This window comes from Cajanus cajan, chromosome 4, assembly GCF_000230855.2.
Source record: "Cajanus cajan strain Asha chromosome 4, NIPB_CcT2T_4, whole genome shotgun sequence".
NCBI lineage: Eukaryota > Viridiplantae > Streptophyta > Magnoliopsida > Fabales > Fabaceae > Cajanus > Cajanus cajan.
In genome coordinates this window covers 13,020,984-13,142,706 of record NC_138520.1, presented here as the reverse complement: position 1 = coordinate 13,142,706, position 121,723 = coordinate 13,020,984, and the positions used below count along the sequence as shown (strand labels likewise).

The following is a 121,723-nucleotide window of genomic DNA, read 5'->3' as shown; positions in this document are numbered from 1 at the left end:
ATCTTAATTTTCTAAAATTATATAATTTTGGTTAACATCGAGTTGTGGTGAATTAATTTATATTTAGAAAATCTTATTTCAAAAAAAAAAAATTATAGTAAACTTGATAAAAAAAATTATCAAATTAACCTAACTTTTGTTTAGATATAAATTTAAAAAAGTTTTTAAATTATATATATATATATATATATATATATATATTATTTTTAGTGAAATTTTTTAAAAAATTCTAAGTTTATATCTATACAAACTAATGGTCCCTTTGAAAATAAGATTGTATACATATCATAATAAATTACATTTGACCAAAACCCACGCGTGTCGGCTAAAAGTTAAACATTTCGATCCTTTTCTCCATTAGTGGTCGAAACAAGAGGATACATATTGCTAACAATCTTATTATAAATTTTCAGAAATGTGAAAATGATTTAATGATTCTACGGTCAATTTCTATACAGAAGGAAAAATATTATAGTAGTAAGTTTCATTACTAGTCAAAACTCAGTGCATTATAATTTAATTCGTACCAACTACAATTGACTTTTAAAAAAGACCATACACTGAGTCGTGATATTGCCAAACAATCAAATCATATAATTTAAAATTAGTTGTCACATGTAACGTTTTCAAATGTGGTAGAATATGTGGTCAATTACATGGTTAAAAAAAATTGTAGACAAGTTTAATGAGAAGACCAATTACGTGAGACACACAAAGAACTGATAATTCATATGAAAAATCAATTGGATATAATCCAATATCACATTCTTTCTTCTCATTTATTATCTTTACAATTACATTAGAAATTTTATAATTCTTATATAATTAAGTTAATTAATTACATATTAAATTTTATTAATTATTTATATTTAGAGGACTCAATATAAGTAATCTAATTTTTATGAATTTATTAGACTATAAAACAATCAAGTTAAAATCTAAGGTATAATTATGATCCTTAAAATATGTTATATCAGCACACATCTCTTACTCACCCCATAAGAAAGAAACATCAAGTTTCATTTGAAGAATTTGGTGACATGATTAAAAAAGTTATTTTATCAACAGTTCTCCATGCCAAAGATCAAGAGTTATCTTGCAACATGCTATGGATTTGAGTATGTAATATTGATTTCATGGTGATATGATGATCTTGGGACATTCGGGAGTTATTATTATTTTTTTTATATTATGAGTTAACCATCATTAAATTAAGTGTTTGTATATGGGTAAATTCCAACACATTGCTCCATTTACATGTTTTTATGCCTTCGTTGTTGTTTAGTTTTATTCATACTTCATTGCAAACTTAATCAAATTTCTCACATAGGTGCTTTCTATAGTAACTTATAAATCACAAAAAGAACAAAGCTTATTCCTTAGTGTAATTGGTTGATAAACAAGTGGATTGTTATTTATACATCGGCTAATTGTTTGGTTAATTAACTTATTAGTTATTTGAGATCTAAATTGATACGACTAAATTAGAAATATTTTAGAACACTTGAATAATCAAAGAATTGCAATATTATTATCTTGCACTTACACATTGTGGGGATAATTTATATAGTAGAGAATGTGTTTAATCTATGTTGTGTGCAAATATTCATTACTTCAACAATAGTTAAAATATTATGAACGAAATTAGCTTTTACCTCAGTAAACCTTAGATACTCGTAGTCAAACAAACAATTGCCATATTACTTCTAAAACCTTAATTGCAAACACAATTATATATATATATATATATATATATATATATATATATATATATATATATATAATCCCAAATAAAGCTTTGCGAAGTTTGTACACACCTTGTCTTAATTTCCTTCAACACCAATTCTTTAAATTGAGCTACTACAAAAACTTTTTATCCAAGCTTCGATTAAAAAATTAAAGGTTTAAAACTTTTAATTATTTGATCCAATCTTGTTAAGGATTCACATGTTTTTCTTATAACTTTTCTACTATCTTGTTTCAAACACACTATTAATCTTTCTAACCATGTATCGGGTGGATTCTAAGGGAGCATTTGATACATAAAATTCTAAGAATCTTAAAGTGAGAATATTAGTTTTTCATGTTTGATAGCTATTTTCATGTTTATTCCATTTTCTTACAAAAATGTTTTCATGGGTTGGAAATCCAACTTTGTTGAATTAAGGGAAAAGTTTTATGAATATAAAAAGATTACATTATCTTTTTTTTAAAACAAAAAATATCTTCTTTTTTTTTTCTCTTGTCATCTATTTCTCTTTCTGCCTCTCTTTATCACTCTCTCTCACACTCCTTTTTTCTTTTCCTCTGTCTCTCGCCCCTCTCTTTGTCTCTCTCCCTCTCCCTCTCTCTCCTTTTATTTTTCTTTCTCACTTTGACTCCCCTTCGCTTGCATTCTCCCTCCCCCCTCTCTCTCCCCCTTTCATATATCTATCTCCCTCTTTCTCCCTCCAGCATGGCTAGATTTCCTCACTACTGCTCTTTAAGTCCGCCAACAAATCTTTAAGATTTACAAGCTGTAAATCTGGAATCTTATATCTTTGAACGTTTGATTCTTTGGCTCGGTTCAGAAACTCTTGAAGAACCTGGCATAAATACACACAAGCATTAGTTATAACATGTTTTTTGAACAATGGTCTTTCTCTTATTTATATGCTCAAGAAACCTTGCTGATATCAGTTAGTGACGGGCTTATCATAACCAAGTTCAGCGTTTTATATTTGATTATATGCTAGCAAACTAATCTATGAAATTATATCAAGGATCTTTAAAGCCATTAGTAACATTTATGATTTATATTTAGATAATCACAATAGAGCTTCTAATTTTTAATTTTGTGACTAAGTGGTCAAGAGCACAATACATGTCACCTCATCATTCACAAAATTAAATTAAATTTAGTACAAAGTGAAGTGGGCTTGTGCATTGTCCACACGTAAAGAGTTAAAGTGACTCTTATGTAAAGGGACATGTTAGAGAATAAAGATACACAAATCATGACTCATTCGTGGGACTCAACCTAAAAGCTTTGATATTTATAAATGTTTTAAACTCACAGGAAGAAATGTTGCATTAGTTTGGCAATTATACTATCATATAATTCCTAATTCTAATTCAGAAATGGCATATCATGTGTTCAATGTTAGTCTAGGAAAAAAACTTAGCTGAAAAGAAGAAGGCCACATAAATATGAAACTGAAAATGTCGAGTTACAATTCCATGAGCTGCCTCAGCTTCCAATGTCTTGCCATCAGAAGATAACTGCAAAATTTTGGATGTAAAATGATGAGTTCCAATAACCAAAATAGAGATAACAATGTTGATGAAAAATTGCTGAAATATTAATATTCTAATTCGCACCAGCACAAAAGTCATGAGACCTAATGAGCCAAATCCTGCACACAATTCAATAAACTTTATTTAAAAGATGCCTCCTAGCATGTTAAAAGTATTCATTTCACCAAATTGCAAATGCTCTCTTTCACATTCCATAAAGACATGAACAAAAAAATGAAATTAACAATCAAACCAATATTCATTTAGTAGTGGCATACAAAAATGAATTTAGCAGAACTCAATTCTCATTTAGCAGTGGCATAAAAAAATGAGTCCACAAGCAAACTCTACAATTATTAGTTCCATCTGACATGTAACTGAACTAATACTTTTTTGTCTTCCAATTAGTAAAATTTATACTCAAGAATGGAAGGATATGATATAGAAGGAATAAGTCTGCACACACCCAAACAAACAGAGAAAAGGAATGTTAGTTTCATATGATACAAGGAAGTTCTATTTTTAATTTGATATATAAGCTATGAAGCTAAAATAAATTCTCAAATAATTCATAGTGAGGCAATAATTCATTTTTATGATGAGATATTCATTAAGACAGTGAAGAAACAAACAATGGATACAATTATGCAAATAAACTATTCATCTCAGTTCCCTGACATATTGTCTACTCCATCCCAAGTCTGCATTCATTTACACTAGTTATCATGTCATTGAAGAGAAAGAAAAGTCAGGTAAAGAATACAGAGTAGCATACATGGAATTGCACTAAGGGATAGTACGTGTAAAAAAAATGAAATGAAGCAAACCTCATCAACATTATACATAGCAAGTGCTACACCTGGGCCTTTGAAATTGTAAACATCAAGCTCCGTTGGAGCATCACCATCTTCTGGGACTAAATTAGACATAAACACAAGTTTGTAAACTACATGCTTTATATTCTAATGAATAAATTAAAAAGTTTCAATTCCATTGAAAGCGGGGCTTTGGAAATTAACATACCAAATACCAACTTAAGCTTCCCTAGTCTGCTGATTATTGCATCAGTGGCCCTATACTGGTCACCAAAAGCATGAACAAAAAAATGAAATTAACAATCAAACCAATACTCATTTAGCAGTGACATACAAAAATGAATTTAGCAGAACTCAATTCTCATTTAGAAGTGGCATACAAAAATGAAAGAACATGCTAGGTATTGGTGGACCTCCTTAGAAAAAGAAAGGAGAATAAATCATGAGCCCTCAATCCAATATTGGAATGAGCTCTATAGTGCCTTTTAAAGCCAAATTTGGTTTGTATGAATGGTTAGTGACGCCTTTTGGCCTCACTAATGCCTCTAGTACCTTCATGCGTCTAATGAATCATATACTTAGGGATTGCATAGGAAAATTTATAGTGGTTTATTTTGATGACATCCTTGTATATAGCAAAACCTTAGGTGAGCATCTTGGACATCTAAGGCAAGTCTTAATAATTCTTAGGGACAACCACCTCTATACCAACTTTGAGAAATGCATTTCTTGTCAAGATCAAGTAAATTTTTTTAGATTCATAGTTGGCAAAGAGGGAGTACATGTTGACTTCAAGAAAATAAAGGTCATCCAAGATTGGCCCACCCAAAAAGTGTTGGAGAAGTTAGAAGCTTTCATGGTTTAGTAAGTTTTTATAAAAGATTTGTAAAAGACTTCTCCACACTTGCATCCCCTCTTAATGAGCGTGTTAAAAAGGATGTACAAAGTACAATTCATTTGGGGTGAAGCCCAAGAAAAAGCTTTTAAAAATCTAAAAGAGAAACTCACCAATGCACTCATTCTAACTCTTCCAAACTTTGTTTAAACCTTTGAACAAGAATGTTATGCATATGATTTTGGCATAGGTGTCGTGCTACTTCAAGGGGGCCACCTAATTGTTTACTTTAGTGAAAAACTTCATGGGGCCACCTTGAATTATTTCACCTATAACAAAGAGTTGTATGCCCTTATTAGACCCTCTAAGTTTGGGAGCACTACTTAGTGACTAAAGAATTCATAATACATATCGATCATTAGTCACTTAGATACATTAGAGGGAAAGGGAAGTTGAATAAAAGGCATGCAAAGTGAGTGGAATATCTAGAGCAATTTCCTTATATTATCAAATATAAGAAGGGAAAGAATAATGTAGTGGTTGATACTCTTACTAGAAGGAATACAATACTTTTCACCTTGAGCTCTTAAATTCTTAGATTTGATAATATAAAGGAGTTTTAATTCATTTATGCCAAGTGCCTCCAAAAGCCTTTTGATGAATTCTATCTTCTTGAGGGATGTTTATTTAGAATATGAAAACTTTTTATACCTCAAGGATCTATTAGAAAGCTTTTGGTTAAGGAAAGTCATAAGGGAGGTCTCATGGGCCATTTTGGGGATAACAAAACCCTAAGCCTTTTAAAATCTAAATTCTATTGGCCACATATAAGAATAGATATCCAAAGGCATTGTTCTAAGTGCATCATTTATCTTCAAAAGCAAGAGTGATGTCTCATGGACTCTATGCACCTCTCCCTATAGCTAGCTCTCCTTGGGTTGACATTAGTATGGATTTTGTGTTTGGTCTCCTAAGGACTCAAAAGGGATTCGATTCAATCTTTGTGATAGTGGATTCTTTTAGCAAAATGGCTCATTTTATACCATGCCACAAAGTAGATGATGCTAGCTATATTGCTAAAATTTTCTTCAAGAGGTTGTTCGTTTGTATGGTCTACCCAAGACTATTATATCTGATAAGGATGCTAAGTTCCTTAGTCACTTTTGGAAAGTACTATGAGAAAAACTAGGAACAAAGCTTGTCTATTCCACTACTCGTCACCCACAAACTGTTGGAAAATCGAAGTAATGAATAGGTTTCTATCCATATTGTTGAAGGTCATATTAGGGAAATAAGAAAACTTGGGATGACTATCTCCCTCATATAGAGTTTGCCTACAATAAAGTAGTCTACAAGACTACTAATTTATCCCCCTTTGAGGTTGTATATGGCTTTAATCCTCTCACTCATGTTGACTTGCTCCCACTCCCTAATACTACTTCCTTGTTTCACAAAGAAGGAGTATCTAGGGTTGATTTTGTAAAGAAATATCACGAGAAAGCCAAGAGCCAAATTAAGAAGCAAACCCAAAAGTAAGCCAAATACAATAATAGGGAGGAAAAAGGTAAAACTTTGAAGTTGGGGATTGGGTTTGGCTTCACTTGAGAAAGGATAGATTTCCTACTTAAAGGATGTCAAAACTAAGTCGTAGGGGAGATGGACCTTTTCAAGTTCTCCAAAAGATCAATGACAATGCATACATCCTAGACCTTCCCTCCGATTATGAAGTTAGTTCCTCCTTTAATGTTTTTGATCTTACACTTTTTGTAGGGATTAATGACATAGATGAGCTTGAGGATTTGAGATCAAATCTTTCCCAAGAAAGAGGGAATGATGGAAGACCACCTTTGGAGCTTCATGTGGGACTCATTACTAGGTCCATGGCTAGGAGAATGGAGGAGGATGGATTAGACACCATGCCTAGGGCTATGCTCATCATGTGTGTAGAATATTAACCCTCTCCTAGGCATATTTTGAGTAGTATAGGATTTATTGCTTTTATTCCCATTTTACCCTTGTATTTTGGGGTACCCTAGATGATAGGATTTTATTTTGTATTTTCATTTAGCCTTTGTATTATGGAGAAAATTAGCTTAAGATTTATTTTTGAGCTTAAGCCTTGACTTGTGAGATTAAAGTCCACTTTTTTTTTTCTTCGTATTTTTAGGTCAAATGGTATTGTAGTCTTTTAGGAGGAAAGGAACCCACACCCCATATTTAAGGTTTATATCAAGCACCTCCAAATGTAACCTTAGATGTTTTTCTTCCTTCTATATATACCATAGGATTCCCACCACGTAGATACTTTGGAATCTATGATATTGAGTGAGCATTTCATGCCTCAACATCCCTTCCTTAGTCATTAGGTTGAGATTTTCAGCCAACCTTCTCTTATCTTCACCCTTGGAGAGTAAAAACCCTAGACTGGCCTCCACCTTTATTTAGAGTGAGCCAACCCTACCTTAAGAGCATCCATACTTAAAGCCCTTCACCTCTTCCCTTGGATGTCCACTCTCATCCATGGAAACTAGGAGCTCTTGATGATCCATGATCCTTGGAGTAAAGAGTCTCTCTCCTTGAGTCATCAATCCATCAACAGAGAGGAAGTTCCATCAGGTGAGATGACAAAAGAAAATGAAATTGTCCAAAAAAATTATATTCATCTTGCTTGTCTCTTGTTAAGCTTTCTCTGATTCCTCAAATACGTGAATGATTCATGATCACTATGAATAATAACCTCTTTAGAAACAAGATAGTGTTCCCAAGTTTAAAGGGCCCTCACTAAAACATATAACTCCTTATCATAGGTAGGGTAGTTGAGGAAGGCACCATGTGATTTTTCACTAAAATATGCAATTGGATGTCCTTTTTACAACAAAACAACCCTTATACTTGTCTCTAAAGCATCATATCCTAGCTCAAAAGTTTTTAAAAAATCAGGTAGAGCTAGAATAGGAGCATGGGTGAGCTTATCCTTAATGAGTTGAAAAGCTTTTTCTTATTTTTCACCATAGAAATGGAACATCCTTCTTCACTAACTCATTGAGTGGTGAAGTAAGTGTGGAGAAGTTATGAACAAATCTCCTATAGAAGCTTGCTAAACCATGAAAACTCCTAATATCTCCCACATTTTTAGGGGAGGTTTGTCAGGCCTCTTATAAGAATATTATAAGAGGAGTGCCAAGACTTAGGTTTTATAATAGGACTGAATTGTTTTAGCAGTTATTAATTATTTTAGCAGTTATTGTTGTAATTATTTTAGCAGTTATTAATTATTTTAGCAGTTATTGTTGTTTTAATTAGGACTAGATGCTATTAGTGTGGGGCAAGCGTAACTGCCTCTAGGCAGTTATTAGCAGAATAAAAATAGCAGAAGAAGGAGGACAGAGGTCAGACAGTTTTTGAGTGGTTTTGGAAGGGAGAGACCAAGCTCTCGAACATCTTGTGAGGGAACCTTTGTACTCAAATCAGTTTACTAAATTTCCTATATAATTTGTATTCTGTACCAGTTAAATTAAATAAACTTCAGTCCTTATTCTCATACCAGTTGGTGTCTATCAAGGTCATTCTTGGATGGCCTTTATCTTTTTGGGATCCACATGAAACCTATTGACTCCTATAACAAAACCTAAGAAAATTACACTATTTACATAAAAAGTACATTTTTCTATGTTTCCAAAAAGTTTATTTTTCTAAGACTAAAAAAAACTTGCCCTATGTTATCACTTTATTTCCTACTATATGTTAAGATATTGTCGAAATAAACAACTACAAACCTACCTATATACTCTATAAGAACATGATTCATGAGACACATAAAAATACTAGGAGCATTAGTAAGCCCAAAATACATAACTAACCACTCATATAATCCAAATTTGGTCTTGAAAGCAATTTTCCATTCATCTCCTCCATTAATCTTTATTTGATGATAACCACTTTTAAGATCAACTTTAGAAAATATTGTAGCACCATGTAACTCATCAAGCATGTCATCTAATCTAGGAATAGGATGGCTAAACTCAATAGTAATGTCTTTGGTGGCCCTACAATCACAACACATCTATATTTTCCATCCTTTTAGGCTCCAACAACGCTAGAATAGCACAAAGTCTAAGACTCTTTTGAATCCAACCCTTATCTAATAACTCTTGATCTTGAGACTCTATTTTTTTAGTCTCTTGCGGATTTGTCCTATAAGTGAGCCTATTGAGTAGGCTAGCTCCAGGAATAAGATCCATTTCATGCTTTATTCCCCTAAGAGGTGACAACCCCTTTGGACCTTTTTGTGGGAATATATCATCAAACCTTTTCAAAAATTCTTTAAACTCACTAGGTAGAGTTTCACCTTCAAGAGTTATGGCAATGCATACAATAGTACTATCACAAAGAAGAAGGAAATGAGGTTGTTCAACAAGGAGAGTTCTATAAATTTCTTGTTTGTTGGCTAAAATATTTTCCTTGTGAATAATCTCTAAAGGGGAAGTAGTTCCCTCAACTCTTTCCTTCCCCTTAGTACTACTCTTAGAAGATTTCTTTACTTTTCTCTTTTTATCTTCCTTTTTTTTTCTTCATTTGAACTTGATCCTCTACCAGGCCATTATGTATAGTTTTCTTATCAAATTGTCAAGGCTTTCCTAACAAGATATGACAAGCATCCATAGACACTACATCACAAAAATTCATTTTCATAGTTTCCTATGGAAAACTTGACCTTCACTTGTTGGTCAACCACTATTGCCCCATCATCTTTAAGCCATTGAAGTTGATAAGGTTTTGGATGAGGAACAGTGAGAAGAATAAGCTTGTCAGCCAACCTATTACTAAAACAAATGCAACAAGATTTGCTATCAACAATGAGAGAACAAACTTTATTTAAAATGATAAATATAGTATGAAAAATATTCTCTCTTTGAGATATAGGATCTTCCTTAGGTTGGCTCCCAAGTAACCTTTGAACCATTAAAATTTCTCCATCATAAGGATTGGTCATTTCCACATCACTTTCTCTTCTTCACTTTTACTTGAAGATGAAGAAAAAGAAGACTCATCTTGATAGACTATGGCCAAGGCCAAGGAATCCAAGAGGTGATATACTAAAAGAACCAAGAGGAATGGGATGATCTTAAAGACCTTTTTCTTATGTTTGTACATATAGTAGCTCTTTTGTATAGGTTATTTTTGCCTTTGTATTTGTGAGGCACTTTACTTGCTTTTTCTAGTGTTTGTATATTGATTTTAAGGTAGGCTACTTGGAGAGTTTAACTTCATTTAACCTTCCTAGTTGATACATTCATTTTGTATTTTTTCCGTAGAGAAAAGGAGGTGACATTTAGCAATACATAGACAATAAGAATAGCCCTTCTTTCATCTTTGGATATTTTTACAAAAAGGGTGTGGTCTGCTTGGCTTTGAACATAGCCAAGTTGTTTCATAGTAGTGCTGAATCTTGTGAACCAGGCCCTTGGGGACTGTTTCAGTCCATACAGGGACTTATTTAACCTGCACACAACATCATTATTTTCTCCTTCAAATCCAGGGGGCAATTTCATATAAACTTCCTCCTCCAACTTCCCATTCAAGAAAGCATTCTTCACATCTAATTGGTGTAGTTTCCAATCCAGATTTGCTGCAAGAGAAATGAGAATTCTAATAGAATTAAGTTTTGCAACTGGTGCAAATGTTTCTTCATAATCTATACCATGGGTTTGGGTATAGCCTTGGGTCACTAGCCTCGCCTTATACCTGTCTATCTTCCCATCTGCACCCATTTTTGTGGTAAATATCCATCTGCGGCCCACAACTTTCTTCTCCTTGGGCAGCTTGACAATATCGCAGGTTTTATTTTCTTCTAGTGTAGCCATTTCCTCTAAGACAACAGCTCTCCATTTTTCGACAGTGTTTGGGATCTGAACTCTATCCAATTCTGTAACAAAAGCTCTATATCTCGGAGATAGGTTAGAATATGTGAGGAAATTTGATATAGAATGCTTTGTACAAGATCTAACTCCTTTTTGTAATGCAATAGGCAAGTCAAATTCATCCATAGTATCATTTTCAACATTAAGATTTTCAATTGCACAATTACCTTCAGTGTTACAGTCTATTGCTTCCACATGATTTGGCTCCAAGTCTGAAAATTGACCTTGCAAAGGAACATTATGTCTCCTAGTGTAGAATTTTGGAAAAAATTTGAACTCATTTTGAGTCCTCTTTTCTAATTCTCCCCCTTGACTGGTTATTGGTGTAGATTCTATTTTAGATTCTTTTTGTATAGGTTCAGGTAAAGGAAGAGAAATTGGAAGAGAGATGGAAGGATCCCAATGATGAGGTTCAATCATATTCTCCCCCTGAAATGAATCATTGTGAAAGAAAGGTTGATTTTCAAGAAAAGTGATATCACATGATATGTAGAACCTTTTGGATTTTGGACAGTAACATTTGTACACTTTTTGTGTGGGAGAATAGCCAAGGAATATACATTTATGAGATTTTGGATCCAGTTTTCCTCTTGTAGGACTTGAGTTATGAACAAAGACTGTACACCCGAATATTTTTGGTTGAATAGACTCCAACATTCTGACTAAAGGAAAAAAAACTTTTTAGATAGTTAAGAGGGGTTAAAAATTGGAGAGGTTTGGAGGGAAGACGATTGATAAGATAGGTAGCAGTTAACACAGCTTCTCCCCAAAAATGATTGGGAACATTTGTGGTGAACATAAGAGAACGAGCAACCTCTAAAATGTGCCGATTTTTTCTTTCAGCAACCCCGTTTTGTTGTGGGGTATGATTGCAAGAACTTTGATGGAATATGCCATGTTCCTGTAGGTAACCATTAAGACATTAGAGAAGTATTCCCGCCCATTATCAGTACGAAGGATGTGAATTGAGGAGCCAAAAATATTGCTGACAAGTTTATGAAACTGTTTAAAGGTTGTGCTAGCTTCAAATTTTTCTTTTAAGAGGTACACCCAACACACACGAGTATGGTCATCTATAAAGGTGATAAACCATCTAGCTCCATTTATGTTAGGAATTCGAAAAGGACCCCATATGTCACTATGAATGAGGTGGAAGGGTTGTGATGGTTGATAGGGATGAGAGGGATAATTAGTTCGAGATTGTTTTGCAAGAATGCAATGTTCACACCTAAAAGAAGAAATATTTTTATTGATGAATAAATCTAGATACAAGTGTTTCAAATAATTGAAATTAGGGTGACCAAGACGGTTGTGCCATAGAAAAACATTTGAATCTGACACGGTTGATAGGGAGATGGTTTGAGGAGAATCCGACTTTAGTGGTGAATTAGATACAAAGTACAGACCATTATGTTCCTTAGCACTGCCAATCATCATCCCCGAAGACAAATCCTGAAAAATACATTGAGAAGGGTAAAAAATTATTGCACAATTTAGATCTTTAGTCAATTTACTAGCATATATGAGACTGTATTTTAATTCAGGAACATAAAGGACAGATTTTAGTTTTAGTCCTGACAGGTTTAAGTCACCAGTACCAGCTACCATTGATGAATTACCGTCAGCTACTGTAATAGTAACACCTTTATCAGCTTTCTTGTATGACGTAAAGTCAGCCAATGACCCTGTCATATGGTCAGTAGCTCCGGAATCTAGGATCCATTCTCCTGTATTTTCCTGTCTAGACAAGAAAGAAAACTGACCATTACCTTTGTGAGCAATGTTTGCTGTAGAGTTTGCTGGTGCAAAAGCTTCAGGTTTGAGTTGAGAGAGTAGGTTCTTTAGCATATCCATTTGCTCATTAGAAAAAATAGCAGAACATTGCTTCTTTAAATCTACAGAAGATTCAGCAACATTAACAGAGGCAGCAGCTTTGCGCTGACTTCTAGGTTTCTAATCTGCAGGTTTTCCATGAATGAGCCAGCATGTCTCCTTGGTGTGGTAAGGTTTTTGGCAATGATCACACCATGTCTTGGCCTCTTTAGGACGGATAGTCTTTAGATCATTTTTTCGAGACACAAGAGCTGAGTTTAGATGAGGATCCTCAATTGTAGGATTGTTTTGCAACATCACTTTCCTCCTATTTTCTTCTCTTCTAACCATGGCAAAGGCTTCCTTGAGAGTTGGTACTGGTTTGAGGCCAAGGATCCGTCCCCTAACTTCATCTAATTCTTTTGTAAGTCCCTGAAGAAAATCAAATACCCTTTCTTTTTCCAGCATTTGGTCATACAACAATTTATCCTCAGAACATTTCCATGAAACAGTATAGAACAAGTCCATTTCTTGCCATAACTCTACCAACATATTAAAATACTCGGTTACAGATTTGTTACCTTGTTGAGTATTACGCAAAGCTGACCTTATTTCAAAGCATTGGGCTGAGTTTTGGAAGTCTGAGTACATCTCCTTAACAGTGGTCCATATTTCATGGGCAGTTTTGCAGAAAAGGTAAGTTCTGCCAATTTTAAGCTCCATTGAGTTTATCAACCAAGCCATGACAATGGAGTTCTCTACATCCCAGTTACTGTAGGAAGGATCAGTCATTGGTGGAGCTGCAGAAGTCCCTGTAAAATAGCCCATTTTTCCTTTCCCTTTGATGACAAGAAGGACCGACTGGTACCATTCTCGGAAGTTTAACCCATTTAATTTGTGTTGGGTTATTTGAATTGAGGGGTTTAGGTCAATAGGTTGGAAGGATGAAGCCATATGGGCTGGGTTGTTTAGGTTTCTGTTGGAAGGCGAAATATTTTCTGGTGTGGATGGTTGTGTGGGTGGCACATCAGCCATGAAACTTTATTGAATTTTCATCTAAGATGAAGAAGAATTGGCTCTTGATACCATATTATCAGAAGTGGAAGAAATCGTTCTTCTTATTTTTATTCAAATGATTGGTCTGTACATAAATAGGTAAAACAGGGAAATAAAAAAAGGAAACAAATAATAGGCAATTCCTATAATTAAATAGGAATCCCTATAAATCAGTAACAACAATAAAGAATAAATCGTAGATCCTAAGCCTTGAAATTCTGCAACATAATAATATCCCATAAATTTTGGGATTTCTATCCAACAAGTTGATTAACAGACACTCAACCAAATTTTTTGTCTTTGACTGGAATTCTAGGAGTTATTTAAAAAATTAATATCCATCTAAAGCCTAAATGAAAAAAAAGATGAAACTGAAAAATCATTTGGCATTTAAGAGAAAAATAATTGCAACCATTATCTATTTGTTCTGTACAAAAAATCTAAAAGAAAAAAATATTAATCAAAATTCAAAAGTAATATCTAATAAAAGAATCGAACAAAACATAAAAATCTAGGTAGCTTATTATCAAGAAACCAGAGGAATCCGCAAACATGAAAAAGCTTCAAAAATGCTACTTACAGAAGAAATGTAATAGAAATATTACTTTTTACAGGATTAAACACCTAAAAAAATGGCAAGTGTGACATCCTTTTATTTTATTATTACTATTTGACATTTTCGTAATTTTATTAAAGTTATAGGGGTATTTTTGTAACTTGGAACGGGCTGTTCCAAAAGTGGAACGGGCCGTTCCAAGCAACAAAAATAAGCTAATTTTTTAAGTTGGGAACGGGCCTAGAACGGGCCGTTCCGGAAGGAGAACGGGCCGTTCCAGAGGGAGAAAGGGCCGTTCTGCTGAGTTTGAGAACGGGTCGTTCTGCTTTTTGGGAACGGGCCGTTCCAGTTGAAAAATTTGCACAGATTCAAAGGATCCGAAACGGGCCGTTCCGAATTCAATACGGCCGTTCCGGGTACCCCAGGTTGCCTATAAATAGAAGGCATAGGGGGGTGAAAAATTATAACTAAGAAGGGTGAAAAATTTTAGAGAGAGAGAGAGAAAGAGAGAGAGAAAGAGAAGAGGAGGTTCTGTCCAAGTTCATATTTATCCAGGTACGGGAGAAAAGGGGATCATTTATATGTAGAGTACATGAGGGAATTGGTTAGAGGAAGAATTCCTTAAGATTATGATTAATTTTACAATTATTTAATTTGGAGAATTATTGGTTCTATTAAAATTATCTGTGTTGAGGTTTATAAATATGCCTAAGTGTAGGAATGATGATCTGGGAAGAAGAATGAATTGTAAAGAAAATGCGATGAGCTAGATTTTGGAATAATTAGGGGTTTTACTATTTATACTAATTATTCTATTGATTATTATATTAATGAAAGTTATTGCTATATTACTTTTTAAGAATGAATGTTGTTGATGTGAATTGCTTGAGGGGTATGTAAACCCTATTTTGTTGAGCTTATCTGTTATGTATGTGATATGGAATTGCGTACGTGATATGAATTTGAGTTATGAGATGAGATGTTGTATGAATGCGATTTTGATTTTGATTGTGGTGCCTCACATCGATGACTAGGGATGACACGACCCCTGAGTAAGTGGTGCTACAGGGAGGGCGTGACCCTAGCATGGTGTGGGATGAGTAAGACAATTAACACACACCACTTATGTCGTTTATGGTAGCCCTGGCATAAGGTTAATTACAAGAGATTGTATTGATTGTAATGTGATTGTGTTTCCTCACACCAAATGACTAGGGATGGCACGGCCCCTGGGTAAGTGATACTACAGGGAGGGCGTGACCCTGGTCTGGTGTGGGTTGAGTGAGGCAATTAACCTGTATCACTTGTGTCAGATGTGGCGAGGTCTTGGCATAGTGTTAATTGTGATATTGGCATGAATTATAGATGTTGAAATAATTGTCATATTGATGTGAATGAGAAAAGGTAAAAATGATAATGTTAATTATAAAATCTAAATGGATTGTGATGGATTGATAAATTATGGTACATGCTCGTAAATATTTTATTAAATAAAGAAATATGATGAGATTTTAATATGGTGTGTTTGGATGTACATTACATATAGATATCTTCTTTTCTCACCGTATAAATTGTGGATATTTTAGGTGGAGAGGATCCAGCTGCAAGTGACATATAAGATGCCAACAGTCTTATTTTGGAAAATGCTATGATATTGTGACATCGGGACAGATGATTTTTAGGACGAAATATTTATGTGAATTTGGTACTGTAATATTATTTTAAAAAAAATTGTAAAAACTCTTGTGTTTTATGTTTGATATTTCTATTAATGTGGTTGTCGAAGTTTCTCATGTGAACCCTTTTACTGTAATTGAAAGATTTATTACAATATATGTGTTGGAGTAGTAAAAGTGTCACAGCAAGTCCAAACTCTTTTGACAAATATTCATGGGTCTATTTGTAGCAAAAATAAATAGACAATTGATAAAGTCCAGAGCTCTTGAAAGCTTCAGCTATAAAGTAAATACACTGTAATAATTTTATATCTTTGAGACGAAATATCACAGGCCCCTCATGCAAGCTTTATTTAGGAACAACCTTTACTTGATGAAATTTAATTTAATTATGAATAATTGGGCATGTTAATGGATTTACATCTCTAAAGCAACAGAAATTACAGATAATGTTAACATCAATAATCAGTATGAACTGACTTGGCCATATACTTGGCCTTCTCAGCTTCCTCCCATGCTACTGCACGTGCTTCAATGACACTCTTAGTGGTTCTGCTTTTGTTTTCAAGGAAGTGGGTTAAAGGAATTATATGTGAGAGATAAAAGGAGTAAGAGAGTGAGAGAGAGAGATGAGAGAAGATTTGCAATAGGCAAAGAATGTAACTTATTGACTGCTGAAAAACAGAGTACAAGACAGGTTTTATAGAGCCAATTAAGATTGGTCTATAATAACCTAATTATCTATAATAACCGAAAGATAACCTGATTATCTATAATAACAGAAAGATAACCTAATTATCTATAATAACCGAAAGTAACAATAAAGGAGTAAAACTGTACTCCAATAGCCCCCCGCAAGCTCAAGTAGGATGAGGAGACTCAACTACTTGAAGCTTGGACCGAAGTTCACAAAACCGCGTAGGTGAGAGAGCTTTGGTGAGCACATCAGCACACTGATCAATAGCTGGAACATGAACAACTTGAAGACACTTGGCAGCCACTTTCTCGCGAACAAAGAAAAGGTCTAATTCCATATGTTTGGTGCGTGCATGAAGAACCGGGTTGTGAGCGAGAGCGACAGTGCTCAAGTTGTCACAGAAGATAATTGGAGTAGAATGAGTGACTTTAAGTTCAGATAGTAAAGTTTGTATCCAAGTGACTTCTGTTGTGGCAAGGGCAAGGCTTCTGTATTCTGCTTCAGTACTAGAGCGGGCAACTACAGTTTGCTTTTTGGACCACCAGGATACGAGATTTGGTCCAAGGAAGATGGAGGCGCCAGATGTAGAACGTCTGTCGTCAGGATCAGACGCCCAGTCTGCATCACAATAGGCATGGATCGAGAGGGAGGAAGAAGAAGAGGCAGGTTGTAGACGGAGACCCCAAGATGTAGTGCCCTTTAGATACCTGAGAATTCTTTTGACAGCTGCCCAATGATGTGTAAGGGGATGGGACATGAATTGGCAGACTTTGTTTACAGAGAAGCTAATTTCGGGTCTTGTAATAGTAGCATATTGTAATGCACCTACAACTGAACGGTAGAGAGAAGCGTCCAAGAAATCTTCAGAGCCTACTTTTGATAGTTTGCTTCCAGAGATCATGGGAGAAGAAATAGGTTTTGAGCCTTCCATATCAGTACGATTCAATAGGTCACGAATGTACTTACTTTGAGTAAGAATGAGAGAACCATCAGGCTGAGACTTTACTTCAATGCCAAGAAAGAAATCAAGATCACCGAGATCTTTGAGGGAGAAGATTGAATGGAGTTGAGATACAAGCGTATGAAGAATTGAGGAATTATTGCCAGTGATTATAATGTCATCAACATACACCAGGATGTAGATGACATTATTGCCCTGAGAGTATATGAACAGTGATGGATCACATTTGCTGGCATAAAAGTTTAATTGCAGCAGAGTTGATTTGAGTTTGTCAAACCAGGCACGAGGTGCCTGTTTGAGCCCATAAATGGCCTTGTGAAGTTTACAGACGAGATTTTTATCAGAAGCTTCAAATCCAGGTGGCTGTTGCATGTAAACTTCTTCTTCAAGTGTTCCATTGAGGAAGGCGTTGTTAACATCAAGTTGTTGAATAGGCCAACGATGAGTGAGAGCAAGGGTGAGAATGAGTCTAACAGTAACGGGTTTGATGACAGGGGAGAAGGTTTCATGATAGTCAAAGCCAAATTGCTGATTAAATCCTTTGGCAACAAGGCGTGCCTTGTACTTTTGGACCGAACCATTAGGATTTTCTTTGACACGGAAAACCCACTTGCAGCCTATAGCAGTGCGATGCGGTGGAAGAGGAACAAGAGACCAGGTGTTATTGTGAAGGAGAGCATTGTATTCTGTTTGCATGGCAGCAGACCAGGTCGGATTAGATAAGGCTTGTTTGGTGGTTTTTGGTTCAACCTGGGTTAATAAAAGGGTGGGTTGAAGGCGTGGTTTAACTATACCATCTTTTGCTCTTGTGGTCATAGGGTGCACATTGTGAGGGTGAATAATAGGAGATGAGGAAGGTTCAAGGTTGGAGGATGTGGGAATGGATAAAGTGGAGGGAGAGGTGTGGGCAGCAGTGTTGGGGCTGTAAGAATCAGAGATTAGGCTTGGTGAGGTTGTTGGTGGATTGGGAGAGGTGAGTCTGGTTGCATGAGTGGGTGTGGGAGTGGGATTTATAGTAAGAGGAACTGAAATAGGAAGTTGGGAGTCACTAGCCTTGGAAGAGGAGAAAAGATCCTTGTAGGGAAATTTAGTTTCATTAAACACTACATCTTTGGAGATGTAGAGACGTCCATCAGCAGCAAGGCATTTGTAACCTTTGTGAGAGGTAGAGTAACCAAGAAAAACGCATTCTTGGGATCGGAATTGAAGTTTGTGTTTGTTGTAGGGCCGAAGATGTGGGAAGCAGGAGCAACCAAAGATTCTAAGAGAGAGATAATCTGGTGGTTGATGGAAGAGCTTATGATAAGGGACAGCATTTTGAATAGATGAGGAGGGGAGTCTATTGATGAGATAAACGGCAGTGAGAAAGGAGTGATCCTAGAACTGCATAGGTAATTCAGCTTGAGCCATCAACGTGAGACCAAGTTCAACAATGTGCCTGTGTTTTCTTTCAGCAACTCCATTCTGATGGTGAGTGTGTGGACAGATTAGACGGTGTTGAATTCCAACTTCATTCAAATAAGTAGTGAAGGAACGATACTCACCACCCCAATCAGTTTGCAAAGCTTTGATTGGGTGGTGATATTGATTTTTAACCATAGCGTGAAATTGTTTGAAAACATTAAAGGTTTGAGCTTTAGACTTGAGAAGGTAGATCCATGTAAAGCGTGTGTGAGCATCGACAAAAGTTACATAGTATTGATATCCACAAGTTGACGTAACCGGAGCAGGTCCCCACAAATCGCTGTATACTAAATCAAAGGGTGTATTGTAAATAGTTCTGGACAGATTGGAAGGTAATCTGTGGGATTTACCAAGACAACAAGGAGTGCAGAAATTTGATTTATTATTGCTCACAAGTTGAATGTTGTAGTTCCGTGAAACATGTTTCATTACATCAACATTGGGATGTCCTAATCTAGAGTGCCAAGTGGCAAAGGAAACAGGGCTTGTTGCTGCAGTATTGACAGAAAAAATTCTGGCCAGTTGCTGTTGCTGGACAGATTGCGTACTGGGATTAGGAAGGAGTGCAGGGAACTTGTACAGGCCATCTGAACCAACCGAGCCTTGGAGAAGAACTTCATTAGTGTCCTGTGATTTGACCAAGCAAATGTGGGGGTGAAATTCAAAATATACAGAATTGTCCTTGGAGAATTGGCTAACACTGATTAGATTTTTTGTGATGGATGGTACAAATAGTAGATTGTTTAGAGCAAATTGAAATTTAGGGTTGATTGGAGAATGAAAAGTGGTAACACCTGTGGAGTTAATGTGAAGCCCTTGTCCATTGCCAACATGGATTTGATCGGGTCCTTCAAAAGGAGTGAATTGATGAATATTTTGAGAAACATTGGTAACATGATTTGATGCCCCAGAATCCGGATACCAATTGTTGTTGCTGGAAGAGGAGGATGATGCAATCATGGCTTGAGGTTGTGGCTGGGTGGAGGTGAATTGGACTTGAGGAGTAAATTGAGGTCTAGGTCCAAGAATTCCATGCTGATAAGGAGAAGACAAGGTAGGTTGATTGTTGTACCATGCGCCTGGGTTTGTATGTTGGTTGTTGGAGGGGTACGCGGGTGCTTCAAGGGGTGAGGATGGGACATAGGTTTCATCAAAACGATAATAGCAAGCAGAGGCAACATGTCCATACCTGTGGCAGACTTGACATTGGTACCCAGCGAATCTGCCTCGACCACGTCCTGCCCAATTGGAGAAACGACCACCACGAGAATTGGTACGACCCCCTCGACGATGAGAAGGGCCAGACTGATTGTTTTGATGAGTAAGGTGTGCTTGTGGGTTTGTGGCAGATGGGTCAGGTTCAGTGACGGCAGTGGTGACATTAATGGAGGCAGCGGCTTTCTTCTTGAATTTGTCAAGACGGGATTCATGGCCAAGGAGCAAGGTCTCGACTTCATCAATGGTTAGAAGGTCAAAACGGCTACTAATTAGAGACACGGTGGATTCGTATTCTTCGGGAAGACCTTCAAGAATTATATCAAGATGTTCCTTTGGAGAAACTGAGTCGCCTATGGCTGTGAGGGCATCAACTAGGGTTTGAATTCGAAGCACATATTCAGAGATGGACAGATTGTCAAGGGTGGTGCTGCGAAGTTCATTGCGCAATTGGCGGGCTTTGGCATTCATATGAGAGTGGAAGTAGGTGTGAATTTTGTCCCAAAGCTGGAAGGAGGACTTGCAACCAATGACTCGTGTAAGCATGTCTTTAGACATGGAGGACTGTAGCCAAGATAGTAGCAATTGATCTTGCTGTTCCCAGGCAAGATAGGATTCAGAGATGTGACCAGCATCTCGGTCAGCAAGCGTTGCAAATTTTTGAGGAATTTGGGGGTTGACAAGATAATGGTGAAGACGGTGACCTTTGATGACGGGTTCAACTTGTTGACACCAAAGAAGATAGTTCTTGGTGTCAAGCTTTTCGGAGATGGTGTGAGAGAAGGTGAGAGACGGATGGGAGTTAGAGGGAGGATTCTTGGGTGGGACGGTGTTGACTGGGTGGGCATGAATTGGTGGAGGAGGCGGTGGTGGTGGGGAAGAATTCATTGTAGAGGCAGATTCAGCCATGGAGAGGTTTTGGACGAGCGCGAACGAACGAAGAGAAGAAGGGGATCAAGAAGCTCTATGATACCATAAAGGAATTATATGTGAGAGATAAAAGGAGTAAGAGAGTGAGAGAGAGAGATGAGAGAAGATTTGCAATAGGCAAAGAATGTAACTTATTGACTGCTGAAAAACAGAGTACAAGACAGGTTTTATAGAGCCAATTAAGATTGGTCTATAATAACCTAATTATCTATAATAACCGAAAGATAACCTGATTATCTATAATAACAGAAAGATAACCTAATTATCTATAATAACCGAAAGTAACAATAAAGGAGTAAAACTGTACTCCAATATGGGTGCATCCTTATCCTCCTCTTCTTTGCTAGCCCATGCAGCAATGTTCATTTAACCTAGTATCTAATAAAAGAATTGAATCCTATGAATCTATATATCAAGAATTATGTGGAAAAAAAAAATAAAGGAAAACTTGAGAGAGGAATGTGACCAAGAAATCTGTAACAAGAAAAACTCAAACTACTAGACGTCCAATGACATTAAGATATTCAGAGTTTAAAATCAGAGTCAAATAATTTACCTTCAAAGTCAGAACCTGAATCAGGATCATAAACTATATCCAAATATGAAGATACAATAGAAACCCACCATTAGTTTCATCTTCAACAACAACATCATCCCTAGGCTGCTGCTCCTTCCCTGCTTTCCAATTCACACAATAAAATGCTAATGTCTTTTTGGTATAAAAAAAAAAAAAATCAAAAGTAGCCCATTCAGAAGACCATGAAACAGTCACTACAGAATACAAAGAAGAGGAAAATGAGGAGTTTGAAGACAAAACTACAAAAAAAAATTAAGCAGAAACTTCTTATCACTTCATTAGGAATTAAACTAAGGATAAGGACAATTACAATTAATAGTCCAACACATCAAGCAGAAAGAAACCTAGTACAATTTACATCACAAGATCAATCACATTTTCAATGTTTTACTTCACTTATATCCTCTTGACATTTACTCCCGTCATACAATTTTAATTAACCAGGCAAGCGTGAAGACAACATGCAATACAAGTATTTGCTTTCAAAATTCAGATATGAAAACACCCTGTCAAATAAACGCTAGTGTAACCAAATGTAAGATCAAGGTCCTTTTGATAAGAGGAGAAGCTAACTTAAGGCCTATTTGGATAATCTTCTCCAAAAACATTTCTAGGAGAGAAAAAAATACGAAGATAAAATGAAATAAAGGAAAACTTGAGAGAGGAATGTGACCAAGAAATCTCATGACAAGAAAAACTCAAACTACTATACTTTCAATGAAATTAAGATATTCAAAGTTTAAAATCAGATAGTCAAACAATTTACCTTCAAAGTCAAAACTTGAATCGGGATCATAAACTATATCCAAATATGAAGATACAATAGAAACCCGCCATTAGTTTCATCTTCAACAACAACATCATCCCTAGGCTGCTCCTCCTTCCCTGCTTTCCAATTCACACAATAAAATGCAAATGCCTTTTTGGTAAAGAAAAAAAAGAAAAAGAATACAAAGTAGCCCAATTCTTTATTGCTTCAACAACACAGCGCCTCAATCTTCTTGTTTTCAAAACTTCAACCGATCAAAAAACTCAAAATCGCATTTCGCATAAACACAAAGAAAAATAGCACAATCGAAACAGATTCAAGTAACAAACAAGAAAAATGAAATTAAGAAAAAAAATGGTTCATGAAAAGGCCTGCGTCCAAACTAGAGAGTAAAGAAAATAAAGAAGTACCAAAATTGTGAAAAAGAAAGTAAAAGAGAAAATCGGAAAGATTACGACTACCAGAACGTATGTGATTGGAAAGGCCTCAACGAGAAGAAGCTCCATCGGCGCATGTTAACTTTGGTTAGGGTTTCGGGTCAAAACACGGTTTCAAAGAGTCAAGAGAGACAAAGGTGAATACCGTGTTCTCGCTCACTCTCTTTGTTTGTTTCTCGCTTGAAGAAGGAATGGATTGTGGCAATTTCTTCGCTCTATTTTTCTTTTGAATATCTTTGGTTGCCTGGTGTTTACAACAAAGTATAAATGTGTTCTAGTGTTTAGACTATATAATCCAAGCTATAAAATCATATTACTCTTCCTTAAGGAACTCAAAAGAATTTTTTACCGGAAAATAATTTTTTTTAAAAATTACAAAAATGGACCCCCCCTCCCCTTTATTTATTAAACTAAAACTATTTTATAATTCGGTCTCCAGAAAATCAAATTCTGACCACAGTAGCACTGACGATGTTGTGATGATTACCGAAATTCCCGAATTCTGAGCGGCCTTTTTTTTTACATTTATAATAAATTGAAATTTTTTAAAAAATAAGAATTTAAAATTTTTTAAAAAATTAAAAATAAATGTAATATTTAAATATAAAATTAGTTTATTATTATTTAAATACAATAAGTTAATTTAAAATTTTAATAAGTTATAATGTTAATAAATAATAATTTTAATACATTATATTTATAATAAGTTAGAAATTTAATAAGTTATAATTATAATAAGTTATATTTATAATAAGTTAGAAATTTAATAAATTATAAATATAATAAATTAGTATATATTATAAATATATGTGTGTTTAAAAATATTAATAATATATACAATTAAAATAATACTTTACAAACACATTAGAAACCAATCTTTTCAACACAATATATTATTCATATGACAGAAGAACCCATCACCAAGAAATTGTAACCACCACAACTAAAGACCTGTAAATATGTAAAACATCTAAAACACACTGATATTAGTCCACGAGTATGTTTGGGCCAACTTAATTTTAACTTAACTTCTACTTATAAGTAAAAGTTGGACCAAAAACTTATTAATAAATGCCCTTAAGAAAGTAGCATAAATTTTATGAACAAATAAAAAGTAGTTTATAGAAAAGCTAGTACATGTAGCTTATATGAAACTTTCATGGAGCTTTGTTTAAAATGTCCACTTTCCGAATCTTCACATAGTACTTTTTAGGGTGTTGCTCCTTGCTATATTTTTTTCCCTTTGATTTTATTTTTCACTTTACACTACAGGTGCTTAGTTGAATTCACTGGGAGAATCTGAAAATGGTCACTCACATCCTGCTCTCCATCACCATGAGTCAGGTAAGGTTTTTTATCCTAGTCTTTGCTCTTTCCTTATATCATGGTCTTTGCTCTATCCCATTATAACAGATTACATAACGTAGGCATAGCTCTATCCATTATAACATAGTAAAATAAATGTACAAAAATAATATTCATAGGGTAACAATCACCCTAAATAAAAGCCCATATGTTCACATTCCTTAAACATTTTATCATTTGTAAACAATATTTAAATTTCTTTAATTAATATTATATGTATTATATGCAAACTAGACACTTTGTATCTCTATATATATGACATAAACATACTTGTTTATAAATTATAAGTAACAATTTATTTAAGTTAGATTGTGAGACAGTTATAATTTTATGCATAAAAAAAAATGTTATTTTTTTGCACTAGTAGTTCCATTAAGGTGAAAAACCACATTGTATCATGTGTGTAGTGGAGGTTAGTAAATGGTTGGGGGAAGTTGTGAAGTAATTTATTCACAAATTTCTCTCAACATATTCTACCCCTTATTCCTCCTTTGGCTTTCATACACTTGCAGCCTAGTAAGCCCACTCCTCTTCTAATTTAGTAACAATTTATTTATACTATTGGAAAATAATGTCACACCTATAGACAATCAAAAAAGAACGGTAAAGAACCAAAAAATAGAAATAAAAAAATATATGTATATCTTGAAACAAGAACATGGAATCAGCCAAAATATTAAATGTGGAAATTATCCAAAAAAGGAACAACATTCACTTCCAATTTCCTCACATAGACATCTTCCTATATTCATTTTCATTTACTTAAACTTTCTCAATATACCGGTTTTAAAAATGAAATTAAATTTTTGAATTATAAAAACTAAATTAAAATCTTTGTTAGTTCTCAATAATTCAGAGGGAAGAAAAAAATTCACAGAGCAATGAATAGAAATACTGATGGTTGAGCTGTAGATAGCAAAATCAGCCAATAATTTTGTAATATGCACCAGAATTCAGAAAATCACAAATCCTTCAACAAACAAACATACACACACATATACAACTCTAAACACATCTTGGAAAAAAAGTGTTTATACATACAAAAGAAAGGTAAAATACATATATGTACCATAAAAGAAACATTACATAACCCGAGAAATTATTAATAAATTATATCAAAGCTAAAAAAGACAATAAGAAAGAAAGCCAAAGAACCGAAAATTAACGAAGATGATATGAAAACATGGAATTGATAAAATTAAGCAGAGAATCAAATTCGTGAATTAGAGTTAAAATAAAGAACAAGTGTTAACATGCAATCATTTCAAAGCCAAAAGAAACAATCAAAAAGAGAGTCAAAGAACCGAAAAATTTAAAAAGATCATGAAATGAGAACCCGGATTTGACGAAATTAATCAAAGAAATAAAAATGTGAAACAGAGTGAAAGATAAACATGCAAGAAAATAATGTTAGAAGAAAGAAAAAACAAAGGCCTCAGCAGGGAACCCGTTCATGCGAAGCATAACCCATGGCCTAGAAACCCTAAAATTAGACGTGACCCAGTAATGCCAAGGAAATGAAAAATTTTAAGGGGAAAAAGTGTACATTGTCTCACAATTTGGCTGTAACAGTTTAGGAAAAATCTAACCTACGCTACCTTTTTAATGAAGAGTAAATGTGGAATATTTCTTATTAATACAAGAAAATTCCATGACCTTCAATTGCACATTCTGAAATAGATGTAAAAACAAACACAGGGAGAGATAGAGGAAGGAGTGTATAGAAACATATCAGTGAGCACGAACACCAACCTCAAACGAAAACAATGGGGTTTTATAAAATAGCGGCTACCGCGGCCGCCTTAAGCGTCGTCAGCGTTGCATCGTCGCCGGGTGGGGCGCGTGGCAGCGTTGTGTTGCAGCGGTGAGATCTGGTGGAAGATAGTGCAGCAACCAGGGTTCTGCGTGTTGTGTAGGTTGGGGTTGTGGTATTTGGCGCCTTCGGGGTTTCGTTTCGTTTGACCTTGAAAACGTTATTTTATTTTTATTATTATTATTGGTTGTGTTGGGCTGACTTTAGTTTTGAAAATAAAATAAGTTAGTGTTTGTTTCCTGTGTTTCACTGTTTACGAGTAACGAAAGGCGAAGAAAGTTGGTGTTTGTTTCCGGTGATTTACAAGGAAGGAAAGGTGAAGAAAAGGGGGGAGAAGCGCCGTTGCCGTCCTCGCACAAAAACGAAGAAAAGAAATGAAAGTCACGTAAGATTTGTGAAAACCCAAGAATACCCCTGTCCCATGCATGCATACTGTGCCATGTAGCAGAGGAATCTCTGCCATGGTTGACGAACCTTTGTCCTTGAGTGGCACAGTGTGTTTGAAATGAGTTTATAAGAGAGTTGGAAGCTCTCTGTGTGGTGTGTGTTGTAACAGCCCAGCAACCCGCATGTGGATATTGTCCGCTTTGGCCGCAGCCCTCACGGTTTTGCTTCTGGCAATGGCACGCATGCCACCCCAAAAGGCCTCCACACAAGGAAGGTATCCACACCCATATATATGGCATGCTTCGTTCTCCTTCCTAACCGATGTGGGACTTCACAATCCACCCCCCCTCAAGGGAGTCCAGCGCCCTCGCTGGCACACCGGCCCGGGTCCCGGCTCTGATACCAAATGATTGTGAAGTCCCACATCGGTTAGGAAGGAGAACGAAGCATGCCATATATATGGGTGTGGATACCTTCCTTGTGTGGAGGCCTCTAGGGGTGCCATGAGGGCATCGCCTAGAACAAAACCCTGAGGCCTGAGGGCAAAGGGGACAATATCCACATGCGGGTTGCTGGGCTGTTACATTTGGTATCAGAGCCGGGACCCGGGCCGGTGTGCCAGCGAGGGCGCTGGACTCCCTTGAGGGGGGGTGGATTGTGAAGTCCCACATCGGTTAGGAAGGAGAACGAAGCATCCCATGAGGGCATCGCCTAGAACAAAACCCTGAGGCCTGAGGGCAAAGGGGACAATATCTGGCCATGTGGGGTCGCTGCACTACTCTGATGGGTTGGCAGGACTTGCCTTGGTGGAGGCCTTTTGGGGTGGCATGCGTGCCATTGCCAGAAGCAAAACCGTGAGGGCTGCAGCCAAAGCGGACAATATCCACATGCGGGTTGCTGGGCTGTTACATGTGTTGGTGCGAGGGTGATTGTTGCTCACTGATTCTCGACGGGGCTGGTGCGTGTTGGTCACTGATTCTCGACGGGGCTCCTCCATTGAAGGTAAGTTTCATCTCATTTGTTTATACGAAGGAAGCATAATCGATTATGCAAGCTCATAATCGATTATGTGGCCATGCATAATCGATTATGCTGGGCTATTTTCGCTTCCTGTCGAACCCAGAACGACCCGTTCCAAAAATCAATTTTATGAGCAATATGCGAACTCAGAACGGGTCGTTCTGGGTATCAAAATTTGCAATGACAAATGAGTCCAGAACGGTCGTTCCAAATTCGAAATGGGCCGTTCTGGCCACATTAATTTGTTAATAAATAATGATTATTTAATACTCTTTTTCATATATATATATATAATATTAATATTTAATATATATAATACCTTAAATTAAATATAACTATTTAATATTAATATTTAATTTATATATATATATATTAAATATTTAATTTATATATATATATATATAAATTAAATATTAATATTTGTATCTTCTCACTTTTATATATATTAAAGTTCGGTTATCTATTTTTAGGGTTTACAATTCATTTTAATGTTATTACTTGCAATTATGTTTTATGGAATATGACTTATGTTTAATATCATATATGTTATTGGTTATTTTATATATAATTTTCAGGTATGGCATCCGGTTCAAGAAAAAGTTCAAAAGAAAGAAAAGGAAAAACTCCTGCCACCTCGGACACGTTTTTTTAGCCAGCGTGATCAGATAATTAAATATGGCAAGGAGTTTTACCACAGGATAGTCTTTCATCCAAAGGTTATGGACTTTAGCTACTTTGCCACATCAGGGCTGTATTTTCACCACCATATAGAATATCAAGGTTTGCATCATTTTGTGGCTTTGAAATGTGATTTCTTTAAAGATCTTATTAAGGTCTTTTATTCCAACTTGAGAGTATTTGAAGCTGGTTTCCTCTATAGTGACGTGAACAAAACAAAGATAAAAATAAAACTATCTGATTGATTAACTCTGGCTGGTTTGAAATATCATGGGCAAAAATTAGCATTTCTAGACATCCCAGAGGAGATGCAGTTCGACCGTCACATAGCACTGGCATCTATGATTAGACCAGAGCTGCAAGGCCGAAATGTCAGAAATTTAGGAAGTCTTAACATTAACAACAGACTCCTACATTATGTCTACGTCCATATATTAGCTCCCAGATCAAGTAACTTTTCCCAACTCTTGCAGGAAGACATTTTTCTGTTATGGGCCTTAAAGAATAACATTTTGATCAACTGGCCCCATTATATCATGCAACACATGGTCAAATGCAAGGACAATGGGATGCCTCTTCCATACCCCATTTTAATTTCACACATTTTGGCTGTTTATGGCGTAGACTTATCAATTGATGTTACAGTCGAATTAGGGTGGGCACATTTTTATAATAAAAATACCTTGAAAAAATTAAGTGTCATGAATGTCAACGGGATTTGGATACATGGCAGGGATAATCATCATCATGGCCAAAATGTTGAAGATGAAGACCATGCAATGCCTAAGGACCATGCTGACGAGCAGCCTGCCGACATCACACAACAACCCCCAGTCCAGTATGATGGTCAAATGTTTTCCCAAATATGGACTGACATTCAAGGGTTACAAGAAGGATTAAATAATTTGACTATCAATGTTAATCGAGTACATAACAGGCTTGATAACCTCGAACAAAAATTTGATGACTTTTAGAGTTCATTTGAATAAACTACATTATCTTATTTTCTTTTTTATTATTGTAATTTAAATATGTTTTATTTAGTTGCAACATTTTTCATTTCTATTATTTTATGTCATATTATTGTTTACTTAATTGATGACTGAATTGTATTTTCTGTTCCATTTTACAAATATGTTATTACCCATCTACTTTGTAATGTTATAAATTTCTTAATTTTTTAATTGGTAAAAACTAACTTGTACAATTAACAAATGTATCTTCATTTCATTCTAATTTATGTCAATGATTTATCAAATTTTTAATTTATTAATTAACTTTCAAAAATTTTATTGTACATTTTTTATATTAAAAAAATTTTATTATTTAAATATTGACATCAAAAAGTAGAAATATAAAAAAAAATAAAGTAATACATGTTTATAAAATTAAAATAATAACACTTTCATAAACATTAATAAAATAATGTTAGAAAATATAATTATCATAATATATTTTGTTATTATTATTTATTATTATAAATATTATTATTTTCAATTTTATTAATATTATTATTATTTATTATAATTAGTATCATTATTATTTATTATGATTCTTATTATTTTTCTAATATTTATTATTATTCTTATCATTATTTATTATTTTTTTAATAAATTATACCTATTAATATAATTTTTTTTGTAATTATTATTATTTACAATAAATAATATTATACTCATTTTTAATCCAAGGGTAAAAGTGTAAATTATATATTCATCTATTAAATTTTTAATTTTTATCTATCATTAAATTTAAAAGCAAATATTTAAATTAAATTATTTTTAAATTAATATTTTATAAATTTTTTTAGTTAAAATTTATATATTTATCTTTTAATTATAATAGTTATAAACTTTTTTTTAACCTAAGGGAAAAATAGTAATCTTACACAATTATTAATTAAAAATTTTATTTTTATCTATCACATCAATCAATTCATTCACAAACTTTCACAAACTTTCTCTACACTTTTCACTCACTTTCCCTTAATTCAAACAACCTCACTTTCCACTCACTTTTCCTTCAAATTGCTCATTTTTCACTCCCCCTTTTCCATCCTCAAATCCAAACAAAGCCTATGAATCTAATAGCCTACAAATATCTTTTACTTTTCAATTAAAAAGAATATAAAAATAAAAATTAAGTGATAAAAATATAATGATTTAACTGCTATTATGATTAATTTATTAATTTTAAGATTTTGAATTTAATAAAAAATATTATATTTAAATTTTTAAAAATAAAAGAGTATAATAATTAATAAAATATGAAAACCAAAACGGTTATTAAAAGGGATATCCCTATATATATTAGTATAAATTTTTTATATTTTAAGTGGATAATATTTTAATTATTTATTAATTCTTTTCTCCTTTAATTATTTTTGTGAATAATATATTTTTTCTATATCTTCAAATAATTTAGGGATGTTATGTAATGTATAATATTTTATCTCCTAATTTCATTAGATTTTTATTAGTAAGTTTAATTCATATTTTATTATATATAAAATATTTTATTATATATATAAAATATTTGTAATTAAAAATAAAAATATTAATAAATTATTAATATTTAAGATAATTACTTAAACTCTAAATTAATTATAAAAATATTTGTAAAATGATAAATGAAATATAATTATAATGAAATTAAAATGAAAGTGTTTATTATTTTTTAAAAAATAAATTTTAAGGATTAATTGAGACAAAATTAAATTTTATCATATTAATTTTAAAACAAGATAAGTTTTTAAGATTTATTAGGATAAAATTAACGTTTAGGTGCCTATTTATAAAAAAAATAACATTTAGGATAAATGAATACTTTTTTCCTAATTTTATTATTTTTAGTTGTAATTTTTCTTGGCTAATATTTTTTAATATTTGCTTTATATTATTGATTTTATCCAATTCTTTTTCTATTTTATTATAGGTAAAATATGCAATTTTATTTATAATTTCTAGTCTTGTTATATTTTTTTATCAATTTTTTCATAGTTAGATCAAGTCTTTCATTCGTATTTTCAATTTTTTCTGTAAATGCCATTAGTATATTTTTTTTTTACCTGTACTTTAAGTTTCTGATTAATTTTTCTTTATTTTTATTATTAATTTACACAAGAGAATGTATAAAAACTCTTCCATCTTTGAAATAACAACTTTCTAATTAATATATGTCTAGTAATTTTCATGCACTTTTAATTTTCACTCTTTTTTAAAATATAAAGATAAAGATATTAATATATAAAAAAATAAACATATTCTATATCTATACTAATATATAAAAGGGATACCCTTTTCGGTAACTACCTTGATCTCCACTTTTTCTGACCATTATACCCTTTTATTTTAGAAAATTAGAAAAAATATTTTTAATCAAATTTAAAAACTTCAAACTAATAAATCTATACTAATATATAAAGGGTATATCATTGTCAATAATTATTTTTGGTTTTTATTTTTATATGGATCATTTTATCCTTTATTTATTTTTTAATAATTATTTTTTTTATGAGTAACTTTTCATTTTTTTTCATTTTTTCATTTTTTATTTTAATACAATGCAGACACATAGTGCCTTTTTTCTACTAGATGAATACTACAATCGTATAAATAATTTTACAAGAAAACATATCTGATAGAAAAGAACGGAGGAACAAATATGCACAAACTATTTTTGTTCCTTTCGATTCGTATAAACATATCCCTTTGCATGAATTATCCAATACGAAGTGTCTCGACCCCACTAGATAAATAATACAATCGTATAAATAATTTTACATTACTTATTACTATTATACCTTGAATGTAAATAATAAAAAAATCCTATATCTTCTAAAATTTCTAATATTTGTCTATGTATAATTATTAGAGGCACAGCCCCTCTAGTCTTTATAAATTTTTTAATACAAATATTTTAGTAATTTAATTCCTTTAAATTTTTTCATAAATCTAATTTGTTATTAATTAGTTAAACCTTTGAATATAATTCATTTCACCTTAATTGTTTAACTTATTCATTCATTTGTTGGAAAAGTTATATTATTCTCTATTTGAATCCAAATTTACTTAATAATTATTGTAAGTGACACAAATAAACTTGACAATTAACACAAAAAGAATTACATTATTTAGTAGGAGACAATTTTCTACTACATCCAAAAAAATAAGAAACTTATTAAAAAAAATTATTACAGAATAATACTAACTAAAATGTTGCAATTAAATAGTAGAGAAATCAATTTGATAATACTATTTTTGTCTTTTTTCCCTTAAACTTTTTAATTTCAATAGTGTAAATTAGTTTTTCACTTTTATTATTTGTTTATTATTATTTTAATTCATTTTGGTGGATAAAGGAAAAAATTGGATTAAAATATTATAATAATTAGTAATAATTATTATAGCTTTACAATAGTATAAAATAAATTGTTACTAAATATAAATTAAAAACAAATGTATAAAAAAATTATTAAAATAAAAGAAAAAAATCAATATATATAAAAAAAATAATGAAAATAATTAGATTAAAATATTTTCATAATTATTAATGAAAATTAATTATCAATTTCATCTTAAATTTATTAGTTTTAATAATATTTTGTATATTTTAAGGGGATAGTATTTGTTAACTTTTTTTAATTATTTTCTTTCTTTTATGTTGTTTTTGGTAGATAATATACTTTTTTCTATATCTTCAAATAATTTAGGAATGTTAAGTAATGGATAATATTTTATTTGCTAATTTCATTAAATTTTTATTATATCAGTTTTAATTCATATTTTTAAGATATATAAAATATTTGTAATAAAAACAAATATTAATAAATTATTGACATTTAAAATAAATAATTAAACTCTAAATTGATAAAAATAAATAAATAAATAAAAACTATTAATAAGATGAATTTATTGATAGAACTGCTAGATTTTAAGCATAAGAAATGCTCAAGATTAGCATGGTAGAAACATTGCAAGATTAGCATAGAGGTAATACATCTTCAGCATTCTAAAAAGCAGAAGAAAAAAAAAACTAAGAAAATTAAAACAAATCAGATGGGTACTGCAATTGAGTATGATTTATAAATAATTTTAACAAAAAATTATGTATATGCTCCATTCCCCTTAATGATACTAAGTTCAAGTTAAATTTATAGATGGCAAGAAAATCATTATGAAATTTGGCACGTACCTAGGACAACTAAAATAGTGTAATCTTGTGAGATATCATGTGGGATCTCAAGCCTGTTTCACTTCAAGCCAACAACTTCCACAACCAATAGGAAAATATGCATTTGTGAAACGAACAATAAAGTAAGAACATTGTCAAAAATAATTAACAATTATTTATAGTACAATAGTAAACTGAAACATTGTTTAGCGAAAGTGAACCTACTTATAAACAACTAAACATAACTATTAACAAAGATTGTCTTTAAAGAAGAGGACATTTTTGCTAGTTTATAATTATCATGTGTGCAACATCTCATGAAGATAACAAGCTAACCCTACATAGCCCTCTACTCTTTAGCTTTGGCTTTGGAGCAATTAGTGGAATAGATAATCATGCATAATATTTTCTGTTAAAGATTGGAAAGTATTCCTCATGCTTTCTGCTAAACTATTTTCTAAAAGGCAGACTATAAGAATAACATGCAATTGGCAAGCCTAGGACAAATTGTTGAGCTTAAGTTTTCCAAGAAAGTATAAGATTACAAAGTGTGTTTTAATCTTTACTAAGGACTATTGGATTGAGTTGATTAACAGACACTCAACCAAATTTTTTGTCTTTGAATGGAATTCTAGGAGTTATTTAAAAAATTAATATCCATCTAAACCCTAAATGAAAAAAAAGATGAAACTAAAAAATCATTTGGCATTTAAGAGAAAAATAATGCAACCATTATCTACTTGTTCTGTACAAAAAACCTTAAAAGAAAAAAATATTAATCAAAATTCAAAAGTAATATCTAATAAAAGAATCGAACAAAACATAAAAATCTAGGTAGCTTATTATTAAGAAACCAGGGGAATCCGCAAACATGAAAAAGCTTTAAAAATGCTACTTACAGAAGAAATGTAATAGAAATATTACTTTTTACAAGATTAAACACCTAAAGAAAATGGCAGGTCCAGATTCTTTTGACAAATATTTATGGATCTATTTGTAGCAAAAATAAATAGACAATTAATAAAGTCCAGTGCTCTTGAAAGCTTCGGCTATTAAGTGAATACACTGTAATAGTTTTATAACTTTGAGATGAAATGTCACAGGCCCCTCATGCAAGCTTTATTTGGGCAGCACCCTTTACTTGATGAAATTTAATTTAATTATGAATAATTGGGCTTGTTAATCGATTTACATCTCTAAAGCAACAGAAATTACAGATAATGTTAACATCGATAATCAGTATGAACTGACCTGTCCATATACTTGGCCTTCTCAGCTTCCTCTCATGCTACTGCACGTGCTTCAATGACATTCTTAGGTGGTTCTGATTTTGTTTTCAAGGAAGTGGATGCATCCTTATCCTCCTCTTGTTTGCTAGCCCATGCAGCAATGTTCATTTTACCTAGTATCTAATAAAAGAATCAAACCCTATGAATCTATATATCAAGAATTATGTGGAAAAAAAAAGGAAAACTTGAGAGAGGAATATGACCAGGAAATCTCGTGACAAGAAAAACTCAAACTACTATACTTTCAATGACATTAAGATATTCAAAGTTTAAAATTAGAGAGTCAGACAATTTACCTTCAAAGTCAAAACCTGAATCGGGATCATAAACTATATCAAAATATGAAGATTCAATAGAAACCCACCATTAGTTTCATCTTCAACAACAACATCATCCCTAGGCTACTCCTCCTTCCCTGCTTTCCAATTCACACAATAAAATGTAAATGTCTTTTTGGTAAGGAAAAAAAAAATCGAAAGTAGCCCAATTCTCTATTGCTTCAACAACACAACGCCTCAATCTTCTTGTTTTCAAAACTTCAATCGATCAAAAAACTCGAAATCGCATTTCGCATAAACACAAAGAAAAATAGCACATTCGAAACAGATTCAAGTAACAAACAAGAAAAATGAAATTAAAAAAAAAAATGGTTCATGAAAAGGCATGCGTCCAAACTAGAGAGTAAAGAAAATAAAGAAGCACCGAAATTGTGAAAAAGAAAGTAAAAGAGAAAATCAGAGAGATTACAACTACCAAAAAGTATGGGATTGGAAAGGCCTCAACGAGAAGATGCTCCATCGACGCATGTTAACTTTGGTTAGGGTTTCGGGTCAAAACACAGTTTTGAAGAGTCAAGAGAGACGAAGGTGAATACCGTGTTTTTGCTCACTCTCTTTGTTTGTTTCTCGCTTGAATAGGGAATGAATTGTGGCAATTTCTTCCCTCTATTTTTTTTTTTGAATATCTTTGGTTGTCTCATGTTTACAACGGAGTTTAAATGTGTTATAGTGTTTAGACTATGTAATCCAAGCTATCAAATCATATTACTTTTCCTTAAGGAACTGAAAAGAATTTTTTATTGGAAAATAATTTTTTTTAAAAATTACAAAAGTAGACCCCCCCTCCCCTTTATTTATCAAACTAAAACTATTTACTGTGCAAGTTTATAATTCGGTCTCCAGAGAATCAAATTTTGACCATAGTAACACCAACGATGTTTTGATGATTACCGAAATTCCCGAATTCTGGGCAACCTTTTTTTTTTTTTTTTTTACATTTATAATAAATTGATTTTTTTTAAATAAGAACTTAAAATTTTTAAAAAAATTATAAGAAAAATTTGATTTTGATTATTATAAAATATTCTAAAGTCACTATTTTTCTTACATACATTTTAAGATAGATAAATAACATTAGTTTTAAGGATTTGTAAATGTTATTTTTAGAGATCTCAAGCATAAATATAGTATCATTAACAATTATGGGTAACACATGAGATAATCACATAACTTTTTAATACACAAACAAGTAATTAAAAATGATTGCATAATAATAAAAAATAAAAATAATAGTGTGATATTTTAGATCGATTAAAAGTAATAATAAAATAGTTAGATCCAACTCTCTATCAGTTTATTAGTTGGATTACTTATAGTTTCCTTGTTTATAGACTAAGCTAATTTAGGATTCTTTTTCATTCCACAACATAAGGGTCTGTGAGCTCCTTTCTCTCATAAATTTCTCTATTTGATTCTTCTTCTTCTCTAGATCACTAATCCCTTCTGTCTTTTCTTGGAATTCAGGCTAAGAAGCTTGTTTTGGAAGATTGAAGTTCATGGGTTGAGCTTTAGAAATAAATTCTTCTTCTTCTCAGTTCTTGGCTGTTCTGAGCCAACTTTCAGGTGAGGGGAGCTAGAGTGCATGTTGAATCTGAGTTTGTTTTCAAGTTGTATTGAGCCTATGTGTTAGATTTCATGGATTGCATGTGGCTGGATTTGTTGATTTTCAGGTTTTGATGGAAATTTTTGAAGTTTTGGAGGTTGCTGTATGAATTTGCGCCGGGCACATGTTCTTAGCACCAGACGTACATTCATCAAGGGCAACCATTTCTTGATCATGCCGCGTGCGATTGTAATTGGGAGCCTTTGGATGAGTTCACGTCGGGCGTGAGGAGAACCACGCCGGGAACGATATCAGATAGTGGCCTTGTTTAGTAAGTTACTAATATGGCGTCGAGCGTAGGGTAGGTGCGTCGGGTGTGGAGACCTCTAGAGGTCTCTATCTAGACGACACCGGGCGCAGGGCTAACGCGCCGAGCGTGGAGACTCCTATGAGTCTCTATCTCAATGACGCTGGGCATGGGGATTCTACGCCGGGCATGGATGAGTTTTAGAACTCTCTGGTTGATTTTAGGCCGGGCGCGCGTTGGCTGTGTCGGGCGTGGATGAGCTTTAGAGCTCTCGGGTTGGATGTAGGTCGGGCGTGAGCTGGCTGCACCGGGCGTGAGTATGTTTAGTAATGTTGATTCAAAATGATGCTTATGCATGTTTAAATTTGAAGATTTGATCATGTATGTATGATATATGATGTATGGTGGTGTATGATTCATATGTATGCTTGGTAATGATATGTATGAATGTTTAAATATGATATGACATGTGTGTATGTTTATATGAGATGATATTGATCATGATGGTGGATTGACCATGTATGGTGTATGATGCATTATTGCATGTGATGCCTTATGACATGTGTCTAGCCTAGGACTTGAGGAGAGGGAAATATTTTTGAACTAGAAGAACTCACATAGAGTTTCTTGAGAGTGGTGTTTGGATAGGCCACTGATATAAATGAGAGTGATACTTAGATAGGCCACTAGTTTTGGGTGAGAGTGGTGCTTAGATAAGCCACTGGTTTGGGTGAGTATCTTCTAAGTCCTTAGCTAGTGTTGGAGCGGAGTATGAGGTCAAGGGTTATTCCCTTAACCAAGTACTGGGGAAGGTGCGTGGTTCCTTGCGGATAGTCGGTGGGCAAACTCCACAAGTGACTTGGTAATGCATGCCAAGGTTGTGGTAAGCCTGTACCCAGCTGTGTTATACCTAACGGTGGAACCAGACTTCCAAGTGTGTAAGTGACATAATTTGAGTAAACCCGAGTGAGGATTTATATCCTGATTAGTTGTGACCGAGCGGGCGCATTGGGCGTGAAAACGATTGGGGTGGTTTCAGTAGGATTGGGATGTCACTTATATTACTCTACTGTTAGGGAGATCTCTTAGGTGTATGTGTGACAACGCATTAGATGATTGATATGTATTGATATCTGTCATCAGTTGCTATTATTGCATGATTTCTTATATGATGAAGTGTGTGGTGTTGACTTCATGTTTGATGAATTGATGGTTGATTGAGATGGGAGCCCCTTTGGGACTTGATTGGATGAATGTGTAGTATAGATTTTTTTATTCTATACTTGTATGATTGATTTTTGAACTCTAGCTTACCCTTCTATTTCCATGTGAATGGACTGCGATGATCATACTATGTATGTGAGCAGATCAGGGTTAGGTTGGAGTAGGTTGTTGTGACCGTTGCGAGACGTGAAGTTTTATTCTCGTGTCAGAATTACCATTTGGGTAATTGTTTTGTCTGTGCTTGACCACCTACACTAGGGTGATATTATTTTTGGGATGACTGTACATATATAATGTTATATTTTGTACATAGAAACATAGTTATTATTATTTTTATATATAACTGTATGTATGAGTTATCCAGTTTTTGTATTTTTCTTAGTCTACTAGTTTTTAGTGCGATTCCATTGAGTGTAAGGACCACGGCGGGTCGTTACAATTTTCATTTTCTAATTTTGAAATTTAGAAAATGAATTTAATTTAACTATTTACAATAAAATTTCATAAAATATTTTTAATATAAACTTTACAATTAAAATTTGAACAATAAATCTATCTCTATATATTAAATAAAAAATTATCTTGCATATAATATTTTTAAGAATTTATATTCAGTGAAAGTGATTTTAGGTTTTATCCTTCAATTTGAAAATTTTTAAAAATTCTGTTATGTTCTTATTCAATTCTATTTTTATTTATTATTTTTATTTATAAATTAAATTTTAATATTTTTAAAATAAATTATCAATAAATAAAAATAATATTATGTCACAATATAAATTATTTATCATAAATATAAAATATAATTTATATATTTAAAAATATCTATTTATATAAACTTTAAATATAATTTATATATATTTAAATATAGTATTAATTTGTACTTATAATTTATTATAAATTTTAGTTAAATATAATAAACATTTAACATACATAGGCTAAAGTATTAGTTTATAATATATATCTATAATAATATGAAAATAATCATATTATTTATGAACAATAAATAAATAAATAAAAATATAAATAGAATTACATCTTAGGTCTTACAAATAAAAATATTATGAAATATTTTGATATTATTTATCTTAAAAAATAAATATTCAATTCCATTAAATATTAATCATATTTAGCAACCAATATTTAATTATAATAATTAAGTAATATATAACATATCTTATTAAAATTACTCAGAATAATTATATCAAATAAATCATAAAATATTAATAACAATAGAATAAAAAAAAATAGGTACATTTTCAGAAACACTGAAAATAACAGTTTTCTATTTTCAAAATTTAGCCTCTTTTTTTTTTGAAAATATTTTCTTTAAAAATATTTTCTAATATTAAAACTAAGCACATTTTCATATATATTTTCTATTTTCTTTAAAAATAAAAACAAAACAATAAAACTAAACAAGCTCTAACTTATTCATTTTTTTATTAGAGTTTGCTCCTAGTAATAAAGTCCCCCATAACAAAATCTCACAAACCTCTTATCCATTTATTTTACGATTGAACAGTAAAAATCAAAATTTACTTATTTTATAATAATTAAAACATATTTAAACATTTAATATATTTATATACTTTGTCACGCTAACATATGTCATCTTGATTATTGCTCACTTTAAAGACATAAATCTTTAATTATTTGGTTCCAAGTTGAAAATTAATCTTATAATTATACTCAGAAGATATTGAATTAAATATATTTTTAGCCAATAATTTTTTATTTTTTATTTTTATTTTTAGTACTTGAATAATTATTTTATTAGTTTTAGTCATTTAACTTTTACCAATTTTCAATTTTAGTCTTGGAATTTTTTCTTCCTAACATTTTTGATTCTCAACGTCAAGATTCTTTGTTCATGAAAGAAAACTTGAAAAAATAAAGTAAAATAAAATTTATTCTTGAAAGTAAAAGTAAAAATTAATAAAAGTTCAAAAGTTAAAACCATATTTAATCCAAAAATACTTTTATCAAATACTAAAAAATATTGTCGATATCAAAGAAATTTAACATTTTATTTTATGATGGTAATAATGAAATAATTTAAAATTGTTTTGCAATAAAACATATTTAATAAACCATGTAGTCATGTAATTTCAAAAACAACAGAAATTAATTTTTTTTTTTCATTTTACAATACTAAAAATATATTTAACTTTCAAGTTTCTCGCTCCTAATCCAATCATGATAACTTTGTTATGTGCATCTTTCTTGAATAATTTATATGGTTGTATGATTAGTGGACCTAATCTACAAGCTAATATTTAGTGAGACAAGATCCCTAGCTCTTGGTTGGATGATTAGTGGAAGATAAACATATTATGCGAAAACTACAAGGCTAACTATACCTAGTCTTCAACGGATTTGGAGTAAGGGAATATAAGGTATACCGTATGGTGCCGAACAGGACGAGCAATCCGAATGCTTTGCGTACCCGAACCCGCCGAGTACCCGACACCGTCGACCCCACACGAACGTACGGAACTTGTCGGTACGGTCGGCCAAGGCCAACGTCATTACCAGACTTAATTACAAGTAATTAATTAGCATAAACTTAGGATCAGTCCCCTAATTTCCCGGGGCCCAACCCATAATCACGGCCCAACACGAACACCTATAAATAGAACTCCTGAGAGGTACGCAACTACTTTTGACCTACCGCATTTATTACGCCGAGTACTTACTTGAGCGTTGGAGTGTCTTTGCAGGCACCCCCCCCTCTCGCTTCGGACCGCCCGGATTGAACGAGAAGACCGAGACCCAAGACCCGACCTACTACAACAAGGATAATTGGAGTGTGTATCCTAACACAGGAACATTTGGCGCCCACCGTGGGGCCGAAGAGACGTTTTCAGCCCCTTTCTTAACTCTACGACTGAGACCGAGATATGGTAGTGACCCGCAAAGGACAATCAACAACGACCCAACCGACTCAACATTAATACCGAAGCCAATCCCGCCATGACTAACCAAGAGCGTTACCCGTACGGAATGCCCCAAACTCAACCGGAACCCGTGATACAGCAGGTCCAGCCGAATACTGACCAAACCCAACCAAATTTACAAGACGACCTCCGCGCGTTGCGGGAAGAAATGGCCACCATACGCAGGCAAAGAGAAGCCGACGCCCGGGAACTAGCCGAGTTACGGCGGCAGAATGCCGAACTCCGGAACCTGAACCAAACTTGTGTGCCGTCCACCCCCACAGCCGTGGAAGAATCTGCCTATCACGCCCCGACTGAGCCGGTAACTCGAATACCGAGCACCTCATTGATAGCCAATAGGGCCGAAACCACCGTCCATTCCCTAAGACATCCCTTTTCACGGAGAATAATGGAAACAACCCTCATGGATCATTGGAAAAACCTCCCAATTGAGAAATATGACGGAACTTCCGACCCCGACGAACACCTAAATGTTTTCCTGACGCAGGCAACTCTCTCCACCCAAGACGACTCGGCCCTGTGCCAAATATTTCCCACCTCACTGAAAGGAAGAGCTCTAAACTGGTTCACCAGGTTGCCGAACTCTTCCATCGACTCGTTTGGCGAGTTGTCATCCCAGTTCACTTTGCAATTTGCGACGAGCAAGCCGTACAGGACGACCTCGTTGGCTTTAGCGGGAGTGCGTCAGGAGAAGAAAGAGGGTCTGAGATGTTTCATGGACCGGTTCAACAGGATTGCCATGGAGATCGGTGATCTCAACCCAGCCGTGGCGCTGGACCGGTTGAGCACTGCCCTCAGGCCAGGACCATTCGTCAATAGCTTATGCAAAAAGCCACCTGTGGACATGAATGATCTCCGACGCCGAGCTGAAAAATACATGCAAATGGAAGAGTTGGCCGAAACAAGAAATCAAGCTAGAGCCGAGGAGAATTACAACCGGAAGGAATCTAGCCGGGAACCAACAAAAAAGATCAATGCCGACCCCTCAAATTCCCGCCCCCCGAGAGGACCTCGTTACACAACGTACACTCCCCTCAATGCTAGCAGGGCTAAGGTATTGGAGCAAGCCCTCTCGTCGGAAATCTTGATAATTCCGAAAAGAGCGAACACGCCCCCAAGGGCGGACAAGGCGAAAGCATGCCGATTCCACCAAAACCGGGGGCACTTGACGGAAGAATGCTCGGCGCTAAAGGACAAGCTTGAGGACCTTATCAAGCAAGGGCACCTGAAGAACTTTGTCTCACCGCAAGACCACCGACCAAGAGGGAGAGATGAAGAATACAGTCGGCGAACGTCACCACCAAGGGATCGACGTCACAGGTCCCGTTCGGCCGAAAGGAAGGACCATTCACGAAATTCAAGAGAAGACAACACTCGGCCGAGAAAGATAATAAACACGATCGCCGGGGGTTTCGCCGGAGGAGGCTCCACCTCTTCGGCTAGAAAGCGGCACCTCCGAGCAGTTCGAGATGTAAATACCGTGAACCAGCAGAAAGCACCGAGGATGCCGACCATCACATTCTCGGACCGAGACTTTCGTGGTGTCGACCCCATCCAAGACGACCCTATGGTGATTTCAGTCGAGATGCACAACTGCATCGTGAAGAAAACCTTGGTCGACCAAGGGAGCTCCGCCGACATCTTGTACTGGAATACTTTTGTGCAGCTAGGGATTCCCGAGGAGAGCTTAGAGCCATATCACGAACCCCTTGTCGGTTTTTCTGGCGGAAGAGTGATGACGAGAGGGTGCATCGACCTGTATACCCGTTTCGGGTTCGACCAAAAGACTTCCCGAGAGATCAAGATCCGATACATCGTGGTACACGCCAACACGTCGTACAATGTTCTACTGGGCCGACCCTCGATCAACACGTTGGGGGCCATTGTTTCGACCCCCCACCTGTGCATGAAATTTCCATCGAGGGATAAGCAGGAGGTGATCACCGTGCATGCCGACCAAAAAACTACAAGGGAGTGTTACCTCTCTAGCCTGAAGGTGCAGCCTCTGGCCGAGCCACCCGCGACAGCAAGAAGGGTAAACGTGGTTAGACAGGAGACAGCCGAGAGCATCGACCTCGATCCTCGTTTAGGGGAAGTGGAACGAATTGAGGCCGCCGAAGACATCGTCCCTTTCCAGCTCGGCCGATCACCCGAACAAATCACCCAAATAGGATCCCAGTTGAGCGAAACTGATGCAAACCGAGTCAGGCAAACTGTCCGAGACAACAAAGACTTGTTTGCTTGGACGGCGTCAGACATGCCTGGGATAGACCCTGGTTTCTTGTGTCACCGATTAGCAGTGTGCCGAGACGCCCGACCGATAGCCCAAAAGAAAAGGAAAATGGGAGACGAGAAACGAAGGGCTGCAAATGTTGAGGTGCAAAAACTATTGCAAGCAAAGTTCATCCGAGAAGTTACCTACACCACGTGGCTGGCAAATGTAGTTCTGGTCAAGAAGTCAAATGGCAAATGGAGAATGTGTACCGACTACACCGACCTCAATAAAGCCTGCCCGAAGGATGCATACCCGCTCCCTTGTATTGATCGGCTTGTAGACGGTGCGTCAGGGCACGCAATCTTCAGCTTCTTGGATGCATATTCAGGCTATAACCAAATAAAAATGCACCCGGCCGACGAGGAAAAAACGGCGTTCATCACCGAAAGCGCCAATTTTTGTTACAAGGTAATGCCGTTCGGGTTGAAGAACACTGGGGCAACCTATCAGAGGTTGATGGACAAGGTATTCCGAGATCAAATCGGCCGCAATATCGAGATTTATGTGGACGATATGGTGGTGAAATCTAACTCCATGGAAGATCACGCGGCCGACCTCGCCGAAGCATTCGGAGCATTGCGTAAACATAACATGCGACTCAACCCCGAGAAGTGCACTTTCGGGGTTAAGGGAGGTAAATTTCTCGGCTTTATGCTATCATCGAGAGGCATAGAAGCTAACCGAGACAAATGCCAAGCTGTAATAGATATGCGGAGCCCGAGCAGCCTGAAGGAATTGCAGCGCCTCTCTGGAAGACTGGTTGCCCTGTCCCGATTCCTCCCTCGGCTAGGCGACAAAATCAGTCCGATGACGAAGCTCTTGAAAAAGGCGTCGACTTTCGCCTGGAACGAATCAAGCAAAGAGGCCTTCGCGGCATTGAAGACAGCTTTGGCGACCCCTCCGACCCTGACGAGACCGGACCGTTTGGATCCGCTGTTGGTATACTTAGCCGTATCAGACGAAGCAATCAGCTCGGTTCTGGTACAAGAAAAGGGAGGCTCTCAGGTTCCCGTCTATTTCGTTAGCCGACTTCTTCAGGATTCCGAGACCCGATACCAACTTATTGAAAAAGTCGCTCTCGGATTGGTACATACCTCCCGACGTTTGAGACACTACTTTCAGAGCCACCGAATGGTCGTGCACACCGATTGCCCGGTTTCCAAAGTCCTAGGAAAACCCGAACTCGCTGGGAGAATGATGGCATGGGCTGTCGAACTCTCGCAATTTGACATTGCATATAAGCCGAGAGGGCCGATCAAAGCGCAATGCCTGGCCGACTTCGTGAACGAGTTACACCCCCACGGCCACTTCGAAGAACAATGGTGGACCCTCCACGTGGACGGCTCCTCAAACAGCCAGGGGAGCGGAGCAGGTGTAATCTTAGAGGGGCCGAAGGGCATTACCTTGGAGCAATCCCTGCGTTTTCGATTCAAAGCCTCCAACAATCAGGCCGAGTACGAAGCCCTGATAGCCGGGCTCAGATTAGCCGAAGACATGGGCGCGACGAGAATCAAATGTCTGACCGATTCTAAGGTTGTGGCCGAACAAGTAGGTGGTAATTTCCAGGTCAAGGACCACGTGATGATGAAATACTACCACACTTATCAAGGGCTGAAGTCAAACTTCCAGGAGGTGTCGGTCGAGCACATCCCACGAGAGAACAACACTCGAGCCGACCGGTTGGCTAGGCTAGCCACAACCAAAAAACCAGGTCACTTGAGAACCATCATCTAACAGGAGATCGACCACCCCAGTGTTGACACGGAGTTGATAGCAAATGTCGATGCCGACCACACCGCACCAAAAGATCCCCCAGACTGGCGAGCCGAAATCAAAGCTTTCATCATTGACGGGGTCACACCAGACGATCCAGCCGAGGCCAAACGTTTGCGAACCCAAGCCAGTAGATATACTATCATTGCCGGGCAACTGTACAAACGTGGTTTCTCTACCCCGCTGCTAAAATGTCTCGACCCCCATGAAGCCGATTATGTGACGAGAGAGGTGCACGAGGGAATCTGCGGCCTGCACTCAGGAGCAAGGACAACTGTCTCCAAGCTCTTACGGGCCGGATACTACTGGCCGACCATGAGCACCGACTGTGCAGCGTTTGTGAAGAAGTGTCTACCGTGTCAGAAGCATGGGAACCTAATCCACCAGCCGGCCGAGCAACTACATTGCATTCCCCCCGCATGGCCATTCGCTACCTGGGGAGCCGACATACTGGGACCATTTCCGATCGCCAAGGGACAATGCAAGTTCCTCATCGTAGCCGTGGATTTGTTTACCAAGTGGATTGAAGCCAAACCCCTGGCATGCATCTCTGCCCTCCAGGTTCAAAAATTCCTATGGAAAAACGTCATCACCCGCTTCGGCGTCCCTCACACGCTAGTGACCGACAACGGCCTTCAATTCATCGATCGAAAACTCAACGAGTTCCTGGCTGGCCTAGGAGTACAACACAAGTTTACCTCGGTGGAACACCCACAAACAAATGGGCAGGCCGAGTCGGCCAACAAGGTCATCCTGGCAGAATTAAAGAAACGGCTAGGGGAGGCAAAGGGAGCATGGGCCGAGCAACTACCCGAGGTGCTCTGGGCATACCGATGTACCCCCCAATCGACTACGCAGAAGACCCCTTTTCGCATGGCTTACGGGTCCGATGCGATGATCCTAGTGGAAATCGGGGAACCGTCATTCTGCCGAACCCACTTTGATGAGGCAAACAACGAAGTCGAACTCCGAACAAACCTAGACGCGATAGAGGAGGTTCGAGACCGAGCACTGGTTGTGGCCGAGGCCACCAAACAACGATACAAGAGAAGGTTCGACAGCAAGGTGAAGCCTCGAGCATTCCGAGAAGGAGATCTCGTTTGGAGAGCCATGGGCGAAGCAAGGAAAGATCCGAAGCAAGGGAAGCTCGCCCCAAACTGGGATGGGCCCTTCCGAGTCCGACACAACCTGAATAACGGAGCATTCAAGCTGGAGCACCTGTCCGGAAAGCTTATCCCTAGAACTTGGAACTCAACTCACCTAAAGATGTATTACAGTTGATGTACTAGTGCACTCTTTTCCTTGACCGACTCTTTTGTCCCTAAGGAGGGTTTTGGGTCGGCAAGGTTTTTAACGAGACACTTAATTAATAAAAAACTTATTTCATTATCTTTCCTCATCCAATATTATGCATATGTAGACCACAATGATGCGGAACTCGATCTCGATCGACACGTACAAACGCCGAGCAATCCTCGGCCGACCGCTTCGACGTTCTACCGAGCCCGACAGGTTTCCCTGCCGAGTACCCTCCTCGGCTAAGGATGCACCTAAGCCGAACGTTACACGTACCAACGCCGAGCAATCCTCGACCGACCACTTCGACGTTCCACCGAGCCCGACAGGTTTCCCTGCCGAGTACCCTCCTCGGCTAAGGATGCACCTAAGCCGAACGTTACACGTACCAACGCCGAGCAATCCTCGGCCGACCACTTCGACGTTCCACCGAGCCCGACAGGTTTCCCTGCCGAGTACCCTCCTCGGCTAAGGATGCACCTAGGCCGAACGTTACTCACGCACCAACGCCGAGCATCCCTCGGCCGACCACTTCGACGTTCCACGAAGCCCGACAGGTTTCCCTGCCGAGTACCCTCCTCGGCTAAGGATGCACCTGGGCCAAACGTTACGCACCAACGCCGAGCATCCCTCGGCCGACCACTTCGACGTTCTACCGAGCCCGACAGCTTTTCCTGCTGAGTACCCCCCTCGGTTAAGAACGCATCTAGGCCGAGTAGCATACCACCAGTATTCAAACCCAACATAACGCCCCGACTCCCAATGGGTCGGGCCCATCACGATTTGACCGAGCTACCTCCTACTCGCGTAAGTAGAACAAGAACCCGCTACGCACCATACATGGCGGTGGCATCACTTATGGCCGACCTAACCGACCTCTCACAAAGAAAACCCTCGGCTAACCCGAGACCGATTCATTTTAACAGCATCCGAATAAAGTCCCATTATTAATTTCCACCGAGTTAAAAAAGGGAAAACCCTCGGTTAAGCCGAGGCCGATTCTTTTTAACTTAGCATTCAAATGCACTCTCATTATTAATAATGGCAGATTGAGCCGGTCGCTCGCACAGGTTTCGTTTCTATCGCGTTGTGAAAAAACCCTCGGTTGAGGCGCGTTCGGTTCATCAACTTGAAATAAATCTATTAATCAGTGCCGATCAAAATGGCTACTTACAAAAAATTAAATCAGCCTACACCCCCGACACCTAAGGCCGAGCTAACAAAAGGCGCTACCGGCCAAATTACAAGTAATCCCTAAACCTAGCAGGCTATACAAGCCGATCCTATTCAACCGCCGGCTCCACCGGGGTCCCGTCTCCGACGACATCAATTATTTGGTCATCTTCCCCAGTTGATTGCACCGGGGCCCGACTAGACATATTCTGGCGCGAAGCCTCGGCATCTGGCTCGGCTCCTTGGGGGAACTCGGCATAGCTCATAAACTTGCCACCCAAGAAGTCCCGACTAACATCAAACTGAAAGTCAGCCGGGACGTCGCAAAAGTGATAAGCCTGCCGAACAGCATGATGGAAGCCGGCGTCACGTTGAGAGAGAATTTGCTCGGTGGCCTCGGCCTCGAACTGCGCAGCCGACTCCTTAAGCCGGGCGATCTCATTTGCAGCAGCGGCAGCGTCGACCTTCATCTTTTGCACGGTCAGCTTCAAGTCATCGGCCTCCCTGCGATACGCATCGGCGACTTTCTTCAATTCCTCAGCCGATTCAGTGGCCTTGGCATTAGCACTCAAGGCATCTTTCACCGTCGCCTCAGCATCTTTCAAACGGCTTTGGAGCCTCTCGGCCGAGACAGCCGACCTCATCATCACATGCTTGGCCATAAGGGAAGTCCGAGCATCAAGCTCACAGAATAGCTTGTACTCGGCCTCCGTTGACATCCCCTCCAAGTATTGAAGTCCTCCCCCGGTAGTAACGTCGAGACTGACCAAGTTCTCGACCTGCACGTCCGAAGCTAGGAGGTTGGACCCCGCAACAACAGCAGGAATGGCGAAGGCCCCACACCCTGTTTGATCCAGTGATAGCTGCTTCGGCCGCTTGGAGGAAGTGCTCGGTCGTTCCGACTCAAGGTTTTGTTCGGCCGCTCGAACCCTAGACGACCCCCCTTTCTTTTTGGGATCGGACGCTGGAATCAGGACGTGAGGAGGCTTGTCTCGTTGTGCCTTGAGGGCCGACCTTGCCGGCGGCACCTTTCCGCTCTCCTTTGCTTCCTTCGCCCTCTTGGCGAGCATCGCGACCACGTCAAGTTTGCCTCCAGCCATCAATCCTACAACAAAGCAAATTTTAACATCAATTAAAAACGGTGCTACATTACCGAAGCCTAAGGTACATACCTAGCAAGACCATCTCAAAATGAGACGTCTCGAAAATATCCAGGAGGCTTCGGACGGGTAGTTCCTTCAGCAGTTGGTCGAGGAGTTCAACAATCTCTATGTCCTGGCAGGGAGATTTGATTTTGATATAGCCTCGTAACGAGTCGGACGCCTCGTCCAGTAGAAGGGGAATAGGGGAGTGTTTTCGCGATCATAGAAACAATCTCTCATGTCCGACCCCCAACGAACCTTAAAAAACCCACTCTTAAACCCTTTGTAAGACGAGGTGAAGGCTTGAAGAAACCCACGCTTCGGCACCCGAGACAACGATACCCACTTCATCGGTTTACTCGGCCGACACGTATAAAAATATAGAAACGCCAACGGTCGAGGCGTGAGTCCTAAGCATAGACAGAGGTTTCGGAATGCCTGCATTGCCGCCCAAGCATTCGGATGTAATTGGGTCGGCGCAACATTAAGCACTCGGAGCACACCCATCTGGAAATCATCAAATGGCAATTGGACCCCGAGATCTTCGAACCAGCACATGTAGGCGTAGAAGTAGTCGGCCTCGTCGTCACCTGGTTCTAGAAAGACGAAATCAGTGTTCGGCCCATCGTCCTCGCACGACTCGGCAAGCAAAGGAAATTCTCCGTCTCCACTGCCAAAACACTTCTCCAAAGAAACAAAGGTGTCTAGCATGGCTTGGTCAGACCACTTGGAGAAATATATGCCGACCTCTCCGTCTACCCATTCATACCCCGACATCTCCAGAGAGCCATAATCAATCCTCGCTCTCGGCTTAGGTCTCGAGATGACCTTACGTTTACCTCGATCACCACCGACCACTTCCCTTACACCCCCCTGAATCTCCACGTCGGCAGGCCCTACCCCGACCAAGCTCACCCCCCTCTTGTCAACTTCGACAGCTCGCGCCAGGGCTATACCTAGATTCGGCGGTGCCGAGATCTCAACCACCTCATCCCCACTATCTTCTGGCTCGGGGCGGTCGGAAGGAAACACTACCTCGCACTGCAGAGGCGGCAGCCTAGATATCTCACTTGACCCCGACCCACCTCTACTTGAATTAGTGTCCGAACCCTCCGAGGACGTCCAACTCATTGCCGAGGAATATCCCCTATCCATTTATTGCTAAAAAATAACGAATACAAAATTTACCTTACTCGGTTAGCTCGGTCGAATCTGATTGCGAGAGAGCTCGGAGAATTTACAGCAAGTAAATTCTCACACCCCCTCCCCCTATTTATAGGTGAGGTAAACGGGGAAGGTGAAAAGCCTCAGCAAGACCGGGACCGTTCGATCTAGAACATCCAACGGTCCAGATTAAATAACCGTTGGGCCCATAACCGCCAAGGCCCACGTGGCAAGTCACACTCGTTTCAACCTCGGCATGACCTTCAACACATAAAAAGACCTCGGCACAACAATTAATTCCAACATTTGAGGCCCACTCATCTCGGCGGCCTCGGTATCGGCCCCCAACATCTAAAAAGGCCACGGCACGACCTCAAATTTGAGCATTTTCAGGTCGCTTCTATCAGAAATCTCGGCATGATTTCCAGGCCACCTTGTCAACTCTAGGAGCCCTCCACCGGAGTCCACGCGTCGATTTCACAACGCGTAATCCAAGGAGGGTTCGGCTCATCGACACAGCTCGGTGCGGCGTTACTTCAGGAGATTAAACCCCCCCCCCCCCCCCGAATTCAAGACTCGCGAGAAATAAGGCCGACCTACCCGAAAGCCAGGCGTTCAATGGCTACGTTTTCTTTACCGTCTTCGTCTTTTCTATCCTCGACGCTGAGGGGGTTGTATACCGTATGGTGCCGAACAGGACGAGCAATCCGAACGCTTTGCGTACCCGAACCCGCCGAGTACCCGACACCGCCGACCCCACACGAACGTACGGAACTTGTCGGTACGGTCGGCCAAGGTCAACGTCATTACCAGACTTAATTACAAGTAATTAATTAGCATAAACTTAGGATCAGTCCCCTAATTTCCCGGGGCCCAACCCATAATCACGGCCCAACACGAACACCTATAAATAGAACTCCTGAGAGGTACGCAACTACTTTTGACCTACCGCATTTATTACGCCGAGTACTTACTTGAGCGTTGGAGTGTCTTTGCAGGCACCCCCCCCTCTCGCTTCGGACCGCCCGGATTGAACGAGAAGACCGAGACCCAAGACCCGACCTACTACAACAAGGATAATTGGAGTGTGTATCCTAACACAGGAACATAAGGTATTATGCAAAACACACTAGTACTTGAAACGTGGTTATAGCGGCTTGCTGAATCTGTCATATACCAATATGCATCTTCAAAAGCAAGGACTTTAACAACACATACCAATATGCAAGCTTGTTCAAAAGCAAGGACTTCAACAAGTGATTTTGCTCTACAATGCATCAAAAAGTTGGTGAGACACATGATCAAAGGAAATGATGAAAGTGCGGATTTCCATTGGAGCAAGCTCGACGTTTAGCTCTTTTGGATCAACTGGCCCTCCCCTTGAAACATGTCTATTTCCAGAAGAGCCTTCTACTTTCCATGCAAGTCTTTTTTTCTCCATCTCTGTCCTTTCTTGATTGGCAGATAAGTTCATCTCTTTCACCTCTTGGATCTAATTCAAGGAAAGCACTTAAGTTAGAAAACAAGCTAAACAAGTTTTAAAGGAGTTTTCTATCCTCTCATGAAACTAATCACTTTTTACCTTTCTCCCAGGGAAGAGCTTTTTCAACTCCACACTTGCCACCACAGAGAGATCCTTGTCTTCTTCAATCTGTGCATCAAAATGTTGGGCCAAGAGAATGAAGGAGTAAAACAAGAAGTAAATACATAATGCATTAATTACAGAAGAAAGAAAAAGACAATGAATAATAGCATGAGCGAAGAAGCTTTTTTATTTTTTATTTTTTTATCCATGAATATGATTCACGTAATTTTTAAAATTAACAACTAAGACTTAATTTGCACTCACGGAGTGTAGCTTCCATTGGTTAAGGTCAAGAAGCTAAGTACCCTTTGTTCAGAACCAAATTTTCACGGCAGGGAAATGGTTTAATCTTAAGGACCTCCAAATTCACAAGTAACAATCATCCACGACGTAATATATTTATTTGAAAAACAATTGCAATGGCAGAATCCAACCTTATAAGAAACTTGTGCAAGTTTCAGAATGGTTTTCCCCAACTCAAATAGGTTCACTAATTTATTCCGATAAAACTGCAACTATTGTTTTAGCAAAATAAAATAAAATAAAAAGCATTCCATTCATTCACTTATTAATTGTTGCATTTTAATTTTAGGACCAAGGCTTATAGTTCATTCCAGCAAAATCATCAAAGAAACATACAAACAATAGAAATAGAACCAGAAACCATTACAAATGCTCATATATAACTTCTCATTTCAAATCTTAAAGAAAAGCACATGTAACAAATACTGCATAAGAATTTAGTGGAGACCTCATATAGATGTGCCAACCGAAGGAGAACTGTCCCATCGTCAAGTTCCTGAAAATTCCAAGAAAATATATATAATTACAAGCTAAAGAGTTTCTACATAACGGAGTAATATGTTGTTAGGAAGGAACCAAGAGGTTTCAAAATTGAAGGTCTATTCTAGAAGGAAGCGAGACCATTGAGTAAATGGGTTAACAGGTTATGTGTTATGCCACAATGGGTAGAAGATTGGCTACAACAATTGGTAGTTATTTATTATCAGTAATGTGTATTAGCTTAGTTATAACAGTTAGAGGTTAGAAGAATCAGGAGGGTGAAAGGCATATAAATAAAATTGTATCCATGAATAGAGATTTATTTTGGTGATTGTAATAAAAAGGGGAATTCCTCCTTTGGCAGAGAAATATGTTCTTTGATTTTTTTTCTCTCTCTATCTCTTTCTTTCTTTCTCTTTTTTTCTCTTTCAACCCTTCTTTTGATCTTGATGGTCTCACATAACACACAAATAAAACAAGGTTTCATACCATCATTGTATTGACCATGCAATAGTCAAATGTTAGTGTTGGCCAAAAGTAATTGTCTCTAGTTAATACTGAACTAATACAATTGAAGAGAAAGGAATCCCTTTAATCTAAAGACACATATACCTGTAAGGTTATAATAGCAATATTATCAGGTAATGCGTACGAAGAATCAATTCCTGAAAATGTTAATACACGGGAATTCGTCCAGTCATCTTTATCATCCTGCAGAATGAAATAAACCTTTAGTGACCGGTACATGATATAATTACAAGTATTTCAAAATTTATCAAATAAAAGGTAGATAATATGTCCACGAGAACTACTTTTTCTTTTACAGTATTGAAATTCACCTTTTCAGCAAAGGCTAACAGAAGTGGAGAATATATTTCCTGTCCAAAAGTACGACGCCACTTTGCACCCTCACCTAAGGGATCGATTCTGTAGTAATATTTTCCTTGGACCTAAGAAATAGGCTGTGAGTTAAATATTCCAAATTGCCAAAATCTAAATCATGCAGCAGTGACATTTTCCATGCATAAATATCGGCAAAAATGCAGGCTATGCAGACATACTGCTACAACCAAATACACTAACAGCAAAAAATACACACTGCAACAAAAATTTGGTAGGAAAAATTTATTGACAACATTGGGAATAAATTCTTATCAAAACCTCACTGTAATTGAAAATTTGCTAGTTTCTTTTCATATATCAATAAAACATATTTGCAAATGCCAAATTACAACATTGACACTTTCGTCAGCTTCAGCTAAAAAGGTTTGACATTGGCTAAAATGAATGGACATTGATTTGTCAAACCTTTTCAGCCATTAGCATTAAGACCCATTTGAGAGCAATTATCAAGTTGATTATGTGATACTTTATAACTAAAATAAACATGTGACATTAATAAAAGAAACAGTGCTAACAACTAAAGGACATTATCAGTATGTAAGAAATTCTTACAGTTAGACCCCTGCAATCATCACCAACACAATCTGTTTCATTTAGAGCCTCTGCAACACCTTTTGAATCATCAAGTAGTAATCTCCTGTTGGTGACATAGAAGAAAAAGATTTAGTTAACCGTTTTAAAATGAAACTAAAATACATCAATGGAATCAAAGAGTGAAAATAGTCACCCTCAAAACAAGACATAAAAAGAGGGTGGCTGCTGGTTGCAGGGGTGGGAGGTGGTGGAAGCAATCAAAGCAATGAGGGGCCTCTTTACCATTGCATGGCCCCAATAAACCCCTTGCCCGGTCCCCCATTCTATGTCAGCAATACATAGATAGGTGCAGATGCAAATTCATGAAAACTTCAAATTGAAAAAGTAGCGTGCCATGATGGCTGCATTTTTTTGTTCATCTAAAATGCAAAAATACATAAAATCAATTGCACATTTCCTTTATAAATAACAATACTTTAATAACATTATTTTTTCAAAAAGAAAAACTATATAGTATGTTAATAAGAAATGCATCCACCAATTAAAAAATAAGTAAGAAACTAATGATGGCAAGAAGATAAACTAGTAAGAATAACATCATTTATTCATCAGAAGAAAAAATTCTGTCATTTAGCTCATATTTTTTCTTCTGATGAATAAATGATGTTATTCTTTTCAGTTTTATCTTCTTGTGATCATTTACACCAGGGAAATACTTTTCATGGTTTTGGTGAAAACTGCAGAGTAGAAAATTGTCATGTCAGGTCTGTGATGGCCTGATTTGCCAGTGGAGTGTTTTGTAACAGTTCTCCATCTGTGGGCCTTGAAGTAAGAGAACAGTTAAACTGTTAAGTGCAAAATTTTTATTTACAGGTTAAGTCCATCCACTCTGAAAACAGCAATCCAAACTCTAGTGTGCAAAAAATAGGACATGATGCATGAATTAGAGAATTCATCCTCCACCACTAACATAATGATGATGATGACACCACCAACATGCCCACGTAAATGCTGAAACAGGTAAGTTCCCTAAAAAACTTTGCATTATGCTGCACTAAAATACCAAATCACTGCCTACATTGTACATCTCAGAAATCTTGCTTTCCTTCCAAAACTTTTCGATGACTAAAGGGATTTGTCCCTTTCTATATGCTTACACACATAGCCACAGCTGCAAAAAGGCCACATGTCCAAGTAACAAGGCAATGCTAACTTCTAAAATATGAGTAATTCAATTATTATTTCAAGTAACTCCAGTACAATAGCAATCTATTTAAAGCAGCATCTGAAGAATAACACATACCTGTGAACCATCAGCTCTATTTGTCCATCTTCTAAGCTGGATCCTCCAATAGCTCTATCCACCAAAACTGAGAATTCTGTTGTATTATCCTTTATGTATATCCCAAGATTAATCTGAAGGATAAAATAAATAATCTTGTCAACCTAAAGGATGGATATAACTTCTTGTTGAATTTATGAAGTAGCTGTGCCGTAAAGCAAGCAGTCTCAATTCTAAAGTGGGGTTAGGCATACATTTTCTGTAATCCAAACCCCCTAGACCCCAAAAAAAATATATTACTTTTTGTTGTAAATAAAAATATATTAGGAGATTTGATATTATTTTAGGAGATTTAATATGATCTTTTCTTATTTCTTTTATATTTATTTATTTTCTTAGTTACTTGTTTTAGGGACAAATGTGTCTCTATAATAGGGGAAGAGAAAAATGTAATGAGAATGAAACAAATTAATAAAGATCCTCTCTTTCAACTTGGTATCAGAGCTCTTGATCTTGAGAGCTTGGTTTCTGTTGCCCTAAAAATAAATATAATCTAAGATGATACCAACATCGTGAGTCGCACGGTCAGGGACCTCCCCACAAGCTGCCATGTGCCACCACAGTCTACCCCTTTTCTTGGTGCGTGTAGGCCACGCGCCCATCTCCAACGAGACCCACTCATGGGCGACCACCCAGAATGGTTCGCTGGCGACCCCCCAAACCATTCCAAGGGGGGGTGTTGTCCAAATCCTTTCGGTTTATTGCAGATCTAAGTTCTTTGTCTCTCTCCCATTGTTTATTTTTTTGAGTTCATCCACGGGTGATGCAAATTCCCATCTCTTTCAATTGGAACGGGATATTACAACATGTAAGGTAGAGATTGATCATCTAAAAATGATGGTTGAATCTATGAGTATGCCCTCTAACTCATGTACTCTATCAATGACGAGTAAGAATACTTTCAATACTACTGGCTTCGTTTCTTAGAGAGTTTGGATTCTTGATTCTGGAGCAACAGATCACATGACTCCCTTTACTTCACTCTTTTCCTCATATTCCAAAACAAATGCCAAACAATTCATTATAGTTGCTAATAGAGATAATATGCCCATTATTGGATCTGGCGGCATTCAACTTGAGTCCTCTATTGTTTTGAATAATGTCTTACATGTCCCAAAATTGGCTAATAGTCTTATTTCCATACAAAAGTTCACTACAAACTTGAATTGTTCAGTAACATTTTATCACTCTCATTGTTCTTTTCAAGACTTGGCCACGGGGATGACGATTTTAATTACTAAAGAACAGGGTGGGTTATACTTCCTAAAGCAAGAAAGGAATGATGACAAGAACAAGGAATCTACCTCAAACCACCATGCAAAGACTAATATTTGGGTCACTTCTCAAATATGGCTTCAAAATAAGAAACTTGGACATCCTTCTTTTAGTCTTATTAAATCTTTGTTTCCACATTTGTTTACAAAAATTTCTGTTGAATCATTCAATTTTGATGTTTGTCAGTTATCTAAACACCATCGTTCTTCTTTTCCAATTAGTAGTTGTTACAGATATTGTGAATATATTACAGATATTGTGGAAATAGATATTATGGTTATTATTCTCATTATCAATTAGGGATATGATTATATTAGTTTCCATAATATTAGAGATTAGTATCTTTATCATTTATTGTATTCTCTCTATAAATAAGATTGGTGTGTGTACAACAATCTACACAATTCCTGAATCACGACAATGGTAATAAGATCTCTTTCTCATTTGATTTAATTCATTTTGATGTGTGGGGACCTGTGGTGGAATCTATCTCTAGTGCTAAATGGTTTGTGACATTTATTGATGATTGTACACGAGTAACATGGACATACCTAATGAAAAACAAATTTGAGGTTGGTCAAATATTTATCAACTTCTTCCATCGTGTTAAAATTCAGTTTCGTAAGTCCATAAAATGAATAACATCTGATAATGGTACATAAAATGTGAATCATGATTTGTCTAAATTTATCATTGATAATGGTATTGTACATGAACTTACATATGTTAATACCCCTCAACAAAATGGGATTGCAGAAAGGAAGAATAGTCATCTCCTAGAAGTTACCAGAGCCTTACTCTTCCAAATGTCTATTCCTAACACTTTCTGGGAAGAAGTTGTCCTAACCTCTACCTATATCATAAACAGGTTACCCACTCAAGTCCTTAACGTTGTTAGTCCTATTGAATTGTTACAATCATTGGTTCCTTCTTCCACGTTGATGCCAAGTTTATCTTGTCATGTTTTTGGTTGTGTTGCTTTTGTCCATTCACATTGCCATTGTTGAGGTAAACTAGATTTGAAAGCAATCAAATGTGTCTTTGTTGGTTACCCTTTAAATAAAAAACGGTACAAATGTTATCATCTTCAAAGTTGTAAATTCTTTGTTTTCATGGATGTTACCGTCAATGAAAATAAGTCCTTTTTTTGTCTGTCCTCGACTTTTGGGGGAGAAAAATTTAGAACCCAGAGACAAGTCTTTCTTAGAGTTATTACCATTTTTGTCTCTACAGGATGTCCACAATGAAAAAGAAGAAGAGCATAAGTTCTTTGGCATAAATATCAAAGGAAGAAAAAATTCACCTTAGTTCCACAACAAAAGGAATTATTGACTCAAAGGTAAGTGATCCTAAAGGTAGTTTGGAGGAAGTAAGTGTTAATGAAGATACTTATATCCCTATTTCTTTGAGGAAAGGAAAAAGATCTTGTGTTAAATATCCTATTTCACAGTATGTCTGTACTAACCACTTGTTTGCTCAAAATCAAAGTTTTATAGCTGCCATTGATTCAGTAGATATCCTAACTTCAGTCCAAGAACCTATGTGAGAAGAACATTGGGTTCTAACCATGAAAGAAGAAATGAAAACATTGGAAAAGAACTCAACATGGGAGATTGTAGATAGGCCTAGAGACAAGAAGGTTGTAGGATGCAGATAGATATTCACAGTAAAGCATAGAGCTGATGGGACAGTAGAAAGATACAAAACAAGATTGGTAGCAAAGGGATACACACATACTTATGAGATAGATTATGGAGACATTTGCACCAATGGCAAAGACGAATACAGTATGAGTTATATTTTCCCTTGCAGCTCATTTTGGTTAGGACTTGCAATAGTTTGATTAAAGAATGCTTTCTTGCATGGAGATTTAGAACAAAAAGTTTACATGGAAATCTCCCCTAGATTTGGAGCTTCAGCTGAAGAAAATAAAGTATGTAGACTAAAAAAGGCCTTGTATGGACTTAAGCAATCTCCACAAGCATGTTTTGGGAGATTTACCTAGACAATGATTTCTTTAGGATACAAACAAAGTCAAGAGGATCATACTTTGTTTATAAAACATTTCCCTAATGATAAATTGACAATACTTTTAGTCTATGTAGACGATATGATCATTACAGGTGATGATGAAGAAGAAAAATTGACCCTATAAAAAAATTGGCAACACAATTTAAGATGAAAGACACAGGAAAATTAAAGTATTTCTTGGGAATTGAAGTTACTTATTCTAAGAAGGGCATATTTATCTCTCAAAGAAAATATGTTCTTGATCTTCTTAAAGAAATAAGGAAGTTGGGATGCAGGACCTCAAGAGTTCCAATTGAACAAAATCATAGAATTGGAAGTGAAGAAAGTCCACCAATGGAAAAATATCAATATAAAAAATTGGTAGGGAAACTAATTTACCTATTACACACTAGGCCAGACATTGCTTATGCTGAGTGTTGTTAGTCAACTCATGCATGAACCCTATCAAAGACATATGCAGGTAGTTGATAGGATCCTTCAGTACTTGAAGTCAAGTCCAGGGATGTGATTACTATTTAAAAGAGGAGACACCATGTCTATGGAAATATATACTAATGCAGATTACGCAGGGTCAGTTACAGATAGGAGATCTACTTTTGGATATTGCATGTTCTTGGGGGGAAATTTGGTGACTTGGAGGAGTAAGAAACAGAATGTAGTTGCTCGATCTAGTGTAGAAGCTGAATTTCGAGCCTTGGCACAGGGCATATGTGAAGGGCTATGGATAAAGATTATTCTTGATGACTTTAGAATTAAAATTGAGCTGCCTATGAAGTTGTTTTGTGACAATAAGTCAGCCATCAACATTGCTCATAATCCAATTAAACATGACAACCAAGCATATTGAGATAGATAGACACTTCATCAAAGAGAAGTTGGACAACGGTCTTATTGTTACAGCTCATGTCCCTACAGGACTTCAAGTGGAAGATGTATTCACTAGGGGACTACCTACTAACAGATTTCAAGAGTTGATAGGCAAGTTGGGAATGATTGATATTCATTTACCAACTTGAGGGGGAGTGTTGTAAATAAAAATATCTTAGGAGATTTGATATTATTTTAGGAGATTTGATATGATCTTTTCTTATTTCTTTTATATTTATTTATTTTCATAGTTACCTATTTTAGGGACAAATATATCTCTATAATAGGAGAAGAGAAGAATGTAATGAGAATGAAAAAAATGAATAAAGATCCTCTCTTTCAACTCTTTTCCTATTGAAAAGAAAAGAACATAGGTAAAGGAAGAGGATTTGCATGTGTATAGCTTAATAAGCTCATGAAATGAAAGATTTCTTTTAGAAGTTGAGCTTAGGGCTTAACTCAACTCTACAAAAACAGCATGTGAGATGAGAACTATCCAAGTTTTGCAAGATCAATAAGTTATATGACTCATCTCTAGCTGATGTGGAACTAAACACACCCCATCGAAGCTACAATTAAGGCAGGCAAGGGATGACTATAATCAAGGTACCTTTCCAACACACCCTCACCCACCAAAGGCTATGTACCTAATATAGGTGCCCCAACAACAGATCTAGAATAAGCTCTAGCACCATATTAAAATTTGAGCTTAGAGCCTAATTTAATCCCACAAAACTGACTAGTAAGATGCAGATTTCTCAAGTTTTATAAGTTCTATTTGAGATATCTTTAGTCAATATGAGACTAAATACCCCCTTGAAAAGTCTGCAATTAAGGCTCTTAGGGGTACCGCAATTAAGGCAGTTTCCAAATAATTACAATAAACCTATTAGTTGAAAATGCAGTTTATTATTAGAAGTTGCATATTTTATCATACAAGATACACCAGCAGTTTGCAAGCATAAGTGCATAACAGTTTCAGCAATAACAGTCCTCCAGGCAAGGAATAAGGGGAAATTCAGTCTTGAACACCAATGATGAATATGATAGAAATGTTGTATAAAGTTCACTTACAGGGTAATAATTTCCAGCTGCAGGTTGGTTTACTTCCAGGTCCCAGTCTGTTCTGTAGTCACGTATCTGCAGTGGGAGGTTCCATAGATTTAAGTTATGCCCAAAGAAAAAGAAAATGAATAAGCTTTGTAGATACTTTTATATGCCATCAACAAATTTATGACCAAATCAAAAAGAGAAGTTGTTTCCATTTCTTGACTTCCGTGAGAAATAAGTATCTTTTGACAAAAAGAAAAAGCATTTGGAAATAGAAAGATATTGGAATATCTTATAATATCAACATTATATCTTATAATATTTTAGAGTATCTAAGAACACATCAAGTTAATATCAATTCTAGCAATAAGACAGTTTTTTTTATTCTCTGCTGGCCCCCTGATATTGCCTCTCATAGACCCTTGTAATTAAGGGTTGTCTAGGACAATATCTTAATATTAATATTATATCTTAGAATACTTTATATCTTAAAACATTATATCCAGTCAATATCATTTCTATTGTATTCGGTCTTTAGTTTCTCCTTTCCCTCTCTCTACACCTTAAACCAGATAATTTCAACAAAAGATAATAAAGAAAGTTATGCAAAGTAGCATCTAGTGCGAACAATCATGGGTGATCTAAACTACTTAGATGCAGTATAGAGGAACTTAATCTAAGCTGCATACCCTTTTGATAAAATCACGCCCATTAGAATCTGTGTAAAATGTTTTGTTGGTTTCCATAGTAGTTGAAATCTGAGTGGAAACTTCTTTACCAATTCCATCTTCAATCGGTATAGGGCCAACCTGATATTCCAAATACCATGAGTTCAAATACGTTGCCAACATTCTGTACAAAAAATCCTTATAAAAATATATCTTAATATTTACCACAATACATACAATAAACACCAACAAAGGAAAATCAAACAGTCATAGACAGCTCATACCACAACTAGGAGAATGACACAAATTTAAATAGAAAAACAATTATTTAAAATCTTACAATAAACTCTACTTCAACATGCTCCTTTCCTTTGTACAGTCTGGTAATCTGCAGACATATTTTAAGCACATTAATTTCCAATATTAGATAATAAGTAGATAAAAAAGTCTTATTCCTCATTATTTATCATTATGGAAAAAGACATAGGAGCTGGGACATATACAAACTGGAGTTAAACAGATACTGATAATAGGGTCAGTCCCACTTTGCTAGTCCTCATTCATGAAGTGAGACCTACTTTACTTTTCTAAGCATCTGGGAAGATGGGCAAGACTGCCGCCAGGCTATGTATGGCAACAACATTCGATTATTATTTTGAAAAAAAGGATACTGTAAAATAATCATCAGGATGATACTAGTGCACCTCCCTAAAGCTTTGTTTACTCTTTTTGTTTACTTCTAGTAAAAGAACATTGAAGTAATTCACATGATATAGAAGGCCAAGAACTCATCCATCTAAAATAAAAATTATAAAGTAAAGCAATAATTATCATTTAGAGGGCAAACTGTACTAAGATTGACAATATTCAAGAAGGTACATTTAATTCATTTCTTCCCTTTTACATGACACATTTTATTCAATTCATTATGTGATGACAATTTCATCTTGCTAAATAGGAAAGAAGTTTATTAACAAGAAAGTAATAAGATGGTGCTGTTAAAGAGGTAACAAGCAAAACACCTGGTGTATCCATGGATTAATTTGTTGATGCACTTCATCTAGTACCGGTCCATGCAAAACAGTCAATGGAACCTGCTAATTCAAGTGAAAGTTGTTATGACTTATGAGAACTTGTTTGTTGAGATTATTCTCAAATTTAGAGTAGAATAATTTTTCTTCTTATTATTCTGAATTGATGGGTACAATCAAATAAATAAACAAGTAACAGAAACAATCCCTAAAGTTTAGGGATTAAGATAAACTATAAATTAGGAAAAGATAAACTAATATATCTAAACTATATCTTAGAATATCTTATCACAGCTAATAAAACAGATTCTAATAAAACAGATTCTAACACTCCCCCTCAAGCTGGTGAATAGATATTCTCCATTCCCAGCTTGGAAACAATCTTCTCAAAGATGTTGCTGTTCAGCCCCTTTGTTAGAATATCTGCAAGGTTGTCTTGTGAGGAGACATATGGAGTGCATATCAGACCACTATCTAATTTTTCTTTGATAAAATGTCTGTCAACTTCAATATGTTTGGTTCTATCATGTTGCACCGGATTATGAGCTATGCTAATAGCAGATTTGTTATCACAATAAAGTCTCATTGGTTCATCCAATTTTATCCTTAGGTCTTCCAAGATAATCTTCAGCCAGAGTAGTTCACATATCCCTTGTGCCATTGACCTGAACTCTGCTTCAGCACTGGATCTGGCTACCACACTTTGTTTTTTACTCTTCCAAGTCACAAGATTCCCTCCAAGGAAAGTGCAGTATCCCGTAGTTGACCTCCTATCCACAATTGACCCTGCATAGTCTGCATCTGTATATGCTTCAAGATTTACATTCCTATTTCGTTTGAATAAAATTCCCCTGCCTGGGGTCCCTTTCAAATACTGCACAATTCTTAGTGCAGCTTGTAAGTGAACCTCCTTTGGCTGGTGCATGAACTGGCTGACTAGACTCACGGCGAATGCAACATCAGGTCTAGTGTGAGATAAATATATCAGTCTACCAACTAGTCTTTGATACACTTCCTTGTCAACTGCAGTATCTTCTTCTGCGTTTCCCAATTTCAGGTTTGGGTCAATTGGTGTACTTGCAGGCTTGCATGCTGTCTTACCAGTCTCTTTCAACAAATCAGTGATGTATTTTTGTTGAGATATGAATATCCCCTTTTTAGAATGGGCCACTTCAATTCCCAAAAAATACTTTAATTTTCCCAAGGTCTTAATTTCAAATTCCTTGGCTAGATGTTGGCCTAACAATCGTTGCTCTTCCTCATCATCACCTGTCACTATAATATCATCCACATAAACCAGTAACACTGTTACTCCCCTTGACTTAGAGTGTTTAATGAACAGAGTGTGGTCTCCTTGACTTTGTTTAAAGCCTAAACTTATCATAACTTTAGTAAACCTTCCAAACCATGCTCGTGGTGATTGTTTCAGCCCATACAATGCCTTTTTTAGCTTGCAAACAGTGTTGGCAGCTGTTTTTTCACCATATCCAGGGGGCAATTCCATGTAAATCTCCTCTTCAATTTCTCCATGGAGGAAGGCATTTTTAACATCAAATTGTTGCAAGTTCCAACCATAATTAGCCGCTAGGGACAATATCACCCTAACTGTATTCATTTTTGCAACTGGTGCAAATGTTTCCATGTAATCCACTCCATAGGTTTGAGTGAATCCCTTAGCTACTAACCTTGCTTTGTACCTCTCAATGGATCCATCAGCCTTGTATTTTATAGTATATACCCACTTGCACCCTACTGGTTTTTTTTCATTTGGGAGAGCAACCAAATCCCAGGTACTATTCTTCTCTAATGCTTCCATTTCCACATCCATGGCTTGTTTCCATTTTTTATCACTCAATGCCTCAGATAAAGAGGTAGGTGTTGTTGTAGTGTTTAGGCTTGTGAGGAAGGCTTTATGGGTATGTGAGAAGTTTCTAAAGGATAGATAATTGGCTAGAGGGTACAGTGGCTTGGTGGTACATTTCCTGGTTTCTTTCCTAAGGGCAATTGGAATATCTAGGTCCTCATAAAGTGGTGCTGGACTGGTTTCAGGTTCCTGTACAGTTGGAAAATCAGAGTTTGATTTTGTGGAGATTAAAGGATCAGGGGTAGTTACCTCATGTAATGTTGGGTTGGATTGTTGGACATGGACAGATTCTGGAATGGCCTTTGTCTTCCTTGTATAAACCAGTCCTTTTCCAAATCTTACATTAGCTCCATCTTGAATGGATTTAGTGGGTTCCTTCTCAGTTGTTACACCTTTAGTCCCTATTTCTGGTCCCAAGCTTAAGTCAGGGAGCATAAGAAGATCATCTTCCTTTCTTGCAGTCTCCCCCTGAGGATGATCTTGGTGGAAGTAGCTTTTGTGCTCAAAAAAGGTGACATCTCTAGACACGAAATTTTTTTGTGATGGTGGGTGATAGCATTTATATCCCTTTTGTGTGGATGAGTATCCTATGAAAACACATTTTAAGGCTCTAGGATCAAGTTTACCTCTATTACCATTGTGGACATGGACAAAAGACACACACCCAAATATTCTTGGAACAAGTTGATTGGATGTGGAAACATTAGGATAAAAGGAGGACAGAACCTCCATAGGGCTTTTTGAGGCTAGAATACTAGAAGGTAGTCTATTAATTAGATAACATGCAGTAAGAACAGCCTCCCCCCAAAACCTTTTAGGAACCTCATGTTGAAAAAGAAGAGCCCGAGTTTGATCAAGTAGGTGACCATTTTTTCTCTCAGCAATCCCATTTTGCTGAGGTGTTTTGACACAGGATGACTCATGAATGATACCTTCCTTTTGACAAAAGGAAATAAGCCCATGATTAAAGTAATCTTTGGCATTATCGGATCTAATCCTCTTAATGCTAACTCCAAACTGATTTTTTACCATGGAGAAAAAACGCTGAACCACATAGCTGACTTCGGATTTTTGTTTTAGTAAAAAGACCCATGTGACACAAGTACAATCATCTATAAAGGTGAGGAACCAACGGGCACCAGAAACATTTGGGACAATTGAGGGACCCCACACATCAGTATGAATTAAATAGAAGGGAAAAGTGCTCATATTATTACTAACTGGAAAAGGTACACGCTTGTGCTTAGCAAGCTCACACACTTCACAATGGAGACTTTCCACATCTAATTTGCTAAAAAGGGAAGGGAATAACAATTTTATGACTCTAAAGGAAGGATGTCCAAGACGACAGTGATGTAGGAAGACCTTCTCCTTGTTGGCCTTCATTGAATCAGAGAAAAAAGAGTTGTTGTTTTCCAGGTCTGGTGGCAAATCCGGATTGTCCAAGTAATAAAGGCCATTCCATTCTCTAGCATGTCCAATCGTCCTCCCCGAGTACTTGTTCTGCAGTATACAAACATTGTCATAAAATATGGCATTACATGATAGGTCTTTTATGAGCTTTTTTATGGAAATCAAACTGACAGATAGTTTAGGAATATGAAGGACATTTTTAAGAGTTATAGATGGGCTTATTTGAACTTCTCCTTGACCTGCTGCAGTCATCAGAGAGCCATCTGCTGTGGATATTTTCTTGTTGCTAGGGCAAGGGGTGTAGGAAGAGAAATGTTTAGGTAGGGGTGTCATGTGGTCGGTAGCCCCAGAATCTAGTATCCAATATGGGTTATAGTTTTTATCTGAGGCATTAAGTCCAAAAGAAAAAGGAAACATACCTGAATGTGCCAAAGAACAAGTACCTGTTGACTTATCCAACTTGCTGAGGAATGATCTCATCTGCTCTACTTCATCTTGGTTAAGTTGAATCACTCCTCCTCTGTTTTCTTCACTGGTGGCAGCACCGATGTGTGCTTGTCCTCCCTTTCTGGTGTTGTCTCCTTTTTTTCCCCACTCCTTGTCTCGGTTTTGGGGCCCCCAATCCTTACTAGGTGGCTTTCCATGCAGCTTCCAGCATTTTTCACGAGTGTGGCGAGGCTTGTTACAGAAGGTACACCACACTCCTTCACCTTTCTTCTCCATATTAGCTATTCCCCCCTTTTTCTGGTCTACCATTATGGCTGATCCTGAAGCTACCATGGCTGAATTTTCCATGGCTGGGGTTTCTAGCATTATTCCCCTTCTGCTTTCTTCACTTCTGACCATAGCTACTACTTCATTAATTCCTGGAATTTTTTCTTTTCCAAGGATCTGGACTCTCACTTGATCAAAATCAGAGTTAAGCCCTACCAAGAAATCATAGACTCTATCTTGCTCAATATACTCTTTGAGCATTGCTGAATCATCTGAGCACTTGGCTTTTATGACCCTGTAATGGTCTAACTCCATCCACAGGGATTTGAGTTGATTGGCATACTCTGTAACAGTCTTGTTTCCCTGTTTTGCAGCCACAGTCTTCACCTTCACATCATATATTTGAGCAGCATCTTTAGCTTTGGAGTATGTCTGTTCCATGGCATTCCAAATCTCCTTTGCAGAATTAAGAAACATGCAAGTATCAGTGATTTCTGGGATCATGGAGTTCCATAGCCATGCCATGATCATAGAGTCCTCTTCATCCCATTTTGTAAATTTGGGATCTTCTTCTTTAGGAGCATCTTCAGTCAAGTGGTTAGCTTTCCCTTTACCTTTCAAAGTTCTACGAACAAGCTGGGCCCATTTTAAGTAATTCTTCCCATTCAATCGGTAGGCAGTGTTGAGGTTCTGCAGTTGTTCCTGAGTGTTATGAGACTCAGTATTCACCACTTCAGCAATTGGGTCTGCCATGTCCACCGTAGTACAACGATCCTAATGCAGTGAGTATGTATTTGATTGTTGCGATGGCAACTAAGAAACAACACTGCAAATCACAGCAGCAATGAAGGCTGGCTGTCCTAAAAAAAAAATGATTGACAGCAATGAAGGCTGTCCAGGAATGAAGGTTGCAGTCTAGGGTTTTGGTTTGCGCAGTCAGAGGCGGCTCCCAGAATTTGAGAGCTTTGATACCATCTCAAATTTAGAGTAGAATAATTTTTCTTCTTATTATTCTGAATTGATGGGTACAATCAAATAAATAAACAAGTAACAGAAACAATCCCTAAAGTTTAGGGATTAAGATAAACTATAAATTAGGAAAAGATAAACTAATATATCTAAACTATATCTTAGAATATCTTATCACAGCTAATAAAACAGATTCTAATAAAACAGATTCTAACAATTATATATATCAGAAAGAATTTTAAACCTCTTTTTCATGGTTTATGGGATATGTGCCATTTGGACGGAAGACATAGGCTCCAGAATTCTGCAAGGGAAATTAAATTGCAGAGTTATATCATAGTTGGATGCTAAGAGACTTAAAAAGTGAAAACATACCGGAGGATAAATATGTTTTTAGGCCTTCCAAAGAAGTTCGTGTTCATTTTCAGTTCCTAAAAAAATTCATCTATTTTTTGTCCCATGTTTGTGGAAATGTGTATAAGAGAAACAGTTCTCAGAAGAAAATATTATTGATAATGAATTTGATAATGATACAAGAGAGGTGTATCTGCATATATACCTAACTGACTTAACTAACTCAAGAGTTAGTAAGTCAGTTAGACTAACTAACTAACCTAAAGATATAAGCTGAAATACAATCAGAAAATATATTTGAAATACACGGAAATAAGGCAACAAAATAAAAGTATTTATTATTCTATTCTTTTCTCTAATACACCCCCCACAAGCTCAAGGGGGATGAAGCAAAGTGGATTGATCAGCAACATTGAGCTTGGAGCGAAGAAGAAGAAACCGCTTGGGAGATAGAGCCTTGGTCAGAACATCTGCAAACTGATGTTGGGCAGGTATATGTGACACAACAAGAGACTTGTTGAGCACTTTTTCACGAACAAAGAAGATATCAATCTCCATATGCTTGGATCTTGCATGTAAAACAGGGTTGTGCGAGAGTGCAACAGTGCTTTGATTGTCACAGAGTACAGTAGGAGTGTTTAGAGAAACTTTTAATTCCTTCAGTAGTGACTGAATCCATAAAACTCCAGTTACAGCTTGAGCTAAGGCTCTGTATTCAGCTTCAGTGCTGGATCTGGCAACGAGTAGTTGTTTCTTGGACCACCAAGACACAAGATTAGGACCAAGATAGATGCATGCTGCTGAAGTGGATCTTCTGTCATTTGGATCAGACGCCCAATCAGCATCAGTGAAAGCAGTAAGATTGAAGGGAGCAGTGTGCTTAGCAGGCGAGAAGACAAGTCTATGATTGACAGTGCCTTTAAGGTAGCGAAGAATACGTTTGACAACTTTCCAATGTTCTTCCATGGGAGAACACATGAACTGACTTACCTTGTTGACACTGAAGGCAATTTCAGGCCGCGTGATTGTGGCATACTGTAGTGCACCAACTATGGACCTGTACAGTGTAGGGTCATCAAATAGAGTACCATCTTTAGCAAGCTGTTGGCCACCAATCATAGGAGTGGAGATGCCTTTTGCATCTTCCATTTTGACCTTAGTGAGAAGATCAGTGATATATTTATCTTGGGAGAGTAGCAACTTTCCGTGAGGAAGAGACTTAACTTCAATGCCTCAGAAGTAGTCCAGAGTGCCAAGATCTTTAAGAGAAAAGATAGCATTGAGTTGAGTGACAAATTTTTGTAGCAAGGAGGGGGAGTTGCCAGTGAGAATGATATCGTCAACATAGACAAGCATAAAAACAGTGGCATTGGAGGTGGAGAAAGTGAAGAGGCTAGGGTCACACTTGCTTTTGCTGAATCCAAGCATGAGCAGTACAGACGTGAGTTTGTCAAACCAAGCGCGAGGAGCCTGTTTGAGACCATAGAGAGATTTGTGTAATTTATAGACAAGACTTTTATTTGCAGAGTCAACAAAGCCTGGAGGTTGAGACATATAGATGTCCTCCTCAAGCATGCCATTGAGAAAGGCATTGTTAATATCAAGCTGTCGAAGAGGCCACTGAAAGGAGACAGCAAGACAAAGAACAATGCAAATTGTGACAGGTTTGACAACAGGGGAAAAAGTTTCAGAAAAATCCAAACCGGGTTGTTGATGGAAGCCTTTTGCAACTAGCCGAGCTTTGTATTATTTATTGAGCCATCAGGGTTCTCCTTTACACGAAAAACCCATTTGCAGCCAATGGGTATTCGGCCAAGAGGGAGAGTGGTTAACGTCCAGGTGTGGTTGTTATGAAGGGCTGTGATTTCAGTTTGCATGGCAGCAAGCCAATGAGAGTCAGCTAGAGCAGTTTTGACTGTCTTGGGCACAACATGAGACAAAAAAAGTGTGGGGTTGAGTCTAGGTTGGACAATACCATTTTTGGAACGTGTGGTCATGGGATGAAAGTTAAGGGGTCTGGCTGGTTCAGAAATTGAACCAGAGGCAGCAGAGATGTTGGGTGACGAATTGAATGAGGAGGGTTGAGAATCAACAGACGCAGACTGAGAATGTAAGAAATTAGGATCTGAGGAAGTAGAGATCTCAAGTGGGCTAGATTGAGAGGGGGAATTGATAAGGGATGGAATGTTGGACACAGGTGGCTGGAGTATGCGAGGCAGATTTGGAGACAAAAAGATCCTGGTAGGGAAATCTGTTTTCATTAAGTACTACATCTTTGCTGATGTAGATGCGACCAGACTTACTTAGGCATTTATAGCCTTTATGAGTAGGAGAATAGCCCAAGAAGAGACATTCCTCGGACCGAGGTTGGATCTTATGCTGATTATAGGGTCTAAGTATCGGAAAACAGGAGCAGCCAAAAATTTTGAGGAATTGGTAATCAGGTTCTTTGTGGTGAATAAGTTGGTAGGGTGACTGATGACCAATAAAGGAGGAAGGGAGCCTGTTTATGAGATAAACAGCAGTCAGAAAGGCATGATCCCAGAATTTGAGTGGCAATGAAGCATGATGAAGCATAGCTAGACCCAGTTCAACGATATGCCGATGGCGCCTTTCAACCATGCCATTTTGATGATGAGTGTATGGACAAGTAAGGCGATGAACGATGCCTTCTTGATGTAAAAATGGGATTAAGGGACGAAATTCACCCCCACCATCAGTTTGAACAGCCTTGAGTGGAGCTTGAAACTGTTTTTCAGCAAGTGCCTTGAAGTTGAGAAAATGGGAGAGAACATCTGACTTTCGGTGAAGAAGATAAATCCATACATATCTAGTGCAAGCATCAACACACGTCAAAAAATACAAGTAACCACAACTGGAATCTAATGATGCAGGTCCCCAGACATCAAGGAAAACAAGTTCAAGCGGTTTAGAATAAACAGTAGTGGAGGTTTTAGAAGGAAGTTTATGAGATTTAGCCACACAACATGAATCACAAAAGTTGGACATTTTATTAACGTGAGGAATGCGAATGTTACACAATTGTAGAGCTTTGATTAGTGCATCATGATGGGGATGCCCTAATCGTAAATGCCATTGTTTGTAAGTATTGGAAACAACATTATTACACTGTTCCGAAACAAATACACAAGGTGCAGAATTAAGAAAAGTAAGTTGCTTGAGATTGTCGTCAGAGTTGGAATTAGGCTTTGCAAAAACTGGATGAAAATGATAGAGACCATCTTCACCAAGCTTGCCCTCAAGAAGAGTCTCGTTCAAATCCTGTGATTTGACAAAGCAGGAATGAGGGTAGAATACAAAATAGACATTGTTATCTTTGGCAAATTTAGAGACACTAATCAGGTTTTTCGTTAAAGTAGGGACAAGTAAGAGATTTTTAAGACAGAACAGTGGAAGGTTTAAGTGGGGACCGAAACATATTAGAACCAATTGCAGTAATAGAGGTACCTTGACCATTGGCCATGGCAATATGCTCAGTTCCAGTAAACTGAGCACTTTGAAGCAGATGTTGAGGATGTGGCTTGATGAGACGCACCAGAGTCAGGGATTCAGGCTGTGGCAGTATTCAGAGTTGGCGCAGCTCTTGGAGCAGAGGAGGAAGCACCAGAATAGCCTTGTTGAGTAGGAAGGATAAAGCCAGGTGGTGGTATATAGGAAGTAGACCCAAAGGGGCCGCCCATGGTGTAGGGAGGCAGCGAGGCTTGACTAGAGAAACCAAGCATGTTTGTGGTGCCAAACTGTGGAGCAGCACCAGAACGAGGAGGATAAGCAGGACTGGAGTCAAATGTAGGATAAGGAGCAAGCATTGGAGTGAACCTCTGATAACACGTGGAGGCTTCATGACCACGTTTGTGACAAATTTGGCATTGAACTTGAGAACCACGATTTCTACCACCACGACGACCGCGACCAGTTTCTCTGGCCTGAGTAGGGAAATTCTGGAACGTGTTAGTTTGGGGATGAGACAGCTGAGTTTGTTGGAAGGCTGGATTGGCATTGTGGGGCACTTGAGGAATAGGAACGGATTGTGCAAGGTTAATTGTGGCAGGTTCTTGAAGGATAGCAGTTTTTGCCTGGTCAAGTCGAGCTTCTTGAGCAAGAATGACATTCTCAAGTTCTGTAGGAGAGAAGGTGTCATCCCTGCTAGCAAAGGCAGTGACAGCAGAAATTAACGAGTCATATTCAGGAGGAAGGCCACCAATGATACATTCAGCATGCTCACGGGAAGAAACAGGGCTACCAATTGAAGCAAGCATTTCAATGATGGTACTGATGCGAAGGAGATATTCAGAGCATGATCGGGTGCCTTTCTTGATTGTGCGAAGTTCAAGACGCAGTTGAGCAGCCTTAACTTTGGTGAGCGAGTGAAAATGCTAAAAGACAACGTCCCAAATCTGATAGGAGTGCCGACAAGAACCAACGCGAGCCTGAATGGACTCGGAAAGAGTCGAGAGTAGCCAAGAAAAAAGTAAAGAGTCTTTGCAGTCCCAGACAGTATACTCAGGGTTGATGGTATTGGAGTCATGATCCTCAGCGGTTAAGAACTTGAGTGGAATTTTTGGATTGACAACAAAACGTTTGAGATCATGAGCGCGAATCACAGCAGTGACCTGTTGTTGCCAGGTCATGAAATTTCAGTCATCCAATTTGCACGTGACAGACTGAGAGAAGGTGTGCGAAACGGGATGATCAGAGAGCGAAGCGGAAGAAGCCATTGGATCAGTGTAGGTAAGGGTTGGCACACCAGCAAGGGCGCAAGAATCGCGCAAGAAACAGCAAAAGAATGAGACGCGAAGAATGCGCAAGAACAGCAAGGAAGAGACTCGTCAATTGTGCGAGCAGCAGCAGGGGAATTGCGCGCGAGAAAGATCGCGAGAGCAGCAACAAGGGATTTGCGCGCAAGAACACAAGCAACAGTGAACGTGGGCGGCGCGAGTGTCAAGGAAGAGGCGCGCCAATTGCGCGAGCAGCAGCAGGTGAATTGCGCGCAAGAACACAAGCAACAATGAGTGAGGGCAGCGCGAGTGTGAAACGCGACGGAAGTATGGGCGGAGAAACAGAAACGAACCGTGCTCACGATGATACCATATAAGAGAAACAGTTCTCAGAAGAAAATATTATTGATAATGAATTTGATAATGATACAAGAGAGGTGTATCTGCATATATACCTAACTGACTTAACTAACTCAAGAGTTAGTAAGTCAGTTAGACTAACTAACTAACCTAAAGATATAAGCTGAAATACAATCAGAAAATATATTTGAAATACACGGAAATAAGGCAACAAAATAAAAGTATTTATTATTCTATTCTTTTCTCTAATAATGTGTCATGTGTGGTCCTTATTTAGATAAATTAGGAACCAAAAGGAGATGACTTTTCGTGAAGAACTCTACGTGACATATCTAAAAACAAGAGACCAGAAGGAGACAATTTTTTTAGGAACTAAACTTGAATATTTCTATATTTATAGGAATTAAAAACGTATTTAACCCACATATTGGTATCTACAGTAAAAATATCCACCTGTGGATCTTTTTGATTCGTTCCATTGTATCCAGAATAGTAAAGGTAACTCAGTTCAACCTGTTCCTCGACCTTCCAAGTCAAAAATAACAGTGTTAATCAAGTTTTACTTCCTTCCTTTTCATTTTTCTATCCAACCATCTAAAAGTCAAAGCTAAAGAATATATTAAAACATGAAAAGAGAAAAGAGAACATCAGAAATACACAGGCATGATTATGTACATAAGAAAATTAAAAGGGAATCATGTGGTGCAAAGTGAGGCATCACAAACCAGGTTTCTTATATTAACATAATTGGTACACTTTTCTTGATCCGTAGAAAATGTAAGCTTCAAATTTCCTTGACCAACTTCAAATTTAGACTTTTCACTACTTTTATATGTATCTACTGATGATCTAGTGGACCCTGAAAACAAGCAGAAATCATTTATATGATATGAGCAAGAAAAACAAATAAGCTCTTGTAAAATAAATACTAAACTAAAGCTGTCTATATTTGAACCTGATCTTTTGGCAGTTGAGACAGTGTAGGTGCTAAAACCAAGTGGTGGTACAGAAACTGTAAATGCAAGCCAATACTTGGGTCTCTTGGGTGGAGTTTGTCCCAAATATGCCTTCACGTAATAGTTTCTCAAGTCTGCATATACCTCAGCCTGAGGAAGAAGTTGAGATTCTATTTCTATACCATTTGAGTCATGAACTGTAACACTGGAGTCAATAACCTGAAGACGTTGACAACACCAAAAGACATATTACTCACAAGTCACGTCTCTAAATATATGTGAGGACAAACACAGAGTAAGCACTATCATAGTTAAATAGATCATAAATTACTAGCCTGTCTTTGCAAATACTACTTATATTTCAGTAGATTTTAAGTAAAGAGTACCAATGCCTAATAATCTTTAACATCATATTGAAGACACACTAGTAGTTCATGAATGAAGACCACTGAAAGAATCAAAAAGATAAAGGTAATGATAATTTTCAATATATTAGTTTCAAATGCTCTCAGAGCCACCACATATTAATTTACAACTATCAAGAAATACTAGAGTGACATCACTCACTGGAATCCGAATCACTTCATTTCTCCTCCAACCAAGAGAGTTGTAAACCACAATAACCTAAGTATAGGAAAAGCTTGTGAGAAAATATAATTTAAAAATTAATTATAAAACAATAACACTTAAGAAAAGGAGAAGAAAATATGTGATGAAATAAATATTTTTACCAAATTCTTTCCTGGAACTAGATCAACTTCTGATGCAGGACAGTAACTTATGTTCAAAAGTGGACACTGTAAAATACCAAAAAAAAAATATTGCAAATATCAAAATACTCAACAGATTGAACTTGTATATGATAATAAGAAATGACCAGTTTCTAAATTAAATGCTAGTGTTACAACATTCTTTATATACCTTCAGGACATACGGGTTTGGAAACTATCATATCTAAGCTCTAATCATTATAATCTTTTAGAAAGAGAGCTTGATAGAGAAGGAACACATAAAGCTCTAATGTTGTTATATAATTGGACTACATCAAAAGAAATTATTTTTGTTGTGCTAGTTATGCCATCTTTTGAAGTTTTGCTTTCTTGCAGGAAGGTGATGGCTTGTGTCACTGTTCAGTAGGTGATTCCACTTTTAGTTTAGCTGCCCCTTAGCTTTTTCATCTGTCTACCTTGAACAACTCTCTAATCCTAGACTTTTAGTTTTCAAGATTCTATGTTTCTAGGGATTTCCACTTTTTTGTTACAGAATCCTTCGAATTGGAGGTTTTTTTGAGTTCCCTTCATTATGTTCATTTGTCCTTCAATCCAAATAATAAAAAAAATTTTGTCTTGATCCTTCTAGGGTGATTTCTTGCAAATCATATTTTCAATTCCTAACTCACTCATTGAATTGAGAAAATCTCCAACTTAATAAAACCTTAAGAAACCTAAAGCACCTTTAAAGGTTAAGGCCCAGTTTGAATAAACTCCTCAACAAGCTCTTACAAGAGAAGAAAATAAGGAGGTAAAATGAATTAAAAATTCAAAATTTTCTCACATGTTAAAATCAACTTACGCTCCTCAATTTTTTTAGAAACTCTCTTACCTAATTTCTCCAATTGATCAAGTTACCACCTTGTTTTCTCTTTCTATAAGTACCTGTTAAAAAGTTTATCCAGATTAGGCCTAATTCTTTTATTTGGACAGATGTGCTTGAAAGAATGGATGCCAAATTGCCAATGTGTTAGGAAACCTCCTATTAATAAGGTCTATATTATGAAATGGCAGAGGGATGAATTGAATGATTAATGTAACAGATTGCATATGCAGCAAGCAAGGGAAATTGTGTGATTATATAAGGAAATAATTGGTTGGTTTATGTAAGCCAATAAAAGGGAATCAAGGGAGAACTTGACCCATGTAGCTATATGAAAAGAGGTAGGGAGAAGGAAAAAAGGGAGGAAGATAATAGAAGTTAGCAAGGGAGAGTGCAGGGTCTTTCAAACACCCTGTGTTACTTTCATTTCTATAATTCTCCTGATCAGGTACTGCCATCTATTGGCATCAGAATTAATTGAAGAATAAAACAGAAAACTTCCCCCAGTTAAGGGCGTTTTAATCCAGTTTCTAACACAAGCTACAAATGCACAGGCCATACAAGGCAATTTCTCTTGTAAGCTCAGAATTTGTTCTTTTCTTCACTTCTTGCATTGTTCTACTGCTATTGCTTTGTGGAATTCTGTTGTAATTAGAGGAAAATCTTCCTAATTAGAGAAAATATCTGTAGAATCTTCTAGTTTATTTTTCAAAATATTTTTTTCCTTATTTCCTTATTTTGGAAGTTTAGATTGTTACAAATAGGTGTTAGGAAAATATAATACGTATGAATGATAATAATAAAATCATTCTTCTTTTCAAGTTGGTATCAAGCTTCCGATCTTGGGAGCTTCGTTTCTTCTGCAACAGTAGCCATTGCCGCCGCTGTCCGGCCACTGCGGCTGCCACCGTAGCCGTTGGGGTCGTTGATAGGGCAGAAAGGTGCGCCCAACCCCGGCGAACACAATGCCGGAATTCGATTCGAGAAATACGCCGCCACGTGCCGCCACCGTTGCCGGCGCGTGTAGCTCACGCGCCTAGCTTCGGCGAGACCCACTCGCTGCCGCCATCACAGAAAGAGTCGCCGGAGCCTCCTGAGTCCATTCCACAGGTCGGTGACGTCCCATTTGGCCCAGATTTGAGTAGATCTGAGTTTTGAGTTTTGCTCCTTTTCCGGTGACGTCCCACGCGCCTAGCTTCGGCGAGACCCACTCGCCGCCACTGTCACAGAACCGGTCGCCAGAGCCTCCTAAGTCCGTTCCACGGGTCGGTGACATCCCATTTGGCCTAGATTCTAGTAGATCTGAGTTTTTTGAGTTTTTTCTCCTTTTCCGGTGTAGCCCACTCATCGTTGTCGCTACAGACAGAGTCATCAAATCAATCCATTATGTCACCACCATCAGATTTTTGAGATGACAACTTTTAAAGAGGAACTAGATCATTTGAAAGCAATGATTGAATCAATAAGTAAGCCCTCTGGACAATGTACTCTGTCCATGAAAGGTAAGAGTTCTCTCCATACTGTGGGTCCTGTGTCTCAAGGTATTTGGATTCTTGATTCAGGAGCAACTGATCATATGAAACCTTTTCGTATGATCCTCAAATCATATATTAAAAGGAACAGAGAACAACTTATTACAGTTGCGAATGGTCAAAGTGTACCCATATGCGGCTCTGGGAATATACAGTGTGTTTGTTTTATTGTTAAAATTTCTCAAACGTACGTTGAACGGAAAAGATAGAAATAGTTGTTTTGTATTTTGGTGCTTTGGAAAGTGTGTTTTTACGTTTTCGTTAAAAAGACTGTTTTCCAAACACGCGGATAATTTTGGAATCATCTATTGTATTAAAGGATGTTTTACATGTTCCACAATTAGCCAATAATCTTGTCTCTGTGCAAAAGCTCAAAAGATTTAAATTGTTCAGTAACATTTTTCTCGACTCATTGTGTTTTTCAGGACCTTGCTACGGGGAAGATGATTTTAACTGCTAAAGAGCAGAGTGAGTTGTATCTATTGGAATTTGATGACCAAAACAAAACAAAAATTATGAGTCAACAAGCTACATTTGAGACGTGGGCAAATTCCCAAATATGGCTACATCATAAAAGGCTTGGGCATCCTTTATTCAACCTTCTCAAGTCCTTATTTCCTCATTTGTTTACTAAGGAGTCTGTTGAGTCTTTTAATTGTGATATTTGTCAATTGTCAAAACACCATCGTGCATCCTATCCTATTAGTAATAAAAAGAGTACTTCTCCATTTGATTTAATTCACTCTTATGTTTGGGAACCTGTCGTAGAATCTATTTTCGGAGCCAAATGGTTCGTTTCCTTTATTGACGATTGTACACGTGTCACATGGACATACCTTATGAAAAATAAATCAGAAGTTTTCCAAATCTTTGTTAATTTTTTCCATCTGGTCCAAAATCAATTTGGAAAAAATATAAAAAGAATCAGGTCTGATACACCTCTCAACAAAACGGGGTTGCAGAAAGAAAGAATCCCCATCTTCTAGAAGTAACTAGAGCTCTTCTTTTTCAAATGTCTGTTCCAAAAAATTAATGGGGAGAAGCTGTGTTAACTGCCACATATCTCATCAACAGGTTACCCACCCGTATCTTAAATGGCATTAGTCCTATAGAGTCTCTATTGTCTTTTGTTCCCTCTTGTCCCCTAATATCGAGTCTAACTAGTCGAGTCTTTGGATGTACTATTTTTGTTCACTCTCATCATCCTAATCGTAGTAAATTAGATCTCAAAGCTCTTAAATGTGTCTTTATTGGGTATCCTTCTAATAAAAAAGGATACAAATGTTATTATCCTCAGAGTCATCGCGTCTTTATCACCATGGATGTCACCTTTCATGAAACACAATCCTTTTATGCCAGTCCACCACTTCAGGAGGAGAAAACACTTGAAATGGAGGACCTCTCCTTCTTGTCATTACCATATTTGTCTTTGCAGGATGCCCAAGATCTGAGCAATGAAGCTACCATGGTCCACAACGAGGAAGCAGAAGAAGAGGAAGAAGACAAATTTTTTGGCAAAAAATATGAAAAAAGAAAACAACCCACTTTGACTTTCGAGCAAGAAAAATTGTCTAATCCAGAGGTGAGGATCCCTGAAGATAACAGTGAAGAGGTAAGTATTACTGAGGATTTACCCATTGCATTGAGAAATGAAAGAAGGTCATGCGCTAAATATCCTATTTCTCGATATGTTTGCAACAATCTCTCTGATAAGCACAGAAGTTTTATTGCTGCCATTGGTGCCACATAAATTCCTACCTCAATCCAGGAGGCCATGAAACTTGAACATTGGACTCAAGCCATGAAAGAAGAGATGAATGCATTAGAAAGAAATTCAAATTGGGAGATTGTTGATAAGTCAAGAGACAAGAAGGCAGTAGGATGTAGATGGATATTCACAGTGAAACATAAGGAAGATGGGACAATAGAAAGATATAAAGCTAGATTGGTGGCAAAAGGCTATACTCAAACTTATGGGATTGACTATGAGGAGACATTTTCCCCAGTGGTAAAGACGAATACAGTTCGAGTTGTTCTCGCTTTGGCTGCTCATTTTGGTTGGGACTTACACCAGTTGGATGTGAAGAATGCCTTTCTTCATGGAAATCTAGAAGAGGAAGTGTACATGGAGATTCCCCCAAGTTTTGAAGTGCAAAATGAAAGAAACAAGCTATGTCTCCTAAAGAAAACATTGTATGGTCTTAAGCAATCCCCTAGAGCATGGTTTGGAAGATTTACAAAAGCAATGGTTTCCTTGGGATACAGACAAAGCCAAGGAGATCATACTCTATTCATAAAGCACTCTTCTACAGTTAAACTCACTTTATTGCTTGTCTATGTGGATGATATGATTATTGTAGGAGATGATGAAACAGAAAAATTGGCATTAAAAGAAAAATTGGCAGCCCAATTTGAAATGAAAGACCTAGGAAAACTCAAGTATTTTCTTGGAATAGAGGTTGCTTATTCCAAGAATGGAATTTTCATCTCCCAAAGGAAATATGTACTTGATCTCCTCAAAGAAACAGGGAAGCTGGGATGTAGAACCTCAACAGTTCCTATAGAGCAAAATCACATAATTGGAAGTGAAGAAAGTGCTCCTGTAAAGAAGGCCCAATATCAGAGATTAGTTGAAAAATTGATTTATCTATCACACACAAGACCAGACATTGCTTATGCAGTTAGTGTAGTGAGCTAATTTATGCATGATCCAAGAGAGAGACACATGCAAGCAGTTGACAAAATTCTCCAATACTTGAAGTCAAGTCCAGGAAAGGGGCTATTGTTCAAAAGGGAAGATACATTGACTATGAAAATATATACAGATGCTGACTATGCAGGTTCTATTACTGACAGAAAATTTACTTCTGGGTATTGTGTGTTTCTTGAATATAGTCTGGTAACGTGGAGGAGCAAAAAGCAAGATAGGGTATCTTGTTCTAGTGCAGAAGCTGAATTCCGAGCCCTTGCTCAAGGAATGTGTGAAGGACTCTGGATGAAAATCATTTTGGATGTCCTTAAAGTCAAGGTGGACAACCCCGTGCAACTATACTGTGACAATAAGTCTGCCATGAGCATTGCCCATAATCCAGTACAACATGATAGGACCAAACACATTGAGATTGACAGACATTTCATCAAAGATAATCTAGACAGAGGCTTTGTAATAACAACTCATGTTCCTACAGAACTTCAGATAGCAGATATTTTTACAAAAGAGCTCCCTCAGGGTAGATTTCAAGATCTTGTAGGCAAGTTGGGAATGATTGATATTCATTTACCAACTTGAGGGGGAGTGTTGTAATTAGAGGAAAATCTTCCTAATTAGAGAAAAATCTGTAGAATCTTCTAGTTTATTTTTCAGAATATTTTTTTTCCTTATTTCCTTATTTTGGAATATTAGATTATTACAAATAGGTATTAGAAAAATATAATACGTATGAATGATAATAATAAAATCATTCTCCTTTTCAAGTAATTCTGTCTAGTTTTGGAGAATATTTGGCATGTCCCAAGTCCTCATACCAATTCTTACAGATCAGTTTTACTGGTTTTGGAAGAAGTAAACAAGCCGAAGTTTTGTGGCAATGTGCAAAATGACTACTCTAGAATTTGAACTTAGAGCCTAACTAAACCTGATAAAACCAATTTGCAAGGTGAGAATGGTCCAAGGCTTATAAGGACTACGATGGTCATATCTTTAATCGATGTGATATATCAACACCTTCAGAGCCAACATCCCAATAGCTGCACTTGATGATACTTTACTCAACCCTTCTAGTCAACCCCTCTATAGGTAACCATTTTCAAGACACTGACAAGCAAATCTGATAGGTCACAATTAATGCTGGCTAGGGGTTATCACAATTAAGGAAACTTTTAACTACAACTGAGTGGAGCTAAAGTCTCGCATTTTTTAGGAATATGCCACAATTAACGCAACTTTCCAGCAACTCTGATAGGCCACAATTAGGGCTGGCTACTGATTCTTTTGGGATAATTTTAGGTGTTTGGCTTCCACAAAATGTAAAGCACGTGCCTTTTTCAAAGGGGAAACCCTCTTATAGAAGTGTTGAGGAACTGGGTAGCTTTACTGCATTGATGTCTTTTATTCCTTGATGTTTACTTTCTTTCCTCTTTTTAAGGAGGATTTCTTAACCTCCTTTCCCTTTGTCTCGATATGTTTCTTCTTATATCAAAAAATAATTATTATTGTTAGAAAATCTCCCTCATAAGTCGACATGCTTTATGAATGAAGTATGATAACATATTTTTTAAGTATCAATAACATATGCAAACATTATAGCACAATGAATACTTGAGAAACAAAGATATTTATATGTAGTGAAGATGAAGAAAGGAATAAAATCCATAAAAGATAAATAAATAAAAAGTTTGCCATGATATACTCTAAATAGTTATTTCCTGCCAAGCTAAGGAATAATAAATGATAAGAAATAATTTATCAACAACTACAAGTAATGAGAAGCAGTTTTAAGACAAGGTAGATGCAAGTCATTTCAGCAAGTAGTGAAAATAGTGCACAAACTTAAAAAGATTCAAGATCTTTTACTTGCTGAAACTTTGTAACTGGGTTTTGACATCTAGTAAGTGACGGTGACTCAACCAAGCAAGCCAGAGATGATGAAACCAAATCCTCTGCCTGCACAAAGGCAATATGCACAAGATGATACGCTAACAAATGGTTATACACAATTACTTTAAGACAGATAAGCTGAAACTACACCTCCTTGTAGCCAATTGACAATCGTTTAGAATAATCATTGGCCACGTGTTGCTTTTCTGTGCCAGTGACTGCATCATGGTGTTGAGCAATTGCTAAGGCATCAGCTAATGAGTCCGTATTTGGCCCCGAATTCATTCTCCCCCTAAAAACTTCTAGTTGCCTTGCAGCCTAATAATTTATTGGTTAAAGGTAAAATATCCAAACACCAGTGGACCAAATCCATTGATTACCTTATAAACTACAAAATGCAAATCATACCAAATAATAGCCACTCATTAATCTGACATAGCGTTTGATAGCTGGCCTACTGGTAAAGTATCCTGTCCAGTAAGCATTTGCACGGTCTGCATATCTGGTATTTTTTTAAAGCATGAGGTAAAACATTTTACACGGAGAAAAAGACCAAGAATTAGGCAAACAGATTATGCAACAACTAAATATTAAACTCACGGGAAGAAATCATCAGTCTTGATTGGCCAAGACACATTTGTAGCATATTTTGCATCAGTATATATGGATGGTGTAGAATACAGAGCATTGACACGTCCATCCTAAAGTTGTCCATCAAACAAACTTTTAACAATAACAAAGTTCATAATAACGCCAAGAAGTCAAATCATGAGTCAAAGAACAATCAAATTAACTCATGTATGTGAGAAAGTTACCTTGTTTACATAATGAATAAGCTTGTCCAGCTGTCGGAACCATGTATGTGCATATTGATACTTAAAATCAGTTCCCATCGTCCACATAATGTGATTTGTTCGAGTTATATTCGCCTGAAAATGAAACAATGTAGGGTAACGATTCAGATGAGATCCTGCATAAAAGCTGTTAAAGTTCCCTCTAATTCAAAGTCAATAGTATAATTAAAGTTCTCATTCAAGTTTCAAACTAAGAACATGAGTGTGGTAGAGATGAGATTGTCATTAAAAAAGGTAGGAAACATCTTTTGAAAACAACAATTATAAGAAAAGCTAACAGATGATTACATGCTAATATTATAATCCAACACTGCACTGGGCAACTAATTGGAATAAATTGCAGTGTATAACATAAATCACTAGATAGTTTGAAGCAAACATTATCCACTATATAAAGATGATACCCTCAAAAGAACTGCAACAAAGAAGCCTAGATACATAATACGATACGAAATGGATATGGAGAATTTTTAAAAATCAAGATATGACAGGGTCAATATACGTTAACAAAAATTTGTGTATATGTAACATAAATGCACATTATTTGTAAATAGACATTCACATTACTAATTGCTAATTAATATATAAACATATCAATAGTCTAAATGATGAAAACAATTTATTAATAAAAAAGGGAAGATATTTGTGGTCATAACAAGTAGGCATAGTTACATATCCTTCTCCCCCCCAACTCCCCATATCAGAAAATATTTTTTTAATATGAACATGCCACAGAAAATATACAATTGCCTTGCCCAAATTAAAATATCATAAAAAACATCATCAGTCCTGTCCAAAAGTTCTGGCTCTATAGAATAATAAAATCATCGGAAGATCAAATCTAAGAATGACAAGCCCTAGCTTGTTGTTTAGAAGAGAGAAGCTCCCTTTAAACAATAAACATTATCAGTTCCTGGGCCGGTCCAAGCACGAGGCCAATAAGGCCCTTGCTTTAGACCCTCTTCAAAAAAAAAATATTTTGCATTAATATATATATATATATATATATATATATATATATATAATTTTTTCAAGGCTCATAATTTAAAAGTCACTTTTTTATATTTTTAAAAGACCACTCTAAAAGAAATACAAATATAATTATTTTTTCAAAGTCCATCTCAAAAACATTTTTTTTAATCAAAAGATATTACTAAATATTTTTAAAAAAAGCTTCACTTTAAAATTTTTTTTAGACCTAACAATGTGTTAGGCCAGCTCTTTCATTTTAACAATAAGAAAACAAAAAAAAACCACAGTATTTACAGAACTGTGTCCTGAGTCGTATCCATGTAGTAAAAGAACTCTAGTGAGCTTCCATTTTCTTATTGGTCATGATTTGTGAATTGAAAATTGTTATAATATGTGAAAATATCTTATCATTTCTGAGATAACTCTCTCACTCAGCCTTAGCTGCCATTCTGTCAGTTCAGACAGTTATAACTGTCTCACTGAAATAGCTGTATCATTTAGCTGCCAGATGGCACAGTTAATTAGGTCTAGGAACTGATGTGTCTATGTATTGATTGTATCAAAGGAAAACAACAGTAATCATTTTTATGACATCACTAAAGATTTCTTTTCATTCTTTGAACTCTAATAATTTCTAAAAGTACCTGTTGTAAATAGGAACTAAAATTTAGGATAGAATATCCCTGTACATAATTCTCTTTCTCAATCACTCAGTTCAGTTTTTAATCTCTAAACATGTTCTTGTGTCCAAAAAGTCATATAACTTCTTCAGCAGTTTGAAGACAAACTTGCTCAACCTACCTGTGATAATGCAGCAGCAACAAAGTCATTCACTCGATCTTGGACATTGTAATCAAACAATTCCATGTTATCCTTCAGCAAAAAGTAAGAAAGCTTTATCAAAACAAAGAAAAAAATAGTTAACATGTGATAGCAAAATTAACAGGTTCTTATAATATTACTTGGACGATTGGTGAGTTATCATTAACTTCAAAGTAAAATCCTGAAGGTGGCTCATAATTTTCAGGGAATGCTCCAGCAAAGATCTGGAAGAACACAAAGGCAACAAGGATACACAATATAATTAAAAGAAACATACACTTTAAGAGACACCAATCATTAAAAAAACAAAGACAACCATACAAATATTTAAAGAGAGGAAAAAACATTTATTGATATTCACCTGGGCAGAGGAGCCAAGGCTCTTGCTACCCTGCCAGATAACCTCAAGACTCTTCTCCTTCTTGCGCTTAGCCCTATCTTGGTAATCTATCCGACCAAAGAAAAGGGAGTCAAAGCCAACCTACATCCACAGTAAAACCATTTGATAGCCCACAAAGAAAATAGTACTTGACAGCTATCTTTTTCCAAATATAATCGACAAGATTCAATGGTCAAAGATCTATGGCATACTTCAGCTCCCAACAAGTAAGCCTGCACAGCAGAATGTCCAAAGGGATCAATTTGCCAACCAATTGTAGGAGTCACACCAAATTCCTTTTTCAGAAATTGATGTCCAAGTGCAGTCTGATCAATCATGTCTATGTAATGAGTTACTGCCTCATCATGCATGGACATAGCGCCATTTCTGTAACAACAAGAAAATAAAAGAAAGAAATAGCATCAATACCCAAATACAAGAAAATTAAAAAATACAATAATGGAGAGAGACAATCTTCCATAGTTATTGGAATCCTCACAACCATGAAGGATGACTGTTCCTAATCACAGTGAAATTTGTAATCAGAAATGTAATTTACATGAACTCTAGTTGACCCGTACTAACGAGTTTCTTAACTACATCCTGAATAACTTCACTCTGATCTCTCCACCATCGCTTGAAAAAGGCCTGCATGATGAAAGTGGAATAATTAATATGAAACAGCCCACATGTGAAACAAACATATGGTTACCTGCTATGTTCAAGTATATAAACAGAGACTAGGAATGAACACAAAACAGAAAATGTGAGATAAATATAAATTTACAGTACAAAGAAGAAATACAAATATAGTGTGTGTTTGGAATCCCATGTATATGTAAGTTTAGATAAAATAAAAAAACACGTCAAAATCTAAAAATACGTAGAAGCTAGTCTCAAATGCATCAGAGGGACGTGCATGTACTGTCGATGACACCCAACCAAACACGTTGATATATGGAGTTCATGCTTTGGAGATTGACAATTCCTCAAACTATATTCCTATTTACCAATTTCATTAGCTAGAAAGCTTAACACAGGGCAGTACCAAGTCAATCTAAGAGAGAGCAACTCACAGTCAACATTTAAAAAACTTCAAAAGTAGTCCGTATTTTAAAAAAACTTTTTTTTTTCTCATTTCATAACGTTATTTATCAGTGTCACGAGCATTAAGGGTCTATCAAGCTGTAACTGTAGGATCAACGTTAATCTGTTGGTAGGCACAAGAGGGATGTTAAATATAAAGCATCGCTTTTGGAAGATAAAATGGCAAGGAAGGTATAGACTTTAGACTACACAAGGAAACGAAATGCTTTGTCAAATTGTATCTTGGAACATCACTACATAATCTACATTATACGTTCACCCTAAAGGACCAACTTTCATACTTCCTTTAGGCACAAGCAGAAATCCAATCTGATCCTATTTATCCAGAAGCACTTGGAGAAAAAATAGAAAGCAAAATTGAAATAAATTTCTCCATAAGCTAAAACTAATTATGCCTAAGTTGAAAATAAGATTTTGGAGAAGTCAATAGGAGAAAATTTCTAATTTTAGCTCATTTCATATTTTCTTATTTCTCGCTTCTTCAAGTACTTCAGGATAAACTTACCCGAACAGAACCAAAGGAATGTCAAGACTCAAGAGAAACACATAAAGGGGTAAAATAAAATTGAAAAAACAAAACTTAACTTACCATCTCAACATAGATAAATTTTCTGTTCTTGTCAGCCAGCAGAGCATGAACCATGGAGTCCAACACATTTTGCACACAAGCTCCCTACGCATTGCAATGTAACAAACAAGTCCATCAGCTTGCAATTTTCAGACACACGGTACACAAGTTTAGTCAAAGAAAGAGAAGAAGAAAAAAACAACACCTGAATTGAATTGTTAGAACCAACATAGTACTGATCAACGGTCTTCAACCAACCAACATCGTCGTGGGTATGAGCAACCAGATGAACGTTGAGCTTCCCATGGACTATGCCCTGCGAGGTGTTGTACACCATGAACTTGGATTGCGCACAAAGGAGAATTCCCAAAAGGGTCAACAAAAACAGCAATTTCTTCGCCATTAGATGCTGAAAATGATGAATGCAGGAGCGTTCACCCATTAAGGGAAAACCGTTTCAGACGCCAAATAACAGCTGAAAAAATATTCTTTCTCTTAAAAAACGGAAGAAGGAACGGCTTCCACTTGGTGATCATGCACAGTGCTGATGCTTCAGAGTCATTTCCATGTGTTGTGTTCGAAGGTTAGAAGTACAAACAAGTGGTTTTATCGGCTCTTAATCACTCTGACTTCGCTTCTAATGTAACCAAAATAAATAACAGAGAGAATAGAAATAATATAATACTATTAACAAAATTCCAAGATAGATGACAGAGAAAGTTTTTTTTTTTTTCAAAGGATAAATTATGTTTTAGTTGTTGATATTTTTTTTTTATTATTTAAATATGTTTCTACTAGTGTAACATGAACATGATTTAACTTTGATCTATGTAAAAAAAAAATTAATTTTATAAATTTTAAAATTATTATTAGGTTGACACAAGTGATGAGAGACTTACGTCTCTTAATCAAGTGGTCTTAGATGTTATTCATAATAGTTATGCTAGTGTATATCATTTCTAAATTTTTTTATAAGTCTTTAAAATAATTGTTATTTATTTGTCTTAAAGTATTATTAGAAGTCAAAATAGTAATTTTAGATTTTATAGAGATGAAAATTTAAAAAAAAAAATATATATATATATATATATATATATATATTTTATGAGGATCCAAATAAAAATTTAATCATTTTATAAAATCTAAAAATACTTTACAAGGATCAAAGATAACACTTACAAATTTTAGAAGAATACAAAACAAACAAAAAAAATTAGAGGCCAAAATCAAAACATTTATTTTACAAAACCAAAAAATATATTTAAACCATATTTATTTAATATTAATTTTAATATCTATTTTTTTCTTTTGAATTTTGAAATATTTATCAGATTTATAATTTTTTTCCAAAAAATATGAATGATATTTAATAACCACATTAATACTATTAACTTGAATTGATACGAGTAGTGAGTGACTCATATCACTTAATCACGTGTCTAAGGATTGAATCTTGATTATTGTAAATATAAAAAACTTAAGTTGTGAAAGGTTACCCTTGAATCCTAACTCTTAATAATAATAAAAAAATAACTTCATTAATACTTACATTTTAATTACATAATTATTTTTTTCCTCTCTTCAAAAAATATATGTTTTTAAATATAATAAAATTTTCTCTTAGTTAAATTAAACTAAAGTATAGGATAACGATAAAAAGAAATCACCATATCTCATTAATTAATATGAGAATCAAAATTAATATTTTTAAATATAAGAATTAAAATTATTTTTAACAAAATCATGAAGATTTAAAACACCTTTAGCAAGACATTAATAATCTTTAACAAGACATTAATAATTTTGTAATTTTAAAATATATTAAAAAATTACTAACATACTTTAAATGAGAAATGAATTTGATAAGCATGTTGACCAATTGATATAGATTATTTAAAGTTAATATACAGTTTCAACTTCGAATTTTGGGAATAAATCAAAAGGAAAATTTTGTTGTTATGGTATGTTAGTTAAATACTCATATGAGAAATTTTATCTTCTACAATAATTTTACTAAGCTCAAACAAAACAAAATTGTATTTCTTACAATATATATATATATATATATATAAAAGAAATGACAAGATGTCATATATAATATAGGGTGTTACTAGGTTAAGGACAAATATGTACAAAATCTTCTTTAAAATCTACAACAAAATTACATGGGAGATTATGTAAATATACTCTTTAATAATTTTTTATTTATAATTTATAAAAAATTATAATGATTGAACCTAGTGTCCTACGCATACTAACCTAATCTATCATCATTAGATCAATCTTAGAGGTCTTTTAGCAAAAACTTTCTACTTTTGATTTCTTGATTAGTGACTCAAAAACATTGATTACCATTTTTTTATTATATAAATATATTAATATTAACATTTTTATTATTTGCATACAACTTATTAAATCATTTTATAAAAAAAAACCTACTAAATAAAAAGTATGACCCATTAACAATACATTGGTAGAGTTTAAATATCAAGAAATAATTACTTATTTTTAAATGTTATTTAAAAAAATTTAATCGAAATAATAACTATTTTAAAAATAAAGTATACCGAATAAAGAATTCTAATTGTAATTTATAAGAAATAATGACTTTACAAAGTGGATCAAAATATATTTTATCCTTCCTCAGTCTAAATCAAATGGAAGCATCCTCGGTGGTTAGCATTGTCTCAGTTAGTCTGACATTATCAACAAAGCATCTTCCACATGTGTTTTTTTTCTTAAATTAATAATTAATTAATTATAAGCTTTTGGATAAGATCCAGACAAAGACAAGTGATATTTCCTTTTAAGATAAAAATAAAGTGCCATTTCTGACACGTCCATGCTGTGGATGATTTATTTTCCTTTCGCTGAGTCAAGACTCAAGAATCACGAATCACAATGAATAAAAATTGTACATTTAAATAAGCTAGTTTACATAACGTTCAAGCAAAAACAATTATACTTTATTATAACACGTGGAAACTGTGACAATCTTCTTTTTGTGCATATAAAGTTTCATATTCGAATTATTCGGTTGCCGTGTTGGTGCTTTCTCCCAGAATTGCATTTAGTGCATACCTCACCGAAGGATGTGATGAAATACCAGAGAGGAAAGGTACTATAACTTTAGTCTCTGAATAATTTTTTTTTTTTTTGTAATAATTTATCGCAGGGACCAAAGTTAGCTTTTAATTTTATCATGTGTAAAAATTAAAACAGACAAATTTTCATATAGGGAATAAAACTTAAAATTAAAGATTTATATGTTTTTATCTCTCAAATTTATTAAGTTTGGTTTTATATTTCATCTGGTTTCGAAAACACCTTAATAGCACATGCACAAAAGTGTAAATATCAAAGTTCAAACCAAAATTTAATTGACTTTAACAAAAACCTTGACATATATTGGTGCACTTGGAAGAAAAAGGAAGACTTAATTACTAGACAACAAAGGAGAGAGAGAGAGAAGATGGGTAAGGTGAAGTTTACTTTATTAACATAATGGTGTTGTGAGCTAACAGTGACATGAGACTAGGGAGATTTTGTTGAATTCTTTGGGTTGGAAATTCCTTCGAACATTCTGCAGACGTTAAGGGACATGCCAGATTTGACAGAGGGAGAGGAGAGCATTGTCAGGAAAGGGCAGGTTTGAGAGAGAAGGAAAAGGGGAAATGACACAAGTGGTGAAGAGGGGGCAAGGGTTCAATGGTTGAGGAGAGGGGATGGGTTTTGGCAAGCAGGAAAAGAGTACTTTTTTGGTCAAACACGGGAAAAAAATTACAAATGCATAATTGATAATGTGGTGGTCTTAAAATGCAGCAATTGATCACTGTTAAATTCCACCGGCAGAGTTACTGACAAAGGGTTATTAATAAAATATCAAATATCAAAAAATCCACAGGAGGAACTAAAAGTGAACTTTATCATATTTAGAAGGACCCTTAAAAAATTTAGTTTGTGTTACGTCAAAATTTAATATGATATTTTCAATTACAAAACGTAAATTTTATCAATATTTGACACATTCACTTTCGACATTTAAATAACAAACTAAAAATATTTCAAATTACAAAAATTAAAAATATATCTTTAAATTTGGGGACTTAAAATAAATATATCATAATTTAAAATCATCATATTTAAGCCAAAAGGACAAAAGACCAAATGTATGAGCACCGCTCATATTTCACAATTTACAAAACTCAAACTTTTAGGGAGTTTTAGTGTGCGCAACTCTTGTATCAATAGTTATCCCGACTCAAATTACAGAACTTGTTTATTCACAAAGGCTTATACGAGAATACACAACATATCCTCCAGCAACATGCTACAACAACAAGAAAACATATATAATATATTCAATTGGCTCACAGCCAGACACAACACATAGATGCATTGTTTTGGGTGCTTTGCTACATTGCCACATGATTCTCTGCTTCAGTAACCGTTTGGAGGGGATTAAAATCAATAAAGAATGTCCGAATCTCCATTGGAGCAAGTTCAACCTCCAACTTTGAAGGATCAACAGGTCCTCCCCTCACCACCTTGGGTTCTTCAGTGAAGCCATCTACCTTCCAATTTAACTTCCTCTCTTCCATTTCAGCTCTTTCTTGATTTGCAGACAAACTCATCTCTGTCACTTTATTTATCTGAAAAGGTTGAGTGGTCAAAAGGAAACTATACATGAGCACATGATGTGTAACACATTAACTTGGGAGTAGTTTGGTATCACTCTTACCTTCTTGTTAGGAAACAATTTTTTCAATTCCACACTTGCTGTTACTGAGTAATTTTTGTCCTCTCCAATCTTCAGATGCAAATAGGCACCAAACATCAATTCAAGAATATAGGATATTTGATGTCTGAATGCATGACAAATATCATAAATCATTCATAGCTAGATTATAAAGTTTCTTTGCATGGGTAGACTTACAGCTTTCATGGACAAACTGTTATTGATCTCTAACAGTAGCATATATAAATATTACTACCATTACTTTGATAGAAATGCATGCAAGTTTGCATTTTTATAGCATGGGTTAAATGCAATATTTAAGAATGCAGTCAAGCAATCCATAGAAGATCATTTTGTAAGGACAATTTAAATCTGTAAGAGAGAATCCAAGATTATTATCAGTACATCCGTAAAAATTACAACCTCGTAAAGGTGAGCCAGTCTTAGGAGTACTTTTCCATTTTTAAATTCCTGCAAAAGACATCAGAGATAAAGATGAGGTAAAACGTTAGAAGTCATCTTAAACTTCATCTTCTATTTTCTTTCTGTAAGCTCTCTATACCATATATCCTTTGCATACCTGGAGGGTTAAAAGAGCAGTGTTGTTGGGTAAACTGTAGGAAGAATCTATGCCGGAAAATGTTGATGGACTGAAATGCAACCAATTATCCCCATCCTGAAAGACAAGTGGAAACAATTATGACAAATGATTAACTACCCTTTTTTTTGTTTATTCTTCTGGGGGGGGGGGGGGGTTCTCTCTTCACTTTTTACCTGTTCTGTGAAGGCCAACAGCAATGGTGAATATAACTCCTGGCCAACTGTACGACGCCATTTAGCACCTTCACCTATTGGGTCAATTCTAAGGTAGAGTTTTCCTTGAATCTGGAAATATCACATAAACTTGTAGTATTAGTAAAAGGTAAGCTAGCAATATGATGGTAACCCGAAATCCAAGTGGGTTAGGAAGGGGATCCATTGATGCATTGGAGGCAATTATCATTAGGAGTATATGTGATATAAAATAACTTCATTTGTATAAGTAAATCAGCATTAGTTCTGTATTAGAAAGTGCACGGTGGCAGTTATTCATGGAAAACAACTGATGGCAGTTATGGATTCGGATTATATCAAATAGTAGGGTGTGTAATTAGGAAAGTGTGTTGTTATTTGCAGTTTGTGGGCAGAGAATACTCGGTGCAGGAGAATTTTATCTTTGGGGCAGCGAGTATATGGCCGTATTATGTATGATTTCTGTTTCCAGTATTCTATTTTATTAGTTTATTATCAATTAGTTTTGTTCTACCATTTTGGTCCAACCTTTCAGTTTAGTAGGAAGGAATATCAGAGGCCAGCAGGTTGATGGCTAGAGTTTCTAATCATGCAGATTTATTAGAGGAAGTGGAAGGATTGTGAAATGATGTGGTGCAAATGGATGAGAGGATTGGATGCATGGAAAGGCTTCTCTGTGAGATGCAACGGCTGTTCACAATTTGCATCTCACAAAACCGACTTAGGGCTAAATTTGGGAAGAGAATAAACTAGTCTGTGATCCCATCTTAGAATTTGGCTTAGGGTCTGAATTAACTCACAAAACCGATATGTAAAGTGAAGATTGCATACACCTTATAAGCATTACTTAGGCCATATCTCTAGGTGAGGTGAAACTAAACACACCCCTCACACCCAGTACAATGAAGGTGTTGGAGGCTGCAATGAAGGCAGCCCAAAGAGGGCACAATTAAGGTACGCTAGGGGTGATAAAAATTTAGGTTATTCTGCATTAGAAACTGAATGATCCCAGTTATTCATAGAAAATAATAACTGATGGAAGTTATGTATTAGGATTATATCTAATAGTATGATGCATAATTAGATAAGTGTGTTGTTATTTGCAGTTTTTTCGTAGAGATACTCTCTGTACAAGACTTTTGTCTCTAGGACAGCAAGGTTATTGTTGTATATGTAATAATTCTGTGTTCAGAATTGTATTTTGTTGGTTTATGGCTTTATGTTCTATCATGATAACTGCAAATTTTATAATAAACCCTAAATCTTTGATGTATGTTGCATACACATCAGGATCCACAGGTAAGAAAATCCTATGAATGAAGAGATCAATAAAATAAAATGTGTAATTGCACTTAGAAAGACAGTATCCATATCTCTAGTAACAAAAGTTAATAAAACGAGATCTTCTCTGAGCATCAGCAAAATGTCCTCACAAAGGCAAGACATAACCAGAAATCATTATGCAACCAGTGGTAAATGGATTTGTTGGAAAGATATACTTAACCGTTAAGCCCTCGCACTTATTAGCAATGCAAGCTGTTTCATTGAGTACCTCACCTACACCTCTCGCATCATCATGAAGCAACCTCCTATCAATATAGAACCAAACCACAGAACAAGGAAATGTCAATCATTATTCATTATCTATATCCTATGTAGTAAAGTGCAAAAGCAACAACTTTAAGTCGATTGAGATGAATGACAAATATAACCAACCTGTGGAGCATCAGCTCCATTTGGCCATCTTCCAAGCTAGAACCTCCAACTGAACGGTCCACCAACACTGAGAATTCCATACTACTATCTTGCACATATATTCCTAAATTAACCTGAAAGAATGGTGAGAAGTATAATATTTACTAATATCCATTTGAAATAGCAGATGAACTAAAATACAGAAATATCTGTGAAACAAGTCAACAGGCATAAAAAATTTAAAATAAATAAATAAATGAAACTCATGTTACAAGTGAAACACTAAGAGCTCAAATCAATAATTGACATTTTAAATAAAAATATAAAAAGAAAAAAAAATTCATGAGAAGAAAATTCATTTTCTCCTGGAAATAAAAATCTAGTAGCAGTAGCAGATTCGCAAAAAAGTCGAAAAATAAGAATGTACCAGAATTTAATATAAACAAAAGATAGAAAGATAGATGGTGACTGGTGAGTCTTCAATTTAATGAAACATACCGGGTAATAGTTTCCAGCTATGGGTTGGTTCACTTGTAGATCCCAGTCTGTCCGGAAATCTCGAATCTGCAAAACAATTTTTATTTCAATCGAAAAAGAAAATTCATTAAGGATGGAAAAACAGGGAACAAAGCTAGAGGATAAGATTTCCTCTCAAATATAATGCTAAAGAAACACCTAAAACTAGAGATTGAATCATGTAACAAGGCCTCTCAGTCTCTCTGCATGTCTAAAAAAGAAAAATGAAAAAAATGATCAGTAAAATACCACAAACAAGTTTAAAAAATAACCCTGTCCCAGATGTTGTCTAGAATGTTTTCTGGAAAATTCTAGCATTCATTTCCAGCCAAAGTCATCAGAGAACAGAGAAGATAGAGAATGGCCACAGAATTTTAGCTTCTTAATAGAAACCAAAACCTAATTTGATAAAGAAAAACTGATTAGGACAGACCCTACTCTCAAAAAACTACTAAATACTTAATTCCCTGTTTCCGAACTAGAGGAGGATAATGTACATGTGTTAGGAGACAAAGCAGTGAGAGGCCTACACTTTTGTAGAGTGCCATCAGTGTTAAGGTTTTCCTATTAATTATATTGTATCTTCCTCATCAAATATATCAGAAGTCTTAAACTCAAAATTAGAATAGTTTATCACAATATAAAGGCCAATAGAGTTAACACTACAATCTATATGTCTATATAATTTATAACAGAAAGATAGTAAACAAATTTAACACACCCTTTTAATGAAGTCACGTCCATTAGAATCTGTGTAGAATGTCTTGTTGGTCTTCATTGTAGTTTTAAATTGAGTAATAATTTCTTTCCCAATGCCATCATCCACAGGTATAGGCCCAACCTACATATGTATAGATAAATTTTGGATGCAACATTTCAACTGTTTCTGAGCAATACAATAGAAATGAAACAATCATATGCTCTTCAAATCATATAACATTTTAGGAAACCTACTGTGAACTCAATTTCAGCATGCTCTTTTGCCTTGAATATCCTCGTAATCTGTATACACATAAAACAAAATAAGAGTTCCAAGCTTAAGCTGCGTAGAAATAAATGATCACAAGATATATATGTTTTTATTTTACTGAAATTTTGGGGGGCAGGGGGTGCTGCAGGAAATGGGAATGATGTGTGAATACTTGTAGGAAAAACAGTTCCTGTAATGGTATTTTAACCATAATTTACCTGGGATACCCATGGATTAAGCTGTTGATGTACTTCATCCAATATAGGACCACGCAGGACAGTCAAAGATTCCTGAACACAAACCATACAAAATAAACATCATAAACTATTCTCTGGATTGGTCAAACTAAAATTATCAGCTGTTGAATGTTCAAGAGACAAAAGTTTGTAACCTGGTGATTTGATTTAATGGGAAATGAGCCATTTGGACGGAAGACATATGCCCCAGAAGCCTTAACAAAAACATAGTTCCCAATCAAACAAATATTTTAATTATTTTCATTTAAGAATATTATACATTAAAGTAAAAAAGGTGGTCTTATCATGATGCTAAGTAGAATATAATGCACGATAAAGGAAAAAATGGAAGAAAAAAAGAACACAGGTACAATCTGTAGCATTGGGTCAATCCTTTGATTGACAAATGCAACATTTATCCTACATCATTAAGGGAAAGTAGGCATACTTTTTTATTGTTTAAGAGTTATTTGTTAGGTTATTGAGAGTGCATAGGCTTGACTCCAGTGTACTTTGTACTGCATGTACTACAATCTCAACCTAGTATTATATATGCATAGGGAGACTATGCTATACAGATCATCCATCAGAACATAATTCTTTTCTCTCCTCTTTCTACATGGTATCATGAGTATACAAGGGCAGTCACCAATCATCTAGGGTATCCGCTTTCCACCAGGGCTACTGGAGGGTCAGAAAATTTGTATGGTGTTAAATTCCTAATAAAGCAACCAACCAGATCTGAAAACCACAGGTTTGGCAACAATCGTGTATGTGTTGTTCCAGACTCCAAAGTGAAACAGCTCTCATTTTGGTAACAGAGGAGTATCTTGCTGGTCTAAGGAAAGACCAACCATTCTGGGGGCTTTTCATCATTGTTGGTGACATTTTTGAAGCAAATCAGACAGTTTTTTGGTGCTGTTTGGGGAAACTGTTTTTATGCAGTTTTTGGGCTGTTTTACTGTGTTCTCTACATTTACAACAGGAAATACTATACCAATCTGAATGTGTAACAACTAACAAAGAAATTACATAAACTGGCTATGACTACCAAATATAAAACATGCACAGTAGCAAAGACAACTATATTAAAATAAAAAAAATAAAAATAAAAATAAAAATAAAAAAAACTTCTTCTGAACAACTTAATTGAAGATTAAGGAAATTGATATTCAAAAGATAAAGAAATTTCTGTGAATATATATATATATACCTGAGGATCTTTATCGGTCCCATCATTTCCAGAATAATAATTGTATGATTGTTCAACTGATGTCTTAACCTTCAACCAAAACCAAAAATAAGAAACTTCAGTGTTAATAACTTTATGCTTAAGCTAATTAAACTTTGAAAATGTTGGCATCATTTATCAGATAAAATCTGATCTTGGAGTATATTGAGAAGATTGCAATTTGCAAGAAGAAAACCTGATAAATTCATATTGAAAAACTTACCAGAGTTCTACTGTTAACATACTGAGCTAGTTTTCCTTCATCTGCTGTATAGAGTAGCGTTAGATTCCCCTGTCCAACTTCTATGCTTTTATTATTATTAGCACTTCCTTCTGATCTGTACATCTTTGATATAGTAGAACTATGACCTTGTCATTCAAAAAGTCATAAAAGTTTACTTAGTGTTATCTTCAGTCCAAGTTTACCAGTACAGAAGACTACAGAGACTAATAAAGTTAAGAACAAATTAATATGATATATCACTAACATGACTGTTTGGAGCTTGACACTATATAGGTGCTGAAACCAAGGGGAGGTACAGACACTGGAAATGCAAGCCAATACTTGAGTTCGTCACCTCCAGGAGATTTTCCTATATATGCTCTGACATAATGTTTTCTCATTGTCAAAGTAGCATTTGACAGTGGAAGAAGCTGAGACTCAATTTTCTTCCCAGCAAAATCCTGGACAAAAACCTGTCCAGTAGAAACCTGTGACAAAAATGTTCTGGAGTCAGTCACATAAAGCATAAATTAGGGTCTAAAGTGCTTGAATAGTTATAAATAATCAGATTAAAAAGCATTAAAATTTTAAAATGAAATAGAGACATACTAATGCCTGTGGATCCCTCAATGAGCTCATTTCAGTCAATCTTTAAGCAAGTATTAAAATAGAAGTATGCTTTTTCTCATCAATCATTTTTTTAAGTGTTGAACTCATTGTAAATCCTTTTAATGTGCACAATAAATAAAATTGCAGTGCTTCAAGAGGCAAACAAATAGCTCAAAAGGATAAAATTTGCAGCAATCAGTGAATTAATATATCTTTCAAGACTAGAAGGTGCCACAATCACTAAGAAGAAAACAACCCAATGATAACCAAGTAATTGGAGCATGGCAGTAACCAATGATTTTGAAGTGATGGAATGCAATTTTTACAGTCCATAAACAAATAGCTCAAAAGAATATAGTTTTCAGCAATCAATGGATTAATATATCTTTCAAGACTAAAAGATGCCACAATCAGTAAGAACAAAATGACCCAATGATAATCAAGTAATTGGAGTATGGCAGTAACCACTGATTTTGAAGTGATGGTATTGGGAAGTCCCACACTGTCTACCTCAATTGGAGTGTGCAGCTTATATATTTTTTGGACAACTTTACTTGATATCAATTGGTTTTAAGATGTATGAGAGAGAGAGATATGAGAGAGAGTTTCAGAGAATTCAGTGAATTGTATTATTAATGAATGAAAAGATAAAAACAAAGATTACAATAAGCGTATATATAAACATAACCAACTTCTAACTAACTATGACAGTTAACTAACTTCAATACAATTAATAAAGGTGTTTATTATTCTATTCTCTAATATACCCCCCACAAGCTCAAGGGGGATGAAAGATAGTGGACGAGTCAGTCACATTGAGCTTGGACCTAAGAAACATAAACCTCTTGGGTGACAGAGCTTTAGTTAAAACGTCTGCATATTGATGTTGAGCAGGTATGTGGGAGACAATAAGAGCTTTGCTTAACACCTTCTCTCGAACAAAAAAGATGTCAAGTTCCATATGCTTAGACCTTGAGTGTAGGACAAGATTGTGAGATAAAGAAACAGTACTTTGATTGTCACAAAGTACTTTGGGAGTATTAAATTTGACGTGCAATTCCTTTAGAAGGGATTGAAGCCATAAAACTTCCGTAACAGCTTGAGCCAAGGCTCTGTATTCAGCTTCAGTACTTGACCGTGCAACAAGTAGTTGCTTCTTTGACCACCAAGAAACAAGATTAGGACCAAGATAAATGCATGCAGCTGAGGTAGATCGTCTATCATTAGGATCAGCTGCCCAGTCAGCATCAGTGAATGCAGTGAGATTAAAAGAATTAGTAGATGTAGCACGTGTGAACAGCAGACCATGACCAAGAGTGCCTTTGAGATATCTAAGTATCCGTTTAACCACTTTCCAATGCTCCTCCATTGGTAAGCACATAAACTGACTTACTTTATTAACACTAAAAGCAATTTCTGGCCTTGTAATTGTGGCATATTGCAGAGCACCAACAATGGATCTGTATAAGGTTGGATCATCAAATAAAGTGCCATCCTTAGGGAGTTGTTGACCACCAATCATAGGAGTAGATATTCCTTTACAATCCTCCATTTTAACTCGAGTGAGAAGATCCGTAATATACTTGTCTTGAGATAACAACAGTCCACCTTGAGGAGTAGCTTTAACTTCAATACCCAAAAAATAGTCCAAGGAACCAAGATCCTTGAGAGAAAAATTGGCATGAAGCTCATTAACCAATTTTTGCAACAAGTCTGACGAAGTACCTGTAAGAATGATATCATCTACATAGACTAGCATGTAGACAGTGGCTGTGGACTGAGAGAGAATAAACAGACTTGGATCACATTTGCTTTTGGTAAAACCCAATTGAAGTAAAACAGAGGTCAGTCTGTCAAACCAAGCACGAGGGGCTTGCTTTAGACCATAAAGTGCCTTTTTCAACTTACAAACAAGGGTTTTGTTTCCAGATTGAACAAAACCAGGAGGCTGAGACATATAAATGTCTTCCTCAAGCACTCCATTGAGGAATGCATTGTTAATGTCCAGTTGCCGAAGAGGCCATCGAAAGGAAACTGCCAAAGAGAGAATAGTCCGAATGGTGACTGGTTTTACAACTGGAGAAAAAGTCTCTGAAAAATCAATACCAGGTTGTTGATGGAAACCTTTTGCAACAAGTCTGGCTTTGTATTTGTTGATAGAACCATCGGGATTTTCCTTAATTCGAAAAACCCATTTGCAACCAATGGGTTTCCTTCCAGGAGGAAGATCAACTAAAGTCCATGTTTGATTGTTATGAAGAGCTTTAATTTCAGCTTTCATGGCATTTAACCAGTTAGGGTCAGTGAGAGCAGCTTTCACTGTCTTTGGTTCTGCGTTAGACAGTAAAAGTGTGGGAGTGATTCGAGGTTGAACAATTCCATTCTTGGAGCGAGTAATCATTGGATGAATATTGAGCTGCCTGGCAGAGGATGAGTTGGAGGGAAGAACAGGAGTAGCAGATGATTGGTGCTGAGAAACTGAAGGTGAAGGAGAGGTAACAGTACCAGCACTCGAATCAGAATGCAAGGTGTTGAAACTTGAGGAGTCTGAGTTGGGGTTGAATGCAGACTGAGTTGGTGTTGACAAAGAAGGATTGTGAGCACAAATTAAAGAAGGAATTGTTGACACCGAAGTTGCAGGGTTGGTAATTTTGGTCTTGGGAGAAAACAGATCATGATAGGGAAACCGCATTTCATTAAAAGTAACATCCTTGCTGATGTAAATTCGGCCAGACTTACTTAAGCACTTATAACCTTTGTGACTAGGAGAGTATCCCAAAAAGACACACTCCTCGGATCTAGGTTGAATTTTGTATTGATTATAAGGTCTAAGTAGGGGAAAACAAGAGCAGCCAAAGATCTTGAGAAATTGGTAATCAAGATTCTTGTGGTAAATCATTTGGTAGGGTGATTGAAAATCAATTGAGGAAGATGGTAACCTATTGATTAGATAGGTAGCAGTCAAGAATGCATGATCCCAAAATTTTAATGGAAGTGAGGCATGATGAATCATAGCTAATCCAAGTTCAACAACATGTCTATGTCTCCTCTCAACCATGCCATTTTGGTGATGAGCATACGGACATGTGAGCCTATGAACAATTCCTTGTTGTTGAAGATAGGAAACCATAGGACGAAATTCACCACCACCATCAGTTTGGACAGATTTCAAAGGATGTTGAAACTGTTTTTCCGCAAGAGCCTTAAAATTCAGAAAATGAGAGAACACATCCGATTTCTTGTGGAGAAGGTAGATCCACATATAACGTGTACACGCATCCACGCATGTTAAAAAATAAGAATAACCACAACTAGATTCTAATGATGCAGGTCCCCAAACATCAAGAAAAACAAGTTCAAGCGGTTTAGAATAGATAGTTGTTGAAGATTGAGATGGAAGTCTATGAGATTTTGCAACACAACATGAATCACAAAAATCAGAATTTTTATTAATAGGAGGAACAAGAATATTACAAGATTTTAAAGCTTTAGTTAGTGCATCATGATGAGGATGCCCTAACCGCAAGTGCCATTGTTTGTAAACTGTGGGAACAGCCCCTTTACATGTTTCAGACAGAAAAATACAAGGTTTAGAAACACTGGAAATAGAATTTTCTGGAATATCATCTGTTGGTGATTCACTTATTGCTAAAGATGGATGAAACCGATAAAGCCCATCTTCACCAAGTTTTCCTTCAAGAAGAGTCTCGTTCAAATCCTGTGATTTGACAACACAATAGTGAGGATAGAATACAAAGTAGACATTATTGTCTTTGGCAAATTTGGAAACACTCATCAGATTTTTGGTTAAATTGGGAACAAGGAGAAGATCTTTTAAGGACAAAAGAGTAGAGGAACGAATAGGGGACCGAAACACATTAGAACCAATTGAGGTAATGGATGTACCTTGGCCATTAGCCATAACAATGTGCTCAGCTCCAGTAAATTGAGCACTTTGAAGTAAATGTTGTGGATCAGGAGTAGCATGGTGTGATGCTCCTGAATCAGGAATCCAAGCTGTGGCTGTGTTCAGGACAGGAACAGGTCGTTGTGAAGAAGAGGCAGAGTTTGAACGAGCTTGCTGAGTGGCAGATGGAGTAGCTTGAAATGCAAAACCAGGTGGTATGAAGCCAGAATTGGGAAAAATCGACCCAAAAGAGCCACCTGATGCATATGTAGGCCACTGTGATGATCCTGGATGTCCAAAAGCATTAGGAGATCCAGAAAAAGGTTGAATTCCAGTATTAGGAAGAAAGCCAAAATTGTGAGAGCCATAGCCGGTTTGAGGTCCAAGACCAAAGCCAAAATTCTGAGGAGCATAACCATTTGGAGATCCAAATCCAAAAGAGGTGTAAGGAGAAACATTGGGACCAAATCGTTGATAGCAAGTTGAAGCTTCATGTCCTCTTTTATGACAAATCTGACACTGAATTGATGATCCACGGTTTCTGCCACCACGTGAACCACCACGACCACGTCCTCCATCACGGATTTGACCAGACAAACCCGTATTGTAGCCACCCTGAGAATCAAAAGCTGGGTTCTGAAACATATTCTGCTGAGCGCTTGGCATTTGGGACTGCTGAAATGCCAGATTCGCACTTGGAATTCCATTGACAGCTGAGGTAGTTTGAGCCAAATTTATTGTCAAAGGAGAAACAGGACTTCCAATTGAGGCAAGAATTTCAACTATAGTGCTTATTCGAAGGAGATACTCAGAACAGGTCCTGGTACCTTTCTTGATGGTACGAAGTTCAAGTCGGAGCTGTGTGGCTTTAATTTTGGTGAGAGAGTGAAAATGCTGAAACACCATATCCCAAACCTGGTATGAATGACGACAGGAGACCACTCTTGCTTGAATGGAATCAGACAGGGTAGTCAAAAGCCAAGAGAATAGAAGAGAGTCCTTGCGATCCCACGTGGTGTATTCAGGGTTAACATTATTTGCATCACGGTCTTCACTGGTGAGGAATTTCATCGGAATTTTCGGATTAACAACAAACCGCTCAAGGTCATGAGCACGAATTACAGCCGTGACCTGTTGCTGCCAGGTCATGAAATTTTTCTCATCAAGTTTACAGGTGACACTTTGAGAAAAAGTGTGCGAGACAGTTGAGGAAGCCTGAGTAGAAGCGGAAGCCATTTGAACAAACGAAACAGAGATGGAGACAATCGCGCAAGAATCTTCAAGAATCAACAAAGAACAGAGACAACGAAGAGAGCAAAAGAGACGCTACGAACCAGAAAATATCACAATAGAAGTTTGCGAAACTGAGCAAAAACAGCGAACACTAAACCAGCCAAACGCGACACGATCAAGCAAGAACGGCACAATCAGAACAAGGAATCAGCCAAACACGACGAAAGAGCGTCAAAGAAACGATTCCGAACACAGAAAAAGAAGACGACACAAACGCCCAAGGTTTGCCGTCAGAAACGATGAACTAACAAAAACTTTGCAATCAATTGCAGTCGTAGCGCGATGCGGAAGCAGGTACGAAGAACATCAAATCATCGTATGTAAGAAGACTATACAGTAGAGTCGAGGACAAAGAAGAAGAAGAAAAATACTTCCCGGACCCTAGCTCACGATGATACCATATGAGAGAGAGAGATATGAGAGAGAGTTTCAGAGAATTTAGTGAATTGTATTATTGATGAATGAAAAGATAAAAACAAAGATTACAATAAGCGTATATATAAACATAACCAACTTCTAACTAACTATGACAGTTAACTAACTTCAATACAATTAATAAAGGTGTTTATTATTCTATTCTCTAATAAGATGAAATCTAACATGATAACAGGGCTTAGAGCTCATCTTAGTTTGTCTATTCTGATAGGCGTCGCCTGGTTTGACAGTCATCAATGGAGGAGGGTGTTGTGAAGTCCCACATTGCCCGCCTCAATTCTCTAAGTGCAACTTATATATCTATCGGACAATTTTACTTATTATCAATTGGTTTTAAAATAGAATCTAACATGGTATCAAAGCTTACAGGTCGGTTTGGCAAGCATCTATGGAGGGAGGGTGTTGGGAAGTTTCACATCACCTGAATTTGTTAGTTTTAAATTGAAATCTAACATATGGAATGCATTTTTTTAAGTCCATAAACAATTAGCTCAAAAGAATACAATATGCAGCAATCACCAAATTTACATATCTTTCAACACTAAAAGATGCCACAATCACTAAGAAGAAAATGACCCAATGATAACCAAGTAATTGGAGCATGGCAGTAACCACTTGATTTTGAAGTGATGGAATGCATTTTTCACAGTCCATACCCATATGTCCAACATAAAAATAAATAAATTAACATAAAAGAACTTACAGGAATTCGAATCACATCTTCCCTATTCCAAGCAAGAGGATTATAAACAACAATCACCTAAAAAAGGAATAAAAAAATTGAGAGAAAATTTCAATAAGCAATATTCATATCTAATCATGTCATTCAATGAATCGATAACTGATATGATGATAATATGATGGAATATTATCCTTACCAAGCTTTTTCCATTAACCAACGTAGCCTCAGATGGAGGACAGTAACTTATATTAAGCAGAGGACACTGCAAACAGATTCACACAATTTAGTATAATATCAGATATTCTCAAACACGAGAAGATTTAGGAAACCAATTTAATAAAAAAAAAATAAGGCATAAATATTTTTTAAACCATACAAACTGAGTGAGTTTTAACCCTGTAAAAAAATTTCTTTGATTTGCATAGTTAAAAAATTTATAAATATTGCTTTTTAGTCTTTGTAAAATATTTTTCTTTACTTTTCATTCCTCTGAAATCTTACATCACTATTTTTGGTTCATGTTCGCTGACGATCATTTTAAGGATCTATAAAAAACAGGAATTAGAGGTATTACACATTAGCATAGTATTAAATAATTGTTGGTAACACAAGATGATCACTTATCCTTTTAATAAGCACACATGAAGTTAAAAATAATTATATAATAGTAATAACTAAAAACAATAGTTCCAAATTTTAGAGGGGTGAAAAGAAAAACAAAAATTTACAAGGATTAAATCAAAACTTACTCATTTTGTGGGAACTAAAATATATTTAAGCTAAAAACACAAATTGACAGATTAATAATGGATTTCAATAGCATATATCAGAAAGCAAAACGGTTAAGGCGACATCAAAGAACACTTGGCCAAAAGTAATTTTTCAGTAGGATAAAATAATTACTTTATCGTCCATTTATATCATTTTTATTATGGAAAAAAATAGGAAACCCTATCAGCTAAGAATGGTTAATGTAGTGAAATGTGTAATATTTTCTTGCATGGAATGGTTATTGAGGATGAGTTCATGTTTCTGACATAAATTTGGTGGCATAAAATGAAATCATTAACAGTTGATTTTTAATTGACTGTGAAGTCAACTGTAATTAATTAATGATGGATTCTTCCATAAAAAAATTAAAGAAACTTATGCTATGAATATTAGTGCATTGCCTGCTGGAAGTCTGTCACCGGGTTCACCCTATGCGAACTTGATCTTTGGTTTACCAACGAAGCAAGTGCAGATGAAACCAACCTTTCAGCCTGCAAATTAAAATGTTATAGACCATATAAGTTTATGCATATGATATCAATACTAAAACAGAAAATTATTTATATGCACCTCTGCATATCCCATTGAGAGTCGCAGTGCATAATCAGAAGCAACATGCTGCCTTTCTGTGCCACTAACTGCATCATGGTGCTGAGCAATTGCTAAAGCATCAGCTAATGCATCGGTATTTGGTCCTGTTTCATTCCTCCCTTTAAAATATTCCAATTGCCTTGCAGCCTAAATGTCAATAAAAGCAAATCAATAAAGGTAGCTCAAACAAGGAAAAATGAGCTATGAGAGCTCACAAGCACATAACAAATTCCTTCATATAGTATAAGAGGTCAAGATTTTACCTGATAGTAAGCACTCATCACTCTCACGTAGCCCTTCAAGGCTGGCCTGCTTGTAAAATATCCAGTCCAATATGCATTTGGGTGATCTGCATACCTAAAATGTTTTGTCTTGGATTAAAAATTGACATCTCTGTTGAGAGTAATGGTGAATGGAGAGAACATATTCCTTGTGTATTGCAAAGCAAAAGATGTGTTTAAATACAAAGTAGTGGGCCTAGGCCCATAAGATAAAAACTATAAGATAAAAACTATAAGATAAAATTATATCTAACACTCCCCCTCAAGCTGGTGTATATAGATCATATCCACCAAGCTTGTTACAAATATAATCAATCCTAGGACCCCGTAATGATTTGGTGAAGACATCTTCCAACTGATCAGTAGAGTTAACAAACTGAGTAGTAATGTCCCCAGATAAAATCTTCTCACGAATGAAGTGACAATCTATCTCAATGTGTTTGGTCCTCTCGTGAAATACTGGATTTGAGGCAATATGAAGGGCAGCTTGGTTATCACATATGAGAGTCATCTGTGTAACTTCGCCAAATCTCAGTTCTTTAAGCAACTGTTTGAGCCAAATAAGCTCACACGTAGCAGAGGCCATAGCACGGTATTCTGCTTCTGCACTAGATCTTGCCACTACATTCTGCTTCTTACTTTTCCAGGAAATCAAGTTATCACCGATAAAGACACAATAACCTGAGGTGGATCTCCTGTCAGAGGGAGAGCCTGCCCAATCTGCATCTGAGTATCCCACAACTTGGGTATGATTGTTGTAACCATATAATAAACCTTTTCCTGGAGCACCTTTGATATACTTCAGAATGCGGATGACTGCATTCCAATGTCCTACACATGGAGAATTGAGAAATTGACTCACCACACTAACCGCAAAAGAGATGTCAGGACAAGTTACCGTGAGATAATTCAATTTCCCAACCAGTCTTCTGTATCTCTCAGGATCTGAGAAAGGCTCCCCCTGACTTGGTAGAAGTTTAGCATTAGGATCCATAGGTGTATCAACGGGCTTGGAATTCATTAGCCCAGTTTCCTCTAAAATATCCAGTGCATACTTTCTTTGAGATATTACAATTCCATTTGTAGATTGCGCTACCTCAATCCCCAAGAAATACCTAAGTTTACCAAGGTCTTTTGTCTGAAAGTGATGGCAAAGATGTTGTTTTATCTGAGAAATGCCATGATGATCACTACCAGTAAGAACAATATCATCAACATACACTATCAAGTAGATGCACCCAGCACTGGAATGTCGATAAAAGACCGAATGATCAACTTCGCTTCGAGTCATACCAAACTGTTGGACTACAGTACTGAATCTACCAAACCATGCCCTTGGAGACTGCTTAAGACCATAAAGTGATTTGCGGAGACGACATACCAAACCGGAAGACTCCCCCTGAGCAACAAACCCAGGAGGTTGCTCCATATAAATTTCCTCAAGCAAATCCCCATGAAGAAAGACATTTTTAACATCCAGTTGATAGAGAGGCCAACGGCGAAGAGCAGCCATGGCTAAGAATAATCTGACAGAGGTCATCTTGGCAACAGAAGAGAAAGTGTCACCATAGTCTAATCCAAAAATTTGAGTATAACCTTTGGCGACCAAACGAGCTTTGAGTCGATCAATGGTGCCATCAGGACCAACCTTGACTGTGAAGATCCATCGACATCCAACCACAGACTTCCCAAGAGGCAAAGAAACAAGATCCCAAGTACCATTGTTCTAAAGAGCACACAGTTCATCAAGCATGGCTTGTTTCCAACCAGGGTGGGCCAAGGCATCACCTACATTTTTAGGAATAGACAGAGGAAAGAGAAGAGAGACAAGTATATTGGGAGGGGGATAACCTGTGATAACTCAGAGTAATATAATGAGGGGAAGGATTACGAGTAGAACGATTACCTTTCCGAAGGGCAATAGGGAGGTCAGACTCAAGTGGTTGGGCCGGAGGAGACGAAGGAGGTGGCACCGAAGTAGAGTCGGGTAGGGGTCCAATGGGAAGGCTGGAGCGTTGCCGACGATGATAAACTTGAAGTGGAGGCGGAGGTGGTGGGTCGGGTGACACAGCAGACACAGGAGGAGTATCAAAGACAAGAGATAAGGGTGAAGGGGCAAGGACAGGTGTAGGAGAAGAGGAAGTAGATGAAAAGTAGGGAGAAGACTCAAGAAAGGTGACATCAGCTGAAATTAAGTAGCGACGAAGGGAGGGTGAGAAACATTTATACCCTTTTTGAGACCTAGGATACCCTAAAAAGACACATTTATGAGACCGAGCGAAGAGTTGGTCAAGACCAGGACTGTGATTATGGACAAAACACATAGATCCAAAGACGCGAGGAGGTAGAGGGTGGAGAGGTTGAGTGGGAAATAAAATAGAGTGAGGTATTTGGTTGTTGAGGACAGAAGATGGCATTCGATTGATGAGATAGCAAGCAGTGAGAACAGCATCACCCCAAAAAGGTTGAGGAACGTGACCATGAAGTAAGAGGGTGTGAGTGGTCTCAATTAGGTGTCTATTTTTGCGCTCAGCCACCCCATTTTGTTGAGGGGTATATGCACAAGAAGTCTAATGAAGAATGCCATGGGAAGCCATGAAGGCTTTAAAGGAGTGAGAGAGGTATTCACGAGCATTATCACTACGAAAAGTACGAATAGAAACACCAAATTGAGTTTGAATTTCATTATAAAAGGATTGAAATATGGAAAATAATTCGGAACGAGATTTCATTAAAAATAACCAAGTACATCGAGAGTAATCATCAATAAAAGTGACAAAATACTGAAATCTTAAAGTGGACGGGACCCGACTTGGCCCCCAAATATCAGAATGAGCTAAAGCAAAAGGAGACAATGCTCGGTTGTGGACACTCGGAGAAAAGGAACTACGACTATGTTTGCCTAACTGACACGACTCACACGACAAATGAGACAACTTAGACAGACGTGGTACAAGATGTTGAAGCTTAGCAAGACTAGGATGACCTAATCGAGCATGGATGAGGGTAGGGGAATCCGCCACCAAACCAATAAGAGCAGAGGTGCATAGGTGATAAAGGCCATGAGACTCACATCCGGTGCCAATCATCCGTCCCGAACTCCGGTCCTGTAAGAAAACAGAATCTTTAGTAAAAGAAATAAGGCAATCAAGAGAACGAGTAAGACGACTAAGGGATAATAAATTAAAGGGAGACTCTGGGACATAAAGGACATTGTCAATGGAGAGAGAAGGAGAAAGATGGACAGTACCAACACCATGAGATGTGGCGCGAGAACCATTAGCCATAGTGATAGAGGGTAAATAAGCAGAGGTAGAAAGAGATGAGAAAAGAGACCGATTACCAGAAATATGATCGGTAGCACCAGAATCTAGGACCCAAGGGCCAAGAGAGGTGGAGTGAGTGAGACCAACAAACAAAGGGCCTGTGTGCGCAACAGAAGCAGTGGAATTGGAAGCTTGACGTTCTTCATACCATTTAAGGAAGTCATTGAAGAGAGCTGGGGGCCCAGAGCCAGAACTATCAGAGGGGGTAGCACCAGATGCAGTAGAGACAGGAGAGGCAGTGTGGGCAACAGCAGTAGTAGGGAGAGGGGGACGACCATGTAAGACATAGCAACGGTCAATTGTGTGGCCCAGTTTGTGACAGTGATCACACTTGGGACGACCTTTGCCCGGTTTGCGAGAACGCTGACGATCATCACGTTGAGAAACCAAAGCAGAGGAGTCGCCAGTGGGAGCTGAAGAAGGTATGTCAGGGGAAAACTTGCAAGGCACACGCAATAGAGTGGACCAAGCCGAGTTCAAGGTAGGCACGGTCGGAGATCCCAAAATCTGATCACGAATGGAAGAGTACTCATCAGGAAGCCCATACAATGCCATCAACATAAAGAATGTTTGGCATTGCTCTAGTTCCTTGGCAGGAGTGTCAGCAGGAGGCAAAAGTTCATTGAAGTCATGTAGGAGGCCATGAACTTTGCCCAAATACTCAGCCATGGAGCCATCAAGGCGTCCTGGGGAGATGATATTCCGGAGATTTTGACACACCATAGAGACGTTGAGTATCATTGGTGTATAACACTCGACCTTGTTCCCATACATCAACACATGTCTCATGGGCACGAAAAATTTGCTTTAGGGAGGGATGAATGGTCGACTTAAGGACACTACAAATTTGAGCGTCAATTTTCAACCAACGAGGACGATCCTTCTCATCAACGGAAGCAGCTGTCTGGGTAAGATGAGCAACATAATCCTGTCCCTTAAGCCAAAGCTTGATATCTGAAGCCCAAGTATCATAATTGGTGCCATCTAACTTGTCAATGGAAAGAGCGACATTGACATAATTAGTGAAAATAGCAGAGTCAGGCCGATCAGCGGAAGAGGAAGCCATAAATGATGTAACAGGAGAGAGAAACAGCAACAGGAGAGAGAAAAACAGCCCGAGAAGGAAGAGAGGGGAGAGAAACTGCGCCCAGCACGGAATCGGCGCGTGGGGGCGCGTGCGGCCTCCGTTTGCCGCGCGACTGGTGGCGTTGGGTTCGCCGGAGGAAGGCGAGTTGGGTGGGGGGGTCGCCGGCCGGAAAGGTGGCGGCGGCGGCGGCAGCGAAGAAGAAACCCTAAAAAATAGGAAAAAAAAATTGCCAGAAAGAGACACGGCAGGGTGGGTAGCCGGAAAACGGAATGAGACACGTTTTCCGGGCACCGATGAACAGTGGGTCCACCAGGAGGTCAAGGATTAGGCTCTAGATACCATGTTGAGAGTAATGGTGAATGGAGAGAACATATTCCTTGTGTATTGCAAAGCAAAAGATGTGTTTAAATACAAAGTAGTCTAGGTCCATAAGATAAAAACTATAAGATAAAATTATATCTAACAATCTCTAAACTACGTGGAAGCTTTGAAGTGAAGGAAGAGATGGGAGGGAAGTAAATAAAGGGGGTTTACTTTCCCACTGTCAAGAACTAACTCTCCCGAAAGCTTATGTTAGTGTTAGAATTAAGCACATGTAAAATAGATATTGTCACATGTATAATACAGATTAGTTGTTACCGAATACCGATTCTTAGTTGATTAGGTAATTAATTCCTGTACACTGCTAGCCCTTAGAAAGGAAGGGGAGGGAAGTGACAAACTTAGTATGAAAGTTTTTAAACAAGGGGAATGAAAGAGAAATCACTTATTTGGGCCAAGATACTCACGGGAAGAAATCATCAACTTTAAGAGGCCAATACTCATTAGCTGCATATTTTGCATCAGTGTAGATAGATGGTGTTGAATATAATGCATTGACACGTCCATCCTGAGAGAGTATGCCACAAAAAGCAAGAACAATTTTAACTCAACAGAGCTAAACCAGTAAGTCACATCAAAGATGCAAAACAAGGACTCCAGAGAAATATTTTAGACAGAACTACCTAGAGTACCTGGTTGACGTAGTGAATAAACTTATCCATCTGCCTGAACCATGAATTGGCATATTGATAACGGAAATCTGTCCCCATTGTCCACATAATGTGATTTGTTTTGGTCACATTAGCCTAGAAACAAGTAGAAAATTTAGTCTGTAACTTCCGTGACATACGAATACTCCATTTCAAAGTTCAAACAACATAAAAATAATTAAAAATATGTATGAAAAATAAATATTTACTCAGTAAATTTACTGTGTTATCAGGCTTTTCAAAAGCTTTGGTGTTATTGGTTCTCTATAAAAGATACCATGCAAATGTATAGAAATTTAACTAAAAGCTACAAAATTTGCTTTTGAGAGCATCTAATAAAAGTACAAAAGATGGTTATTAAAATTTAAAGAGCAAATGTTTAAATAGGGAAAGGAAAGCTGTTACAATTAATAGAAGCCGAAGTTTTTGGGTAATTCATATTCTTTATCAACCATGGCTGCTCTAAGATTCTTCTGCTAGGAGTCAAAAAGATCCTGTGACAATTTCAAAAGCACAAGAATTTCCCTAAAAAATATTTCCCGTCAAAACATGCATATTTTTGGGCTTTTCTGAAAAAACAACAAAACAAAACGCCATTGCATTCCTAGTTACTAATTAGAGTATAATTTTCATTTTTAAACCTCAATTTAGCATTTGAGCTGTCAATATAGGGAGTCTTATATAACAAAAGGAAGAGGTTCAATTGTCAGCCAGACCTCACCTGAGCTAAGGCTGCAGATACAAAGTCGTTGACCCTTTCTTGAACATTATAGTCAAAAAGTAGAATGTCATCCTTCAATTTAATTTTACATGAATCTTAGAAGAGGAGAAAATAGAGTATTAAACATATTCTTCAAGCAAATTTTAAATAAATAAAAGAAGACTACTTGAATAGGAGGGGAAACATCATTTATCTCAAACGTGAAACCATCAGGAGGATCATAATGCCTAGGAAATATCCCAGTAAATATCTGCAATGAAGTTTGCCACAAGAATAATTCATGTAAGAACTAAAGTCTAAAAGAAAGAAAACAGTAGAAACAGAATCATCAGGCAACTAACTTGTGAAGAAGAACCAAGAGATCTGGAACCCCGCCAAATAAACTCTAGAGTCTTCTCCTTTAATCGCTTGGCTCTGTCTTGGTAATCAATTCTAGCAAAAAAGAGTGAATCGAATCCTAGCTGCAGCAATGATACAATCATATAAGATTTGCAAATTCATAATGACGTGCTACAACTTCAATATGATTGTGTGAATGACTCCACATATAATAGTACAATTTTCAAGTGACTATAAGTACAGATAAGTTTCCAAATGGTTCAATTATAATAAACATACCTCAGCACCAAGCAAATAAGCCTGAACTGCAGAATGGCCAAATGGGTCAATCTGCCAACCAACTCTTGGCACTTTACCAAATTCCTCTAGGATAAATTGATGTCCGAGAGTGGTCTGGTCAATTAGATCAATGTAATGCGGGGTAGCTTCATCATGCATACACATACCCCCATTTCTTCAAAAACAAAATTGGGAACCAAAACAAAAAATAAAAGAAGAATAAGAAATTACTAATCAGATTCAAAAGTCACCAACTTAAGCATAAGCATAATTTAAGCCAATTATAAAATAGGAAAAATCATTAGCTACTGCAACTTTAAATTATAGCTATGAATTTAAAAGTAACAATTATTAACTAGCTTTGGGAAGAATAAAATAAGATAGTTTACATTACATGAATTCCAATTGACCCGAGTTGACAAGCTCCTTGACTTTAATTTTCATTGCTTTACTTTGCTGTCTCCACCATCTCTGAAAAAATGCCTACACATAAAAAAAAAAATTTTAAAATCAGCACTCAATCAAACCCGCCAATGACATACTTCTTGACCTTCAAAAATGTCTCACTTAAAATTTAAAAAAAAATTGGCATACTGGCATACACCCAAAAAGAATGCAAAACATAGAAAGTTAATATTATCCACTCCAATATTATAAAGAATGCACAACTTCAAGAGTATCACTCTTCTGAGTCTCTCAATTAGACATTCTCAACATTTTCTTTCTTCTCTCTCTTGAAGGTATATTGCCCTCATAACTAGCCAAAAAAATTCTTTCCCTGTTATTTCAAACCACTCTATTTTCATCTATTTGTATAACTGATCTTTTTTAATCGTCTATTGCTTTAGGAGAAGACTTAGGGTGTGTTTGAGTAAACTTCTCCTAAATCACTTTTAGAAGAGAAAAATATAAATAAAAAATGAAATAAGTTTCTTTATACTGATTTATAAAAACTCTTTCCTATTAGCTTTTCCATAAATCATGCATAAGCTTATTTTAGATAATGGAGAATATTATTTCTAATTTTCTTCTTATTTTTCTCTCGTGAAAGTGCTTCTGATGATGTTTACTTCAACTCAACACACTCTTAAACTCGAGACAATTAGCTAAGCTAAAAACAATGTTGTAACGGTTGATTCCTGCTTAGTGGTGACAGTTTGTCCTTTTTAACGTTATTTATAAATTAAATTACAATAATCTTAAAAAAATACATATATATTCAAAAAAAAATTATAAATTTTAATAATATAATTTATATATTAAAAACATTTATTTATTACGAATTTTAATTAATCTATATTAAAAAATAAAAAAAAACATTTAAGTACAGCAATGCAACCTAAAATAGTAGATATGATTAATTACCATCTCAACATAGATAAACTTGCGATTCTTGTCCTCCAAGAGCGCGGATATCATAGAATCCAGCACGTTCTGCACACATGCACCCTGCAACCAGAAATCGCCACAAAATTTTCGAACCATCAATCACTAACTTTGCAGCTAAAAAAACTAATAAAAAAAAAACACAGACCCGAATGGAGTTGTTGGCTCCAACGTAGTACTGATCAACGGTCTTGAGCCAGCCAACATCGTCGTGAGAATGAGGTACCAAGTGGACGTTTATTTTGCCTGAGACTATCCTCTGCGTCGTGTTGTACTCTATGTACTCTGATTCCGCACCCCAAATCGCCGCCACCAAAACGGCGAAGACCACCGCCGTATTGACCATCGTTGCTGTGAGTCACTGCACTCACCAAATTTGCAGTGATTTTGTGTAATGAGTTTCGTTTTATTATTACCGAATTAGAAACTGTGGAGTGCAAGCGAAGACATAGCAAATGGGCCCATTTGGGCCCATTTCATCAATAATCTATATTTTTCTTTCCAGATTATAATCTATATCTATATCTATATTTCATATTAAAAGAAAGTATGAAAATGCTAATTGAATGATTGATGCAATTTTATTTTTTAAACATAATACAGGTACAATCAGTAAACGCATATTATATAGTTTATTCCATTAGCAAGGAAAATATAATGAATCTACAATTTATATAAAAATTTTAATTTAAAAACATTTCACATTAAATAAAATTTAATATTCAATATATAGGAGTTAATTTATATTAAAAATGTCTTTTAATGATTAATTTTTTCGTATAAATCAAATTCTAGTAAAAATGTTTATAATTTTTTTTTCCTAGAAAATTAAATACTCTTTTGATGCATATGAGTATAGTCAATAGTGACAGTGGGTGCCTTATTTTATCCATAGCAAAAACAGTGGGACCATATTTTGGTGCAGGACTTCAAGAGATACATTAACTATTTTTCATTTTTCGTTAATACAATTTGAAAGTTGAGAAAATTAAAAAGAAAACTGAGAAAAGAGAAAGATTTATTTATAATTAAAAAGCGAAGAGTAAGGGAGAATTATATTAATATGCATTGAGTTATAAAATAAGGAAAACAGTACACGATAACTATTCAGGTTTCAGCACAATTTTTTAATTTGTATCTTATTTGATGAATAACGGATAGCACTAGTAAAATAATATAAATTTTACTCTAATACTTTTTAATATTAATTATATTTTAATTATCTAAATACAATTTAAATTATTATCATTTATATGTGTTGTATATTTTAATGTATTATAAATATTATATAATATATCAGAAATATCATATTATGTTAAAATATTAAAATATATTATAACATGATTATATATATATATATATATAAAGATGACATTTGATATGCAATTTTTAATGATTTTATCTTTAAATTTTTATATATTAAAAATTAATCACTCTTATAAATACAAAACTTGTATTCGAAATTTTAAATTTTAAAAATTAAATATAATACTAGTTAATCTAACAAATATTTATAATTTTAAAATATTTTTATTAAATAAAATATAGAAATACATAATGCATCGACCTCAATAATATATTAACATGATAGTATTGTTGCAAGAAGTTTATATTATAAAGATAATATTTTAATGTTATTATTATAATATAAAATAACCTTGTTGCATAATATTCTTATTTTCAAACTATGAAAAAATAAGAGTTGCAATGATGTAACATTTATGATTTGAGTTAGAAATATGATACAATTATTAAGAGAGTAGGAGCAAAAGTGAAGGGCATATTAACAAGGGATAAAGATAAAAAGATAAGAGAGATACGGTAGTCATTTGTATAGTTTGTACTAGGTACAAAAAGTTGTCCTGTATTATTTTGTGTAACAAAATGAAACTTTTGTCTCGTTTATGTTTATTTAATTTGTGTTGTCCCATGATCTTTTTTGAAAGCAAACATTAAAGTAAAATAGTTATGTTGTCTAATACTATAAGTTGTGACAAATCAAACGCACCAAAAGAGATGCAATTGAAAATTGTGAGATACTGTTGTGGTTGAGAATTATGTGATGTATGAGATGAAAAACATTCTTGGTTGATTAAGAATTCTTTCATGTGACATTTGAAACGTTCGACTTATCATAAGATGATGTTGATGCTCATATGAAGAAGTCTAGTTAAAGGCTTAACAATGATAGAAATTCATGTAGAGGCTTAAACTTGTGGAAAAGTTCAAACAGAAAGGTCTAACAAATAGAAAGGTCATGATTCATGCATAATTTATTTGTGAGGTGGTGTAAGTCTATGTAGGAAAGTCTTTATGGTTTTCTACCTTGGTTTTGGAGTGTTATGGTAAGAAACCTCTATTAAGTATGGGAGATGACTACGATCAATTATAATGCTCTGATTTGATCTTGATAGATCTTCCCTAGTTAAGAATGGTTTGAGAGGGTCACCTTGTGTATGGTGATCTAGTCTATGTGCTCAAAAAATACCTTGTATTTGGAACACCTTTGGCCAATTGGTACCACATGCATATAACGTTAAGAGAATAAGTTAAATGCACCATTGAATGATGATGTGGACGATTTTAAGTTTGATGCGTTGAAAAAAGTATTATTGTAACGATATGACAAGTTATTACACTTACTATAGCACAACAACTAAACAATGAAAAATATAGACATCTTATAACTTAGGATTCTCATGCAAATAGTACCCGAGTATTCACAATATATATATATATATATGAGAAGAGTTCAAACAACACCGGTGTTGTAACGTGGTTTAAAAAAAAATGTGGCTGATTTAGTAGCCCGGAACGGGCCGTTCCCAATCTGGAACGGGCCGTTCCAAGCTATTAAATTAAACTGAAATTCGTGGTTGGGAATGGGCCGTTCCGGAGGGAGAACGGGCCGTTCCGGAGGGAGAACGGGCCATTCCGGATGAGTCCCGGAACGGGCCATTCTGTTTTCAGAACAGGTCGTTCTGGGCGTGGATTTTGTGCGTGAATTGGGAGTTCGGAACGGGCCGTTCCGAACTCGGTACGGGCCATTCTGGGGCAATCCGAAAATCTATAAATAGGGGTTAGGGGCCTTCAAGAAAATGTGAGTTTTTAGAGAGAAGTTTTAGAGAGAAGGTCTCTGGGTCAGTGAGCTCCTTTCTCTCCCAAATTTCTCTGTTTGACTCATTTTCTCCTTTAGACCACTAATGCCTTCTGACTTTTCTTGAAATTCAGATTAGAAAGTTTGCTTTGGGATGATTGAAGTTCCGGGTTGAGCTTTGGAAGGGGATTCTATTTCGTCACAGTTGTTGGCTATTCTGAGCCAACCTTCAGGTAAGGAAAGCTAGAATGTTTGTTGTGTAGGTTGCATGTGAGTTTAGAAACTCAATAGGTGCGTGAATGTTGAGAATCCATAGATGGATTGAAGAAAATCTCATCTTTTGGGGTTTTGAGAAAAAGGAGGATTTTGATGATTTTGATGTATAGGTTGGATGCATGTGAGATTTGAGTTATTTTGAGTTGTATGGAGCCTATGTATTGTGTTTTGTGTTTGCATGTGGCTGGATTTGTTGGTTTGGATGAGAGTTTCTGAACTCTCTGACTGGGATTAGGCTAGGCGCAGGTTGAGTGCGCCAGCATGGAAGAGCTTAGGGCTCTCAAGTTGGATGTTGGGCCAGACGTGATTTGGTTGCGTCAAGCGTGGATACTCTTAAGAGTCTCTGTTTCAAGGACACCGAGCGTGAGTTGAACGCACTGGGTGTGGATGAGTTTTAGGACTCTCAGGTTGGGATTAGGCTGGGCGAGCTCAGGCTACGCCGAGCGTAAATATGTTTAAAAATAATTATTTTAAATTGATGCTTATGCATGTTTAAAGTTAAAATGTTAGATCATATATGTGTGATATATGATGTATGGTGCGGTGTGATTCATATGTATGCTTTATGATGATACGTATGAATGTTTGAATATGAGTATGCTTATTGATCATAATGGTGGGTAGACCATGTATGATGTATGATGCATTATTGCATGTGATGTCTTATGACATGTGTATGACTGTTGATCATGATGGTGGGCAGACCATATATGATGTATGATGCATGATTGCATGTGATGCCTTATGGCATGAGTCTAGCCTAGGACTTGAGGAGAGGAAAAATATTTTCGAACTGGAAGAGCTCACATAGAGTCTCTTGAGAGTGGTGCTTGGATAGGCCACTGATATATGAGAGTGGTGCTCTGGGAGGCCACTGGATTTGGGAGAGTGGTGCTCAGATAGGCCACTGGGTTGGGTGAGTCTTCTCTAAGTCCTTAGCTAGTGTTGGAGCGGGGTATGAGGTCGAGGGTTATTCCCTTAACCAAGTACTCGGGAAGGTGCGTGGATCCTTGCGGATAGTCGGTGGGCAAACTCCACAATTGACTTGGTTAATGCATGCCAAGGTCGTGGTAAGCCCGTACCCAGCTGTACTATACCTGACGGTGGATCTGGACTTCCAATTGTGTAAGTGACATCATCCGAGTAAACCCGAGTGAGGATTATATATCCTGTTTAGCTGTGACCGAGCGGGCGTATTGGGCGTGAAAACGGTTGGGGTGGTTTCAGTAGGATGGAATGTCACTTATACAGCTCTATTGTTGTGGAGATCTCCTAGGTGTATGCGTGACGACGCATTAGATGATTGATATGCATTGATATCTGTCATGAGATGCATTTATTGCATGATTAATAATATGATGAAGTGTGGTGTTTGACTTCATGATTGGTGCATTGTATGTTATGCATGAGTAGTATTGGATAGAGTGTATGGTGAGACTCTATGAATATGATTAATGGTTGGATGATTATGTAATATAGATTATAGTTCTATACTTGTATGATTGATTTGTGAATTCTAGCTTACCCTTCTGCTTCCATGTGGTGGAACTGCGATGATCATACTTGGTATGGGAGCAGGTCAGGGCTAGCTTGGAGTTGAGGTGTCCGCTGCGAGACGGGGAGTTTTGATCCTCGTGTTGGAGTTATCATTTTGGGTAACGGTTTTGTCTGTACTTGACCGGACTAGGGAATATTATTTTTGGGATGACTGTACATATATGGAGTTTTATTTTATAACCAAAAATTTAGATAATTTATTTTTATTTGTACATGTATGTATGAGTTATCCAGCTTAATATGTCTCTTAGTTCACTAGCAGTAGTGCGATTCCACTAAGTGTAGAGACCATGGCGGGTCGTTACACTTTTATGGTATCAGAGCCGGTCGAGTCTTTTGGGATGCTCTGTGGGGAGTGATCTTTCTAGGTTTCTGTTGTGTCAGATCTCTGATATGTGTTAATGAGTTGTAGCGGTAAAGTGTTGGTAAAAGAATGTTTGAATTCTTTTAGTATGGTGAGGCCTCAGTTTGATCAGATCACTAGGGCTATGGAGGGCTATGGAGATGATGGCCATGGTGATGCGGTAGTAAAGTGCTCATTTTGCTTAGATGGAGGCGGGTAGAGCTGCGATTGAGGCAGCTAGACCGGTGGTCTCTCAGGATGAGAGAGGTTTACCAGAGTTCAGGAGATGTTAGCCTCTTCAGTTCAAAGGGGGACTCAGATCCCGATGTGACAGATTTGTGGTTGTGTGAGATGAGAAGATCTTCAGTGTTTTGAGATTTTCTGAGGAGAGGAAGTTGGCCTATGCAGTATACATGCTGGCGGTGAGATTGTGTACTGGTGGAGAGACACCAGGTAGATGATAGAGAACAGAGGTGTGGTTATAGATTGGGATTACTTCAAGAGGGTTTTATTGGAGAAGTATTTCTCGGACAGCGTTAGATATGCTAAGGAAGCTGAGTTCATGAAATTGCAACAGGGGAGCATGTGTCTGTTCTAGATTATGCTATGAGGTTTGAGCATCTGGCTTGTTTCTACTCTCAGGTCGTATCTGAGGCTTGGAGATGTAGGAAGTTACAGAGGGGTTGAGGCATGAGCTGAAGAAGGTCATAGTCCCTATGTCTATAGTGGAGTTTCCTGCCTTGGTTGAGAAGGTAAAGACTGTTGAGAGATTGGTGGGTGGTAGTAGCGGCAAGGCGCTAGAGTTTACGAGTGATCATTTGGATCTAGGAGGGGAGGTCAGCAGAGAGGACCCTATGACAAGCCTGTTTAGTCTCAGAGAGAAGCTGTTAGTAGGGGGCCTCGTCCTGCTACTCCTCAAGGTGGAGCATAGTCGGTGCAGTGTTACAGATGTGGAGAAGCCCACATGGTTAGAGATTGTCCCCATCCGGGGAATGTTTGCTTCAGATGTGGTAGGCCAGGCCACATCTCTAGAGATTATCAGACATCGCCGACTTTATCTGGGAGTGTCCCGGGGCCACCCAGGCTTATAGCTGTGGGGAGAGTGCTTGCATTGTCAAGTGTAAAGACTTCCACTTCATCAGATTTGGTGAAGAGGAAGGGGAAAGCAGCAGGTGAGGATGTTTTATTTTTGTTCGATTCTGGTGCCACGCATTCTTTCATTTTTGTTGATTGTGTGGAGAGATTGGGTTGTTAGTGTCTGCATGGCACGTTGATTTGTATGTATCTATTATGACTTCAATTTCTTTGGTGACGTCGGAGATATATGTGAGATGCCCGATAGAGGTGTTTGGTAGGAGGTTCTGAGTGAACCTGATTGTGTTTTTCATGGTAGATGTTGACATAATCTTAGGGATGGATTGGTTATCTACCTATCACATCCTTATAGATTGTGCTCAAAGAGAGTTGGTATTTCCTCAGTTAGAGGATGAGGTGTTGTTGTCAGCGGGTCAGGCTGAGTAGTTGATGAGAGATGGAGCTGAGTGCTTCATGTTGTTTGTCGTTTTGAATGATTGAGACGGAGAGGGCCATCACTGAGATTGAGATTGTCAGTGAGTTTCCTGAGGTGTTCCCAGATGATGTGTCGGGATTGTCACCTATGCGTGATGTTGTATTTAGCATTGACCTGGTATTGGGTGCAAGATCGGTATCAGTGGCTTCTTATAGGATGGTTCAAGCTGAGTTGGTAAAGCTGAAGAAACAGATTGAGGATTTATTGGAGAAACAGTAGTGAGGTCCAATGTTTCTCCTTGGGGTGCCCTGGTACTGTTAGTAAAGAAAGGTGGTGGGGCCGTTTGTGTGATTATCGGCAACTAAATAAGTTGACAATAAGGAATGAGTATCCGCTTTTGAGAATTGATGATTTGATGGATCAGCTGAGGGGAGCTTTGATGTTTTCGATGATTGATTTGAAATCTGGATACCATCAGATCAGGGTAAAGGAGAGTGACATACCGAAGATTACTTTTAGGACTAGGTATGGTCGCTGTGAGTATGTAGTGATGCGTTTCGGTGTCACTAATGTTTCAACAGTGTTCATGGATTACATGAACAGGATTTTCAGGTCATTCTTGGACAGATTTGTGGTGGTCTTCATTGATGATATATTGGTGTATTCTAGATCTTTGGAGGATCACCGTGAGCATCTGAGGTTGGTTTTAGAGGTGCTGAGGGAGAGGTAGTTGTATGCCAAGCTGTCCAAGTGTGAGTTTTGGTTGTCTGAGGTGAGATTTGAGGCATGTGATATCGACAGAGGGGATTGCAGTGGATCCAGCCAAGGTGGAGGCTGTGATTCAGTGGAGCGTCCGAGGACTGTTATGGGGATTAGGAGTTTTGTTGGGTTAACGGGTTACTATCAGAGATTCATGAAGAGTTTCTCTCAAATAGTAATGCCTTTGACTTAACTGACTCGGAAAGATCAACTTTTAGTTTGGATGGACGCTTGTGAGCAGAGTTTTCAGGAAATTGAAGGGGTGATTGACTACTTCTCCAGCTTTGGTGTTACCTGACACTGGTGAGTATTTTGATGTGTGCTGTGATGTTTCTCACTAGGGGTTGGGCTGTATGTTGATGCAGGAAGGGAGAGTAGTAGCGTATGCTTCGAGGCAACTTAAGACTCATGAGTGGAATTATCCTACTCATGATTTGGGAGCTTGCAGCTGCGGTGTTTGCCTTGAAGTCATGGAGGCACTATCTGTATGGTGCAAGATTCAGTGTATTTAGTGATCAGAAGGAATTGAATATGAGGCAGAGAAGGTGGATGGAATTCCTAAAGGACTTTGATTTTTAGTTGATGTATCATCTTGGGAAGGCAAGTGTGGTAGCAGATGTATTTATTAGAAAATTCATTCACATGTCGGTTATGATAATTAGGAAGTCGGAGCTGATTGAGCAGTTTAGAGATTTGAGACTAGATGTGGAGGTTGTTCAAGATTACATTAGTTGTGGTATGATCACCATAACTAATGAGTTCTTGAGACAGGTGGGAACTAAGCAATTACAGGATCTAGAGTTGTTGAGAATTTTGGGATTTGCTTGGTACTGAGAGGACAGCTGATTTTGAGCTTAGTGCTGATGGAGATTCTCGAGTGGAAGTGTGATAATGTCACTAAGGACATTGTGGTTGGGTTGCCTAGGACAGCTAGGAACAGTGACTCTATCTAAGTGATTGTTGATAGGTTGACAAAGTGTGCGCACTTTCTTCCTATCAAGAGGTGGTCCTTGGAGAGGCTTGCACAGTTGTATATCAGGGAGATAGTACGGTTGCATGGAGTGCCTTCCAGTATTATCTCTGACAAAGATCCAAGGTTTACTTCCAGGTTGGCAGACTCTACATCAGGCTTTGGGAACAAGGTTGAGGTTGAGCTCTGTTTATCATCCACAGACAGATGGTCAGTCGGAGAGGACAATTCAGTTAATGGAGGATCTCTTGAGAGCTTGTGTGTTGGATCATATGGGTAGCTGGGAAGAGGTGTTAC

The 121,723-nt window shown here is 36.7% G+C and overlaps 3 protein-coding genes across 10 annotated transcripts; all 3 read right to left on the bottom strand.

Moving 5' to 3' along the window:
- Nucleotides 1-2,059: 2,059 nt before the first annotated feature.
- LOC109802022 (uncharacterized) lies at nt 2,060-50,891 on the bottom strand. Of its 7 annotated transcripts, none has more exons than XR_014432942.1 (8): nt 35,018-50,891; nt 33,454-34,841; nt 22,558-22,676; nt 21,771-21,889; nt 4,300-4,354; nt 4,104-4,192; nt 3,361-3,395; nt 2,060-3,261 (listed from the first exon to the last, which is right to left on the bottom strand). XR_014432942.1 is itself a non-coding variant. In XM_083072264.1 (8 exons), the coding sequence occupies exons 3-8, from the start codon at nt 22,585-22,587 to the stop codon at nt 2,460-2,462; spliced, it is 447 nt and encodes a 148-aa protein (XP_082928390.1). In that variant the 5' UTR covers nt 22,588-22,676; nt 33,454-34,841; nt 35,018-38,686; the 3' UTR covers nt 2,060-2,459. The 7 variants fall into 7 exon arrangements, 6 of the variants coding, with proteins under 6 accessions (XP_082928390.1, XP_082928392.1, XP_082928391.1 ...); XM_083072264.1 differs by lacking the exon at nt 3,361-3,395 and having other exon boundaries at nt 2,060-2,585; nt 3,166-3,261; nt 21,839-21,889; nt 35,018-38,686; XM_083072266.1 differs by lacking the exon at nt 3,361-3,395 and having other exon boundaries at nt 2,060-2,585; nt 3,166-3,261; nt 35,018-38,671.
- Nucleotides 50,892-51,031: 140 nt separating this feature from the next.
- On the bottom strand, nt 51,032-86,407 carry LOC109818972 (putative alpha-mannosidase At5g13980). The gene is made up of 25 exons (XM_083072262.1): nt 85,981-86,407; nt 85,797-85,880; nt 84,660-84,748; nt 84,313-84,487; nt 84,083-84,202; nt 83,862-83,945; nt 83,701-83,772; nt 81,889-82,002; nt 74,083-74,148; nt 73,919-73,975; nt 73,351-73,570; nt 73,121-73,254; nt 72,849-72,920; nt 67,190-67,249; nt 61,977-62,051; nt 61,295-61,342; nt 60,976-61,095; nt 60,311-60,376; nt 55,025-55,137; nt 53,740-53,824; nt 53,124-53,234; nt 52,897-52,995; nt 52,253-52,300; nt 51,499-51,567; nt 51,032-51,408 (listed from the first exon to the last, which is right to left on the bottom strand). The coding sequence occupies exons 1-25, from the start codon at nt 86,215-86,217 to the stop codon at nt 51,184-51,186; spliced, it is 2,643 nt and encodes an 880-aa protein (XP_082928388.1). The 5' UTR covers nt 86,218-86,407; the 3' UTR covers nt 51,032-51,183.
- A 3,486-nt stretch (nt 86,408-89,893) lies between these two features.
- On the bottom strand, nt 89,894-113,313 carry LOC109818970 (alpha-mannosidase At3g26720). 2 transcript variants are annotated; one of them, XM_020384528.3, is made up of 29 exons: nt 113,063-113,313; nt 112,894-112,977; nt 111,923-112,011; nt 111,529-111,703; nt 111,252-111,371; nt 111,077-111,160; nt 110,911-110,982; nt 110,172-110,285; nt 109,947-110,047; nt 104,728-104,821; nt 104,444-104,611; nt 104,275-104,364; nt 103,299-103,364; nt 103,124-103,180; nt 96,442-96,664; nt 96,177-96,322; nt 95,936-96,004; nt 94,878-94,937; nt 94,705-94,776; nt 94,471-94,518; nt 94,238-94,357; nt 93,499-93,564; nt 93,022-93,134; nt 92,810-92,894; nt 91,288-91,398; nt 91,094-91,189; nt 90,937-90,984; nt 90,517-90,585; nt 89,894-90,427 (listed from the first exon to the last, which is right to left on the bottom strand). In XM_020384528.3, exons 1-29 carry the CDS (start codon nt 113,258-113,260, stop codon nt 90,191-90,193), a joined length of 3,075 nt encoding a protein of 1,024 aa, XP_020240117.2. In that variant the 5' UTR covers nt 113,261-113,313; the 3' UTR covers nt 89,894-90,190. The 2 variants fall into 2 exon arrangements, with proteins under 2 accessions (XP_020240117.2, XP_082928387.1); XM_083072261.1 differs by lacking the exons at nt 112,894-112,977; nt 113,063-113,313 and having other exon boundaries at nt 111,918-112,011.
- Nucleotides 113,314-121,723: the final 8,410 nt, after the last annotated feature.

Excerpts from the sequence above, each read along its gene's own strand:
- LOC109802022 (XM_083072264.1), bottom strand. The coding sequence starts at position 22,587 with ATGATCCCGATTCAAGTTTTGACTTTGAAG. Across the intron at positions 4,355-21,838 it reads TGTTGAAGATGAAACTAATG|TATAGGGCCACTGATGCAAT; the intron begins GTGGGTTTCTAT and ends TTTGGTGACCAG. Across the intron at positions 2,586-3,165 it reads ATGTGGCCTTCTTCTTTTCA|GTTCTTCAAGAGTTTCTGAA; the intron begins GCTAAGTTTTTT and ends TATTTATGCCAG.
- LOC109818972 (XM_083072262.1), bottom strand. The coding sequence starts at position 86,217 with ATGGGTGAACGCTCCTGCATTCATCATTTTCAGCATCTAATGGCGAAG. Across the intron at positions 84,749-85,796 it reads AATTTATCTATGTTGAGATG|GCCTTTTTCAAGCGATGGTG; the intron begins GTAAGTTAAGTT and ends TTCATCATGCAG. Across the intron at positions 60,377-60,975 it reads GGCGTGATTTTATCAAAAGG|ATACGTGACTACAGAACAGA; the intron begins GTATGCAGCTTA and ends CTCCCACTGCAG.
- LOC109818970 (XM_020384528.3), bottom strand. The coding sequence starts at position 113,260 with ATGGTCAATACGGCGGTGGTCTTCGCCGTTTTGGTGGCGGCGATTTGG. Across the intron at positions 112,978-113,062 it reads GAGCCAACAACTCCATTCGG|GGTGCATGTGTGCAGAACGT; the intron begins GTCTGTGTTTTT and ends TTCTGGTTGCAG. Across the intron at positions 110,983-111,076 it reads ATGTTTCCCCTCCTATTCAA|GATGACATTCTACTTTTTGA; the intron begins GTAGTCTTCTTT and ends ATTAAATTGAAG.